Here is a 144,179-nt window from a genome sequence, read left to right on the forward strand (position 1 = left end):
GCCATACTTTTGGTAGTCAACAAAACAAATGCATACACATAGTTTTGTTCATTTGTTCCAAGAGGGTCTGTGAATAATGATAGATTTATAAAAGCTAATTACGGTTAACTCCCAAAACAACTGGTTGTGTGAGATAGTAACTGAAAAATCTATAAACATCTCATGTGTGAGTCTGACAATGTGAATACAAATTTAAATATAAATGAATACTTGGGTATTTTATTCAAACAGGTTTTAAAGCTGGTTTAATCTTTACAGCACCTCCCCTGACATGGACAGAATAATCACAATGCTGCCATGTGAGAAGTGCCCTAATGAAGGGTATTTGAACACTGATCACTGTAGATGTGTGCACCAATCTGGGGATCATGGGATTTTCTGTGCTATGTACACTGTGTTACCCTGGAATCCTCTCAGATCTGTACAAGATCAAAGAACTTTTCTGTTAGCTACTTTCAATTTAGGATTTGTGACCCCAGTGGTTTTATCAGCTTGATTGTTTCCTGTTTAAAAGAATTCATAAATGTGTAATATATAAATATAGAGCAACATATGGAGCAACGTATGTATAAATTGATTTTATTATTGTTGCCTGCTGCAGGATTCTCCCCTGTGCCCTCTGAAATATGATTGGCTCTGAGATTTCCCAGAGTGAGAACTCTGTACAGAAATTATTTATTTAGAAAAGTTGTAGTTACCTTCAGGTAATTGTGATTTTAAGTAGGTACCCTTTTGCAACATTCCTGTTCATCTGTCATGACAGGCACTCATGGCTACTATCCTAAGTGGTTTCACTGCAGTTTTCTTTGATTTTATTTCCTAATTTTTATTAAAATAATATTTTTCATTCATTTAGTTGGCTGCCCTATCTGGCACCTTTATCTTCAGCTGAGGAGATAGCTGGAATGTTTGACAGCCACGTGGATCCTGGGGAGGGGATGCCCCCTTGGGGAGCTCTGCATGCAGCCACGGCACTGCTGCCCTGGGGATAAATGAATAAATGAGTGCCAGCTCAGGGGAGCACCACTGATCCCTGTCAGAGGCTGATGTGGGTTGTCACAGGCACATTTAATAAAAATTCCTTTCCTTAGGATTTTTTCTCCTGAGAAGCTGAGAGGCCTCAGGGACAAAATGCAAACACTGATTATCTGCTGCTGTGGAATGCAACAGGTGCATCTGGGATTGGTCTCATGTGGTTGTTTCTAATTAATGGCCAATCACAGCCAGCTGGCTCAGACTCTCTGGTCAGTCACAAGATTTTATTGTCATTCCATTCCTTTCCTTTCCTTGCTAGCCTTCTGATGAAATCCTTTCTTCTATTCTTTTAGTAGAGTTTTAATATATAATTTTCTTTTAATTTAATATATATAATAAAATAATAAATCAGCCTTCTGAAACATGGAGTCAAGATTCTCATCTCTTCCCTTGTTGGGGTTGCCTGTAAAATTCAACATTTGGTTACCCTGAGTGAGGAACATTGCCACAGTGTATGAAAGGGGATCTCACATGACTCAACCTTCGCAAACATGGAAGTGCAAGGGTAGAAATTTCCTCAGTATTGTCTTTCAGTTTGTGACAAATATCTCACTGCCTCAGGCACTGGGTTCACAGATGATGTTGTGTCCTAACAATAGGTATAGTTTAAGCTTTGCAAAACAAGTACCAATGCTCTCTTAAAAAAATTTTGATTATCTAAATCACTGATTCTCCTCATACTCACTGCCCTTTTTTTTCCTTCTCTCTAGGCATACTTACAGCTCAATCCACAGTCTTGTTCACTCATTGTTCAGTTGTTGAAATGATTTTCCCTTCTCGTTCTTCAACTCATGACAGGCTCTCCTCTTATTCTCATGCTTTGGTTGGAACATACAAGTAGGATCCATAGCTCTGCTGCACAGACTGTGCCATAGTTAAAGGATATATTTTGGATTACAGGGTTTTCTTTATGCACAAGAAAATCTGACTTTTCATGGTTTTAAACTCCATTGAATGCTGAAGCAACTTTGATTATTCTAGAAATCTCTGACAGTAGTTTTGTTCCATGGTTTATGATTATCCCTTTTTTTTTCTCCTCTCTGTAATGTGGTCTGAATTAGCATGCTGGTTTGTGAAAACATTACTGGGTTTTATATTAACCAGATTTCACCTGTATGCTTCAGATAGATTTTACTTTTTAGAAATTTTGTACAACGTGCAATAATACAACCAGCCTAGGCAGCATGGAACAGAGATGAAAACATTTCACCTTCAGGGCAGGTGTAATTCCCTATCCCAGCTGTGAGCCCACCACCCTTGATGACATGCTACCAGTTTTTGCCACTCTAGCTGTTCCTGTCAATGGCTGGCAGGATCACTGAGGATCCAGAAGGACAGTGTGTTAATCCAGGGGACAAACCAAAGAGAGCAGAGCCTTCTGTGTCATGGAAATCCACCCTATGACTCAGTAGTGATGGACTGGACATGTTCTGTGATCTCTGCCTGGTAAGTGTTGGCTCAGCCTGGGTAAAGATCAGACATCCACACTTCAGCACAGCTTGGCATTTCTTCTTTCCTAGTGCTTTAAACTTATCCTTTAGTGAAATTAGCTAATCACTAATTACACTGATACACTAATACATTGTCTTTCCATTTATATCCTTCTCCACTCTCTCTGTGGAACAGTTTCACTGAGGCACAGTTCTAAATTCTTGCTGTGTTATCAGTCTACTGATTTTAAGAAGAGCTTTAGGAAATAAGATGTAATTTGCTCTTTTATGCACACAAAACCACTGTGCTATGAATATATATTGAGAACACTAAGAAGAAAATTTAGAATTTCAGTAATAATTATTCTAGTTGATTAATAGGATGCTTTCATACTGTAAAATCATTAGGATTTTTAAAACTATGTGGGGTTTTGCAGTGAATAAGAAGTCCAACTCTTCATGCAGAATGGGTGCAAGAGAAATTTATACTCAAAAATATACCATTGGAACTTGAAAAATATAATTATATTAGACAAATAAGAGAAACAAAGCCATACATAAGTCTTAGTATATCTCACCCTGAGACAGATGAAACACAAATTACATTTTCCAGGACCAAATAAAACCTCTAAGGAAGTATCTGGGCCAAATTTTAATGAAGACCAGCCAGAGATGCTAAATTTTAGTTATTGGTAACACAAGTAGTAGGAAATAAAAAAAAAGAAAAATTACTTAATTGTCAATGAAACAGGAAGAGCCTGGTTGTCCTTACTCTCCACTGTGCTTTTCCTGTTGAACTGGTAATTGGGTGTAAGTAAAATGGCAGTCCATAATAAGTGTAGTACAGACTGCAGCTATTATTCAGTTTACAGTGGAATTGCTGCAGTGCTTGTAGTCTGGTTCAGAGCTGTTCTGTCAGTATTGCTGTGATTGTTAACCCAGAGCTTCTTGGTGAAATGGCAGAGCACCAGCTCTGTGCTATTTTCTGGGTCCCCCATCATTGGGAGGAATGAATGAATGAATCTGATTCCATGTTCTTAGAGGGTTAATTTATTATTTTATGTTACTATATTATAGAAAAGAATGCTATACTAAAGAATAGACAAAGGATACAGACTGAAGGCTAAAAGATATTAATGAAAAACTCATTATTCTCTCCAGAGCCCTGACACAGCTGGCTGTGATTGGTCATTAAGTCAAAACAATTCACATGAAACCAATCAAACAATGACCAGTTGGTAAACAATGTCCAAACCACATTCCAAAGCAGCAAACACAGGAGAAGCAATCAGATAATTATTGTTTTCATTTTTCTCTGAGGCTTCTCAGCTTCCCAGGAGAAAATCCTGGCAAAGGGATTTTTCAGAAAATGTGACAGTGACACCAGCTCTGAGTTCCTTGCTGCACCACTCCTCAGCCAGCAGCTTGCTGACCAGCCCGCTCTGGCTAAGCCTTTGCACAAGTTTCCCAGCTGTAAGAACGGATGGAAGACAGGTCTAGGAATTATTGGTGTTCCCAGCTCGTGGGTAACATTGCAGCAGAGAGCATTTTCTGGGCTGGTAGGGGGAACACTACAGGGTGGTGTGGCAGGGGAGCTGCTCTGCAGCCTCTGCATCTGCACTGCAGTAGTTTACAACCCTTCTCCACAGCACAAAATCCAGGCACTGAACTGATCTGAAGTGTCTGTTCAGTCCTAATTATATGTTTTGCTTTTCTGTGCATGCTCCATTTTAGATAAGCCTGATTGTATGTAACACTTTAAGTAATTTCTAATTTTTTTCCCTTTCTTTTTAACAGAATTGGAGGCTGGGAGCACATTGCTGAGCAACCTCAGGTGGCTATTTTCATCTGTTCTGATAACAGTATTTATTCTGAGCAAAGATATTTGTTCTCTCCCTAGGAGATAGCTTTAATGTGCATTCATTCTGTGAGTTAGAGGAGCTTTCATGCTCCTAATTCCAATCTGTTTGATCTCCTACTTAAATTCTAAAATAAGTCTAGTAACTCATGCAGCTAGTATATGTTGGATAAGAATGTATTGATAGTTTGTTTCATTTCCTTTTGTAGAAAAGAAGTAAAGTAATAAAGACAACCTCAGGCCCCACTGAGCCTGTTATTTCTGTGAAATTTTGCAGGTGAAGGGGAGTCTGAAAACACATTAATTCAGCTAAAATGTGATTCAGCCTTATTTTAGTACTGCTCTTCTATCATTTACAAGCAGAAGAGACTTCTTGAGTCACTTTAGCCCTCATTTACCAAACATTTTGTATGTCAAGGAAAATAGTAAATCCTTTAAGACTCCAGCTACCAGAGAGAGTAAGCCCCTAATATGACCAAAGCACAAAAGGATTTATCATAAACTAAACTAAATTATCCAAACTCATCTCATCAGTAGATTTGAAGGAACTGGAGTTCAGCATCTTAGCAGATATGGGGGTCTCACTATTCGTGCTTTCCTACTGTGTATATAATAAACCCCAGCATCACCAGATAAATCAATCAGATCCAGTTATTAAAGACAAAGCCAGCAGGGAGGTGGGAGATGTGATGTGATGTTCAAACAGCCTTTCAGTGTGGCACCACAAGTGAAATCCATGTGTAGGAGCTCCCTGTCCTTGTGAAATGTGCAGAATTCCTGTGTGTGCAGGGCACTGGCAGGAGCTCAGGGATTCCAGGGCACAGGGGATGAGTGAGCTGTGCTGGCCTGTGATGGATGGCAGCTGAAACAGCTGCCACAATTCCTGACATAAAGCAGCAACTTGAGATTAGAAACCCAATCACACTGAAAATATTTAAAGCCACAAAGAAGAGAGAAATAAAACAGTGCTGGCTGTGGCCTGGCTGCTTCTTTCAGGTATCTGGAATGACTTGTCCAGTGGAGCTTAATGATAAAGTGCAGCTTAAAAAATGTGTTAAGGAACTGTAATAAACTTCCTCCAATTATCTCTGTAAGTATTTGAAACACAGACAATTCTAATCCTCCTCTGTAATTATGCTGCATGTTTCAAAAATCTGATCTCAGTAACACAATTAAACACAAATGAGACATAATTTATTTAATGGAGAGGTTGTGTGGACCTTCAGTTTTGTTAAGAGAGCTAAGTTACAAGTATAAAAAAAACCCTAATATGCAATTAATGCTGCCTTGATAGTAGTTACAAAGACAACTGAACCCTTTCAAGAGAGAATAATTTTATTTTGTTTTTCAAGCAATTACCCTAATGTAATTGCTGCTCATAATCTGGTCTGCTTGATGCAAGCTCAGAATTTCATAGAATGTTCAGTGTAATAGAGGAATATCACAGCTTTGCACTCTCTTTGCCTATACATTGGTGATGTTCTTACACTATTTCTCCATCAAACAATTTGTATTTGCCCTCCTGTGATACCAAATTCCTCATATTTATTCCCATCACATTTCATGAAATGAATGTGAATTATAACAGGGTTTTTTTCAGCTCTACACAGAATTCATGAATAACAAATTCCTAAAGAAGAGGAAGGAAAATAGATCCCTGTGAAGTTTAGTAATGATCTGTAATGGATCAAGGCAGAAATAGTGTTAAAGTTGGTGCAGCAAAGTACCCTTGAGAATTTCCTTCTCTTTCAGGGAGAGTGCAGTTGTCACTAAATGTAAACCTTATTAAATGCAGCTAGAGAGTGCTGTGCAGTGATGCAATAAACCCAGGGATGAACAAGTAATGTCTCACCACACCTCATGTTTTCTACCCAACTCTTCTTTAATGCCAGCTGTCAAAAGAGAACAGTGGTGATTATTATGGGATCACCTTGCTGATCTGCACAAGGCTGTACATGCATTGAAACTGATACATGCTGAAAAGGAGATAAATGCATATAAATTACTTGGGGAACTGGTAAAATTATAGTATTAGTTTAAAGAAATCTCAACCAAATTAATCCATGGATATAGATGCTTGTAAAAGAAGCATAAGTTTTATTAGTTACAAAAACTAGATACAGGGGGAACTGATGTGAAAGTAATAAAATGACATGTAATGAGAATAAGACAGGTATTACACACATGGATAGGCTAATGTTTTTTATTTTAATGTTTTAGTACTAATTTTAATGTTTTTAGCACTAATATTTATGGAATTCATAATCTTATGTCCTCATTTTTCTAATGCGTATTTTAAAAAATTGTAATATCTTTTGATTCCACTCAGTAAACCTTTATCAAAACTTTATTTTGGTGGTGTAACATGACTTTTTTGTGATCCAGTTCTGTCAAAAGCATTAAAACGAATGAATGTACCTATAGCTCCAGCATACATAATGTATAACATCTACTCCTAGAGCCATCTCTGTACCATGTTTTGAAATGGGATATGAAGGTTTGACACATGGCTTGAGCAATGATTCATTTTGGCACAACTCTTTTAAAGGGATTTTAAAATAATCTGCAAATCACCCTGAAGTAGAGCACCTAAGATGGGTTGTGTTTTCAAGGTGGATGTTGTGATGTGATAATTAATTCCCCCAGGCCAGCAGATGATGGAGCATACACATATCTACATTCACATATAAGTTTTCTAAAATATACATATATTTATGTGAACACAAAAGTGTGTGACTGAAAATCAGGTCTCAAAATTTTAAATTAGTCCTATGTGAACATCAAAGTATAACTCTAAACTGAGTGGATTTTATCTTAACAAGTTAGTGGCATGGACACAATCTGTTAAAAAAGGAGTCTGCAGCCATCATTTTGCTTTCAATCCTATACAGTGTGCTGTTTTTGTGAGATGCAAGGGTGTTATTTAATGGAAATGAGAGATATAATTTACTCATAATTATCACAAAAAAGGTTAATGCAGAATGTAGAAGTGACTTTATATGTTTTTCAAATTACAATAATAGACTCACCAAGGAAAAATTCTTTTATGAAACATTCCATTATTGCCTTTACAGACCCATAATTTGAGGATTACTGCTCAAAAACCCAGATGAAATGATTTTACAATCTTGAGGCCATTAAAGGTTTAAGGATTGTCTGGTTAGATTACAAAGAACTGAGATGTGAAAAATGTTGTGTGATTTATTATGCTATTTAAAATTGCACATTTCACTGCACATGTGACATCTGCAGAACAGATACCGCCTGTGCTGAGTGTGGGGCCTTCTCACCTACAGGTAAACTTTGTACCACTTATTATTTCTGCATCTCTAGCACAGTAGAAGCATTTATTATGACATCCATTTCTCTCATTCCAGGCACACCCAACATGATACTGCTGATCCTCAGGCCAATAATCCATTAGGCATTCATTAAGTGCCAAAGTGATAGGCAAATGCAAATTACAGTTATAATAATTCCAACAAAGGAGATGATAAGGAAAAGGTAAGGCACAGGTCTGTAGCTCAGCGAGGGTAAGGATCTCAACCAGCACTACTATAGCCACACTTTATATTGCTGAAATAAAAAGGCCTAAAGCACCGGTACTGGTTCTCAGGGGCAGTATGTGAGCATCTGCAAAAGGGAAAACAAGGAAAAGTTCAGCAAACACGCGAGGTACAGCTGGTTCACTGTCGCTGTTAGGGCAGCCTGGGCAGGGGTTCCTGTCCCCTTGCTCTGCTTTGCAATTCTCCTCATGAAGTTCCCAGTTAACTTCTGTCCTCTTGCTGCTTGTAAACACATTAAGCTTTGTCCATTTTCAGTGGGAGAGGATGGGTTTACGTGGTTCACAGCAATCCGAACTGGCTGCCTTGCTGTGGATACGTTACCTGTGCGATGACAGATGAGTTGTTTCACGCTCGGCAGGGCCTGGGAGGTTCGGGCCTGGGTCCCAGCGCTCGGTACGGCTGAAGGCGCTGAGAGCTCCAAGGGCAGCCGGGCTCCTGGGGAGCTTTTCTCCGTGCGCCCATCACCGATCACAGCCTTCACTCTCGGGAGCTGCAGCGGAGCCAGCCCAGCGTAGCTCCGGAGGAAACTGCCGGGAAAAGGCATCCGGGTGACCCGCAGGGCCGAGGCGGCTCCCGGCCGGGGGCTGGCGGCGGCACTGGGCGCGGCCTCCCGGCCTGGGCCCGGAGCCCCGCGCACCGGCCCGGCTCAGGGGCGGCCCCGCGGGGCGCAGCGCTGGGCCCGGCCCGCGGGCTACCGGCACCATGGCCGCGGGCGCAGGGGCGCGGCGGGAGCCGGGAGAGCCGAGCCTGACAGGAAGCGCGGCGGCCGGCGCTGCGCGGGCGGGCTCGGCCCTCGCCGTCCCTTCCGCCCGCGCCGCCCGGCCGCTGGCGGCGGCCCCTCAGGTGTGCGCGGAGGGAGCGGAGCGGGGCGGCGCTGCGCTCCCCTCGCTGTCTGGCCCGGCCGCCGCAGCCGCTCGCAGGCGGGCCCGTCACGTGGGGCAGCGGCGGCGGCGCTGCGGTCGGGTCTGTTCTGTGCCACCTGCCCCGGAGCGGCAGCGCGGGCCGGCCATGGGGCCGCGCCGGCCGCCCGCTCCGCTCCCGGCTCCCCGGCGGGCGGGGGCACCGCGGGCCGGCGGCGCCGCCGAGGACTCCTGCGGCTCGGCGTAGCGGCTCGGCGGGCGCGGAGCCGCCGCGGTTCCCCCCGCGCTGAAGGGCAGGCGACAGCGACCCGCCATGGAGAAGGCAGCGGCCGCGGAGCTCCGTCAGGGCGCGCTGGCGCCGCTCACTGCCATCTGCCTGGGTGAGTGCGGCCCGGCCGCTCCCTGGCGGCGGGGCACGTCCGGGCACCGGCTCTGGGGACCGCTGGGCCCCCTCCTCCCCTGCGGGAAGTGCCCGTGGGGCGCGGGATGGGACGAGGCTGCACCGCCCGAATGGTGCCGGCCGAGCCCCCTCCCGTCACCGCTTCCGAACGGGCCCCGGGCCGGCGCGGCCCCGCTCGCTCAGCGCCGCTCGGGCTGCCGTGCCCGGCCGTGTGGGGCCGCGCAGAGCGCTGCCGGATCCAGCGGAACCCATCGCCTTGCCCTTGGCTCTGGAAGCGCTGCCATAACCTCGTATAGCCCTGAATAAAAAAAAAAAAAAAAGTTTAGGAGGCATCAGCGGTTCTTCCGTGGACTGTGAGCTTGTGCGGAGTGCGGTGCGGGCTTGGCCAGGGACTGCCCGGCGCTTCTTTTGAGTGGCAGCAGGAAGAAACGTTTCCTCTCCCTCCGTGTCTCTGCCATATTCTGCTCTCTTCCCTCCCTTCTGCTTGAAGCCGTTGCTTTCCGCTCTGCTTCTCAGCAGGTGTTAATTTATGGCAACGTGATGAAGCGTATCGCTGCTTTCCAGTCTGTCAGCCCGTTCAGGCAGGGCATGGTTTTTGTTCGGCAGAAGCGTCGGCGCCTGGCTGTGACAAGAAGCAGCGAACGGCAGGCCCGGCGTGTTTAACAGGGACACGAGAAGTTAGGAGCTGCTAGAGCTGCCTTAACTCTGCCAGGGCATCCTGGTGGGGCAGCGCATCAGGAGCAGCTGAGCAGAGCTCTGCTGAGCCCTCCACACTCACTTGGTAAACTGGCACAGCTCCTTGATGCAGAATGCTTTAACTCACATCTCTGTGCTAATGAAGTGGATTAGAGTTAATTTTTAATAATCCCGAGTGACAGTTACTATTTGTTGTGCAAAGGATCAGAAAGGGATATCTTGTGGCCAGACTGCTTGTTCTGTAAACCAGACTGCTTGTTTGTGTAAAAGTGCTTTCTTAACATCAGCGCTTCCTTAAGCACTTCCTTAACATCAGCACTTACCTAGAAAAATGTAGGAAGTTGAAGTTTAAAGGTTGCTGTGGTTATTTCAAATGTATCTAGTTTAATTAACGTAAGTGCAATGTAAAAAGCTAGCTAAACTATAAAACACTTTGAACATCCAGGTCGCACAACTCTTCTTTTTTGCAGAGTCTTAACAGGATTTCAGAGATGTGCACAGCATGAGGATAATATCTACTGCACTTCTTATTTAAAGTTAGAGAAAGATACCTATTTTCCCTCTATCTCTGAATTTCTTACTGTTTTTTGGGGGATGTTTTGGATTTTAAAAAATTTTATTTAGGTTTTTTTTTTGTGGCCCAGTCAGACCTTTCTTAAGCCTGTTACTAGTTGACATAAATAGCATGGTTATTGTTAAAATGACTAATGAGATAATAAAAGGTTATGTAAACTCCAGAGCTGAAGTGAGAACACTTCTTGTGTTTAGGTGTGGGTGATGTCAGGCTGAAAGTTTAGTAGATTTCTGCTTTCTATGACTTCTAGAATTTCACTGTCTGGCTCTTCTTTTCAGCTGGAATGTTTTATTCCTATTCCTTGCACAACTGACAGTAGTGGAAGTTGAGAAACATGAGAGGTGGGAAGCTTGTAAGGTATTTTGCTTTAGTGAACCCATAAGAATTTAATGCTGCTACTTTAACTATTTTTATGTTTTACTTCCTGCTTGTCTGTCCTTTCCTTTCATCCTTGTTTTTGGTCCTTGCCATGCTTTCCTTGTTTTCCCACGGGCTGTGTGTGGGTGTTTGGTGTCTGTATCAATGCACTGACCATTGCTGTGTGACCTCATCTGTAAACTGCTGCTCCAAAGGCTGGAACTGGGTTTGTTTCAACTGCTCTTTTGTGAAGCCATTCTGTTTATCATTCTTGAGAAATTCTGGAGGACATAGAAAGTTACCAAATAAGAAGGAATCAGTGAAACTGAAGTCTCTCCTTCTGGCTGTAGGGAAAGCCTGGTAGCTGTCATTTGGTTTTGGAGGTGCCAAGATGTAAATTTCCCTTTTCATCTAAACAGCCACTTTCCAAGCTGAAAACCTCACCCTGAGAATTATTTAGCAATCCACATGAATGGCACAGTAACTTTCCTACATGGGGTTCAAGCCTACTGAACCACTTCAGGGATTTTTTTCTGGCTTTCCCATAACTGCTCAACAGTTGAAAAAAAAAAGGGCATCTAGGAAACTTTCTAATACTTGAGTGTCTCACCTGTTTTATTTTGACAAGAGACAAGAAAATCAGCAGGGAATGGCTGTTCTTTCTTACAGGCCTCTGCCAGTTTTGAGAGCTGGGTGCTGGTTTAACAGTGCTCCTGTGGTTTGATTTCATGGTCTTGAGTGAACAAAATGGGTATTGGAAACTGTAAACATTCAGTTGCTTGGGAAAATACCTGGTGTGAGACTTGGATTTTATTTTAAAGAGCTATTTTTGCTGACTTCTTGAAGAACTTGCAACTGCAGCCAATAAAAGTTTTTTTGCAGAGATAAAGGAGTATTTTTGGGTGTTCTCTTAGGTATCTGCCAGGTGTGGTGTGCAAGCTGCCTGTATTTACCACTGCATTTGTGGTAGTAAGCTGGGGCTCTCTGTTTAAAAGTCCTCTGTAATGCAGCTCTGAGTTGGCTGATTCTACTCTGTTATGCCCCTTGTCTTTATCCTACTTATTTCCATTTAAAGGGCAGAGGGGCCTCTTCTAAGCCGTGTGAGGAAACCTCTGCTTCAGAGCTTGTTTCTCTTATGGCTGTTGGGAGTGTTCAGGTGGGAAACATAAAGAAAGATTCCAGTGGCAGTACAGACCCAGACTCTTCCATACATTGTATCTTCAAACCCTCCTTTCAGTTGTGCTGATATTAGTTATGCAGAGTATATTCCTGTACTTTCTCTGGAGCAAAACCAAGTATTTGACTTCTCATGAATATAAATTTGTGACACAATCATGGATTAATTTCATCTCAGTCTTTAGGACTATATTACTATGGTTACAGAAGTAGTGGCACTTTAATGCTGGATGAGGAAATGTTGTGTTGCTGTTGCTGCTGTGATCCTGAGTTTGTCACAAACGGATGTGCTGTTGGCCAGAGTTAACAGGGCTGTTGTTTCCTGGTACAGGACAGGATTTTTGCTCCTAGGTACTCTTACTCACCTAACAGAGCAAACCAGCTCTGTGAAAGAGGAAATAATGACATGGCACACTGTTATTGTCATATAACAAATGTTACAGATGTTAGCTAATTATGTAATAAAACCAGTGCTGTTAAGGTCCTTTGAACATCATAATAATGCTTATTAACACAAGTCTGTGGCTCAGGTGTGTTTCTCCTCAAGCTGTAGCATTACATAGACTGCCATTCCTGGTTTTGTGTATTCCTAAAAGCTCAGTCCCAAGACTTAGAAGGAGGGGCAGGTCACTTGTCCCTGGGATAGAGCCCTGAAGTCTGTGATGAGTGGCCCCAGGAGCAGTCCTTCTCTCTGTTTTGTAGGGCCTGACCTCATCCTGAGCTCTGAGGTCCTCCCAAAAGGAGAAAATCCAAACTGGATAGCCAGATATGAACCATGGAGGGACAGCTGTAGGCACCTGGGCTGCTGCAGTGTGGTGGTGACTGAAAAATGTGACTGGGCCTGAACTGGGGAGCTGAGGGATTGTTTTTTATTTCTACCCCTTTAGTACTTCTTGTACCGGTTTAAGTTATAACAGAAGGTAGGGCAAGGGTCATTGTTTAGGGATGTGTTTGGACAGTTTGAAGACAATGGGGGCCCCCTCTGAGCCATAAATAGTGTTAATTGTCAGCTGCTTCCTAAATGACTGTTTAGAACAGGGATGGTTTCTCTTCCTCTCTTCTCCTATTGTTGGTGTTTAAATGATGTTTTTAACTAAATTCTTGCCAAGAGATTGCCTGTTAAAAGATTTAGGACTTAACATGTGCAAAATAAAGCCAAAGTGAGTTCTCAGGCTGGGATGTTGTAAATGAAGTTTTTGGTAACATTTTAAACCTTTCTAATTTTTTTAAGCATTTGTCATTTTACTAAAGGCTATTTTTGTAGATTACAGATTACTGCTGAAATGAGAGCGGTCAGTGGGACACGCTGTGTGGGGAAATTAAAAGGGAACTACATGTTAATGCTGACTTCTGGAGCAACAATGACACAGGACACATTTTCTTTGGCAATAACTACTCTTTCCAGATCACTTTAATGGTATACACTGTGAGAGGAGACTTGAGAAAGTGAAGAGTCTTTGGAACTTAATTTGCAAGTCAGATATGTATTGCAAGTACTGCCTCATCCTGTTTTGATTGTATTAGTGGACCTTGTTGAAAACTTCATTGCTTTTGCTTAGTCAAGGCAATCATGTTAGCTTGAGCAGCTGATTTTCAAGGTGACATTTACCTGGGGGGAGCAAACTTTGCTGTATTCAGAGAAGTATTTAAGGATAATAATGGCGTTTTAATGTGATTGTTCTTCTGTGTTCTGCAATTAAAATGAATCCTATGGGAGATAATTTAAAATAGATTGGCAGTTGTTTCTTTTGGTAGCTGTTTCAGAGATACTAAACTTCCACTGTGTATTGACTTGTTTTAGCTACAGTGAAGGATAACAGTTGATTACACGACTTGCCTGTGCAGATAAGCAAAGTTCTTCTTGGGAAACTGGAATGCATTTGTGCTAACACCCCAGGAATGGTTAACTATTGACTGCCACCCTGTGCTGCTAGAATTTGTCTGAACATTGTTTTTCTGTCTTTACACAGTGAATCTCTTCCTGACTGGGAAAATAGAAAGTGCTGTTACCTCATTAGGTAAGACATACTTTCCTTACCTCTATTTCCTGTTCATTTGAGCTGTTACTGTTTCTTCCTCATGCAGAGAGATGTTGAAAGAGTGACTTTTTAAATGACATTTGTTTGAGACAGACTAACGATGACATCTTCGGAAGTTTAGGACTTCAGGTCTTCCTGGGCTTTGTCCCGGTGTCAGCCAAAGTGAAGGATCTCTGTCCCGCTGTCCCCAAGGCTTGGGTGGCTGTCCCTGTGCCAGGGCTGTCGGTGGGGGGACAAGGCCAAGGTGCCATGCGGAGGCCACGCCACTGTTCTGGTCACTCTGTCCCTGTCCCTGTGCTCTGGTCACTCCTGTCCCTGTGCTCTGGTCACTCTGGCCCTGTCCCTGTGTTCTGGTCACTCCTGGCCCTGTCCCTGTGCTCTGGTCACTCTGTCCCTGTCCCTGTGTTCTGGTCACTCCTGTCCCTGTGCTCTGGTCACTCCTGTCCCTGTGTTCTGGTCACTCCTGGCCCTGTCCCTGTGTTCTGGCCACCCTGTCCCTGTCAGGCTCCAAGGGCTTTGGCCATCACCCTCTGTCACACGCTGCTGTCATTGGTGGTGCTGCTGTCATCGGTGGTGTCACTGTCACTGATTGTTCTCTCATCTGGTTGCTGTTAAATTGTGAATTGTTCCAGTAACAGTAAATTGTTATCTCAACCCCTAATCTGTGTTTCATCTCTCTCACCTGAGGGCTGGAGGACAGGAGTGGCTATGGGGTTTATCTTCCACTTGGGTTTAAACCACAACAGGATTATGGACTGCATCATTGTCAGTGATAGATAAAAATTGTAAGCTTGAGGCTGACGTTGTAGTGCTGGCTATGTTTAGAGGAAAACTGTGTCTGGGAAGTCTGCCTGGGAGCACCAAGTCAGGGAGAGTGGCTCATTCCTGAAGAAGCTAAAACAAGAATATTAAAAATGTCTCATGAATGTCAGTGTGGAAATTTAACCAGAATCACAGCACTTAGTGTAATTTCCTTCTCTCTAGCAGTGCTGTGACTTAGTGATATTATGGGAACATTGCAGTCAGGGTCTTCTCAGTGATAAAACCTTCTTGTGATTGTCAATCCACTGTCATATGTGTAGATGTACTTTATTCCCAGAGAGGCTGCAACTCATATTAAAACTGAAAATGGCAAATAAGGGAGATGGGAGGAAAGAATATTGGAGAACAGAAAAATAATTCTAGGACAGTAGATTGAATAATATTGGAGCTTGAGTGTTCAAGTCAAAATTGGGGGTTGAGAGAAGGTTTAAATCAGGAGAAGGTAGTAATTTTATGATTAGGTAACCTGCTTAAATTAAGCCTTAGAGGAAGTGTGGACAAGCCATGCAGGACATGTTGTTTGCAAGACAGTGTTTTCCATTCTTTCACTGGAAAAAGTACAGAGTGTCACTTATGTCCTGTATGTTCTGCCTGGATGGTTCTTTAGCTTTTGATGGAGTTTGGCATCTGTTTGGTGTATGATGCATGAGTTTACAGAATGTAAATTAAGTAATTACACAGTTACTTACTGTTGTTGCTTACTTGGACTGGTGACACTGCCCCAGCCTAAAATATGTAGAGCTTCTTCCAGTTGGCTCTGCTGCTTTTTAACACTTTCTTTTCACTAGAAATAGAGTTGTAACATCTGGCTTTTATTCCTCAAGTATGCTGCAAACCTCAGAGTACTGTAGCCTTCATGTTTTCATGTCTTCATACAGTTTTGAGTTAGTTTGTCTCCTAATGGTGTAACTGGAGCTTGGGATGAAAATGATCCACAAAGGTCATTGCAGGAGAGGGATGAAAATGATCATCAAAGGTCATTGCACCAGAGGGATCCATCCCTGTGCAGCTTCTCTGACCTGTGCTCACACCAAGCCAGGTGGGCCTGTTGATGGAGCAGTGTGAGCTCAGGGTTTGTCACATCTGTAGGTGGAACCCTTGGACTCTGCCTTCACTGGCTCTGATCAGGGACAGAAAAAGTCAGCTGGAGCCTGGGCAAAGCAAAGGGGAGCCTGAAATCTTCTTTTTCCACAGGCATAAGGGATCTGCATTAAACCACGTGTGCAAGCCCCCTTTGAGGGAGCATTGTGAGAACTTGGGGAGAGTTTCCTGCTGACACTGAGAGCTACTTGAGGAAATGTGTATTGCCAAGAATTTGGGTTTGAGAGGAGGTTCCTGTGGCAAGTGCAAAACATCCTTTATCCTGGAGCAGATGGTTGGGATGTGTTCCTTGTGACTGGTGCAGAAGAATGTGAAGCTGCAGGATTTATTTTTGTCTGGGATTGTCTGAAAATGTATTCCAGCACAGCATAGTACCCTCAGTTCTGTCCTTTGCTGAAGCTTAATGTATGTTTCATTACAGTTACTCTTGCAAAAATAAGAGTAATATTATTAATGTAAAGATTTTGGAAATGTCATTGTACGTATTTGTGGCATACTTAACTGGCAGAGGGAATCTACTGCTGTTTACAGTAGAAGAAATCCATTTGATTGTTACAGAAAGCCTCATTAAGATTTATGCCCTCATTAAGATTTATATCCTCTTGACAGAAACTCTCTGAACTCAAATCTCTTCTGGCATTTGTTTAAGTTTGGGGTTTTCTTTTTCTTTGCTTGTTTAGTTGTTGTTGTTGTTTAGGGTTTTTTTTAACTGTGGAAGATTTATTATTGTTAATTATTTCATAATTTATGTTTTTTTTAAAAACACCATCTCAGTAAAGTTTTTGGTGGGTTGGTTGGACAGTCCAGGAATTTGTATTTTTATGTTTCTTCAGTAAGCTAAATTTAAGCAGTGGGAAATTTAAGCAGTTTGGAGTTTTTAGTGAATTGGGATTTCACTTTTCTTCTAGGTTTGTGCAGAAAGGCTGTGGAAAGACACTGAATTGTTGAAAAAGTGTTATCACTATTCTTTTGTGTTGTAACTGATGATAAGGTCTACAGAATCCAGGACTGTGCCTTTCTATTTAGGAACTTCCCTTTCCTTTAGATGTTTTGGCAATTTGAGCAGGCCTTTGTTTGTTTTCCTGAAGGAATCACAGTGTCATGCTGAAGCCCTAAGTATTTATTAACACAGTACTTAGGCACGTGTGTGATTTTGCAGACTTCATGGCCAGGAGCTGAGGAGGGAATTGGGACCCTTTTATTAATTATGAAGCTCCAACAGTATAAATTCTGCCCTTGTGTGGTTTTACCGTTTTGTTGTTAGCACTGAAGGCTGTGTTTAGTAAAGGTATTTCTTTCAAAATTTAAGTGTGTGGAAAAAGAGCTGCTGAAAGCTGTGCTGGGATATTTCACCTTTTCTTCCTTGCAGCAGTCAGTGCACAAGGAGTGGAGGGGCAGGGGCTGCTTTAGGAGGAGATCAATTGATGCTTGCAAAGCCTGTAGTAATGAGCATTGGTGGGGAAAAAGACACCAAAAACAGGAGGCAATTACGTGAGGTTTGGGTAAACACTGCAGTGGTTTTGGGAGGGGTGTATGTGTGTGTCCCCAGTTTGCTCCAACAGGTTTAGGGGACCGTGGATGTGTTGTTAAAACAGCGTAATTAAGTTTTGGCAATACTGTCTTGGTGTCTTTTATAATGACCGTGTACCCCATAATCATCTGTGCCCAGAAATCCTTCCTGTATCTCGGAGGGTCCCTGGCCAGGAGCGGGCTGTGTGTGAGTAGTGTGTGTGTGTGTGTGGTGTGTGTGAGCTTCTGTGTCTTTGAGTGCTTTGTTGAGTTTGTGTGTCTGTGAGTGTGGTGTGTGCTAGTTTGTGTGTCTGTGAATGCTTGTGTGTGTCTGTGACTGTGCTGTGTGTGAGTTCGTGTGTTTTTGTGTGGTGTGTGTGTCTGTGAGTGTGGGTGTGTGTCTGTGTGTGGTGTGTGCTAGTTTGTGTGTGTCTGCATGTGTGTGTGTCCGTGAGTGGTTTGTGTGTCTTTGAGTGTGTTGTGTGCTAGTTTGTGTGTCTGTGAGTGGTGTGTATGATTTTGTGTGTCTGTGAGCGGTGTGTGTGTGTCTGTGTGTGGTGTGTGCCAGTTTGTGTGTCTGTGAATGGTGTGTGCGAGTTTGCTTTGGCGCATTGTTCAAGAGCTGCCCGAGCAGCCTCTCTGCCCCTCATGGTGGCGGGCTCGGAGATAAGGGAAGCTGCAGCGACGCCGTTTCTAGCCCCAAGCTCGGTGACTTCTGAGAGGCAGCAGCAGCCATCAGCCATTTCCAGCCCCGGTGTCTGTCGGTCTGTCCCCTCCCCGCAGTTTCGGGACCCCGGGAGGACAGGGCGCTGCCGCCCGTTCCAGCCGCTGCCGGCCGAGCATCCTGCCCGGCCGCCCTCTGACTGCCCCTGCCTCCAGCAGCACAGGTGCCCTCCGTGAGCTGGCAGCCCTGAACCCACAGAACTTCAGGCAGGGCTCCAGCCCACAGGAGATAAGCCCAGTGAGAGATAAGAGAACGGAGCGGGGCGGTGGAGAAACGACTGACACCATTTCCCGTTTGTCCTTTGACTGCATGCACACCTTGGGGGCTGTGCTTGGCAGTTTTTGTTTGGGGTCTCTTTTTGTTTTGGGGAGTCCACAGGGTTGAGCAGTTTTGTATTCAGTCGTTATTTGCTGTTGTTTCTTGTCGTCGTTGGATTAGGAACGGTGAGAAGCAACGGCATTGACTCTAAAACTCAGGAGGCGCGAAGTGAAACTTTAGTAGGAACTTCAGATATTTATAGGCAGGATTGTTCACCCAAAACCTGACTGGTTCTCAAACAACACCCCTCTCACAATTGGTTTAATTAGGAACAACACCTAGTTGTCCATAAACATCACATACAACATTCCACATGTTCACAAACACCAGGTGTACAGACTTGAGATAAGAATTATTTTAATTCTTTTCTTTGAGCTTCCCACAACTTCCCCAGGACGATGCCTGGGAAAGTTCTCTGTTTCTCTGTCTCTGACTAAACTGTCTCAGCCACAGTTTCTGACTGTTGCTATTCTGCTTTTTAGTAAAGGGCTGTTTTCTCACTTAATCTGCTTACATTCATTACTTATTTCGATCCCTGAGGGAGATAGCTAGACCCAGATGCTTCTCTTTTAAATTGTCTTAAGCCAAAACAGATATTAATTCAGATTTGTGGTCCATTCAAATCAGGACCCTTTGCAAGAGCTAAGCAATTGTCCTTTTGATTTTGAGTAGGACAAGTCTGAAAAGCTTGATATGTGTCAGAGGGGCTAAGGCCGTGGTAAAGTATTGGCAACAATAGCCATTGTCAGATGAGCTGCCAAAAATGGCATTTAGTGTTAGTGCAGCCCTTTCCTTGCTATGGCCTTAGATTTGCACAGCTACAGTTCTTCTGGTGAAAGGAAGAATCTGTTTCTTTTGTCACTTGTTTTTTTCTTGCCTCACTTTTCTATCAGATGTGCAGTGTTAGTAAGAAAAAGCATTTCTCACTGAAGACCTGAACTGTGATGTTACAGAAGATCCTCTACATAAGGAAATGATTACAAAGGAAAATATGTAGTGATATTACTTCAGAAAAGCTGGGATAGTAAAATAACTATTGCTCAGTCTTTGTAATTACTTCCTAAAACTGAGAAACAAGTATTTGGGAGAATAATAGCTCCCCTAACTACACTGATGGATGTGTGAATGGAAGTGCTCATGCAGAGCCATCAGCCTGTCAGTGGGACTTCCTCAGAATAGAAACTAAATCAGTTTTGTGTAATTTTAACTCTTTTTTTTTATTGCAAGTACTATGAATAAGGGATATTAATCCAGAACATAATATGGTACAAGGACAGCAGAAATATTTGCACAGGTGTCACTGGAAGCTTCTCGATAGTGCTGTCTGCTGTATTTGTTCTTTCACTTTCTGTTTCCTTCCCATTTTGAAGTGTTGTTAACCTGGCAGTCAGGAGATGCAGCCTTTGCAGCTCCTCTATGTGTTTGCTAGCTCCTGGTCCTCTGCTACTGTGATATGTTGATGCAGTAACAAGTATGTGGAGAAGCACAGTTATAGACCCAAAGAAACTGAGAACTGGAGTTGGAAAGTCCTGTGGATCTTAAATTTCTTTTATAATTCTGTAATTGCAACTGCATCTCAGTATTTGCCAGCAGCTGGCATGGAGCTGCTCTCGTTCTAGAAATGCGATAACAAAAATCTTGTTCTTGTTTTTGTAACTTCATTACTGCAAAATATTTGTTTGGAAATAGATGTTTTCATGTATTTATGTATTCTGTATGTTTTTTTGGCCTTTGAAACTAGTAGGAATTATATACTTGTATTTCAGTGCAATGCTCTACCTGGAGAGTAAAAATAATAGCATTTTTATGTTTTGCCTCAGGTAAGTTACTCACCTGGTGCTTTTTGTATTCCTGTGGCTCTCACTTCAGAAGTGCTTACTGTGAACAAACAGAGCAGTGCCAGCCTAGGTTCCTGAGGGGATGTGCTGCAGCCCTGCCACCTGACCTGACTGCAGCCAAGCAGCTGTGCTGGTATCCTTCCTCCATCCCTCCAGTGCAGCCAAATCTGATCCCAGCTGGGAATTGAAAGCGGTGTATTTGTGTGGCTGGATTTCAAGCCATACTGTAAATCTCTCATTTATAATGCAGTGTATTTGGATGTGGATGAGGTGACAATGTATAGGCAATCTTTTTTTTCCCTTTCTGTATTTTTCAGCTACAAGAATGTAAGCTTCTTTCAAAAATGAAATATTCAGCTGCAGTCCACAAGTCATGCTCTAGATAGTAATTTGTTTTAAAAATAGTTTAAATAATATTTTTGGAGAATGTTCAGAATAGCTATTGCATTGCAGAGAATTTTCCCTCTTGTAATCTGCTTGGAGTATGTTTTCTTATCAGAACAGCTTTTCAGCTTGTCCTCAGAACATTTAATTTTCATTTTTGAATTGCTTAATTACAAATTAAAAGTATTTGATAAAGCCTGCTGTTTTCCATAGGAAGAACTAAATGTGCTTTGAAAATGCTGAGCTTTATTTGGCCTTGTTTGCTCCTTTCCCTGTCTTGAATTTTTTCCCATCTATGTGGGTTCAGAAGGAATTTAGAGTACTTTAGTAATGTTCAGTGAAAACATTTAACATTGGACTGCAGTTTACTTTTTTGTGGGAGGTGTGGGGGTGTGGTGGGTGGTGATATTTTTTTAACCCTCACAAACTCTTCATGTGGTTAAGAGAATAAACAGCATGGCCAGGAACATGGCACAACAAAATGAGTTCCTAGTTACTTTACAGTTAATATGAATGTTCTTCACTTGCTGGGTGACCTGCTTAGGCTTTGGGAGGCTGGTCAGAAGGATTTCTGTATCACATCCTCTTGGCAATCCATGCAGTAATATTGATTGTAGCCTGTGGTAAATTCATACAGGATTATTGATTGGTCCTGCATTGAAATGCAGGTTATGCTTACCTACACTTGGTGTGGGTGTCTTAATTAAAAAACAGGGCAGGGAAGAGAGCAGTAAGGGGATAAAACTGTTCACTCTCATATGTCTGCAGTCTCCAGAAACTGATGAAAGCTCTTGAAGCTAATATGAATTGTTGATTAGTCAAAGCATTAATAATATTATTTTTCTCCCTTTATTATCAGCTGCTTGCAGTGGAGAGCTGGAACAGCACACAGAGAGACGGGGAGTCATCTACAGCCCTTCCTGGCCATCCAACTACCCTCCAGCCATAAACTGCAGCTGGTACATCCAAGGAGATCATGGAGACATGATAACAATTAGGTATGGCTGGATATTTGTGGAGGTAAAGCACTGCTTTGCTGAAACAAAACAAAATGGGAGTTTACCTGAGACACCAATGTGAGGCTGTGTTCAGAGGCACTGGCTGATCAAAGAGAGCTGAAATTGGTTACCCTGGAACATGGTTCCAGGTTGGGCACCTCTCTAATTAAAAATGCTTCACTGTGGTTTGTTTCTGTAGGCTGCTCCTGACATCTGTGATTACAGAAGTCACTTGTGGTCTTTTAATGTATTTATCTTCACAATGCCTGTGTGAGATTTCATATAGCCCTGACATTTGAGGGAGTGGGAAACAGCAATATATTTACTCACATTATATAGTCCCCCTTCCCTTCATTGCTTATAAATAGGAGTAGGTCAAGGCTATAAAACCTGCAACAGCTTCAGTGGACATGTAAAATTCTTAGAAAAAAATAGCATTTTCACCAATGTCTTGAAATGGTGCTATGCTTAATAGACAGTTGAAGATAATTATTGCTTATTGTTACTTGTTTACCAAAAGATACATGCTTTTCTGCTTAATATTTATTTCCAACAAATCAAATAACAGTTAGCATTTGTGGTACAATTTCAGCTCAATTCTAGAAAAATGCTCATCAATAAAGACTAAAATGTACTGCAAATGGTTTGTGAAGAATCTTTAGGGTATAATATGAGCATACTGTGAATGTGCCTAATTTCTCTGGGCTAGTGGTGGGGTCCTTCATGAGCCAAGAATTTCTTACTTAAAAAATAAAACCTAGGAAAAGTTTTTTGGGTGGGTTTAGCACTGTTAAACATCTGACACCATCTGCTCATTCTTTGCTCAGCTGCTTAAAAGGGTTGCAAAACCTCTTCAAGTGCAGATGCTCAGAAATTGAAAACAAATCTGCCACAAATGGAAAATAGGAAGGCTCCAGCATCCGTGGTTCAAAATAGGAACTACTCACCAAAAGTCATGTAGTAAATACCTGCCAGCATTTGAAATTTATAAATAGAAACATACTTTTAAACCCCATTACACTACATTGGATGTGGGGAATTTGTTTCAAAGCAGAAATTGTTGGAAGTTGAGAAAGCAGGCAAATGAGAGACAGGACTTGACTCTGGAGAATAACGCTGCAGTTTAGGCTGTGAAAATGTCCCAGAGTCCAGTTAGAATTAGAACTCTCTTCTGCAAGTGTGAGTGTAACAGGCTGGAGAAACAACAAATGAGGTGTGGCAGCTGGTAATAATGTGTGTACAATTCAGATGTGTGCACAGCAATATGAATGGCAAGATTTCTGAATGGGTTTGTTTCCTCTCACTGAGTGCACAGCCATACCTGCTCTCCTCTGCACATGCAAACAATAGAAACAACGTGTTTGCATCCCAGGGACTGGTGATGTTGTGTTTGGGACTATAAATGCGCTTGGAATGACTCACTGCAGGTATGAAATGCAGAATGTTACAGCATCTGAGGATTCCTTGACAAGGCTGTTGCCCTTGCAATGGCAGGGATGTTAAAGGAGCTGACTTGCCTAGGCTGGGAGGTTTCAAATGCAAACATGTTTCTGCTTTCCAGTTGGGTATGCTTCTTATTCTAACAATGTGTTGGTAAGGGCATAAGAGTAGCTTTTTACATTTTCCTAGGAAAATCAAACACAGTTGTTGTGCTAACATCTGCATTTTGAAAGGTTTCAGAAAAGCCCATCTCCTTTGTGTTGTGTTACTCAGTATGCACTTCCTTTGATCTTGAATTCTCGTTGACAGCAAGACAGCAGTGTTATGTAAGGGAAATATAAAATGAGATACAGCAGGAGTCTTTAAGGGATAAAATTGCAATTGGAAGTATTTTTTTTTCTAAACTGTTTGCACTTGGTGGTTATTTTTTATAAACCTATTTTTCAGCAGCTTTCAGTAGAACAGTGACCAGATCTACATGTGTGTGTAAGATGCTGACTTCTGTGGCCATCTCCTTTAGAAGCTATGTCTTAATGTCTGTCTTTCATGTGTTTTCTTCATATCCTCACATTTCCATGCCTATTGTTTTGCTTTATAGTTTAATTTTTATAAATCCTTGAGGGAGCTCTCCCATGAACGGGAAGTTTATGTTCCTTAGGCTTATACCACTCTGTATGTATATTCAATACTTTCTTTCAGGTTTGTGTGTCTGATGGAATGGTTCTATTGTGACTGTGAACAAGCTGTAGCCACTCTTTTCCAGGACTATGTTTTATCTCTTTAAATTCAGCTGATCAGTTGCTAATTATTGTTTTGGAAACTATTTGATTTTCCCAGCCATTTTCTCTATTTTTGTCCTTCTTTTCACAGAGGATTATATAAAACCATGTCAGATCATATAAACACATCATATGCAGTAACTGCCTCTGTACCATCATTTACAGGCTTTATAGGTTTATGTTTCCTCACAGCTATGAAAAAAATTGTTTAGCAGTTGCTGTTACTTGATGGTTGTAATTAACCCTGGTGTGGGTGGAGTATAAATTTATTATTTTATTACTGGAATTTAGGGGACTGCAAGTAAAATGTTCTCCATGTTCAGAATTCAAGATAAGAGTATTGAAAAGCAATCTCCTTAGTGAGCCACTCAAGCTGTCTCTTATTAATTGAGGTGAGGGGATCACCTTCATTGGCTTTCAGTTCAGTGGCTTTGAAAAAAAGCAATTGTCAGATACCATTTGAGTTTCAATTTCTGCATAAAATTGAGGCCTGCTCATGTATTCTTGCTGGTGTGTAATTGTGTGAAGAGTTAAAGGGACTGCTTCACAATCTGTTTACCAAATTCATAGTGTTTCAGAACTTGACATTAATTGGAGAAAACCTCACAATAGCCATTTAGTTGAAGAAATAGCCCCTGCTAGGCAGTGTCTTGTCTAAGGTTACGCAGTTAGCTGCTGCCTGGGAGCTGGGAGTGGGATGGAGCTCTCCTGACTTCAGGTCCTTGTGCTTCAGTGGTTAAGCAGGAGTTTTTAATGAGCCAATTAAGTCATCAGTTGTTCACAGTCTACACTGTCTGTGAGAAGTTGGCAAATAGAAATAACTTTTTTTTGCTTAATTGGTTGAACGGTTTTATTTTGGGACTGTGCTTTACTGACCTATCCATAATATTTATTCTCCAATTTTAAAATTAGTTGAGAGGGACAAATTGGACATTTACTTTTTTTATTTATTTACTAATTGCTTTCATTCAGATTTTGCATCCCATGTTTGTCCTTTCCCAGTTACTAAGAAAGCTTTCTTTTTCTTTAATCTGTAGTCCCTCGTGCCTAAATTACTGAAAGGGTTGTGGAGAATTCCCTACATTATTTATAGAAGTACTTTTTTTTTCCCTAGCTGCTACTGTTCCTTTCAGTGCAGATGGCAAAAAACTAAGCTCTGCTAAGCATTAGTTTTGCAGGAAGCACATTCTTCTCATATGTATATAGATTATTAATGTGTGTTTATGGTAGTCTGGTTTAATGGAGTATTTTCCAGCAATGTAAAAATAGATAATAGGAAGATACCATGGTAGGCTGTTACTTCATGTGAGTACATAGGCAAAAACTGGTATGTATGAGTAATACAGTAATTTCCTGTAAACTTCTGGAGGTCTGTTTACTGTTGGTACTTCTATTTCAGTGTCATTTCACTGGAAAAATAATCAGATGAGTTTACTAATTTCTGCAGAATTCAGTAAAAACAACACTTAGTGCTGCATTTCTCAGTTCACACTGGGTTGTTCTGATCCTCAGATTCTGAATACTTTCAGTGTTTCATTGGCTGTTGTTGTACTTCTCTATAAAAATGTGGAAGAGACATTCCAAGAGCAAGACAATAACATCTTTCAGGAGTGTCACAGACATCTTTTCATTAAAAATCCTTTCTTAGGTCTTTTCCTCCTGAGAAGCTGAGAGGCCTCAGGAACAAAATGCAAACAATGGTTATCTGCTGCTGTGGAATGCAACAGGTGCATCTGGGATTGGTCTCAGGTGGTTGTTTCTAATTAATGGCCAATCACAGTCAGCTGGCTCGGACAGAGAGTCTGAGGCAGCTGCCTTTGTTGTCATTCTTTCCTTTCTATTCTTAGCCAGCCTTCTGAGGAGAACTTTTCCTTCTATTCTTTTAGTGTAGTTTTAATCTAATATATATATCTTAGAATAATATATCAAGCCTTCTGAACATGGAGTCAACATTCTCATCTCTTCCCTCACCTGAAAAGCCCTGTTTTCACCTGAACACCATCACACAGGAGAAACAAAACCTGCAAATTTTGATCCAATAATTTTGATCTTGTACACCAGTCTCCTGCTATATTCCTGTATTGTTTTGGAGATCCACAGGTAGCAGTGAGAGCAGCCTAAGGCCAGGCCATTTTAAAGGATGTTCTGTAATGGGTGTTGCATTTTGTTTACATTCTAGCTCTGGTGCTGGAAATACCAGTGTTTTACTGCTTTTCCTCTCCCTGCCCTGTGAACTAGGGCTGTGTGCTCTGCTTGTGGGGAGGAAAAAAAGCCTTGAGGAAAGGCAGGTTCTGTTCCCTTTATCACCAGGTGCCAAGGGTGCATTTATCACCAGGCAGGGGAGCTTTGCTCTGTTAGAGAAGCCCTGGGGTGGAGGGGGTGTCTGGAGCAGGGGTTGCAGGGGGTAAGGCTGGAATGGAGTTTATTTAACGCCCTGTGCCCTGCAGTTTGCATGGTAGGATCACCCCTGGGTCCCTGTTCCACTCCTGCAGAACTGTCAGAGGGCTTTGCTGGGGAGGATTAGGGACTGAGCAGAACTGTCTTTGCTTTTCCTCTCAAATCCTGTCCAAAGTGTTTAAAAATACTGTGGCACTGGCTGGTGCTGCACGAGATACGGATGATGTTACACACGAGCACTTTCTGTTTCAGTATGGCTCCCGCTCCTTCTTTCATTCACAAAAAATGTAGATTTTTGATACAAAAGGTCTGGGACTTCCCTCAAGATCAGTTCCTACAGGCTTGAGTACTTTTCCAAAGACTGTACAGTGGCTGTGTAGTCCTACAAGCAGTACAAGCACAAGTCTTTGTCCTGTATTTCCAATGTATACCAATACCCATTCAATCCTTTTGATAGAAAAATTTGCATTCCAGTTTGACAAAGCTCAGCTGAGTAAATAAATGTTTTGTGGGTAGCAGGATTAAGTTATTCTTCAGAGGATATAACAGAGCAGCTCTAGATCTAATTAGAGATGATGAAAGAAGTAAAGCAATAGAGGCTGAGTGTAGTATTCAGGAGTCTTGGCTAAAATAAATCATTAATGTCAGAGTAGAATGGCAGAAACCTCTGACACAAAACCTTGTCACAAATACATTATGAAGTGAAGCCAGATTTTATATACTTACAAGTGCAAACATATGTATTCAAATTGTTTTCATATTTCTTTAGAAGATAGTGTTTTTGTTGTGGTGAGAGCTTGTTCAAGTATATAATGCTTTTGTCTTGTAAAATCACCATCAATGTAAATGAGGAAAATTATGCTTCTAGTAGGGGTATAACTTAAAAGGGTGCTGAAATAGTGACAATGCCTTAATCAAAGGAAAGTTTGTTGAAAATACATCTGTTGATTAGTTTGCATAAGGGAGAACGTAATTGCTTTGACTTTGCTTTGTCTCTTAGCAGAAGAGACTCTCTAACTGCTTTGGTATCTATTACACATAAAACTTCACATTAGAACTAGAACATACACAGAGAAATTGTGTTTGAAACTTCTGGGCACTTGGGATTAAGATGTTTGTTTTTGTAGCAGCGTTTGTTCTTGTGAATATTCTGTATTTCCCTTTTTGAATAGCAAGGCATTTTCTCCAGTAGCTTGTGTATCTCTGAGAGGCATGGTGTTCTTGGAGAATCTTTAAACACAGTGGTTCCTTGCAAGTCTGTTCTGCCTCATCACCCTTGTACTCTGTGGCTGAAGTTTGGATTTGTCAGTGAAGAAATGTGGGATTCTGCTCTGAATCTGAGATCCACAAGTGATGCTCAGGAAAATCAATTATCCTCTGTATGCCTGGGCTTCTGCATTGGAAGCTGGAACTAAAGGTTGCTCCTTTTCCACTACCAAAAAAAGCTGTTTATTAGCAGTGTACATTACTAGACTTCTAAGGTGCAAGTAAAAGGTATTAATTGTACACAAATGCAGCCTCTTGAGAGTATTGCTGTCACCTGCAAAGGAGTTTGTAAACAAGGTATGTGCATGTGGCTGACTTTTCTACACTATTCCTTGGTATGAATCTTGAAAGTGTTAAATATTTTTCTTTTTCTCCTAGAAAGAAATGCTTTTTAAAGTAAGTTATAGACAGCTTATTGTGTAGGCACATTCTCCCCTTGGGTTGTGCAGTCTGTGTTTTGTAACCATGCTGTGGCTGAATTATTTACTTGATAGACAAAAGTAGCTCTTTTCAGCAGAGTGAGGAGAATGAGTGGCTGTGGGACCCAGTGGGAGTGCTGGGAGCTGGGTAAGATAGGAGAACAATTTGTTGGCATCTCTAAGGGTCATTATGGTACATCTAAAATAACTACAAAAGTAAAGCACCAAAAGATGTAGTAAATGAACTTGTTTGTAACATACAAAAATAAAAATTTTTAGTAATTCCCCCCCCCTTCCCCATTTTTCAATTTCCATTTCTTGATTTTGTGACTGTTCCCTTTTCTTAAGAACGTCTGTTGTTGGCATATGGGTATTTCTAACACTTAGTCAAAAAGTTTTCATTTAAAAATTCCTATGAACAATCCTCTAAGGAGATGATAGAACCCCTACATGATGTGTGGTGCCAAAATGAGTCACAGAGAGCAAAACTGCTGTGGTAGCTCAGTAATGCTGGCTCACATCTCACATAACAAACAAACTTTGTGTGAGTACCTATAGCTTCCCTGATGCTTTGGGTAATTCCTTTTCATGGTGCAGTGGCTGTTCACTTCTTGGTCATTAAAAACATTTTATGCAGAGCACCTGTAACAGAAATGCTCTGGTTTATCTTTGAATGGCTGAGTACTTAAATCTTTTTATTTTGGCTGCACAGTCATCTAAAACTTCCTTGCAAAATATGCTGGTTTCAGAAGCTTGATGGGATTGCTTATAGCAAAGAATTAAGTGCTGTGGGAATATTTCCTCACAGCTGGGAAGACACACAGAGGTTGGTGGGAGAAAGAAGAGGAAGGACATTTCTGGGTGGAATGTCCTTGCACATATGTTGTTTGTCATCTCTTAATTTCCATTTTAACTTATCTTCTCGTGCTCTTGCTGATAACATTTTTTTTTTGAGAGTTATTAAGCCAATGTATTTGGCAGGACCTAGAGGTGTGGGTAGGCTGTCTCCTGCCTAAATGAATTAGCTAGTTTACATAGTTGCTGTTCTTTCCCTTTCAGCTTCAAAGGTCAAGATCAGGCAGGCATTGACAGCCTGTTGTAAATACACATTGATATCAGAAAATTCTTTCCATTATCTTTTTCAAAGAATTTGTCTTTGATTTTGTGAGAAATCATTTAGGGAAAGAGTTCTGTATTTTGCAACACCTTTTCTGCCTTTCTGAAAATTCTGTCTAGATATTTGCATGGAATATGCACAACTTCTAGCAAGTTAATTTGGTGTAGCTGAGTTACATAAAAAAGGACCAAAATTCATTTCTAAGTGTTCTGAACAGTGTGCCCTTTCCTAATGAGTATGCTTTTCTGTGCAGTCTGCAATCTGCTATTGTCAGTGCAGATTGCTGCATACAAATGCAATCTGTTTCATCAGACAACAAATACCACATCTGGTTCCTGAGCCACAGGTAAGGGGTTATTATCCAGTTGTGTTCAGTGTTCTGCAAACAGACAGGGCTCCTCTTTGCACCAGATCAGCTGCTATTGAATAATCACTTGGCTTGTGTCAGCAGAAGGGTTAGAAATTTGACTGTGTTCTAGTCTTGTTTGCTCTGCACTGCACTCCCAGAAAGAGAATATTTTAATCTTTGAATTAAAACATAATGGTGTTAGATTTTAGGTTCCATTTCCACCCCTGTTCTCTTCTTGGTCTCTCCTTGCCCATCCCTGGCTCACAGAGTGGATTTGTCTCTCATACTTAGCCCTTTAGTGTCCTTTGTATTGCTTCCTATTGTTCTTTTTCCAAGACAGTGGTGAACCCTGTCATCCCTAGTTTCATAACTTGTACAGTTGGAAATAACTGCTGAAATTAATCTATTTTCTGTATAATTTATTCTGGAATTTTGCTTTTCCTCATATCTGTATTTTAGGAAGCAGTTTTGTTTAAGGACTGACTAAAAGAGGACTCATTCTTTCAGCTTTTGGAGCTACTTTGGTGTGATGTTTATGCTTATGAGAGGGGTGCTCTTCCAAATTAGGGGATGTGCTTTGTTTCTGTATACTCAGGGTGGTATATAGAATGTATTTCATTATCTTTGAATTGTTACCTTTATGTCAGCACTGCTTGATGCAGAAAGTCGGCCCAATATTGGAGTCTCTTTCTCTGTTAGCCTTTGCTCCCGATACATGTCCTCTTTGTAACTTGTGCTTTCTTTTGTTCTGAACAGCTTCAAGAACTTTGATTTGGAAGACTCTCAGAAGTGTGCAGTAGACTGGTTGATGATTGGCCCATCTTCCAAGAGGGAGGAGTACAAAGTGTGTGGATCTTCCATACCTCCATCTTTCATCTCTGCAAGGGACCATGTGTGGATATTTTTTCACTCAGATGCATCAAGCTCAGGACAGGCTCAGGGATTTCGCCTTTCTTATATTAGAGGTAAAATCTTGTGTGTGTGTTGGCTTCACTTCATACTCTCTGTGGCAAAACTTGCAAGACAGGAGCACTTTTTTTTGACAAGCATCTTGGGCCGTTGATGACTGTAAGGTATTGGTGGGGTAACACTGATATTATTTACATGTGGCTTTTTAACTGTGTTGCTGAAGTGCACTGGCCTGACTAATTAGCTTGTGACATGCATGGTATAGATGTTAAAAAGTGATATCAGATCGTTCCAAAAGTTTTGATAGTGGGTTTTTTTTTTGATACTGATTTTTTTTTCTTTCACAGGAAAGATAGGTCAGGCTGCGTGCCAGTCAGATGAATTCCACTGTGCAAATGGGAAGTGTATTCCCAGTACCTGGAAGTGTAATTCCATGGATGAGTGTGGTGATAACTCAGATGAGAAGAATTGCACTGTCCCCCCAACAGACCCTCCATCCAGCATCTGCCCCTCAGGAATGTTCCAGTGCAGCACAGGGCACTCCACCAAATGCTTGCCAAATGAGCTGAGGTGTAATTCAGTTAAAGACTGTGGGGATGGTTCTGATGAAGATAATTGTCCTGATCTTTCCTGTGGCAAAAGGCTGGGGAATTTTTATGGATCTTTTGCTTCCCCAGACTTGTTCCGCGCAGACCACAGCAGGTCAGACCTTCGCTGCACGTGGTACGTGGACACGCAGGACAACCGGCACGTGCTGCTGCAGCTCGACCTGCAGCTGGGCTACAATGACTATGTGAAGGTGTATGATGGCATTGGAGAGAGAGGTGATAAATTAATGCAGACATTCTCACACCACAACAACAGGCACTCTGTGAGTGTGGAGTCATCCAAGGGCCAGCTCACTGTCTCATACCATGCCCGCTCCAAGAGCACTGGCCATGGATTCAATGCAACGTATCAGGTGAAAGGGTACTGCCTGCCTTGGGAGCACCCTTGTGGAAGTGATGAGGAGTGTTTCACAGATAAGCAGCATTGTGATGGCTGGTGGCATTGTCCCAACGGCAAGGATGAGGAGAACTGTCCTGCTTGCCAGAAGAATGAATACCCATGTGAAGGAAACAGTGGGCTTTGCTACTCAATACTTGACCGCTGTAATAACCAGAAGAACTGTCCAGATGGCTCAGATGAAAAAAACTGCTTTACTTGCCAGCCAGGAAATTTCCACTGTGGGACAAATCTGTGCATCTTTGAGACCTGGCGCTGTGATGGGCAAGAGGACTGCCAGGATGGAAGTGATGAGCGTAACTGCCTGGTGATCGTCCCCAGGAAGGTCATCACAGCTGCCCTCATTGGCAGCCTCGTGTGTGGCTTGCTGCTAGTCATAGCACTGGGTTGTGCATTTAAATTATATTCTCTGAGGACCAGGGAGTACAGGTAATTGTTTTGCTTTGTTGATGTTTTTATAGCTGTGGTGGTTTTTTCTGTTTTGTTAAAAGGAAAAGAGAGGCAATTCTTAACCAGAGAATTCGCAAAATGCTATGAAATCAAATCCAAGGACCTGATGACAGCTAAATAGTTTTCACTGCATTAGACTCAGAGAAGATTTCTGGGAGTAGTGAGTGGAAATAGCAGCTCTTCTGTGGTCTGTGAGAAGTACATGGTTATTGTGCAGTATGGCAGAACCTGTTTGTGACCTCATCTGCCTTTTCCTTCTCATCCCCTTGCAACAAACCCTGTGCCCCTGCCAAAAACTGAATGCTGAACTGTTACAGTGAAGTCTTCACTGAATCTGAACAGCCATTCATCCCTCCCCAAATACTCCAGGTCTCAGTTCTGCTTAAAGCAATGTCCTGCTGTGGTGGGGCCTATTCTCAGTGGGAGTTGTCCATGGTATAAGCTGTGCCCCTTTCCCCTGGTTCTGTGTGCCTCATTCTGGGTGTAGTGTGTGTGTTTCTTTGCCTGGGAGAAGTGGGTTCTGCCTTGTAGGATTCATAAGGAACTTTCTGGTTCCCATCTCCTCACCTGCACCAGCCCTGTGCTGTGCTGCTGTCACTGTGTTTTGAACAGTGTGCTTTACATTCTCTCCTGATCAAATCTGCATGATTAAGGACCTGCAAAAGAGCTGCTGTGCTAAGGTGGGAACTTCAGTGCCTCTGTTGTGGCAGGACTGGCAAACCTCTCTGCACTGCAAGCTGCCCTGTTGTGTGATTGTTTCCAGTTCTTTATGTTTTTTCCAAAATAACCTTTGGGCCCTAGCTGAACAAGTTACTGCTGTTACTGGCACAATTACTGGCCACTTGAAAAAATTTCAGTTGTCACAGTGTCCAACCTGAGACTGCACAAGAGAGTTTGCTGGTTTGATTAATTCATGTTTATACCCTGTAATCTTCATCCTTTTGTTTATTTTTGCATCCTGATAAGATTTTCATGTGGTTTTACTCCTAGCATGAGCCCTTTGGCAGTGCTCTTATATAGTAGATATTTTTGCCCCTGACAAAGGAGAGGAGTGATGAGGACGACTCCATCTTATCAGAAGGCTAATTAATTACTTTATTATACTACATTATTCTATATTATATTACATTACATCTAAACTGAACCTGCCAAGCACCCGTGACTGTCAGCTGACAGGCCCAACACACACACCTGGATCCAATTGGTCAGTGAATCAAAGCACTCACACCAGAAACCAATTATCAATTCCCTTCAGGTAAACAATCTTCCACAATGCACTCCACTTGTGAACAACACAGAAGCAGTAAATGAGATAAGAATTGTTTTTTCTTTCTCTGAGGTTCAAAGAATGTGAAACCCAGAAATATTCTTGGGAAGAATTGTTTCTTGCTTTTCTCTGTGAAGAGAAAGGTGGCAACACTTTTATACATTAGTGTGAGGGAGGCAGGACAAGCTGTTACTGTGTTCCGTGTTTTCTGTGTGGTTCTGTTGTGTTCCATGTTTTCTGTGTGGTTCTGTTGTGTTCCATGTTTTCTGTGTGTTCTGTTGTGTTCCATGTTTTCTGTGTGTTGTGTTCCATGCTTTCTGTGTGTTCTGCTGTGTTCCATGCTTTCTGTGTGTTCTGTTGTGTTCCATGTTTTTTGTGTGGTTCTGTTGTGTTCCATGTTTTCTGTGTGGTTCTGTTGTGTTCCATGTTTTCTGTGTGTTCTGTTGTGTTCCATGCTTTCTGTGTGTTCTGTTGTGTTCCATGTTTTCTGTGTGTTCTGTTCTGTTCCATGCTTTCTGTGTGTTCTGTTCCATGTTTTCTGTGTTCTGTTGTGTTCCACGTTTTCTGTGTGTTCTGTTGTGTTCCATGCTTTCTGTGTGTTCTGTTCCACGTTTTCTGTGTGTTCTGTTGTGTTCCATGCTTTCTGTGTGTTGTGTTCCATGCTTTCTGTGTGTTCTGTTGTGTTCCATGCTTTCTGTGTGTTCTGTTCCATGCTTTCTGTGTGTTCTGTTCTGTTCCATGCTTTCTGTGTGTTCTGTTCCATGTTTTCTGTGTGTTCTGTTGTGTTCCATGCTTTCTGTGTGTTCTGTTGTGTTCCATGCTTTCTGTGTGTTGTGTTCCAGAGCCTTTGAGACTCAGATGACACGGCTGGAGGCGGAGTTTGTGCGGAGGGAAGCTCCACCTTCCTACGGCCAGCTGATTGCACAAGGACTCATCCCCCCCGTGGAAGACTTCCCTGTCTACAATGCATCACAAGTATGCAGACAATTTATATTTCAGCAGCCAAACTGCTAAAATTAGATACAATCAATCTGGAACTGTATTTCAGTGGCTAATTATATGGAAGTAATATAAAAATGTAATAAATATAAATAAAAAAAGTAAATATAAAATGTAAATATAAAAAGTAAATATAAAAATGTGTATGTGTTACACAGAGCTGAAGAGCCACAGATCTTGCTGTGGGTAGTTTTGAACACATTTTTATATATTTTTAATATATATTTTGAACATATTTTGAATGTATTTGTTGGGAAGCAGCAGTGAGAATCACTTTTGCTGTACATCAAGGTAGAATGGAGACAGATAGAAAGGTCACAAAGTGGATAGAAGAAAAAGGCTTTTGAAGGTGATACTGTAAATACACCTGAAATGATAAGAAAATAAAGTCTCTATTAGCAGGATTTTTGGAAAATTGTTTATTTTCCAAAATGATTGGTTTTCATTTATAGGTAAATTATACTGGCAGGCCACTAAGTCATTCTGAAAACTCCTTTATGGTTCAGAAGTACCCATCTGAGATACAGTTCCTAATGTGATAAAACACTTGTAGTTTGTTACTCCAGTGGGAAATTAACTTCCTGAACAGACAAGCGTAGCTGAAACTCATAAAGGAAACACTGTAAAGAACAGAATTTGTGGCTGCCCTTCCCTGGCAGTGTTCAAGGCAGGGTTGGATGGGGCAACCTGGTCTAGTGGGAGATGTTCACATCAGGAAATTTGGAATTAGATGATCTTTAAGGTCCCTTGCAAGCTAAACCATTCTGTGAATCTGTGAGACTTCTGGTACAGACAGAGCTGTCTTTGGTCTTAGAATGAAGGGAACCCCTGATGCAGGGAATGGCTGGCATCTGACTCCATTGATTGAGAAAGCTGAACTTTATTAATAACTTATAACTAATAAATTATTAGTTATTATATTAAATAATAACTGCTTTATTAAACTATATTATATTCCATTAATACTATATTATATTAAAGAGATACTATACTACAAAGAATACTAAAGAAAAACCTGTGACTGTCTCAAGACAGCCAGAACACAGCTTTGAGTGATTGGTTATGGTTAATTAATATAAACAACCATCCCCAGAATCCAATTACCAATTCCCTTCAGGTAAACAATCTTCCTAACACATTCCACATGTGCAAAAACAACAGGAGCAGCAAGTAGGGATAAGAATTGTTTTCTCTTCTTCTGTCTGAGTTTCTCCAGGAAAAAACCTGGGAGAGAGAATGATCTCTCTCTGTTGAGCGAATGTGAATGCTGCATTTGGTGTTCTCCAATAGTTTGTTAGATAATACACATTTAAGAAGCAAGCACAGGGATGGAGTCTGAGTATTGTGGCAAAGTGGAGGTATTCATGGGGAGAGGAGGGTGTAGCAGTCTGTGCAGTGTGTGCAATGCTGGTCTCTCCTGTGCGTTGCAGGCCTCCGTGCTGCAGAACATCCGCACGGCCATGCGCAGGCAGATGCGGCGCCACTCCTCACGGCGCAGCTCGTCCCGCCGGCGCCTGGGCCGCCTCTGGAGCAGGCTCTTCCACAGGCCCCGGGTGAGAGGACAGATCCCCCTGCTGACACCTGCCCGCACCTCGCAGACCACCCTGGGGGATGGCATCATCAGCAGTGCTGCTGGGACTGCTCGGAGCCCTCCCCCTTCCCCAGCAGCACCCGGCTCCGACGCCAATGGCCAGGCCAGGGCCCCACAAGAAGCTGGATGTAGCAGCCTGCAGCCAGAGACTGAAATCACAGAGCCATCGCCTTCCAGCACCTTCCAGCCAAATACTTGCACAGCAGCACACGCAGAGCCTGAGGCTGGACACACCAATAAATCTTTAAGTGCTGACTCTGACCGAGAGCTTAAGCAGTGCAGTAAAGCAGATACAGGAAAGCCTTTCAGAGATCCTTTATCTGAAAGCGTTACAGAAACGATCCATGGAGGGTCAGTATCCAGGAGGACTGTCCCAGAGGACAGTAGTTTAAGTGGAAGTCATCCACTGAGTGAAGATCCATGTAGATTACCCTTAAAAAAGTGGGAGTCTGGTTATCCAGACAGCCCTATGAATGTTCATATCCAAGTGAATGGACAAAACCAATGTTGCCCTAACTCATACCAGGAGGAGCCTTTGGGTGTTCATGCAGCTTGTTGCCATTCTGTGGAAGTGCCAATGTTACAGTCATCTACTTCCCTCTCTGAAAACAATACCAGTGATGATGAATCTTTACTTGTTTGCTAATAAAAATTTTTGTTTTGTCCATGTACATTTTGTAGCTTCATTGTTTTTGTGGCAGTGCACTTCGATGGTAGGTGTATGTCTGTGCTCCCAACTTGCTCACTAAAAATGAGTGTGCTTTAATGCCACAGAGAGTGCAGTCAGGGCTAAATGGGACATGTTTATGTCACTGTTGCTATTCCTGAAACTGCAGTGGGGCACAAGTAGGCCAGTGTGTGATGTTATGGGCTGGGAGAACAGCAATGTGTCACTGCAGTTTGGAGGCGTCTCCATCCTCTGGTATTTCTTTTGTACTTTTGCTCACTCTGCATTCAGTCTTTCTTTGCCTTTCAGTGGTCTTACTGAACTAGAGAACTCTGCTGGAACCTGGGGCAGACACCAGTCATTGTTACTCTGAGTACTAAGCTACAAATAACATTGTCTTTTTAGGCATAATAATTTAATTAAAATTTAAATCATTTTAATTAAAATGCTTAGGAGGAATTAAAATCCCTTTCTCTCTTATGGAAACTGCTCACTTCTTTTGCTCCCTTCAGGAATGTTTTGATGGCCATATGAACCTTAAAGCATCCACTAAATCCAAATTTTCTGTGTGGAATACCCAGAATGAAACCAGGTGTCTTAGCTACTAAAGCTTTGTAAGCAGAGTTCAGTATAAGTGGAGTGCATTGAACCTTAGTTGCAGCAATATTTCTTTCTGGCATTGTCATGTGTTGCCTTTTCTTCATGCTGATGTTGGGAGTGTTGCAGAATTGTTTCCTCCTTTACCCTTGGTCCTCTCCTCCCTTGTGTTTTTCTGAGTAAGCTGGTACCACTTTGAGAGTGCCTGAAGGACCCTGAGGCTTTGCAGCTCCTTGGGGCTGCACTGAGAAGTGCTGAGCCCTTGGTCAGGATCCGACTTCTGGTTTATTTTGAAATAAAATCTCTCTCATAAATTTACTTGTAAATCTGCTACCTAAGTGCAGATGTATAAGCCAGTGGTTTTATTTATCTTTCATTTTTAGAGAATGTTATTTTGCTTTTTTTATTTTTGTTTTTTTTTTTTCTTTGAAGAACTGAAATACATCAGTGCCATTTTTAAAGCTGACACTTTGTAGATTGTACACACTTAAATGTAAATGGGTGCCTTTTTGGTTTTTAGAGTTTAATTAAAAGTAAACAATTTGTTTACCTGTAAGAATTGCTTAATGAGGAGTCCCTGTAGAATGCTACAACTCTGCTGGGTGATGGCTTGGTCCTGTTGTGGTGGCCAGACTGTCCCTGCTCTGACAAGAGCTCTTCAATTCCCCCCTGACACAGTGACACACAAAAATGCTTTTTAAAGGAGGTCACCAGGAGGTTGATGCTGCTGCTCTGTAAACATCTGAGTGCTCCAAAACCTGTTTGTTGTTGTGGGAATTCAGGTTGTGCAGAGTTATTAACTGAACCTGTGAAATTTGGCATCTGTGGGCCTGAGTTGTGCTGCTCACAGGACTTTCCTGGCTGTAGAGGCAAACAGACTTCTGCAGTGAACAGTTTACATCAAGGTGTCACAGATTTTTTTCCTTTAAATGGGCTATATTTTGCCCTGGATCTTTCACTAGGACTTTCTTTGGGGGAGTGCCTTGAAAAACACAAGGAATAGGACTTTTCCTACTAAAATGTAATACAGAAGAATTAAGTAGAAGTGATTTTTTTTCCTCTTCTATTGCAAGTTGGTTTCATACTGTGCATTCCAGAGTTAGAAGATTCAAATTCTTGAGGGCATTAATCCCAGGAAGGGCTTGTGGCAAAATGCATAACAAGAGTTGTAGTTGCATTAAATAAATACTCTCAGTATTTTTTCCAGGTTCTTCTGTGATCAGAACTCATTTCATGAAAGAAAATGTACTTTTGAAAGAGATCTTGCTTTCCTAGCATTTGTAAGCATTTTGGGTACATTCCACTTTTTCAAGGCCATGTACTGTAGTCATTGCACTGCCAGAGTATTGTTTCCATCAAAGGCTAGTGTCTTTATTTTTTTTTTTTTTTTTGTCTGGAGGTAATTTTAAAGTTTTAGTGTCTTTATTTGTTTGTGTCTTGTTAGCTTATTTAGTGTCTTTATTTTTTTTTTTTTGTCTAGAGGTAATTTTAAATCCATAGTTTTGTATGTCTAAGGTAGTTCAGTACAGCTAGGAGAAAGAGTAAAGATTTATTTTGTGTAGATATGAAGGACCTTAGAAATACATGTATATTTATTTCTGTTACAGAAAAATATTTCTATAATAAAAGAATGCTGATCATGCCATGCCTCAAGCCATCACCATCATAAGGCTCATAAAACTGAAATATGTACTTCAGAGTACTGCTGTATTTTGGGAGCAACCCTGAACATCTAAGATGTGTAACTTCAGATTATTTCTTAGGTGTATCATACATATTTTGTGTATTGATTCATTTGGTAACTCAGTGAAAATTTTACTGAGAAGGTTTTACTTTCAGAAACTTGAAAAAATCCAGGTTAATGAAAATTTGATGTTGAACCATACAGAAGTATCCACAGCCCTCATTACTGGACTGTATACAGCTTTGCATCAATGAGAAATACAAGCCTGGTGCTCTTTGTAAGCACTGACTGCTGCAGGGCAGGTTTCTCTCCTAGCTCATACCTTGGAAGGGAAGAGCCACAAATTCAGTATTAATTTCACAGAAGAAATCTCTCTGTTTGCACTGTGAGCACAAAGAGGTGCAGTGCCCTGGAATGTCAATACCTGTGTAAATCACAAAGTCTGCCTTAGTGTGTGTGTGCCCTTCTGCCATCTCCTGCAAGTGTTAAACAGGGAATCTACCATCCTTGAAGGCACCTCAGTTCTGGCTCATATAAACTGCCTTCCTGTATTCAGAACTTCCTAAAATTAGAAAAAAAAAGTGGAAATACAACACTTTAAAGACTTTACAACCTTAAGTTAATCGGCTAGTAAACTTTTCAAATTTTTTGTTACTTTAACAATGTTTATCTGCATTCTTTAAGGATTTTTGTAGACAGGATACAAAGTGTTTAAGCTGTTTGGTTGATTTTGGTTTTTTAAGATACAAAATTCCCCTGTCCAAGCAAGCCAAACAAAAAAAACCCAACAACCCTTCTAAAAAACCCCTTTCCAAAAAACCCCTCTGAATAGAGAAGAATAGCTACTGGTTTAAAAAGAATGCAAGCTCATAGGCAGCATAAAGGGGAAAAGTGATTCTCTTAATATTTCCTTCATTGCTGTTAAAGCAGGGAATATTTCTGTTAGAAATTCTGGTACCTTCCTGCTTGTCTATTACTCTGCAACATCCCTTAAACATACTTGTTCTCTATTTCTTGTTCTCTGCTTTTTGGCTTTTTTGTTTGTTTTTAATTTGTGTTGTATGTATTGATTTATTTACAACATTTTATCATAGTGTGTGTGCAGGCAAATGATTCAGGTATGGCATCATGTTTGTCAGTGTCTGCTGCTGCTTCCTGGACTACTGAGCAAGATACTGAGCCAGAAAGATGCTGGGCATCATTGTGCTTTGCCTTGCTTTGGATCTCTTAATTTTTAATAAAATTTGACATGCCCAGAGCCTGTGGGTTCCTGACTGTCACTCTTAACACCTAAGCTTGAGGATTCTTAAATTCTATTCCCATGGTCTTAGTTTGACTCAGACTCTTATGTGTCAACCCATGACTCCATGTGTGGACATGAATTTGGTGGGGGAGGGTGTATTTTGGTTTGGTTTTGTACCTTGTTTTTTTTTTATCATCTGCTTTTTCTGGTAGCTGAAGCTGGTCAAAGGGAGGTATTTTAAATAATACATGTGAAATCTTGGTTCTAGGAAATCCACTGTGGTATACAGCTGCCTTTGATGTGTATGTATGCATATATCCCAACAAAAAAAAAAACAAACAAAAAAAAAAAAAGCAGCCCTGAAGTGTATGACTGTTAGGGTGGTTAAAGAAATAACTTCTGAAGTACAGCCTCTCCCCTTTCTGAGGCCAATGCTTGTTTTGCTGGCTCATATCTTTGAGCCACTGCTGGTTCTGTCCTGCTCTTTTTTCAGGAGAAGGTGAAGGCTGAGTTATTTTGTGTTGACTGTGTTCCAGACTTGGAAATCTGTATCTGTAATGAAGAGAATTGGACAGACTTCATGATGATCCCAGATTTATGAAGGATGGAAGAACCCAGCTTGTTGCAGAGGGATCTAGCCTAGCAGAAAGGCTTGACTTTGCTGTGCTTTGGTTTTGTTTTGCCATGAAATGCTCTTTCAGCTACAGGAGCAGAAGCATTAATGTTTCAAACCGTACCATCATACCCTGATGTGAGGCTGAAATGAGAAAAACCCAGGAGATGAAAATAGAGTTGTAAATGATACCTGAGTGTTTTGACAGTCTGTGCAGTACAATAGATATGTCTTACAACAAACCAAGGGGCACACTTGAGAAGCCTGAAGGGAATTGGGTACTTTGAAGACCTTTTTCTGAGAGGAAAAACTGCTTTTGCTTATTTAAGATTTTTGGACTTGGCTGGAAGTTGAGATTTAATCTCCCAGGTAAGTGCCAGGATTTAAAATCTGGTACAAATAGCTGCTATCTGAACCTGAGCCTTGCAGACAGCACACCTGGTATCCTGTCATTTGTCAGTCTGTCACCCTAGCAAACAGCTCAGTGAATTGTTCTTCCCTCTTCAGAATCTGCCTCTTTAATCCCTGCTGGCTGCAGGGATTAAATGGTTACCAAGGCTGAGGTGAGTGGTGGAGGTTTTCATTTTATTCTCTTTCATTCTATGTGTTCCCTGCTTTATGATGCCCTCTGGATCTCCCTCCCTTCTATACCTGAGTCTTACTGTAAGACTTTAAGACAAATTTGGTTTTGGCCTCTCAGCATCTTGTTACTCACTTTCTAATCTTTCTTGCATTTTCCTTTTCCATTTTCCAAGTGCAGAAGTTTCTCATTGAAGACAGAGTGCTGGTGAGAGGTGTCAAGGACCAAGGACAGGGGGTTTAAAAACCAGTTTGGTTTGCCTGTACTCACAGTTAGGGGTGGACACAGGACACAACTCTCTAAAGCTTTAGGAAGAGACAAATTCTAAGCAAAGTTTACCCTACGTTTTTCTTTCAATATCTCTCATAGAACTCCTCAGCAGGTGAATAACTGTGAGCAATTTCAGATTTGGTTCTTGGTACAAAGGGGCTGGAAACCAAATGTTTTTTCTCAAGTAAGTGAAACATGAGAAATCCCTTGACAAAGGCCTTTGAATATGAAGTGTGGGACACCATGTCTGTTGAGGACTAGTTGGTTGTTCATGAGCTGTCTTTCCTTTGAAGGTGAGTTATTTTGTCTAACTCAGTTCTCAGCATATTTCTCTCACAGCAGTAGCTTGTTTGGAGCTGGGCTGTGGCTGTGGCTCTGTCCTGAGCTCCCCAGCCCACCCCAGGCAAAGGTGGCCTCCCCTGGTGCTACCAGCCCCTGTCCTGAGGCTGGCAGCTGCACCAGAGGTTGTTCATATGTTGTGTTTCCTTTGAAGGTGAATTATTTTGTCTAACTCAGCTCTCAGCACATTTCTCTCACAGCATTAGCCTTTTTGGAGCTGGGCTGTGGCCATGGCTCTGTCCTGGGCCCTCAGCCCACCCCAGGCAAAGACGGCCGCCTCTGGGGCCTGAGGCTGGCAGCTGCACCAGGCCTTGTGCTTTCACAGTGATGGAGGGTGGCAAAGGAAATCTGCTCTTGTGGTGTTACATTTTAGTTAAATAGTTTGCTCTGTCTCACCCCTCGAAAATGTAGGGTTTATTCCAGGCCTATGATTCTCCCATGAAGCCTCATGGATCTGTAATCCCATTGGCCCAAGGCTTATCCTGCGCCCATTTTTAATCTCCCTGGTAAACTGTGAGGAGAGACCACAGATCCTCTCTTGGCCCTTTTGTCCCCAGGCTCTCCCTCTCTCCCCTTCCCTCCCCTTCCCCCCTTCTCCCTCAGGAACCCTGCTGCTCCCGGGGTGGGACCCCAGTAAACCCTCAGCTGATGAGCCCCCTGAGCAGCCATGTGGAGTCTCCTCTCCTTGCCTGCTGCTACCAGTGAACACACAGCCCCCTAGAAACCCCTCAATCCAACTGCAACCTGCTCTGCATGGTTTTGGATGCATCTTTTGGAAAGGTGCTTCCACGTCAAATGTATTATTAAATACACAGGGACTCCTGTGTCCTTAGGCTGGAGGAAGGCTCTGGACTGAATCAGAACTCTGAACCCAATCCCCACATAGGCCTGTTCCTTCAGAGCTGGGTTCCATGTCCCTTATGGGTCCCTCCCAACTCAGAATATTCTGTGATTCTGTGAGTCTCATCCCTTGATCCTTCTGAGATCAAACTCTTCTGGTTTATGTTCTAGTGTGAATGGAAGACAATAAATTTCCTTTATCAAGTTTTTGAAAACTCTTGAGGGTGGCCAAGCCAGCAGAAGCTCTGCCTCATTCTCCTTGTGCTTCTCAACAATGCCTACCCAGCTCCTGAAATTTTATCTTCTCCTCTTCTGTCTTGCAAAGCATGTAGCACAGTGATGATGTATCTGTTGCCACTGTTTTCAGTACTGTGATAAATCAGGTAAGAATAATCCAATCCATTTTTACTGACTTTGCCTTAGGCTCACTTACAGGTGATACTCCACAGAGTATTTTCTGCATTACAGCCCCTAGTATTTTATGCTATATAAATATATAGGCTTACATAGTATTGCATTGCTATTCAAGCTTTGTTTTAACTCCTTTCTGTTGGAAGCAGCTTGCCTTTCTGTATCAAGTATCACAGTTCTCTCAACATGCTGGTAGTGTCAGCTGCTTCAAGGCTTTTTGTTCAGTGGGCTTTAAAATTATGTCTCCTTTGGGGCTAATTGCTTTGTCTTTAGGAAAAATCTCTCAATATGGATTGAGTGTGCTGCTAAATTTCATTTAGCATATGAATTTAAATTTCTAATTCTCTACATTGATTTCTGTGGTTAGAAATTCTGCACATTAGGCACTAACCTTTGCAAAGGCTTTAATGTATGTGATGCTGGGAGCAGAGATGAAGCTGTTCCTAAAAATGAAACACTGTGGAACACTTTTTGGGGATTGGCATGTAATTCAAAGATGAAGTCTAGTAAATCAGCCTGCTCTAAATTAAGCCTTCTGATTTAAGGCCAAATGTTGTTACTTTTAAAGCATGTCAATATAACCAGGGAAAACTTGAGCCAAACTCAATTAACAATTATGAGGAAATTTGTTCTTTAATTTTGCTTTTGATTTCCTTATATAACAGCCAAGAAAAGCCTTGGTAGCTGTTGCAGCATTACTACTATTACTATTATTAATATTTTCTCATTACCATACAGACTTGTCTCAAGAGCTGCAAAATTTCCTTGCTGGCTGATTTACATGCCTTAATTGTTTAAACAAACAAAAATAAACCCATGCCAAAACTTAGCAGTTCTGTAAGCAATCAGTATTTCTGATGCTGTAATACATTTCATTTTCCCACTAGCTAGTAAAGGTATTGAAAGGATTAATCTGTTGGAAATTATACCTCAGAAAGTGGATTTTGAGCTATGGAAAAGGAGAATTAATCATGAGAGCCTCTGATATTAGTTAAAGGTTCAGGAGCTGCTTAGCCACAGGGAGGTCTGCTCTGAACTTTTCTTTTAAAAGCAAGCTGAATATTTATGATTTCCATTAACTAACTATATATTCAGGCTATTATTTAAAATGTGGAATCTTTTTTTACATGTGTGGATATATACACACAAACCACACCTTTTTTCTAGCTAAATATGTATTTTAATCGTACAGTTAACAGCTTCATACAAAGAGAAGAATGTAAGCTGTGTTTCTTTTTAGTGTCTACCATCTGAAAGATGGAGATGAATAGAATTTTAATATATAGATATAGATATTATTATTATTTTATTACAAAAGTATTTCTGAATAATTAACTAAGATAATGAATCCATAATTTTTGTGCCAGGGCCATGGAAAGATACTTTTAAAATTACATTCAGATGGCTGTTACCAAGGCTACTGAATGTGATAGGTTTTGTTTTCAAATACTGTGAAAGAACAGTAGCTCAGTGCTGTTCTCACATTTTGCATTTTTAGAAGATTCCCTGGTGTGAAAGTGGCCATACTGCTACAGTAACAAATCTCCATATATTTATTAAGTGCATGATTTTTTTTCCCCCTAGTGTATGGCACAAATAAAATATGCAAAACACTTTCTGAGGAGCATCTGATGTGTGAGTGATACTTGGCTGAGCCCAGCTGGAGAGGAGAATTGGTCTCTGGAGCAGTGTGACAGCACCTGACACCTGTCAAGAGACAGGAGCAGCATCAGGGTCCTCTCCTGTGCGTCCCTTGAGCTCCATGCTGAGCCTGCTGCAAACTTTGCACATCTCCATCCTCCCCAGCTGGCTCCTGGAGCAGGCTGAGCTCCCTGCAGGAGCCCTGCCCCATCAGGGATGCAGGAACCCCCTCCACCTCCACATCAGGGCTTCAAAACTGAGACACTTGGGATTTACATCACTGCAAAGCTGAGATACTTGGGATTTACATCACTGCAAAATTGAGATACTTGGGATTTACATCACTGCAAAGCTGAGATACTTGGGATTTACATCACTGCAAAATTGAGATACTTGGGATTTACATCACTGCAAAACGGAGATACTTGAGATTTAGATCTCTTCAAAACTGAGACACCTGAGATTTAGATCTCTGCAAAACTGACACTTGAGATTTACATCACTGCCAAATGGAGATATTTGAGATTTAGATCACTGCAAAGCTGAGACACTTGGGATTTAGATCACGGCAAAACTGAGAATCTTGAGGTTTAGATCACTGGAAAACTGACATACTTGAGATTTCGATCTTTACAAAAAGGAGATACCTGAGATTTAGATCACTACAAAGCTGAGCTACCTGAGGTTTAGATCACTGCAAAGCTGAGATACCTGAGAGCTAGATCACTACAAAGCTGAGCTACTTGAGATTTAGATCTCTACAAAACTGAGATACTTGGGATTTAGATCTCTACAAAAAGGAGATATCTGAGATTTAGATCACTGCAAAACTGACATACTTGAGATTTACATCACTGCAAAGCTGAGACACTTGAGATTTAGATCACCACAAAGCTGAGCTACTTGAGATTTAGACCTCTACAAAACTGAGATACTTGGGATTTAGATCACTGTAAAGCTGAGCTACCTGAGATTTAGATCACTACTCTGTACCTTTTTCCTGTGTCCCAGAATGATGCTGGAGGGTGCAGGGGTTGTTGGTGCTGTGGTTTTTACTCTGCAGTGTGTGCTCAGTGCAGCCCTGGCTGTGCAGAGCTGGGCTGGGTGTGCCGCTCCAGGCGTGTGGAGGGCTGATCCTTTGGGTTGTACCTTCCTGGGCACTCCCCCCACCCAGGGACAGCAACAGGTCTCCTTGTGCTCTCTTGATTTCTGTACTTTGATTTTGTGTTGGGAGCTGCCCTAGTTTTGAAATGCCTAAATTTGTGTGTCTCTGGTGGACCCTCATGGTGACTAAAATCAGTATTCCAGGGCTGTGTCTGTGCTGCTTTCCCCTGCTGAGCAAGAACGCTGCCAGAAAAAAAACCCAACCAGCTCCTTATTTTACATTTTATTTCTTTTCTTTTTTTTTTCTTTTTTTTTTTTAATTTTTTTTCATAGGGAATAACTAAAAGCTACAGAGGCCATAAAGGATGTAGCTCATTTTATGGGCTTCACTATTGGTGCTCTAAAACAATTTTTTTTTTCCAGAAAAACTTTTTTTTTCAAAAATCAGCATGTAAACAAGAAGCCACTTCAGCCTCAAAGGCCACGCTGGTGCGATTTCCTCACTGCTGTGTCGCTCACCAGCCTCCAGGAGTGGGAGGAGGAGGAGTGGGAGTGCTCTTCCTCTGCACTTCCACACTGAGGGTACACCACAAAACACAGCTTCTGCCCCCAGCACGTCAGGGACTCTGCAGGGAGCAAATCACCAGCGTTAGTGGGGTTAATGGGGGCTTCCAAACAAAAATGGGGTGTTGGAGCAATGCCCTGTGGGCAGGAGCTGCACAGCCCTCCAGCCCTTCTCCCTCCAGCTCAGTCTGCAGAGTGCTCCTGAAGCAGGGCAACTGAAGGTGGGACACCTCTAGGGACAGCTTTAGGGACAACCCTTCCCCAGCCCCTCAAGAGCTGCCAGTGCTGCCCATGGCAGCCTGATGGAGTGGGATGGGGATGGGATGGCAGCCAGCCCTCCTGGCCCTGTGTCAGCCCAGCTGCAGTGACCACTTGTTGCGGTGTGTTTTAAACTTTCAGGTCCCTTCCCCAGGTGTACCAATACCCTCTTCCCCTCCCCCCCCTTGTCCCTTGCTGAGTGAGTCCTGTCAATCAGGCTTAACATTCCAACAAGGCGTCGTGTGGTTGGTCAAGTTCAAAGGATGCCCCTCAGGCCCAGAGGTCATTGGCCTGTCTAGCTGTCATTCTCCCCTGAGACCCTGCCCCTCCCACCTGGTTGGTGGCTCACCTGTCCCCTCCCCCTGCCCCAGGAGCTTAAAAGGTGAATCAGGCCATGCGGCCAGCATTCTGTTGGAGCTCTTCCCAAGATTCAGACCTCTGTAACCATGGAATAAACCTCTGGATATTAAACCCTCCAGCAGAATCCTCTCCTTTTTCTCTTCACCATCGCCTGAAGCTTTCCTCCTGAGATAAATGGAGTCCCTAACAAGCCTGGACTTGTTTAGTGCCCAGCTGCAACCACCAGCAAGCTAAAGGTGTCTCTGGGGTGATACACCACAGCTGCCGCCTTTGGCTCAGCAGTGAGGGTCAGACTGGCCCAGGCACAATCTAACTGGTAATATTGGGATTCATATTCCAATAACCACTGGCCAGAGGGAGCTGCTGGCAGTGCAGCCAAGTGCAGCTGACAGAAACCCTCCAGAAGGCTGCAGTGTGCTTGTTTGAGAGTCCTCACCTTGGCACAAAGTGATCAAAAACCAAGCACAACCAAAGAATAGAAAACTATTTGCAGTTTCAATTTATATGAGGGGTAATGTAAGTCTTTGTAAGAAACATTTGAGTATGAGATAACTCATCATGTCACCAGGGCTTGGTGCACAGGGGGAGGAGGCAGGGCAAAACAAACTCTCCAGTCCCTTGGTGACTGTCCATTCAGTCTCTGTGTGTATAAAATGACACCCTGTGTATTTGCTGGGGCAGGCTGCTCTGAGCAAGACAAGTGCATGGTTACAGAGGCATGAGAGGAGGCAAATGTACCCAGGAGTGTGCAAAATAGCTGCCCAAAGCAAAGCAGTGCCTGGCCAGCCTGTGGCCAGGGGCTGCCGTGGCCAGGCTTCTGAGGCAGCTCCCTGCCTGGTTTGGCGCCAGCAGGGAGGGCAGGGAGGCACACAGTGCTGCCTTACCTATTAGCCTATTTACACACTTTGGTTTATTTCTCCAGTAGACTCCCAGGAAGAACACTGGCACTCCAGTTAGAATGATAATGAGTCCAATCCCACAGACAATGGGCTCGGAGTAGAGGCTGAAGACCAGCAGGAATGCCCAGAAGGCCAGGTAAGTGATGGGGATGAGGAGGTTCACCTGCCAGGAGAGAGCAGAGCAGCACTGTGCAGAGCAGCAGCAGGGGCTGGGTGGCTCTGGGGGCTGCAGGCAGAGCAGGCTCCAGCCCCCCAGGCTGTGCCCCCATCCCTCCACCACTGTTCCCCTCTCTGCCCAGCTCACAAGAGATGTGCCTGTGTACCCTTCTGTTACACTAATGGCACTCTGGGACATGGTCTGGGAGGTGTTCCCACCCCACCCCACCCCTTGCAACCAAGAGATTGAGCTCTAACAGTGTCACCTTGATAGGTCTGAAGATTTTGGGTTTCCTCCAGCGTAGAACAATCAGGCCAATAATTGTCACTCCATAGCAGAGGTAGTTAATGAAGGACACGTAGTTGATCAGTGTGTAGGTGTCTCCAACAAGCATGATGATGAGTGTGGCCAAACACTGCAACAAGAGGAGCACAGCCTTCTTCAGCCATTACTAGAGCAAGTAGCTTAAGAACAACAAAACCAAGCAAAAATCCCATTAAAGCATTGAAAAATCCCTTTGTTTGTGGCCCCTGCTGGGCATGTACTGCTTTCTGGGGCTCTGTTCCTTATCCCAGAGCTGGGGCTAAATGGGTATTTGGGGCATGCTGAAGCCAGAGATTTAAAAATACCCTGTGCTGGCACAGGTGTCTCTGCTGCCCATGTCTGGAAAGGCTGGCAAAGCTCCCACTCCACCTTTTTCTGTGAAGTGTTTTAAGAGCTGTTGAACCTTGCAGTGAGGACTCCAGGTGAAAAGGGTTTTGTAGACTTTACATGCTGTGTTTCAGGCACTGTGTTGTTGCAGGTGCTGTGTATTTTATAAAGAATTAGAGGTTTGCCCTTGCTCCTGCTGGCTCATGTCACAGCTAATCAGCATCATGAATCTTATGAGCATTACTACTGTTTGGAAACTGGCAGATGGATGGTGGACATTTCCACGCTTTTGCTTGCTTTTTTGAACTCTATGTCTGCCTAATGCTGATAGGGAATTGATTTCCACCTTTTTTGCTTTTATATTCTCTCTACATTCTGTACACATACATTGTAGTGCTGTAGCCTATTCTAGTAGTCCTAGCTAGCTTTTTACCTACGCTATTAGACAGAAAGATGAAATAAATTCCCCTGTGGGTCCAAGCTGGGGGTCCATGTTTAGATTTTCCGGGAAGCCAAGGCTTAAACCAGCTCTCCAAGACACATTTTCATTAACAAAGTTTAGTTCCTGCCTAATTGAATGGGGGAGATTGAAAGGGTTGAACTGAGGGGGAATCACCTCATCATTTATGCCTCTAATTGGGGTTTCTTGTCAGTTATGCCAATTTGCTGAACATATAGAAATTGTATGCACTTTGTTACGTGTGCATCTTTGTTGCTTTCCACCAAGTTATGCACCTAAGGATTCTTACAAAGGTAACTCCTCTTTAGCACCTGTGCCTAGCTTGTGATTTTAGGACCAGCAAAAAGGCATCAATACTGCAAAGCCAGGAGAGCTGAGCTGGGGGCCAGGGCACTGCTCCTTGAGCCCCCCACCCACTCTGGTACCCCAGGGGCTGAGCACTCACCTGCATAAAATACCAGCCCAGTGAACACTGGGGCCCAGAGCCTGAGGGAAACTAAATATCCAAATCCCTCCCGAGAGTGCTCAAGGTCTGGTTTGTATTGATCCAGGCTCCCTTTTTGCTTCTGTCCCTTTTTTCTTAATTAGCTGTTTCGATAGTACGCTCCTCCCAGGAGGGAACGTTTCTGCACCTCCAGCAAAGGAATTAAGCACCACCATAACCAAACACCCTCTTGGTCCCTCTGCTCCCCTTTTCAATGCCTTGCAGGCTGGGGGATTTAAACACCTTGAACTCTCTAAGCACAAAATGCATTTAAAATTGGGCACCATCACATACCACTGCCATATAACACAGTCTGTGCTGTCCCCTGCAGTGTGCACAGTGTCACACAACTCCCTGCTGCCGCTGAGGGCTTTGCAGGGATGGCACTGGGAGTGGCACAATGCCACTGGTGTGTCAGATCCACTCACAGGGTGGTGCCAGCCCCTGTGGCTGAAGAGGGGCTGTGGGGGCATAGAATGCAACAAAATAAAGTGCAGAAGGCAATCTCACCCCTGAGGAGCTGCAGTTGTACTAATTACCAAAGCTTAGGAACAGCACTGTCCTTAACAGGGCACAGCTGTGTCCAATAAGGATGAGGGCTATAAAAGAGTGGGTTTGGTTGAAAAGAGAGCTGGAGTTTGTTGGTTGTGCTGTGAGGAGCTGTCCATGAGAAATCACAGAGAAGGTATGGGAGCTTTGCAATAAGAAGATAACAAGGGAGTGCTGCCCTCCAGCTGGCCTGGCCACAGCCCCCTGGCTGGCAGCCACTCCCCACCTTCCTGCAAAACAACTGCCGCCCAAATTTTACATTTAGCTTGGCCCCTTGATTTTTGGCAGTAAAATAGGAAATCAGTAAACATAAAGGTCTCAGTGGTAGTGTTAAGATAGCCATTCTTGATGTACAAACTGCTTTCCATGCAGAGAGCTAGGTGTGATTCCTTGGAAGAGACAAGGAACCTGATGTATTAATTAGGTTTGCCTGAAGTGTGGCCCAGTTTGCTGCTGTAGATGCCTACACTATACTTATTAGTATCTTTCTATTTGTTGAGAAATAAATATTTCCTAGCAGCATTTGGTGTGCACTGAGCTGCATTAAAACACCTTCAAATGATGAATTAATGTGCCATGCTGGTTCTGTGATTGGCACTGTGATTCAAAGGGGGTGGCATGGCATGGATCAGCTAGGTCAACAGGCAGCCTGCTCTTTTTGGGGCTGTTCCACAGAGAAACAGCCTCTGACACTCAGCTGTTGTTTCAGTAGATGTATTTTTAAGAACAAAGGAGTGCTACCCCTGTAGAACAGAGGATCCCATCCTATGATGGCTGCCCAGGGCAGTTTACCCCAAACTGTTTGTGATGGGGCACTAAGCCCCAGGAATGCCATAAAACCTCAACAAAATCCAGATTTTGTTATAAAAGCAGAATGAGCTGTTATGGTGGGAAAAAAAGCTTATTTGGTGAAACTTTGTATGGGTGTATTGAGCCACAATTGCTGCTAGAGCCAGGAGACATGTAAACATGCATCTTTTTAGTGCATCTGGGGTCAGACCCTTGTGGTTTTGATATCAGTGGCAAATCTGCAGTTGGCAGCCATTGAGCAGCCAAGATTTCAAGCAAATGCCCCTTGGGGATTCCTTTACTTAGGCCCTGTGGCCATGGACAGCAGCGGCACAAATCACTTTCCTCTTTGCCGTCTTCTATGCCACTGTAAAACCCTTCACAAATTCCAGTTGCACTATCAGTAAAAGCATACAAAGCTCTTTGTTTCAAATAATAACTTCCCTAAGTCATTAGTATTGTGGGAATTTCTGCTGTCTAAAAAGTGATGGGAGCCTTTTTCCCATGGAGCAGACCAGGAGCTGGACCCCCAGCACTCCCAACAGCTGGCACATTGGGGTCTGGCCTTTGCAGGTGACCTCTTGTCTGCCTGGTGTGCCATTCAGCAGATTCCCTACTGGAATTGTTGCCCCTAATTAATTTCTTGGCTGTGGAAAGAAATACCTGTGGCCCTCAGAGAACTGCCTGGCTACTCCTCACAAAGTGTCTTGGTTGTTGAAAGTAATTTTAACTTTGTCCTTTCCCTGGGACCCCCCTATCTCTGGCTTTGGAGACAGGGCCTAAAGCAGCCTTGCTGGAGTGGGGTTAGGACTATGGAGGTTTCCAAATTCTGGTGGGAAGCAGGAAAATTGTCTTTTCTTAGATGAAGTATCTCTGTTTCAAAAGCCAGTCCGTCTCTTGCTGCAGGACAAGAGTTAATGAGCTTACACTGCAACTCAGGTTATGAGGGAAACCCTTCAGGTGCCAAGGGGACTGGAAGAAGGAGGAGGAGGAATTATTTCTGAGGCTGAAGGCTGCTTGGTTGGAGCTGCTCAGCTGGCACCTAGCAGCTGCTATTCAGGGTGACCCACTGCTCCTCTCCTGGGGTAAAACCAGCTCTCAAGGGGTTTTCCAGCTCACCTCTCAGTGGTTATAAAAGCAGGTGATGGAGCAGGGATAGGAACTTACACAGATGAGGAGGGCAGGGATGGGTGTGCAGTTCTTGACATGGATCATGGCCAGCAAACTTGGCAAGTGGCCCTCCCGAGCACCAGAGAAACACAGCCTGGAAATAAGAAGGGGAATGATGAATCCACTGGGTGTGCAACAGCCTCTCCAGTCCCTACTCATATAAAACCTCTTATCTCAACCACCTGCTTTGGTTTTCTCATGGAAAGGAGCTGTGGCTGCAGCTGCAGAGACAGCTGGAGACTGGGGAAAGATGTTTAAACTGAGCCCTGCAGTGTACAAGGCCTTTAACAGCTAATGTCACCTGGGAACACCTCAGACCTGCTCTGAGATGCCAAAATACCTCCAAGGACCATCTGCTGGCCAGCATTGTCTCTTTACCCAGTGAGGGGTGATGGCTCTGAAGGTTGTGTGGGTATTTACAGTGCCAAAAGGGGTTTGGATAAGGTTTAACGTGCCTTAGCTTTTCACTTTTAAGTGTACAGCCTGTTATATATGCACTCCAATTTGTTGCATTTCATCACACCCATGAAAAGGTTGGGATAAATAATTTTCCCAAGGTACTTCAGCTGTTTCCTCAAAAAACATTGTAACTTCTAAATTAAATTAAGACAGGTCAGTTATTATAAACAGACTTTATTGATTGCAATCTGACAGACTTTACAGATTCTGGCCCAGCTATCAGCACTATGCATGCAAAGCATCTTGCTTGAAAGGTGATTTTCCAGCATTAAAATGCCTGTAGCTGAGTGCAGCACCAGGCCCCAAAACTCCTCCTTGAGCAAAGCACAGTTTAGCTGTGAGCTACTGGAACTTTATTGACATAAAATTACTTTGGTTCCATGCTAAAGCTGTGTTTGGCTCTTACTGTGAATTATTCCACATCTGCAAACACTTTCAATAACTCATGAGGATTAATTTGCAGGAAATTTCATGATTCAATATTACATTTGCTGATTTGAAACAGAATAATTCATAACTGATTGTATCCAACACACCCAACAACAAATTCATGCTCTACAACATCCAAAATGTCTAGCTAGCATTTCTCTAGCAAATGCAATTAAAACAGCCCCTCCCCAAATTAGATAACGTTCATAAAATTGTACTCCATCTAACCTTGATGAGGTAAAAAGGTATCCATTTATTCCTCCAAATGTAGATAGGGCCACTGAGACTGGCATAACCCAGGAAAAATAGCCCAGTAACTTTTCACCAAATGTCTAAAGCAACAGAAGGCAGAGAAACTGAAACACACTGCAAAGCACAGCACTGAAATCAAAGTGTGGTGGTACATGCAGGGAATGGTTTTACTTACTACAGCCACAGCGTTGGAGGACAAGAGCTCGTGGGGAGACATGGCAGTGAAATATGCAATGTTGGTGAACGTGTACACAAATGTCACCAATGGGATGGATATGAATATGGCACGAGGCAGGTTCCTGATAAGAAAATTGGGAGGGTAGATAAGAGATTACAACCATGCACAGTGAGATCATGACAGTGGGGTGGGGCCTGGGTGAGTTCCCTGGCTGTGTCTGTGAGGGAAGGCTGAAATGAAATGCTGTGTCTGCAGGGAGCTCCAGGGGACAGATACCACGAGCTGCCTTGGGGCTCTCTTGACTGGGATTGGGACAGACTGAAAAATGAAACATCCACTTCCCAAAGGCCCTGGGGACACGCACTGTGGTGCAATAAAATATGTTGTTTTGCTTCACCTTCACCTGCTCTGAAAAGGAAGGGGTTCCTGTTGTTCAGCTGCTGCCCTGGCCCATTGTGTACCCTAAATCTGGTCTGGTTATACAACTCACAGTAGTACAGATGTACTTGATCTCCAACCCAGAGACCTTCCTAGAGGTGCACACCTGAGCTGTTCTATATCTAACAGAATGTGTTTTTCTCGCTGTGTCAGATTTGACAATAAAGATTTTAGAAAGCATGTTTAACCTTGTTAATTTGAATGGATTTAGTAAAAGTAGGAAGTGGGTTTGGTTATCCAATTTTTTAATACTTTAATTTCTCCACTAATTTTACAATAATAATTTGAAAAAAGGCCATTTGCTCCATTCTCTCTTTATTTCTCAGCTAAGGCCATATTTACCTTATTTAAGTAATAACTTTTTTATTGTTCAGCTTTGAAATCGTGGTGGTCCAATAAAATATTATTGTTTAATAAGGAAACACATTACCACACTTTATTTCTGCCAAATCCCTGGACACTTTGCCACTCACTGGTGTGCACAGATGCTCATAAGGCTGTAGCTTTAATTCCTTCCCATCCAAGCTGTAATAGCTTCCATTTCTTGCTGTTTAATTGCTGTGTGCACTGGATGCCCAGGAGTAACTAATGCTCCAAGAGCTGCTCTTGACATTTGCCATCCCACTTTATTAACTCAGAAATGTTGAAACATTTGAGCTTTGCTGAACTAAAATTCCCTTTCCCTCCAGCCTTCTCAGGCTGCTTGTGATGAATCCTTTCCAACCCTTCCCATAGCCAGGATCAGCAGTGACCCAAGGTAAGCTGCCTTGGCAGTGTGTGCCACTTTTACTGCACAAATCATCTTCTCTTTCAGGTATCTGTGGGAGAGCTTTGGGTGAAAAAGCAAAGTAACTTCCAAATAATTAAACTATTTTATGACAAAGAAGATTCTTCCTGTAGATATTTTTGTGGCAGCTCATCCATGATTAATTTTCTGCTCTGGAATTGAATAGTGACATAAAGATCCTGCCTTGTCTGTGGGCTGCTTTGATTCAGTTCATATCGAATTTCAGTGTTTCTGTAACTTGCCTGCTATCTGTTCTGAACAAAACTCTGTCTCCTTTGGAAAGACCAGTCCCACAGCCATGGAATGACATTGCAGCCCCTCGTGAAATGAGAAATGCTCCCAGAGGGCTCCAGTGTCTCAGCACTGCAGGGAGGGCACCATGAGGGGGGTACTTGCCTGCGGGGATCCACCAGCTCCTCTGTTACATAGTTCAAGAAGTTCCAGCCACTGAATGCAAAGGACCCTTGGAGGAAAGCTAAAGCTAAATGCCCCACAGATGGAGTCATCCAAAATCTGAATGCATTGCTTGGTGTCAGCTCTTTGTAGTTTCCTGCATAGAGAGTGCAAGGCAGATGTTAGGCCATGCCTACCTGCCTCACAGACTTTAAATATGTAAGATTTTGCTTTTTATTCTTTATTAGAACTGAGCCTTCACGCTGTTCATGGCACCATGGGCTGACAGAGCAGTTGCAGTGCTTCCTGCAGGACAGCTCCTGCTCTCCTGACACCCTTCCCCACATCTGTGCCACAGCAACTCATGGGAGCCTGCACTGGCTGAGGGTGGATCCTGGGCAGTGCAAATTCCTGCCTGCCCTTAATGACATTCTCTTTTACAAGAGTTTGGTGTTGTTTAGGAGATATCCTTTAAAATAAAATACCTATGGGCCCGAAAGATTTGTCAAGACTGTAGGACAAGCACCACTGAGAAAACAAGTTTTCTGTTCTCTGTAAATGTCACATTTCTTCATCCTTTATATGACCCATGATAAAAATATTATAGGTCTTTTGTACTTTTGGCTTTCCAATAACTGGTGAATCAGTGAAACATTTTTCACCTTAGTTTAATCTTATAAGTGACATTTTGTAGGAAATTGGACTAGTGCCTGAAATGAAGCAGATATCATCCTGCCCTAGGCAAAGCATTGCACATTCATTTGACATCCAGAACACTTCAAATTAAGGAATGCACAACAGATTAAAAATGTTAAGTAACTATTCCAAAACATTGTGAGCTGCTGTCCTTTATTCTATCAAATCCTACAAGGTGGGCTGGAAAGAGACTTTTTTAAGAGGATACAGCTGATTTCTCCCTTGTGTCATTCTTTCCCCAGCTGTGTCAGTGTGCAATCCCACAGCTTGGCAAAACCCAGCACACCTTCAGGCCAGTTTGTAAGGAGGAAACATTGCAGAAAGTGGGAAAAATCAGGTCTATCAACAGTACTATAGCAATAGTGTCTCACAGAGTACCTTTAAAGATCTGGATGAAGCCCACAACAATGATGAGAGTCAGGGCTAAGAGTTTTCCTGCTGTGAAGATATCCTGGATGCGCGTTGCCCATCGCACACTGGAGCTGTTCACCCATGTCAGCAGCACTGCAGAGCAAAAGGCTGAGTTCAGTGGAATGAAATTCTGTTTATTTGAGAATATACAGTCAAAATAGTGAAAAACACACACATTCTATTGAAACAGGCTGACCCCTGCAGCAGGGAGAAATGATGAGGAGGACTCCATCTTATCAGAAGGCTAATTAATTACTTTATTATACTATATTATTCTATATTATATTACATCTAAACTGAATGTGCCAAGCACTCAACTGCTCAGAGTCTCATGACTGGCCCCTGATAGTCCCACACACACACACACACCTGGCCCTGACTGACCAAGGAAACAAAACACCATCACTGTGGGTAAACAATCTCCATATTGCATTCTACTTTGGCACAGCACAGGCACAGCAAAGGATAAGAATTGTTTTTCCTTTCTCTGAGGTTCAGAGAATGTGAATCCCAGCAATATTCTTGGGAAGAATTGTGCCTTGCTTTTCTCTGTGAAGAGAAATGTGGTGACAGTGTTCCTGCAGGGAGCTCTAGCATGGCCAGGAATGAGGATGAGGAGGAGCATCCCAGGCAGCCATCAGCCCCTGGGTGCTGCCACAGGGGCTCTCCCCAGCTCAATAACTGTGCCTGAGCAGTGCCCAGTGTGTTTGGGTTTTGAGTTGTTAGAATGGCTCTTGAGGTGTTAAAAGTCTTTTTTTCTTAGCCCTGTGCTCAAAGAAGTTGGGATTTTTTGGGTTTGGTTTTTAAGGTTGTTAATTTTTTTTATCTAATACATTCGGTTTTGGATTTGTGCAGGTTTGTTTAGCAGGTTGGGTTGAGGCACACTGACCACCCTTGGGGCAGTGTTATCTTTTATACTAAAAAATACGTGTACTTTATTTACAATAATTTTTAATACTTATTACTTATGTTAGATAGTTTGTCTTTATTTTAAACTAATTTAGAAGTGTCACTATCATAGCACAAGATAGAGAACAAGAAGAAGAAGAAGACAGGACATGCTTAGATTGTTCTATTTTACTTCTTGAACCCCCATTCTAAAAAGTTTAAAGTTCTACTTTTTCACTTTGTGATAAATTCACTATCATTTTATTCAAACTTTTGTGGCTTGTAACAAAGTTGGTCATTGTTTCTATGGGCTAAAATCAAAGGCACAGGTGGTTTTGACTCCATGCCAAGGTCTCTGAGCCCCCTGCCAGGGTCTTGAGTCCTCCAGGGCAGCCAGAGGAATGTCCTGGGTTCTGACAAGTGTGAAGGATCATTGCCTCCTCTCAGGAGCAGTGAAAATCTCCAGTCCTGCAGCTCAGCTTTGCTCCTGCCAGCCCCAGCAGTGGCTGATGCAGAGCTGGCTGCACTCTGCCTTTGCACACTCATGTGAGTGTGAGAGAAGGCAGGAAGGGCTCACAGGGTGGTGGTGACCTGTCCCAGGTGCCCATGGGATGGTTCTGCAGCTGTGCCCCATCCCACATGCTCACCTGCCACCACTTTCCCTGGACCCACAGGGGTCTGGGTGCCTTTGTGCCTCCCTCCAGAACAGAACATCCCACACCAGCCACCATAGTGCCTCTCCTGGGAGCCTCCCCACTGGCCTTTGGAGCTGGGGCCCTGACCCCAGCCTGGCTGGAGTGCCCCTTGTAAAACCAGGGCAAGATTTGTGTGTGTGCAAAAAGCAAATACTTACACAGACACACCATGGAGAGGATCCTGGAGGCATTATAGGGGGGAATGCAGTTGGGGAAGACAGGCTGCAGGACATAGTTGGAGAAGGTCAGTGCAATGACAGCCAGACTGGTTGGGTACATGATAAGCACTGCACTCCACAGCAGCAGAAACCTGCAGAGACAAGGAAAAGCACAAGAGAGCTGGTGCTGTGCTGGAGGAGGTGACACACAGCCAGCTGGGCAGCTCCACCCTGTCACACACACCAGTGGGACCCTCCTCAGCCCTTCTCCCGTGTGCTCAGCACAACCTGCATTTTAAATCAAACACTGTAAAGCAAACATGGCTTAGGAATGTGTGGAACAGTGAGGATTATGGCCAGCAGGCATGTTTGGGTTTAACTCTGTGTCTAGAAAGGAGCTCTGCTGCTCCTGGGCTCACATGTCACCACAGCAGACAGCAGTCCCTACACTGAAGGCACCTCTGAAGGGTTTTGGCTGCAGCCAAAGGCAGCAGCTGCACTTTTGGGACTGCTACCAGCTCCCTGCTGGTCACTGGGGGGTTTCTTGTCACTGCTGGTGCTGGCTCTGTGACCTAGGCCAGTGCTGCAGTTTTTATGATGGATCACACAGCTGGGCTGCCTGCCTGCTTCCAGCTGTGGCTTCAGGTGATTGCACCCAACAAAGTATTGTGCAAATAAAAAGTGTGAGATGTTTTGGTTTTTCATTCTGTGCAAAGGAAAAAAAAATAGTTAAAAAGGCAGCAGTAGATCAGGTTAATCTTTAAAAATATTTGAAGTATAATTATTTCTATTGTGAGAAGTAATCATTGCAAGAAAGTGCAGTTTTCCTTGCCATGTATACACACACATAGTCATTCATTCACATAAATGCACAAATATAATGTGCAGGGATACATGACATAAATGAGGATTTGAGATAATATTTCCAAATATGACAGTATAATTTGTATATTACATGGGCTGCTCTTTAGGGGCTGCACCCACCCAGTGTGCTCCCTGCTCCCAGCCCTGAAATCTGCTGAAGGAGCCACTCTGTGTCACCAGCCTGGAGGCAGTGCTGCTTCTGGCTGCTCCTCAGCTGAGCTGCAAAACGTCTCAGCCCCATCCTTCACTTTGCCTTCTTGTTCCTGAGAAGGATGGGGTAATTAATTAGCTACATAGATAATTTGCTAAACCAGACCAATGTCAGAGCTGGGTACCTTCCCAGCTGCCACTGTAGTTTTTTACAATAAACTGAGCAGTTTTTTCTTTCACTTTATTTTGTTGTGTGAATCCCTTTTTGGGTTTTTTCCCCCCCTCCATTTCTAATGTTTTTCCTTGTGGTTCAGAGCAGTTTTCTCCAGTGATTGCTTTGTGCTATTTGGTGTTGTTGATGATGCACCCAGCTTGGGACAGCTCTGCAGATCCTGCTTGCTGAGTTAACTCAGTTGGTCCACACTGAAGAATAAACAGGACCTAAAGACTACCATAACAATTTGCTGAATATAATTTGGATACTGATGGTGCTGCCTGAGCTGTTTTGTGTGGCTCTTGACTGGCAGGGCCTTTGCAGAGGCTGCCAGTTTTTCCCTGCCATGTTTTTCTTCAAATTTTACACAAACTTTTAGCCTACATATGTAGGCTGAGAATTGTGTAAAACATTCAGTGGGGAGAATGACTCTGAAAAAACTGTTTCAGGCAAAATTTGCCCTGGTTTCTATGCTGTAATATGGAGTGTAGGGTAGCAGGTATTGGGTAGAACTTGGTTTAATGGGAATGGATTAATGACAATCATGGAACTGAAATGCAGGATTGATAACAGAAATTAAAGAAAATGCATAATTTTAGCAGAGGGGGGACAAAGTTGCACTGTCAAATGTGAAGCTCAAAAGAGGGATGGCACCAAAACAAGAAGGAAACTTACCTAAGGTGTAGGCCCACTTTAATGGTGTTTCTACATGTAAGTCTTAATCAAAACCTATTTCTGAGAAAAAGCTCTCCTTGCTGGTCACTGAGATCACATTTCCATCCCTAAACAAGCAGCTGTGGGGGCCAGGGGGCAAGGCTGGCATGTGCCATGTGCTCACAGTGCCAGCACCTGCCAGGGCTGGGGGATGAGGAGCTGGGGCCCAGCTGGTGGGAATGGCTGCTCCTGGGGAAAATGGCTCATGGGAGATGATGTGGGAGAGGACACAGCATGGCACACCTGGAATCACTTTGTTCTTCATCTGGAAAGTGGCAGAATTATTGCCCTGAGTGTTGAGCTACAGAGCTGGAGATGGAACTCAACCCTACAGCCTTTCACAGTTACTCAGTAGCTCAGATCACAAAAATAAGAGAAGTCAAATCTTCTCTTGTTGCTGACTGAGAAGTGATCAGATCTTTATAACAGGTTTGAGACAGCTGAATGTAAAGAAAAAAGAAGATCTAACTGTTTGGTTGGTTTTGGTTGTTTGTTTGGGTTTTATTTTTCTGAACACTGGAGTTTGCATGAGAAATCTGAGCTCCTGCACGTGCTGCTGGTGAAGAAGCTGGTGAAATATCCTCTCTGCCTGTATTCCAGCTGCTGGCTGGATGGGCTCTGCTGTGTTTGGTTGTTGAGCCTCATCCAAAGTTCCCTGAAGTCCCACAGTCCATCAGTGTGTACATGAATGAGATCCTGTCTACTCAGAGCCCTCCCTCTGTCCTAGGAACAGCCTGGGGTGACTGTGCCACCTGCTACCCCTGGCAGGTGTGGCATTCATGTGGAGTGCCACCCATCCCTGGACCAAAACTGAATTTTTTTGCAGATACCTCTGCATACTAACTCCCTCACTTGTGGAAAGAAATAAACAACATGGTTTCACCTGGGTCCTGAGTAGTCTAGTGGACTTGGTGAAACTGGTTCTCAAATATCTGTTTGGGATATGCCTGTACTCCCTCAAGGATCTCAGATATGTTATGGATTCAAAGCAGCCTGTGAAAATTAAAATTCCAGTGTACCCTACTTGTGCATTGGCAAAAGAAAACAGTTTGAAACAGGCGCTGTAGTACAGCTCAGGAAAAACTGGACTGGTTTAAGCTGGAGCCAGTTTGAATACAATTAATGCCATCCTACATTGCTGGATGCCTTACTGCCTTTGGAAAATTCAAAATTTTGCAATAACGAAAAAGAAACATGGAAGTATATTTGAAGCATGTTACACTTGCAGTTTGGAGTGACACTTATGAAAGCTCTGGCTGCCAACTCTGCACTGATTTTGGTGAGGAGGTATGTCCAGAGAGCAGGCTCTGCTGTGGGAGCTGCAGCATTACTGCTGAGCATTCAGAAGGAGTGGTATTGATCAGAAACTCACTGCAGGGTTTGTTCTTCTGCAAGAATACCTATTAAGGCCTTTATTTATCATTTGGGGCAATGTTCTTTTGACTCAAACAGACTTGCAGGCCCACATCATGCAAGGAAAGCTGTGCTCGGAGGGCTCCTGCAGCACAGGCTGTGGCCATTCCCTGCAGTTTGTGTTCACACACAAATGCTATTTAAAACCACAATGATTCTTAAATAGAGAGGAAAGCAGGAGTTTTTCTCTGGCACCAGACCAGAGCCTGGTAATACTGGAAAACTTCCTCACCTGTTCCTTCTCCCTTGGGCAGAGGAGTGGGCAGTGTTTCTGCTCAGGGCTGTCCCCAGACAAGGTTTGCTATCACCACCACTTTTCAGCAGTGTTTCATGCTGTCCCTGAGCTATCCAAGGCTGCTGCTCTGCAGCCACAGCTCCTGCCAGCTCAGGAGATGGCCCTGTCCTGCCTCTGTTACTGCATTCAGCTCCTTATATCACAGCAATGTGATTTTTTCAATAAACAGTTGTGCATCCAGCTATCAGTAGTGCCAGACACAGAAGCTGGGGCATGGTGTACTCCAGTGGCTGCCACAATTAAATAGTATTTCTTTGTGCCTTGTATCTGTGCAGGAAAACCTGCATAAATATATAAAAAATAATAAATGGGAGGATTTGGGGAGACAGGGACAAGACAACAGAAGTGGAGTTGTTGTGGTCTGGGTGGGTACAGCTGTGCTCTTACAACAAACACCTTTTTTATAAATAAATATAAATAATAAACCAAAACATCCAGCTGGTCACTGGGACAGCCAGATGCACAGGAAAGGCAGGTGCACTAAAGCTTTGTGCGCTGAGTTTGATGTGCTCAGCTGTGGAAGGATTAAATCAAAGAGAGCAGCAGTGGTTTTTGTGCCAGGGAGGCACAGGGCAGCTCCTTGAAGCTCAGCCTGCCTGTGCCCTGCCAGGGCTGGATGGGCACTCCCAGGTGGGGAGCTGGGGATGCTGGAGCTCCCAGAGCTGCAGCCTTTAGGTGGTGGCTCAGCAAAGGGCAACAAGGCACAGTCCCAGCTTGGCTTTCCTGGGAAATATGACCCAAATCTCCCTTTTTACACCAAAACCTCTTGCCTAGTGCAACCCTTTGTCACAACAGTGGGACTATTTCTTTTCTTGAGAGAGAGCTAACATCTCTACACAGGCAGGATGGGAGCACTGCTTCCCTTCAGGTGACAGGTTGTGCTTTTTTGATATTGCCTGTGCATTACAAGCCTGGACACCAAGTAAGTGCTGCCCAAGCAGAATCTCCTGCTTTGGCAGGTGAGGCTGTCCCTAGGTTCATGCTGGGCAGTGATCAGTCGGCTGCTGTGTGGTTTGTTACAGCAGCTGCACAGCTTGGTGGTTGCAAGGACTAGGCAAGTTCTTGAGTGTGGCAGAGGGGAGCTGAGGAACAATTTAAATTAATTTTAATTAAATTTAGTTTTAGTTGTACTCGATTTCTAAATAGTTTCATTTTCTTTCCTAGAAAGCAGAATTCCTTTGGTTTTGTGGATGTCTCATCTTGCTGGCTTCCTTCACAGTGATGTTCCAGGGGTGGGAGTTTTGGGGTTCTGTGCTCTCAGTTGCCCTGTCCCTGCTTGCAGACCCTGCTCCTGTCAGCAGGCACTGGGGAAGCAGAGCTCTGCTGTGCTCCTGCCTCATGAGAGAACACACCTGAGTGAAGCTCAGATCTGCTTAGCCAAGGCTGTTGTTGCCTCCATGTTTTTTGTGATGTCAGTGTAATTTTCTGTGCAAAGCAGGACAGCAGTCAGAGGAGAGATCCCATCAAGTAAAGACAGACTTCATGAACCAGCAGAAGGCAATGGCAAGCATCAGAAATGCCCCTGTGAGCAGGCAGGTCTGCAGTGCTGGCTGTGCCTGTGTGGCACTGAGCTGAGGCAGAAATGAGAGGACAGCCTTTGGGACAGGGTGACAGACTGCCTGTGTTGTGCCTGTTCTGATCTGTCCTTGTTCAGCAGCCAGCTCAACTGTTAAAAGCTCACTTTCCATCTCACATGAGAAGGAATACTCTGGTTTGGTGGGGGTTTTCCTTACTCTTGCTCTAGTTTTCTGTACTGGTGCTTACTTTTCTTAACTAAACCACCGGTATTTGGTCTGGCCTCTCTACTCACAATGACGGAGCTGCTCAGAACATTCTGGTGCTTCTCTAGTAGTCTGTGAGTACAGGCTGACAGCTTAATTAATTGTGTTGAATCCATCAAAAAGTGTACACTCTAAAAAAGATAACCTCCTCTCACTTGTCCCTTCCTCGCATCAGTACTATTTTCAAAGAGAAATCCTTCCCTGAGTTAGCATTCCCCCCTCTCTGTATTTACTTGGTGATTCTGAACAGCAAGTCAAGCAGCTTTGCTTTATTTGTGGTGAGCAGCTCCAGCCTGGCCTGGGATGGGTAACACAGAAACATCACTCAGACACAGCATCACCTCCTCTGTCATGGACTTGGAGGGAAGTGAAAGGATCTGTCACCTTCCCTTGGAAACAGCACTGGGAGCTCTGTGTGAGGACAATTTGGTATTTCTAACACAGAACAGAAAGGTTGACTTTGCTGAAGCATTTTTATTAACAAATGTAGTCTCTTCCAAATTTCCCACACCAAACACACAACATAAATGTGCTTTCAAATCAGTTTATAGAGAGAGGGTACTTACCCAGCCAACCCACCAAAAATCTCAGTGACATAGGAGTAGTCCCCTCCTGACTTGGGGATGGTGACCCCCAGCTCAGCGTAGCACAGCGAGCCCAGGGCAGCCACGCCGCCCCCCAGCACCCAGATGATGAGAGCCAGTCCCACCGAGCCTGCGTGCTCCAGAACTCCTTTGGGGGAAATAAAGATCCCAGAGCCTATGATGTTACCTGCAAAGGACAACACGGCAGCAGTCAGGGAAAAGAAAGTAAATAGTTGGCTTTTATTTGTTCAAAAGAAGGGAAACAAGCCCAGAGCCCCCACCCAAACAAAAAGCACAGCCTTGCCACCCCTGTGCTCCCGTTTCAGATTTTGTACGACTGCACTGTTTCTGATTATGCCCTGGCAGAAGTGCTGCCATTTATCAGCAACCAAAGATGCTAAATGTGTGCTCAGCTCTGCTGCTGAGGATCCGTGAGTTTTCTGGTACCAACTTCCTCAGCCTGCGTAACTCTCACCTGCCATGCCCAAGTGTATTACTGCAAGGAGTTAGAAGTGACTTTGTAATGAAGACTTTTCATCCACTCCTAAGAGGAATTTGAACAAGTTAAGGCCAATTTCCAGGGAGTTTGGGAGGTCAAAAAAGAAGAGTGTAGCATTGTCTATAACGATGGGCCCAAAAGGTGTGCTTCCCACCAAGGATGGATTTAAGATTGTGCTTGAAAAAGCAGTCTCAAAGTCTGAAATATTAAAAATCCATAAGCATTTTGTACTTGCAACACCTGTGCTGCTCAGTGATCAGCCATAAAAATGTAAAGTTTTAATGTGGCATGGCTAAAATATTGGACAGCATGAGACAATTGAGATGATGTGAGTTCAGGCAGTGCTGGGTATAGAAAAGGAGTGCTGGAAACCACCAGGTGCTCTTTTTCCATGTGGGGTCAATGTGTGTTACATTGTGGGTGAGCAGCTGGCTCAGGGTGGGGCACAGAGGGTGACAGTGGCTGGGGTGACAGTGTGGCAGTGCCTGGGGTGACAGAGGGTGACAGTGGCAGGGTGATGCCAGGCTGGGGCCTGTCCCCAGTGGGGCTCTGCAGGGCTCCACCCTCAGCCCTGAGCCCAACACCTTCACTCATGGTCTGGAGCCAGGACCCAAAGGAGCCCTCAGGGATTTGCTGATGGCCCTGAATGAGGAGGAGCTGTTGGCTCCTTGGAGGGCAGAGAGCCCTGCAGAGCCCCAGGCCATGGCAGAGAAAGACAACCCCAGCCACTGTCACTCTGGGCACTGAGAACTGCAGAGCAGCTGCAGGAAGGGCCTTGTGGCTCCTGGCCAGTGGCCACTGGAGCTGAGCCAGCAGTGCCCTGGGGACAGCAGGGACATCCCTGTCCTGGGGATCAGCCCCAGCACTGCCAGGCCTGCGGGATTGTTCTGCTCTGCTCTGGGCTGGGGCAGCCTCACCTTCAGTGCACCCGAGCATGAGGAAGACAGGAAAGCATTGGAGAGTGCCCAAAGGAGGCCACGAGGGCAGGGAAGGGTCTGCAGGGGAAGCCCTCAGTGAGTCTTTGGTGCTGCTGTGTGCCACAGTGTAACAGTTGTACTCCTGCATATGGAGAAAGACCTTAAGTGATAAAAACCCTTTAAAGATTATCTTCTTCTTGCCAGCATACATACCTGTGTACCTGCATTTTCCACAGATCAACGTGCCCGAGGACACTGCACAGCTAGGAGGAGCTGGTGGTGTTCTGGGGAGCATGCTGAAGTTCAGACAGAGTGTTTTTTACCAAGATACACCTGTAGGTTTCCATTGCCTCTTTGGGATGGAATCATATTCCTTTCTGGTCACTCCAGTACTGAGCAAATGCCCAAAGGCAGAACAATCCCTAAGTAGGTCCACTGGCTCCTTTCCTATCATCTCCTCCTACCCTTGTTCAGTTTAGCTCAGGTTTACTGCTGTTTTGGCAGCAAAGAGCAGATGCACATGCTCACCCTTCAGCAGGCTCTCAGTTTCCACCCCTGTCCCCTGGGTCACCTTTCCATGTTGTCCATACATGAGGAAAGGATGCAATCCAAACACAGCCTGGCATCCCTCAGACTGGTAATGGACAAGAAATCCAAGGTTCCAGGGGGTCTGCATGGTGCTGGCAGGGTGTGCCCTTTGTGCTGGCCAGGGGCTGTGCCCATTCAGCTATGGGGGATGGACAGAGCTGCAGGGGCCTGGCAAGGGTGGGGAATGCAGAGACAAACATCAGCAGCACCAGGGGAAGCAGTGGGATCTGGCCATGCTGTGAGACACCCAGGGGAGAGAGCTGGCTCCTGGTGAACTGCAGAGGGAAGGTGGTGGCAGTGATGTGGCACAGTGCAGGCTTGTGGGGATACCAGTTGTTGGTTTCTCTGGGTCTGGATTGAAGGCACTTGAGGTAGTTCATGTTCACACTCAGGTGTTCATTATTTCTTATCAGTAAAACAGCCTCACTGCTGTGAGTTCTGCAGCTTTTCATTAGAATGCACAAAATGGCCAATAATCTCTTGTTCCAAGGTCTTTTAAGACCAAACTATCCAATTAAGACCTGACACCTGGATTATTTTCCCTTTTAACCCAATAACTGATCCCAAAGAGCCCCCAATGGGCACTTTTCTGCCCAATACAAAATGCCACCCAAACCCATGGAGAAGAAAGAAGAAGCATGAAGAAGAAACCCAGGATGACACCCTGTGCCCTCCATCTTGCTGCCATCCACAACATGCTAAAAATCCCAAACCCTAAATTTCTCACCAAGTGATACATCTACACTGCTCTCTATAATTTATTTCACACTTTTGTGGGTTCCAGTCTATCTTGAAGTCTGGGAAACTTTCTCCATGAGTGAGGGTCAAAGTCAGTGCTGCCCTGGGGGTCAGGGCACCCCAGAGCAGACACAGAAATATTCCATGTGTGCCCTGGGTTTGCACAGAGGCTAAATAAACCTGATGTGGGTTTTGAATGCTTGCACTCAGCATTGTCAGAGCTCTCTGTGTTTCATCTCTCTGTGTTTCTCTGCTCATCCCTGGCAACCTGGGTGGTGGGCACTGAAGGGCACTGGCACTGGGGCTCTTCCCCAAATCCAAATGGCTACAGGGAGGAGTTGTCTGTGGCCTCCTGTTATGGTAAGACTTCCAAAGCAGTACTCCTCATCTGCAACTCTGTCTGAGCTGGAAACAGCCAGAACTTTCTTTGTTTAAGGAGAATATATTCTGGGTGCAACTATCCACAGGAGCAGGACAAGGACCAGACAGATTTCTGCATAGTTCTTTCATACAAGCATTCTACTAATTTTTTTGTAGAAGATTAAATAGTGATCTAATTTTGTAGAAATTAAATAGTGAATCATATTTTAATAAATGCAATATCCTTCATGAATGAATAAAGAATAAGGCAAAATTCCTTCCAAAGTCCTTATGGATTTCATCTTACTTTGCACTCACAACATGTGCAAAAGCCATATCAGTAGGAGTGGAAGTGCTACACCCCTTCTGATAACAAAATGTTCTTACGAAAATCTGCCATGGATGTGGTGAATGTGCCCAAAAAGTACCTTCACTTCACTTGGTGTAGGACATGTTTAAAATAGGTGGAGATACTTAAATGCTCCAGAAATGAAGATGTCTGTGAATGAAACTGCCTGATGAGAAGCAGTTTTCAGGTGGTCTTGGTCAGCAGGATCTGGAGGGAATTTGGTAAGCAGCTTTAGGGGTGAGAAAATGCAGCATGCAGTCTTTCCCATACATAGCATTGTATTTTGTCATCTCTTGTTTCTTGGTGTTTGTTGCCTTTTTTCCTCCTTTTCACAATAATATGGAATCGTTGGTATAAAAATACCATGACAACCTCGGCTTTTGTTTAAAAATTATGTTACCAACAATTATGAGTCAGAAGGCAAGCAAAATATCCTGCAATATATATATATCACTTCTGAGATCTTATCCAGTGTCATGATTATTTTTCTGGGGGAGGACAATGTTGAGAGCAGTTTCCACATCCTAGAAAAATAGGAAATGGGGGAAGGGAATACAAAAGCAAAAAAAAAGGAAAAATATCTGTGTCTCTTTATCTCTCCAGTCAAGTAACACATCCAGCAGTGCTGGTAGTAAAATTGGTAGAATGTTTGCATGGAAGAACCATCCAGAAGGCTGTCTGCTCCTGCAGATAGTTGCACCCAGAAGGTATTCTCCTTAAAGAAAGAAAGTTCTGGCTGTTTCCAGCTCGGACAGTCCCAGATGAGGAGCCCAGCCTGTTCTCTGTGAGCTGCATGCTCAGCCCAAGAGGCCAAATTTGTGAATCCTGGGCCAGGTGAATGAACCCAAACCAGCTGTTACAACGTGGGTGTGAAGTGGGTCCAGCCTCTCCCTTCAGCCCTGCTCCATCTCTGCCTCGTGGAAGTGGGTCCCAAACCTGGCTTTCTATGAAGAGAATGCCAACCCCCCATCCTTTCAAATCTCCAGTTGTTTATCTGATTGTGTTTAGGATCTTTTGTGACCTGGCCCTGGAATGGGTTTCCAGTCCAGTCACACACATGCAGTGTGTGGTTTGGCTCTGAGGTCAGCACTTCATGTGGAGCTAAACCATTTGGGAGCTGTGGTAATGATGTGACAATTAGGACATTTGGCTTATTGAAAAATCCAGTGTTTTCATTTTGCCTTTGGCTTTTGAACTATGAGAGTGCCTTTGGGGTCAGATGTGGGGTTTTGATGTCTTTTAATATAACTATGAGAACTGAAACTCATTTCTTAAACAAAAGCTGAATTCTCACCAAAACACTTCAAGAACTGCACTTTGAAGGAAAACAGTATCCCTGTGCTTGTGAGAAAATAAAGGGACTTGGTAATACTTGGCATATTCACTTAGTATGCAAAATCCTTAGGGCATCTTTCATTTATCTGCAGCACACAATACACACAGACTATAAAACCAGTGGATCTTGCAGCTTGTTGAAAGCATCCCTCAGTTCTGTAAAAATTGATTTATTATATTTAGAGACCATATTTGGTCTTTCTTGGATAAAACCAAGCAATTTCCTGTATAGCTAGCAAAAAAAAAAATATCATTCATGCCTTTTTATTGCATGCACATTTCTTTAAAGATCTCTTGTACATCTGAAATTCTGGATGGATCAGTAATTATCATTCCATTCCACTTTTTTCCTTGCAAGCCTTCTGATGAAATCCTTTCTTCTATTCTTTTAGTATAGTTTGAATATAATATATATACCATAAAATAATAAACCAGCCTCCTGAAACATGGAGTCAGATCCTCGTCTCTTCCCTCATCCTGGAACCCCTGTGAACACCACCACAAACCTGATTTCAGGTTCAGCTCTCTCTTGATAGATTGGTGTACTGTATCCTCAACAGGCAGTTTTCACTGAGAATAGAATAATAATCAAAAAGTTCTCCCATCCTCTCCGGACTCCCACATCCAGGTGGACATTGCCCAGCCAACAGGATGACAGTCTGTGTCACTGCTTAAAAAAGTTCTCTTATCAACAAATGCTGAAGCTTTGCATCCTGCCTAGGAATTATAAATAAATATATCTTTTTTCAGTAGAAAATATTGTAAAGAATTGAGAATCCTGTTTGGCAACAGCAACAAAGGAGCTTAATCAAAAGGAATTGTGCTTTGCAAACTGTTTCAATCCAAATTAAACATGAGGTGGATTATGTCAATAATGTAACTCATCATGGATATTTATTTATGTATCTATTTAGCAGAAATCTGCTAAATGAAGCAGCTTCTGGTGCAGCTAATTACCAGTTAATTGGCTCCCAGGAGTTAAGCACTCCCAGCTGAGGATGTCAGTGCCCAGTTTTGACTGCCACTGCCCCTTTGTGAACTCAGGGCATGCCACAGATACAAAGCCAGTCAAGAAATAAAATGCCCAGCTCATAATTTTGGTGCAAACTGGAAATGCTGTGGCAGCACAGACAGTCCCAATGGCTCTGTTTATTCCCAGAAAATGAACTTGCTGCTCTCTGCCCTGGCTGAGCTGGAGCCCTGCCTCAGCCACGTGCCAGGAGGGGAGGCTGCCATGCAGCACACAAGTGCACATCCAGTGCAAGGATTGAAGTGTCCCCTCCTCCCCCTCTGAGATACACAGACTAAATGAAATTCTGCATCAAGACAACAAATAAAATTGCTAGGCTGTAGGGACTCAATGGAATTAAAACCATCAAACACTTCAAGTGCATTTTCTTAACCTCTAGTCAAACATGAATTTAGGCTATGTGGCAGTTAAGATATTTGATGCAATTTCCTGGAGTTTTTTTGCTTTTTAAATAGCATTCAGAAAACTCTTAGTGAAAAACAGATAAAGAATAAAAGCCTGGAATTAAAATAATAGCCATTTAATTTCATATGCAAGTAAAAAAATGCAACTTCTCTATCAGTGGAAAATGAATTATGGCTGCTTTGCTAATGTGCTTGCAAAGAAAAACCCTCAAAAAGGGCTGTAAAAATAGCAGTGATAATTTAATGTTTACAGGGATTAGTATTTAACAAAATTAAACTTAAAACCTGACTTCAAATATTTATGTTAAAATTCCTAGCAAGCCAGAACATGACCAGCCATTACAAACTGCTGTTCCAGCATTCCAACAGGATTTTACTGTGTTAAGAATTTATAATCTGATTATAGTACACACAACTTTAAAGATTTAAAAAATCAGGCTGCTTCAAATACTGACAGGAGAGTTTTCCTTAACTTCTGTTAGATGTATAAAGATCATTTACCTTCTGAGCACCAATATGCAGGTGTAGTCCATGAGGGCTTGAACAACCAAAACTTTCTAACAATGAAGGTGTGGATAGAACAGAAAACTGAGTTAAGGAAAGAAGATATTTCAGGCATAGCTTCACTAATGATACCTGATGCAGCCTTATTGTTCCAGTGATTAGGGTTAGATTTTGCAATTGCATGAGGTACTGTGGAGAGCTGAAAATAATTTAAATTTCTATATATTAAAAATCAATACCTGCTCAGCAAGGTACAGCTGTGCCCTGCCCAGCTGCACAAAGGACAGGAAGAAGCAGACTTGCCCATGTGGTGGGAAATGGGCTGGAAATATATGTTATCTGGAGAACCTGTGGCAAGGATGGAATATGATCCTTATCCTGAATTTTAGTGAATGTTACTGTGGGTGCCAGATTTTTGGATTGCAGTTCTCCCTAGTAATCATCCAGTCTGCAGGATGATGACATGTATCCTTCCCCAGAGAGAGAGCAACCTCTGCCTTCTCATCTGTTATTGTAAGAAAATATAAGAGTTATTAAACTGCAAATACCACTGATAAACAGAACTAGCAAGTGTATGCACCTTGTGAATGGCAGCTGCATTGTTGTGATTTTGGGACTGTGTTAGGCAGTTGTGCTGCAATTAGTTGAAAAAATCACAATCTAGAGAAGAGCAATCAAGGTAAATTTTAGCTAACCTCCGTCTTCACAGGACCTTTAATATATCTGGGGCCATTTGAATAGTTCTTTAAAAGCAGTAAGCCACACATTTGGTTCTGGCTTAAGGTATATAAACTGCTGAATGATGATGGTTTGTTTGGATTCCCTTTCCACTGGCAGTGGAAGGCAGCCTTACAGGAATGCAGCACTCTAATCCTGCAAGATGCATTATGGCACTGCAGTGCTTTGCCCTTCAGCTGGAGCCTGCTGCTTGCCACAGGAGACTGACCATGCTCAGGCCATCAGTAATCCAACCTCTGCCCAACTACCCAGCAGCTTAAACCCACAAAAATCTGCTGGTTTAAAATTTTTACCTTTTTGTAAAATTAGTGATAATTTGTCAATTACTGTTCTTCAACAGGAACAGGTTAACCAAGAGAAACTTAATCAGGAAAGCTTTTAAGCCTCTATTTTGGTAACATGGTATTCACAAAATATAACAGCTTTGAAAGGAGATTCCTTTGGCATGTGTTGAGTATTTGTAGGAAGGGCACGTAAGGACCCTACTGAAGGAGATACAATGTGGGGATATTCTCATTATAGTACTTGAGTCAAATGCAAATGTTCCAATAACCAAAACCAGCCCTGGAACCTCTGATCCAGTCCTCTGCCTGGCAAGCATCATGCTCTCCTGAGTATGTATGTGGGTATACACTAGGTTTGATAGGAGAATTTACAAATCCTTTTGTCCTTTGGTCCAAAATTGCAGGACCTACAACTGAGAGGGAAACCTGGTTGTCCCTATCAGTCAGTGCCAGTGCTGCCCTGCTGGAGAGCAAACATCCAGCACAGATCTGCACCAAGGCAGATAAATGGCCAGAGGTGCTGGGGATCAGACCTCAGGAGCATGGGAAATAATAAAGATGACAGATGTCTGCTAGTACATGGTTTTATTCAGTTTTATTTGATTAACACTGTTACAGTGTGTTTATTTCAAAGAAGAAGTTAAAGCCTCTATGATAGGATTTTGTTGGTGCTCTAAACTGAAACTCCTTTTATTCTGCTAATCCTTTCACAGGCTGCAGGCTCTGTCTCCTCTTTTCAGGCACACAGTCCACTGCTTTATTTCCTGCTCCTCTGTTCTGACTCTTGTACTTGGTCTGACTTCTCTACTTCCTTAACTTCTGACTTGCTCTCCTCTTCTCTTGCCAGCGTTGGGGTATGTGGGCTGCATTTCATTACCATGAAGAGGAAACCTCAGCCTCCCTTGCCCTTCTCTGTGGCTGCAATGATAAGGCAGAAACATCAGGAAAAGCCTTCTCCTGGGGACTGGGAGACTTTTTCAGTGGGATATTCTCACTGGGAGCTCCCACACCCTGCTGCACTGGGCAGCCTGTGCAGCACTACAGCTGTGCCAGGAGGGGATCACAACCTGCTGCTATTGCTGAACTCCATATTGCACTTTCCTCTTTTGCCTTTTTCCTTGGCATCAGGGGCCTTGAGCAGGGTTTGTGGCAGGGCAGTGCTGCCAGGTAAGCATGAGGGAAGCCCACAGACAGCTGCAGAGCAGTAATTCTTGGTGCTCCCATTGCATCCCCACTGGGAGTGGCACCTGGGTCTATGGGGAACAGAGGCTCAAACTTCCCCCCTGTCTGTGGGACATAAAGGAGCTCTGTGACCCTCCAAGCAAAGGAGAGAGGCTTCAACCCTCCTGCTGATTTCCAAAGAGAAACTGAGTGCCAAGCCTACCTTGGTGTTGTGAGAGGGGTGTGGAGGATCCCTGTGACCATGCCTGGATTGCCCTGGTAAGAAGCTGCAGCTCTGCCCACTCACTGCTCTGCAAACACTGCAGCTTTATGTGGCTTTGGCCCTTGGTATCTGTCCAACATCTGCTTTCTGTGCTCTCTGCATCTCAATATCCTGACTGGCAATTTTACCTGCAAAGGGCAGAAATGTGTTGTTAAATCCCCTGGTGTAGAAATGGGAGTGGGTAAAGCTCTGCCCTGCAAGCATGCTGGAGGACATGGGGGTCTTCTCTAGGACACTGTGTGACTGATAAATTCTGATTTTAATGAAAGCACCTGACAGTGGAGATTGGTCCTTCTGTGGTGGCTTAGGGGGCAGATGCCAGCCCATTCAGCTGATTTAATGTCTGTCCCTCAGCTGAGAAATCCCACAAGTGACAGCTGCATTTCTCACAGGGCTCTCTATACCTGCAATGGTTTTTGGTATTTACCAAGAAGAAAAGCAGTTCCAAAATGCTGCTCTAAAGCTCACCAACTCAGATGTGAAAACATCCAAAGGGTTCAGCTGTGCTGGGTAGTGCTGAGGCTCAGACAGGACAATGTGACAGCCACAGCTCTTCAGCAGGCCACTCTTCAGCCCTGCTCATGCCAATGGTAAAGAACCCTGCACCATTTTTGAAGCACAATTTGTTTTATGGGAAATGCTGGATTTTTCCCCTTTTTTCTCCCCCTAACTCTATTCTTTTTGCTCACTGACTGATCACAGTGAACAGATTATTCAGTCTGGAAACTTCAATAGGAGCTGCTGCCCAGTGGGAAAGCCTCTTGCTGTCCATTCCTGAAAGCTGTCAGTCATCATGGATGTGCCATTGGCCAAATCAGAAAGATTAAATAAAGCATCAGGATGCAATTTGGAGAGTTACACAGCACACAGAAGGATTTTTTGTCAGACAGGTGTAGGCTCTAGAGGAAGAAACCAGCCTGGAAGTTGGCACATCTCCCTGACCCCCTCATTGCTCCACACTCCCTGCTTACCTCTGCAGCTTTCTGCTGTGAAAAATGTTCCTCTTTGCAAATTAAAAACTTTGTTTGCACACACTGGTGTCCTTGCAACCCTCAGCTATGGCTGCCAGACACCCACGTATGCCCTGCACCAGCCAGGGGACACTGTGGGGATTTATGGGGCAGCATGACAGGAATGAGCAGGTCTGGAGAAAAAACACAGCTTGAACTTGATGGCTCAACTGCAAATAAAGCAAAACCTAATTCCCACTCTTCCCCCTGATTTTCTCTCAAATTACTGGCTTTTATGCCTTCTGCTGTGACCCCACAAAGATGAGCTCTGCAGAAGTGTCCTCAGGCTCAGGCTAGTTGGTGGATTTTTGACTGTGCTTACACAGCTTCTGCAAACTTGGGATCCATCAAGAGCATCTCTAAACCAGGCATCACTTCATCCTTGATTTCTGAAAGGGTATAATGGGAACTTCAGGATGCTAAACTTTTAAGGTAAAGCTTATTCTTCAATATTACCCTGAATATTAAAAGGCTAAAATGTTCAAAGTGCCTTCCTGAATTGCAATTCCTGGCAATACATATTTAAAACAAAGCTATGTGAAAATGGCAGTAACAAATCATCCAAATACATTAACTGCTGTGTTATAGCTCATGTTATTGAGAAGAAAGATTGATTTAGAGTCTCCTGTAAGATCTACTGCATTGCCTAGCATTTTACACAACCTTTTTTTGGATGCAGATGTAAACAAGACATGAATTTAGCAAAGCTTGGGGTTGTTGCAGGTTTCACACCTCCTTAAAAGAAAATCGTTCAATCTCCTGAGTTTACATTCTTCTGGCTGTAAATCTGTGTTAGTTTTACCTCCTAACACAGTAATGTCAGCATTCACATCTCTAAGTGGCTTTATCTCTGTTTTATCAAGGAATACAAAGATAGGCTATGGTCAATGAACTGAGGTGGAATTTAAAAGCAATAAAATTTAAAAAAAGGCATTTATGCTTCCTGGGGTTTGCACAGCTATTGCACAATGATACCTGACTTAAAGCTTGCACTTAACTCAAAATGCACTTTGGTAAACAGCTCAACCTGAGTTTAAATGAGATTTACAAACACTTACCAGCTCAGTGTACACTTTGACAGACACCACTTATGATGATGTGTTGCTGTCCTCATGTATTTAGAACCAGTTCTGACTTGTATCTTGACTTTATTTTTAAATATATAATTTATTTTAAAGAACATGTTTAGTCAATTTTACTGCAGAGAACTAGAAACTCCAGGATTTCCAAAGAAATGGCAGCTTTTCTTGCAGTTCTTAAATATCTTTGATCTGGGAATTCAAGGACCTGTTGTAATATGATCAGGAGTTAGCAAAATTGCTATATAATATTGTTATCCATGTATGAATCTTGTATTTGCAGATATCACAAGTATCTTTTGAAATTAGGTATCTTCAGAATGATGAGACTTCATGTTGCTCACTGATGTCTTTATGTAACAGGTTTATCTAAGCAGTTGACCAGCTGTATAAAAAATTCATCAAAAGAATGTCACTCCTGTCCCCTGAACAGAAAAACTTGTTCATAGAATAGTTTGAGTACACAGAAACATGGAATTAAATTAGCTAATCCTGCAAAACAGATGTTCACACAGACTTGAACATCCCTGTATCACAGTGTATGGGACCCTGCTTATAATCCACATTTTCTGTTCTAGCTTTGTAAGAGTTGGAGATCTGTCTTGTTTTCTGCTTTCCTGGTTTCCTAAAGTATCAGACTTATGGTTGAAGCATGTTCTTTATAAATGTCACTTTACAGAAGTTTCTCCTTGGTTTTTGGTTTTTCAGTTCTAGTCCTTCTGAGCAGCTCAGCCAAGAGTTCCTCAGACTCTTTCAGAGGGCCTCAAAGGAAACAAAGGCATTTCAATAGATGGAATATTCACAGACTTTTTCAGGGGGGTTCTGTGAGAGGGTGGCTAAAAGTGAATTTGCTCCTGTTTCCCTTTGTGTGCCCCTTTCCCTGTCTGAAATAGAGAATGATCCCCCCCTGCTGCAAAGGCAGCCAGGATGCTGCTCCTGTCCCTGGCTGTGCTTGCTCAGTGACAAGAGTGCTCACTTTTGGATTTGGGGTAAATTGAGGGAATGGGACTGACCCCTGTAATTCAATAAATGAGAACAGATTACACTTGGTGGCTTTGCTGTCTGCTGTGCCAGCTGAACACTGCAAGGCTCATTCCCTGACTGCCAGCCTTGCTCAGGTGTGGGGCAATCAAGGATTAATGAGTTTGCATCTAGCTGCTTTCATTTCATTTAAAGCCTATGAGGCAATGAAGTCCTCCACTCCCGATGCCTTCAGCAGGATCTGAGGGACTTGGGACCAGTTAAGAAAAGGGTCTTTAATTTTCTGTCAGCAGCACAAGCATGTGAAGGAGAGCTGTTCCTTCTGTATGCACTTGTAATATGTACAGGATTGGCACCTTTTGTAAAGTCTGCTTAAATCTTGCTGTGTTGCTAGGGAACTGGCCCTGTCCACAACCAAAAAACATGGAGACATTGTGTCCTACTGGTTTCTGGCAGAGTTTACCATAAGAAATGGCTTAATTGCAACAAGATCTGCTAACAGTAGTACAAAAAATGTGATTTGTCAGCTTTTTTTGTCAGCTTTTTTAAAATTACAAATATTTTAATTCTGTCACACACATGGAAATCCCTTTCAAGCTAAAAGCTAGGCATGTGAGGACAGCACCAGAATCAAACACTTCTTTCCTTTATTCTTTAAAATACTGATTCAGCTATTTTTAAATTTACTTGAGTCAAAGTACAGTGTTTGCAAGCTTAACAAGCTTGGATACTCTCTGCTCTTTTGTACTAACTAAGGCTATTACTATTTTCAAGACTCTTATAAAAAGAATTCATTGTGTATGTTTCCAAAATATATGGTTTTTCAAGTTTTCAGACTGCATTTAAAAGTATCAGAAAAAAGAAACCTGTATTTATGGAGAGCTAGAATGACATTTCTGATACAGTTTCGTAACCCTTTCAGGACATCAGAACTGTCTGAGTTGATTTAAATTAGTGATAAAACAAGGCTTGGAACCCCAGATACCAAAGAATAAGTCTGCTATCAAAACAGGACAAAATTTGGGCAGAGAAAAAAATAAGCCATGGGGAAATCAAAATGAAATATAGTCTGAGGTGACCTCCCTTAAAACAAACAAGTAAATCCTGTCCTATTAAGCTCTCAGGAGAGCTGCTAAAGAATTTTGAAATAATCCAGACAAGGAACTCAACCCCACATTTTCATTCTTGTCAGTCCTTTTCTTGCAACTCCCTAAGAAAAAATGATCCCTTGTGTGTTTTGTCCAAAAGGATGAATTTTTATTGTATAAAAGCACACACTTTAAAGCTGTAAGTCCTCATTCCTTGGCAGTCATTAATTTCAGGTTTATGGAGAAACACAAACTGATCCTTTCCAAGGCATGGGTGGGCAGGGAGGCAAGAAACTCTTGTGGATTCATCAGCCTTCTACATGGGACCAGGGGAATCTCACAGCACAATACCATTACAAACCTGGAATATCTGGCACCTGTTAATAGCTTTTCCTGCTCCTCTCAGGATAGTTACACAATTTAACAGCAAAAAGATGGAAGACACTGAAGAACTGGGAGACCAGCCAAGCAAGGATGTTTTTTCTTGTCACAGCTGTAGCTTATAATGTCATACATGTGTACACAAGTGCAATGGCCTTTCACAAAACTCCTTGTGTTACAGAGAAGGTGTTTCAATATTCAGACCTCAGCTTTTGTCTTCCACTGTCTGGATGTATCTCTGTAAGAGAACAACTTTTTACACTGAGTGCTCCTCCCTGGATTTTCTAACCCAGAGTTAATATGCAATAATTAACACGTCTGTGTGTTGATCAGTCCTACATGTGAATTAGAACATGGTCATCCTTGGATTTTTTAACCCAGAGTTAATGTACAATAATTAACATGCCTGTGTGTTGATCAGTCTTACATGTGAATTAATAATTTTGTGATGGGCAGCCTTGTGACTTTCATTGCCACAGATCACATTAATATTGTGGATTTTGGCTCTCTGACCCAGTGTAGTCAACAGAGTGAGATTCTTCCTTAAATTGTTTTCTCCTGGATGTAAATAAGGCCCTTATGTTGTTCAAACATCATTTTTTTGTGGTATACTATTTTAAGATGTTTGGCCTGATCTAGATTAAGCAGCTTCATATAACTGATGAAAGAGCTATTGTTTTTCACAGCAGAAAAACTGCCACTCATCCAGATCACTGACCTATTTCTTGGAGTTAGAGGTAACCTTTCTGAAGTTCTACTGCTTTTAAATGGGATGTTTCATACTATTGATATTTTGGTCCCACATGTGAAGTGTGATTATGCCATTATTTAAGGATCAGATAAAAAAGAATTCAACTTGATTCTCAGATGCCAAAAGATTTTAGTTTTCTGTAAGTTTTGCAATTATTCTAAAGAAAGTGTTCAATGAATCAGAGGAATTCAGCTCCAGGGGTTATTCCACTACTCCATAATACAGAAACTCCTCAGGCTTAAGCATCACCAGTATAGCCCTCACCACTTTCCTTGCTCTGGGATCCAGTGGAATTTGTCTCTATTGCCTGAAAGAGATGATGAACCATGTGTAAAAGGAAGAATTTAAACAGCTCACCCCAACACTGCACTGGTTTGTGCATTACCCTGCAATCTGAACACCAGCACCTGCAAGCTCCTGAAGATGGGAACAGTCTGTAGACAATCACTCTTCAAATCTTGCTTTTCACTCCTGACTTGCAAGGCCAGTGCCAGAAGAAAACATTAGGAGAATAAACTAATACTGCATAAAGAGATTTTGTGCAGGCTGACATTAATAAATGTATTTACCACTGCACATACCTTTTCTCTGCAGGACAACAGGGCTTGCATATTCTCTATGCTCTCTCACTATACAGAGAGGGCTGCAAGCATTTTAAAAGGAATTAGGGTGTTGAGATGCTCAGTCAATGTTGGATTGCTGGCTCCCTGCTCCTTGCCATGGAACATCTGCTAAAAAACTCTTTGGGAGTGTTCTGGGTTTTTAAGGACCAGCAGAATAACACAACACTGTTAGGATATTTTATATTTGGGGCACTTCAGTACTGACAAATGCCTTCTCATTTTATCATGCTGCAATCAAGATGACAAAAAAGTGTGGCAGCTAGTAGAAACTCCCCCCACAGCACAACAAAAAACAGGGTCTCAAAAGGAAAAGTTTGGCACATGAAAAGCTGCAAACAAAAAAAAAGCTAAACCTCCACCAAACCATTTCTGCTTGTTGTGAGCCTGCCAAAGCAGAGCAGACTTTCTCAACAGAAAAGGCCACATTATGCTAGAAGGAAATGAGCTGCAAGGCACAGGAAAAGGGAACACGAGTGGAGATTTATGGCAGTGCTGAAAGCAGGCACTGTACTGCCAGATCAGGAGTGAGACACTTACCAAGGATGCTACCTTTGTTAGTTCATCTGTCAAGGAAGGAGTTGCTGTTGTATCTGAACTCCTGGCACTCACTGCAGAGCTCATTGCTTCAGCCTTGTGATCAGAGTCACTCTGTCTCAGTCAGAATTTTCTACTTTTTTAGAAGGTAAGAAGGTAAAAACCCCCAAAAAGTAGCAAAACTCACCCAAACTAAATTCATTCAAACCAAAACCATCAGTCAATGAATTCTTGATGCTAATGACTTGGAAACAGAATTGTGTGGCAATCATTCAGCCACAAATTCAAATACAAATTCAGCTTTTTTTTTTCTCTCTTCATATTGTACATGTGGGACTTCACATGCTGAAGTCTCCTTGATATAGACTGCAGCAGAAAGGCATATCTGTGGACAAATAAAACCCTTTTCTTTCTCCAAAAATATTCAGTAAAGAAAATAATGAAGTTAAGCCATTTAGGGCTCTTTCCTCCCTTCCCCCAGCAATTTCTAATTACAGCTCCTTTTTAGACTTCCTCTGTAAGTCAGTTTAGTCTCAGAGGTAAGCTGCTAGCCCAGAGAAACTGCAAAATCTCCCTGAATTTTTACCAACCTTAATTTGAACTTTGCCATGGTTTTTACTTTCAAGTGAAACTGCAGCTTGTTTTCAGCTCCCTAAATTCAAGTGAAAGGCTACTCTAAACAATTCTGATGGAGAACTGTATGTTGGAACAGTCTTGAAGAACATGGGAATATGTAAAATATCATGCCATAAATGCAACTTTCATTTTGGATGGCCATCTGCTGCACCAAGGGAAATGTTGGTTGGATGTTAGAAAAAGGTTGGATGTTAGAAAAAGTTTTTACAGAATGAATGATAAAGTTCTGGAATGGCTGCCCAGGGAGGTGGTGGAGTCACCATCCCTGGGTGTGTTTAACAAAGCCTGGATGTGGCACTGGGTGCCAGGGTTGAGGTGTTGGGGCTGGGTTGGACTCTTGATCTTGAAGGTCTCTTCCAACCTGGTCATTCTGTGACTCTGTGATCTCCAGCTTTCTTTTTTTCCAACTGCAGGATCCAACCTTTCTCAGCAGTATGAACCTTTTTTCCTGTTGGGTACCATACCAAATTATGGACACCTATCAGCTTAAATGTACATATGGAATGTGGACATGTAGTTTTCAGTAGTTTTGAATTTGAGCCTAAGCCTCTGGGCTGTATGGAAAAAAATCATTCACAAGTCCCTCAAAAGTGTCTTTGTGGTTTCTCACTAGTAAGGAATCTGTGCCATTTATCTCAAACAAAGATTGACTGCTGACTTTACTAAACCATAATTTGCATTTATGAGAGGACAAGACACTGAATTACAGTCCAGAGCTCAATCCTGAACCATTGCCCTGAAAAAAACCCCCAGTTGCGCATTTGTAAATACTTTGTGTGTTCCATCAGTAAGTGCCATGTGGAACTAAATGCTCAACATATTAGTTAGCAAAGTGTGTAACAGATAAGGAAGGCTGACTCCTTTCTAAAGTGTTTAGAAACAAATTTTTTTTTTTTTGAGAGAAAGGAGCACTGAAGTGTAATCTGTATTACTCTCACAAGTCACCAAACAAAAGTGTGTCCTGAAACTTCAGTTAGCTATAAAAGTGAAATGCTCTCACACGGATCCAGAGAGTGAGAAAATTCTTGCTGCAACAACACTGTTTTCTGTGACTCCAGACAGGATCAGAGAAATCAGGAAAAACCATCCAGTAATGTGGGTGGTGGTTCTCTGCTGTTTTTTTTTTCATACATCTTTCTTTCTGCTGCAGTTCTGTAACTTGGGTACTGCTCCAGTGAAGTCCATTGGGTCTGACCAGTAATGATCTGCTAATGATTTGAAATGTTACTTGATTAACAGATGGATCTGATTCAGTGACCAAGCCCAGTCCACTTGAGCAATGGTGGCACATGAAACGTGACCAGAGAGGATACAGCAAGCACTGTGCATTAACACCTATCCATTTCCACTTGAAAAAGAGGAATATGAAGGCAATTCCCAGTTCCACGTGTTCTCTCTCCCCAGTGTTAAGCTAGCAGCTTGCTGAATCCTGTTTCTGCCAACAAAGACTATCTGTGGGGTTTTAAGAGATGTCAGAATGGAAGTGGCACACAGTAAGGAGACAGCTAATTGACACACAGGAAGGCTGGCAAATGGCTTTTTGTTACTGACAAGGAGGAAAATCACATTGGGGTGCAGCCCTGGGAAGTGATATTTATGCAAATAAAAACTTCTGTGTACATGCATATGCAATTATTTGCACATAAGACAGGCAGCTATAATTACAATTATAATTATAATTACAGCCAAGGCAACTGAGTTGTTCTGAAGGATTACCATGGTGTGGGCAGTAAATTGCACTACAGGCCAGGACAACTCTGCCTAAGGATGGATCTCTGATGGAAGGAGGTTTCTGAGCTTGTGGGGCATTCTGCTGAGACCATCCAGGTCATGGGCTCAGCTAGGATGGAAGCAAAGCCTGTGCTGTCATCTGGGCAACTGGACAGATAAATGCCAGAAAGTTACCTTCAGAACTAGCAAAAATTGAACATATTGCTCACTGAACACAGTTTTGTTGCTATCACTGGACCTGAACCAGTTCATAAGGGATCTCACATCAAATTCATGTGTGAGCAGAGTAAGTACCACAAGCATTTTTTAAGCAATGCCAAGTCAGCTGATGCAGATAACTTGCCTGCCTGTGCTCAGCAAAATAAGATGTATTTAGTTTTAGCTGAAATATTTCATTGTACTTGAATTTGTAAGGCTTCTAGTCAGTCTCATATAACCTGATATTAAATCATTCATGAGTATACAACAGGTTTCATCATAATGCTAGTATGACCCTATGGCTACTTTCATGCAGTTTTACAACCACATAAATAAAGCTTTTAAGAGATGTTTAACTGTTTGTTTTATATAATGTTACTTGACCTCTTTTAAACAGTTAAACAACCCTTTTTACATGTTATAGATACAATTTGTGTATACAGTTAAATATACATTTCTAATATATGAATGGTGAATTTTGTTTTTCAGACCCAAAGAACCAGGCTGCTTTAAGACATTAATCAGCCTGCACTTTCTAGTTCTTGTAACTTTCTAAAGAAAATGGAATGTGGTAGAAATTACATCAAGTCATGGAACTTTTTACTTAGTTTTTTATCTGCACAGGCAAGACTCCAAGGGAGGCACTGTATAGCTAAGATGCCTGTGCTCAAAGAAAATACACATAAAAAATCTTAATTACATATACAGTCCTATGAAAGCATGTGCATGAAATAACTGTTCAGTTAAATACAGCATTGATTTCTGTGTCTGCCAAATAAATCTAGTGTGGATTTCAAACAATGATATACTATCTCTATGTTATTATCTAGGACATAATAACACATGTATGTCACTACTTTTTAAGCTGTATCCCTTCATTTAAGTACTGCCAAGCTTGATTTGCAGTGCATGTGACTGCATTAGATTATTTGTTTTCACTGTACATAACCATGTTTGACACAGAGCAGTTTGGGTGTTTCTACAGCCTGTCTCAGGCACTTTCCAAAAGTGCTCTTTCTGTGACAGAGATGAATTGCCAGAAAGATTTGTTACTACTACTAAACACTGTTCAGTTTTACAGTCATTGACTACCAGTCTCTATTTGGAGTTAAAGGGTTTTGTATTTAGTACCTTTATTTACATCAGGATATTCAGAAGAGCTGGCTTCCTCAGTGTGAAATGAACTTTGGAAATAGCCTTCTTCTCTAATCAGGCTTGTTTGTAAACAAGTTAAAAAATGTAAATGAAGTAATGAGAGACAGATGTATGTTGAGCAAAAGTTAGGCTGCTGAGAGAGATCAGGAGACTGTTCTATGGGGTGGATATAGGAAGGATGTAGTCCTAATTTGATGTAGTTTATTATGGGGGTTTTTCCCTGCATAGTTTTTTTGTTAGATGAACTGGTATTTCTTATGGCAAAACCTTTCAAAGCTCTATAAAAGGCGGATAAAAATTTGAAAGCGTAAGTTTTGTGAGTGCATTAAGACAGCATAGCGATTTATTGTGCTGATAAATACCTCGGTTGTGAAAGTAGTAAGAAATTGCCCTACAATTCAAAACATGTCAAGAAGATTGAAAAGTAAGATCTGTTTTCCAGGGAATTAGCACAGGGCATGGGAGCTTCAGCTGGCAGGATCCAGGCTGTCCGTGCCCTCCCTGCTCCCTGAAGCAGACTGTGCCCTGTACCCCAGGGCAGGCTGAGCCCCCTGAGCTCAACAGCCATGGATGTTTAACCTGAGGTACCCACAGAGGCTGCCTTGATTCTCTTGGCTGCAACTCTGATGGAATACTGCTGACAGACTGCAAATTCTACAGACTGCATCCTGCCATTATTGGAATACTCTCAAATACAGTGTAATAGTGACAAAGGTGCTCCCACCCCCAAACCTGCTCCTCACTCCATGTCATTGCCTGCTGAGTGCTCCCCAGCACTGTCTGATTTCCCAGCTCTGCAACTCATACAATACCTTGTTTCAAACAAGCAGAATTAGTGTAGAGAAGGCAACCACAAACTTATTAATCATGTATTTATAAACTCATATTTACAGCATTTTTCAAATACTCCCTCATGTTTCCTCTTCCTAATTACTAGAAGATTATAATTCTCTATATCCATCCTGCAGCTGATTAGAATTGTAGAACAGTCAGCTAAACCAGAACATTTGGTGTAATGCTGGCAGACCACAGCATCAAATTTCTATTTGATAATATTAAAATATGCTCATACATTTTCTGTACCTGCCAGAACATTTAAAGAAAAATAAGAAAGCATAATGCTTATGTCCATACAGAGCAAGAAGAGGTTTTTTCACAAGTGATTTTTGGTTTTCTTGGTGTTCTCAGTAGGACTTTGCTGTGGGATGCATCAGAATCTGATGTCTAAACCCTTGAAATGGGTTTCCCTCCTCCACCCAAAACCAGGAAATCCAATATGATGGCTGACATAAAAGTCCTGGTCTGTCCTTTGGTCTGTTCCACAGGCTCTGACACACTGACTGCATCTGTTCTTTCCATGCTACTCAATCACTTGGAAATAAATCTTCCCCCTATGTTAAATTCTATCAAACAGAAAATTTGTGAGTTACCTGGTTGCCGAATATCAACTTGGGTCAACTAGTTTATTTTTTTTATAAAGAAGTCTTAAATAAGATTTCATTTAGTTAACTCCAGTAATGGCTTGCAAGCCTATCTGATGTAATTTAGTGTCCTCTGATTTGAGGCTGTCATGTTTTATGCAGTGACACCTACAAAGCCGGACTATTCCTACTAGATACCACTTTGTTACAGAAGTCTTTGATAAGTGATGTAACTTCATGCATCTGCACACAAACAAATCAAACTAAAAAATAGGATCCTATGGTTGTGTTTCAAATGTCTTCTATGAAAATATGGGGAAATTGGCAGAAGAATTTTCAGGCTTTATGTGGCAAAGCAGATAACCTTCTCTAACACTTAGACCATTTGAGAGTACTACAGTTTGTCAAAAATGTCAGTGCATTTCCTTGCTCAAATGTCCCTGATTAGATGAGAAGCTGTTTCACAAGGTTTATTTTGGACAAGCATGACATATATGAATTCTGCTTGCAGGATATTGCAAATAAGGTTGATGAAAGGTTGACTGGGAGAGAAGGGTAGCAGTCTCAAGGTACCATTCTGTCATACCTAATAAATGACAGAGATGCCATAAATCTTCCCTAGGGCCAATAGCAACTCAGGGAATACCTAACCCTGGAAGTGCCTTACCTACAGCAAAGTGCAGCACTCAAAACTTGACTCTAACACAAGGTCATCTGAGCTCCACTGAGATCCAGAACTGAGATTTTCCCCTTAAATATGCTGAGGGATTCAAAATAAACGTATCTTTGGATATGTAGAACACATCTCCCCAAAAACTGCAGATACGGATTTCAGTGTTTCACTATGGGAATGGACTGAAATATTTTCCTTTCATATAACAGCCTTGCTCACAATGATCCTGTTCAATGACACTGAATTTTGTTTGTTTTTGTTTTTTTTCTTTTTGTTTTTTTTTTTTTGGTTTTTTTTTGCAAGACCATATCCACCTATATTGGACATAGAGGCAAACATGACTAAGACCATAAAATTGCAGTAGGGCACTGTGATTACTATCAGTTTAGTCCTCTGCCTCAAGCTTGGTGACATCAATCACAGAGACACATGGGGGTGTCCAGGCAGTTCTGCCTCTGAGCCGAGCACTCCCATGGATGTGGCAGGTCCCGCTGTGCCCGCTGTTCCCTCCCTGTGCTGCCGCGCACCTCGACACAGCTGTCACTGCCAGCCTTGTCCCCGGGTCCTGGTGACAGAACGGTCTTCCTGCGGGGTTTGGAGGCTGACTGTATTAGTACAGGCTGCTTTTATTGATCTGGTCGAATCTTCCTTGCCCTCACATCCCCAGCAGTGATGGAGCACACGGAGGGAGAGAGCTGCCCAAATTTCCCAGTTTTGATCTGTTACGGGAGCAGCAGCTCAGCCCCGCTGCTGACCGCGGTGCCAGCGACGGCTGCTGGGGACAGCACCTCTGCTAGCCACGGCTGCTCCTGGGGGACAGCACCGCTGGCTGCTGCGGGACAGCACCGCTGTGCCAGCCACGGCTGCTGGGGTCCGGGACAGCAGCGCTGCCAGCTGGCGCTGCCGCCACCGCCGCTCCGGGACAGCCCGGCGCTGCCTTCCGAGAGCCCGCGCTGCCACCTGCACTTTGCAGAGCCCCGATCTCAGATAATCAACCTGGCTCAGCCTGATAAGCGAGCGCCGCAGAAGCCTCAGCAGCTCACCAGGCATCAGGAAAGACTTGAGGTCACCTCAATTTGGCGCTCGCTGAATGGCTGGGCAGAGGGGGTTCACCGCGGCTGGCCCCTCACACGGACCGTGTGTTACAGCCCCTCGCCGCCCATCCCGCCGCGGGCCGAGCCGCACGGAGCAGCGGCGCGCTGTCCCTGGCCGGTGCCGCACACCTGCCCGCGGAGCCGCGCATCGCCTATCCCCGCGCCGGCCGGTGCCGAGCCCCGCCGCAGCGGCAGCACAGCCCAGTGTCAGGGCTGTCAGCGGTGCCCTTACCGATGATGATGGCACAGGCGCTCACCAGCCCGATCTCCTTCTTCAGCGCCACCCGCTCGGGGCCGCCGGGCAAGCGCTGCTCCCCGCCGGCCATCGCTGCCCGCGCTGCTCTGCCCCGCGGCCCCGCGCGCATGCGCCGCCCCGCGGGCCGGAGCCGGGGGGGCCGCGCCGGACGGGGCCGGACGGGCCGCGGGACCCCTGAGGGCAGCGGTGCCTGAGGGCTGCGGTCACTCGGAGCGGGCCGCCCTCCGCACCTGCCAGCGCGTCCCCGAGAGGTGCGGGGACAGCAGAGCCAGCGCTGTGCGGCGAGGGCTCAACGCCGAGCGCTGCGCTCGGACATTCGGCGTGTCGGGCAGCGGGTTCTGCCCGGCGCCACGAGCCAGCCTGGCGCCGTGCCCGGGCCCCCTGGCAGAGCCGCCCCGAGCGGGCTGCAGGGCCACCGCCTCCTCTTGGGCTCTGTTAGTTGAGGTGGTGCGATAACGTACAGAATAAACGTTTTATTGCTTGTCATCGGTACTGCCGGAGTTAAAACCAAGACGGCAATGCCGGAGATTGGCTGGTTTCCATACTTTTTAACTTAAGTTTCTCCGCTCTTTCTTCCCACCTTGTTTGACACTTCTGAAGGGCTCTCGCACCGGCTCTTTCGCACCCGCGGGGCTGAGCGGCTGCCGGGGCTCTGTCCGGAGCTCTGTCTCTCACAGCCCTGCGGGGCTGAGGGGCTGCCATGGTTCCCTCCCGTGTCCTGCACATCCCCGCGGGGCTGCCATGGCTCCCTCCCGTGTCCCGCACAGCCCTCCAGGGGCTGAGGGGATGCCATGGTTCCCTCCCGAGTCCCGCACATCCCCGCGGGGCTGCCATGGCTCCCTCCCGTGTCCCCCACAGCCCCGAGGGGCTGCCATGGCTCTCTCCCGTGTCCCGCACATCCCCGCGGGGCTGCCATGGCTCCCTCCCGTGTCCCGCACACCCCCGAGGGGCTGCCATGGCTCCCTCCCGTGTCCCCCACATCCCTGCGGGGCTGAAGGACTGCCATGGCTCTCTCTCCCGTGTCCCCCACAGCCCTCCAGGGGCTGAGGGGATGCCATGGTTCCCTCCCGAGTCCCGCACATCCCCGCGGGGCTGCCATGGCTCTCTCCCGTGTCCCCCACAGCCCCGCGGGGCTCGCCGGGCCGGCGGCGGCTGCTGACAGCTATAGCTGGGGGTATCTGCCGGGGAACATAAGGAAAGAAATGTTTTCTTTCCTCACACAGGGGATGGAGCTTAAAAGTTAGGATCTGCGTTCGGCAAATCTTTGCTCTGTGAACAAACTGCCTTCACAAGAATATCAGTGAATGAAGTCTGCTCTCATGTGATATCAAAAAGTTGAATCGTAGCTTGGGAACCTGGGCTCTTTCCTCGAGTTGTAACAGCCAAGAGTTTATTGATGGGAATGCCCAGATCGTTACTTGTTTCTAAGATGATACCTTGTTTACAAGATGTTTATAAGATGAAGATACCTTCCTGAGGCCATTTCTGTGTTCAGAGGAGACCCCCGTGTAGGTGACCTATTCTGAAAGTGCACAGGTTAGAAACATTTCCTAAGAAGATTTTGTGGTAACTGACAACGTTCACCAGTGGGACAAACAACCAGTGCAAACTGGCGAGATTGTGGCAGGGTGGGACAGGCAATGTCTGGTTTTTCACCCCAGTGAAGGAAGTTGGGAGGTTTCTGTGGTGACACCAATCTGATTTTCTTTGTCTTCACAATGAAAACTATGACAACTGGTAAGCCTTTGAGAAAATCCGTGGATTATTCTTAGAAAGCTTATAATTGTAAGTGATTTTACTTTATACTGCTGCTTTATTCTGCTCCTTTTATAGAAAAGCTTACTGATTTTCAGAGGCTGAGGCTTGTTTCCTAAGTTGATCTACTGCTGTTTCTGAATGAACTGCCTCACTAACCACTTCTAAAATGTCCTTTTATTGAATGACTATGTGATTTTTATAAAAAAAGTTTACAAGAAGAGTTACTTTCTGGACTATATAAACAGTACTACTGTTCTTCTTTTAAAGACTACAAAATATATATATACAAAGACTGGAAACAAAGTTTCAGGTATTCAAAAGTAATCTGATGTATTGGGTGTTTCTTCTAGCTGCCCTAATTGATTGATTCATAGCCTTGTTTCTTAGTAACTCATGTATATTCTAGTAGGTACTGCTGAAAGGTGCTAGGCATTTTTAGACAAAATAATGTATTTTGGGAAAGTTTTCTATGATAATCTATTTCTTTTGTAAAAGCTAAAAAAAATTAGTTTGAACATCATTTAAAAAAGTACAAAAGTCAAGAAATATGTGAATGAATGGTGTTTCTAACTCTACTGAGTTTCAAGAACCTAATGAAATTTAGGCTTAATTAACCTTTACAAAAACCCCACACAATCTGTTAAATGAATGACACTTGAGAAGGATAACACTGCACTTGTTTCCTTTGGCTGTGGTAAAAGTGTTGGTTTGCTCCGAAGTTTGTGTGACAGAAATCCCAGTCAGCCCTCTTCTACTGATTAGTGAGCAACAGAGCCTGCTGGCCATGGGATGATGGAAATGAATGCTAGAATTCATTTAACTCTAATAATCTTCAAATCAACTGATCAGTAGCTGCAGGATTTTTTTAAAAAATATTCTGGCCAATTTATAGGGCTTTCCCAGGGAAAATGCTAAATATTTTTGTGCCTGTGTGTACTCTTCCTTGCTGATAGGTAATATTTTGTTTTGTAATTGTTCTTCCTTACTGAAAGTCAAGAGAAACAACTAAGTGACTATACCGATTTAACAGGTAATAAGAAGGAAAAACCTAACGGAAATGTACCAGAAATCTCTCCTTAGGAGAGGCAGTCAACAAACCATTAAAGCTGTGAAAAGCAGAGGAACCTTAAAGCATCTTGTCCTGGTATCCAGTTTCACCTCGGGTGCCTTTTGAACAAGGCTAAAAGAGCTGGCACTGGAGACCCATGGGGTGAAATCTCAGCTTCATCCCAGTGAAACCTCTTGCAGCAAAAACATTAATGAGCTGCACATCTCAGTGTGGCAGAGAATGGCAGGATATTGTCTATTACACCTTACAGTTTCAGCACCAATCCTGGTTTGTTTGATCCCCGAGGGCAGCATTGTGCCCCTATCTTTGTGTGGGGCTGCTCCCAGGAGGATTAGGCAGCCTTTGTGGCTGGGCAGGGTGTGCTTCCAGGGGCTTCTGACACAGCAGACCCAACTCTCAGCTGCCTGCTCAAGCAGGGACCTTAAAAATGTCAATTTGAGGGGACTTTGCTCTGGGACTTTGTATATATTTCATAGTCTATAAAAGGAGAACAGTAGTACTGTTTATATAGTCCAAAAAGTAACTCTTGTAAACTTTCTCATAAAAATCACATAGCCATCCAACAAAAGGACATTTTAGAAGTGGTTAGTGAGGCAGTTCATTCAGAAACAGAGCAGTAGGAAACAAGCCTCAGCCTCTGAAAATCAGTAAGGCTTTCTATAAAAGCACCAATATAAGGTATAGACTTACCTTTTTCTCAAGAAGCTTAGCATTAATTTCATGGCTGCTTCTTTGTGACATCTCTGCCAGAACATTCTTCCTCATGCAGTAGAACCCTGTGGGCAGTGTAGCCTGGTTGCTTGGTGGGCACGTGGGGTTCTGGGTGCAGCTGTGGGGTGATGAAGGAGGATGGAGGCTGTGCAGCAGCAGCACAGTCCCTTCCTGCCACGTGAGACTGACTTCATCTATGGATTAACGGGGTGCAGCCAAGAAATCTGTGCTAGTCACTTAATTTAGGATTGTAGTCCTGAACCACTGTAGAGAACTTAATTTTTCTCATTTGTCCCGGGACAAATTCTTTCCCTAAATCCATATAAAGAACACTGATTTACTGATTCTTTCCCCAGGGTGTGCATAATAATTTACTTTCCTTTTCAGAGTTTTAAGTGTTTTACTACTGGTGAAGGATTAAGCAGGTGGCTGTTTACGACACAAGTTTTCAGTGTGCCCACATCCATAGCAGAACACTGGAGTGTAGAATAGCAGTGAGCCAGAGACCTGTTGGAAAAGACAGCAGTGACAAAGGTTGCCCACATTAACTGCCAAAAAACGCTCTTTCTTTATTTTCTTCCTGTTTTTTTTTCAGGCTGAGTGCCTGCCTGCTACACTGTGGTTTTTGCACGAGGGTGAAGAGAGGACTTTTCTCAGTTCGTGGTGGTGTTGGCTTATTTAGGTTGTGTATTTTGTCCTATTGTTAATATAGTTTCAAAATGAGCAAGTCAGAGGGCATGTAGGTTCTAATTAGTAGTTATCTGAGGCAACTCTTGGAGCAGAAAACTCATTTAAATTGTTTTGGATTTGAACATACTGTATCTACTTGAGTGACAAAACATTAGAAAGCAAAAAAGCCAAAGTTCTTTGTGGGAAGGCAATTGCTGCATAGCAACTGCATAGAGAGGATGCAGTGAAGCTTGCATGTATTCTCCTTTGTTGCTATTTTTGGCCTTATTTTCTTCATGTTCTGAAATGTACAGAAATTCTTGAAGTTGTTGGAATGAGTTATTTCATTCATTGCTACTTATGCTCTAAAAAAAAAGAGAAGCAAATATTAGCAATTTGAGTTTTGTATTTTGGAAAGAAAAAAGGAAATTTAATATGCTATTTGTGAAGAGATGCTGTGACTGAGTTTTCAAATGAATGCGATCTTTGATATGTGGAAAGGAAGCAAGCTTAAAGAAATATAAAGATTCTCCTCGATAGCAGATATTTTCCCCAGTCTCACTCAATTTTTCTATTTAGCTACACAATTTTCTGTTTTCCTAAAATATAACCAACCTTACAGAACCAAAACTTAAAAGAGTTATTAAAACATAATTCAACTTTGAACTTAATGGGCTCCATGAACAGCAGCTGGGAAACAGTTACTTGGAAGAATAACCTGTTTGTTGTATATTGTTAAATAAACAGTGGGCTGGCTGGCTTAGCAAAAGGAAATTTGGAGACTAATGGGATTGTAAAGCGTTTCTTAATTGTTAATAAACTTGTGAATGAGGTTTTCCATGTTGTGTCTGTGGAAGGCTCATACAGAATGTGGGAGACTGATCTTAGCTGTGCTCTGGATGTGCCCTGCACAAGTGCATGTTAGAGGGGTTAGTTAGGATGTGCCACCCCTGCAGCTGATTTGGGCCTTTGGGCTCCCACTGCGATGGGATTGCTCTTTCTCTGTGTTTCGTCACACTTCTGTAGCAGGACAGAAACTTGTGGAGAATTAGGATTAAACAAGAACACAAACAGGAGAAGGCCACCCATTATTGGAAAGCGACATCAGTGAGAGGGACTCATAGGAAGCCTTTCCACTTTAATGGGATGAGTCCCGACAGGTTACTCTAAATCAAGCCCAGCTGCAGGTGCATCAGTTACTTGTTGAAAGCATCCTACTCTCCATCACCTTTCCTTATTGTGTTCAGTCTCTAAGATGAAGGTGGAAAACAGAAACCTTTGTATTCCTGGTACTGTTTTCTATTGTACATCTGTTTCAGAAAGCTGTAGAAGAAGAAGGCCCATGAGTATGTGATTACTGTGTGACTCCCCAGTACCCCCACAAGAAAATGAGGGATGTATGTTTGAAAAGGAAAACCAGAATCTTTAACTCAGGAAAGTAGGAAAATGTCCAGAGTAGCTTTTATGGTGGGTAGCTACTCTTCTCTGTACTCAGGGCAGCAGGAGAGAGGTTCCCTCAGCTGTGGATCTGTTCTGGCACTATGTTAGAGGCTCATGGAATCACAGGCTGTGCTGAGCTGGAAGGGACTCCAAAGGATCCCTGAAGTCCAACTCCTGGCCTTGCACAGAACACCTCCAAGAATCCCACCCTGTGCCTGAGAGCAATGTCCAAATGCTGGGACTCCAGCAGGTAATGGTGTACACCTTCTGAATTCTGCTGTGTGCTGCATTTGTTGGGCATTGGGAAGAGGCACAGGTAGGGCTGACTGTTTGCACTGACACGCAATGGTTCCATGGCCCTCTGCAGGATCTGGGAACTTTAATTCTGCAATTTGGGAATCTCAGGGCATTCTATAACCAGTGTCGTTGTGCTTTGTTCTCCCCTAACAGGAATGTTGGTCTTATACACAGCAGGGGCTTGCCTGGTGTTGATAACTCCATAGCTTCTATAAAGGACAGTATTTTGACAGTGTATAGAAAATTCAGGGCCAGCTGCATCACATCCTTTGAACAGCACACTTTTATCTGTAGATTCTGGTGACTGGAGTGTTTGCTGTCTTTTAGGCAGATAATTCATCAGGTATGAACTGCTAGATACTTAGATACCATTAGATACATAGATATCTGTGCAAAAATCTATTTCTAAATTTCCATCTACATGAAATGGGTCATTTAATGTTCAAATTCTATCATTCTATCCTCCCTTCAAAGACATTTCATGACAACTCATAAGTAGATGAGTGTAAGTAAATTATGTGTAGAGTTATTTGTGGGTTGGTGATGAATGAGGCTTCTGGAGGCAGAGTTATTGAAAGAACCTAGATTGAATTAAGCATTGCCTCATTTGGTGTGTTATGAGAGTATCTTGAAATGCAGGGTGAAAGGGAATGAAAGGATGATCAGTTTCAGAATAAGCACTTGTTTTATGCATCTTTTAAAGCTCTCTGACAACACTGTAGTATTTCAACATTTCACCGCTATAAAAAGCAAAAAGATTGTCTCAAATCACTAATCTAAATTATGCCTGTTGACTCAGGCATTTAGCTTGAGGTTCACTGGAACTTTTCATATCTTTTACAGAAGGAAGAGAATCATCAGGTCATTTTCCTCTTCATTGCTGCCTTCCCTGTCCTTCCTATTCTGCATATGTGTGCTAGATCCTTTCTTTCTTCTTGCCCCACTTTTTCAGCTAAACATCAGCATCCTAACTTTACACCATTTCACCAGCCAGCTGAGATTGTCCTGAATTTTATCCCTCACTTCTGCATTTGGTGAACCCATGAATTTTTAGTCTCTGTTTTGTCACTCAAAGTGAATTATATTGGTCCATGGATAGATCCCAGGAGAATCACTCAGAAATTTCTTTCTGGCTTGCCAGTATATTTTGAATAATTACATCAAGAGGGGCAGGGTTTTTATTATTATTTTTTAAAAACTAGTTACACAGGTAACATCACAATTAAAACTTGGCTCTAATTTTATATATTCTAGCTTATGAACATAACACATTTGGCAGAGTTAAAAGCTCTAGTTTAAAGGAAGCTAGTCCATCTCTGCCACTTCCTGTTTATCTGCTGAACGAAGTTCCCCATCAGACACCTAAACCACGACTCACATAACGCCCTCTCTGCAAACTCTTGTCACAGAAGTGCACTAGATGGCACTCTGGATCTGTGTTTTACACTAAGTGTGATCTCAATTGCCTCCTCTGATGATTCTTGGAAGTACTTAGTTTTGAAGTTTGGCATCTAAGTTTAAGATTAAAATTACTGTAGCAGTAAAAGGCTTGTGTAAGTGGGTTTGGGTTCATGCTGTCTTTTACTTCTCCCCCCTCCCCCCCAGTAATCCTTCAGCATCTATTTCTAAAGCACAATTTTATGTATGCCACTGAGGGGGTAATCCAGCCCTGTGAGGGCAGCTGGGACATGTTCCAGTGTTAGTTGTGCACTTGTTTGATGATGAAGAAGCAAAATAGGAGGAGCAGAATGGGGATCATCCTGCCACGTGTTCTCCCAGTCTGAGTATGGCTCAGATATAATTTGAATGAAGGCATGAAGGTTGATGAGACCAGCCATTATTACCATGATCCATAGGTATCTATCTATCTATCTATCTAGATATATATATTTAGGTATTACCAGGATCCACAGAAAAGGTATAGTCTGTGCTTAAGACTTTATGTAACATTAGTTTTGCTAATGGCATTAGCTCTGGAATTGTTTCTGTTGTATCTAAGTTGCCTGAAGCCATACCTACTGCTTCATTTCCAGCCTCATGTGAGCACAGCTTGGATCTATTGACTCTGCTCATGCTGGGTGCTCTGTGGCTCCTACAATGGTTTGGGAAGTGGAGTGTGGATTCTGCTTTCTGTGGGGCCCAAGGCTTGGCCCTGTGGCTGTGCTGTGGGCCTGTGATCAATGTGCTGGGGCAGGGCAGCTTTCTGCATGCAGGGGGCAACTCAGCTGCCAGAGGAAATCTCCAGACTGCTGCTTCAGTGATTTACCACTGAGACATGATGGGGTACACTGCTGTCTCCTGCCTTTTTGAATATTGTCTCCTGATAGTTGATTTTGTTAAGGTAAAGCCAGTGGTGCTTAACTTACCCTGTCTTGGCTTTGCCTTCAAAGGGCACTGCTTAGGATGCCAAGTTAACTTCATTCATCTAGGATTTTAGAGCTCCCTCTCAACTCTTCCTGACCTGTGAACACTCCTGAGTCTTCCAGGACAAAATAAAACAAGTTAGCTGAGCCACCTGACAGTGGTTTGAATGAACTTGTTTGATTTTGCCCTAGAACTGACTAGAAGTGCTTACACAGCCAGTTACTGGAACTCAGCTGTAAGATGTTAACAGAGAAACAGAAAGGAACAGCTTTTTAAAAGGCCTGTGAACTGTGTGCCCTGGGTGAGAGGCTTTGTATTAGCCTGTTCATTTCCCTGGGAGAGATAAAGTGTGCTTCTATGGCCTGTTCCACCTGAGGAGTTCAATAAAAAGCTGTCATGTCTCATCTGTACCTTTCCTGCCAAGGTGTGCCCCTTACCTGTGCAGCACAGATGACATTCCTGTACCCAAGGTGTGCAGTGGTGCCACACAAAGTGCTTTACAGGGCTGCCTGTGTGGAGGCTCCATTGCAGAGCCTTGTTTTGCTGTGTACTTCAGAGAATGGGGAAGGCAGTTTGGCACTCTAGGTTTTCTGAAATACAGAAATGAATTTTTTTCCCACTTCTGTTAATAAGCTGGTGCATCCATTGGATCATGGAATAGTAAGGAAATTATAACACTTTTTGTCTGTACAACATTATAATTTTTGAGAAGAATAACAAAGTTAGAATATGTATCATGCTCTTCACTTAATGTGATTATTGGTGAATATGTGCGCAGAGAACCACAAATAAATTAGATTCCCCTGTTGTCCAAGAGCAAATCCATCTGCAAGAGGAAGAGTTGTCTTACAGACAGAAATCTATATTTGGTTTAAGTGATGTAAGAAAGGCTCCAAAAAGTGCTTTTTCCTAAAATACTTCATCATTATATCTGCTTATCATCACCTGTCTTGAACACCTGAGAACTGTGTGTGGTGTGGACTGTGGGTAGCTCGCCTTGAGGCTCATTAAAAGGAAGGCCAAACTGGTGCAACATATGGAGGGGAAAGCAAGGGGCAGAATCCCTGACCTTTCATGGCCCGAGGGCTCCGGGAGCCGATGCCGCCCGCCCGAGGATCCCCCCCGGTGCTGCAGCCCTGGCCCGGAGTGAGGAGCGAGCTGTGGAACCCCCGCTCCTGCTGCTGCTGCGGTGAGAGCAGCCCGGGGCTCTCTGCCGCCATCTGGCACCGCTCCTGCATCCCGGAGGACGGGCTGCCCATTCCAGAGATCGGAGACGGCAGATAACACACTTCAAACAGAAAAAAAAAAAAAAAAAAAAAAAAAAAAAAAAAAAAAGGACAAAAATTTTCTCTGCTCCCCCATCCCTTCCCAGCAGCACCTATCCTATGCTTTTTAAAGTAACCTTGGCTTTTTCTAAACTTTTCTCTACTTTTTCTTTCTCTTTGCTTCCCTTACTGTTAAATAAAAATATATTAATTTTTTGGCATCAACATTTAATCTCCTTTGGTTTTAGTCTAGTTTATGGGAATATTTGGAACCTTCAAAGTTCTTTCTGGTTTCTACATAGAGACTTAGCTTTCTTTGTTCCTCTGGGTTTAAATCACATCATAACAAGTGCATTGTACTTAGAGTTCACACATGTCCCCTCCAGTACTTACTTATTAAATGAGTTCACAGAAACTACACTGTAAAACTGCTGGAATAATTTTTATGAAATAATTTTCTCTGGTGAAGAGGGAAAACAGAGCTGCAAGGAAGTTAAAACCTGGGCTTGGCTTCCCCACTAATGACAAAGGCAGGCCCCAGAATTTGCTGAGACAGAGATGACAGGCTCTCGCAAGTACATTGGGTCATCCACCTACCCCTCCTTTCTGCTTGCTGCAGGGTACAGGTGCACTCAGACAAAAAGGACTGGGGCTGCTTTTGAGCTTTTTTGTTGCTTTTTTTCTCTAACACAGAAAGCAGAGCAGGAGTGAGATGTAGATAATATGATACACCTGTTCAAGTGCATTAGCCCAGCACCACCAGACCTTTTTTCCCTCTCAGTGCTTGAAGAATATGGACTGCAGGAGTGCTGCAGCATTGCTGGTTTTCTGCCAGTTCTAGGGGGCATTTTTAAATGTCAGCCCTGAGTGTGAGTGCTTCCCAGTAGGAACAATTTGTGTTTAAGGAAAAGCTGCATGGGAGCAGGGATGCTGTGTGTAGGTAAGATTGTCTGTGAGCCCATTCACTCACATCTGCTATGTGCACCAGCCCTCAAAACAGTGAATGACCCTCAGATATTGGTGCAAAATGTGATCTAGGTTCTTACCTCTCTGGACTTGGTTGCTTGCCTCTAAACCAGATGTTTCCTTCCTGTTGCAATTTGCCTGGAGGGTTGTATATATTACATTATCCTTTGGTATTACCAGTGGTGGACCTTTTCAAGAGGAGGCACAGGATGCCTTTTCTTTGTGTTAGGCTTTGACAGCATCATTGCAGGGGAAGGGGATTTGCTGTGGAGTGCATCATCACAAACATTTTGAATGATAACATCAGATTTTTCTCCTTCTTACCCTTTTCCTTTGGAAGAGGTTAGGCTCTTTGGCCTGATGAAATTCAGGAGGTGGGTGGGTGCAATGAGATTTTTTGGCTGCACTTCTCTGTAGAGTTACTGAGAGTGGAGAGGGCCCTCAGTCCAAATAGGGAGCAGCCTGAACAAATGCAAGTAGAATCAGAAGATTCTCCAAGGCAGGACATTTATTCTTTCTGGAGCAACGCGCCCATAGAGAATTAGATTATGCTGGAAGCAGCTGGGCTATTCTCTGTGTGTGTGTGCATTTGGCTAGTGATCCTTCATGTGATCACATCAGTCTCATGGAAATATGCAGTTTTGGTTGGGTGTTGGTATTCACATGGAGTTGGTATAAAAGAGTAAGGAAGGGGAGTTTGTAAACTATGAAATGTTCTGTCCCTAACAGAAAGGAGGGCCAGAATCTGGAGATCTTCCTTTACTGGTAATTTCACTGATCTGTCAAAGATTTCTGCTTTTTCACTGTAATTTCAGTGGCTTCTTTTTCCCTTTCTTCAGTATTCTGCCTTTAGTATTCCTTTCTTGATACCCTGCATATGTGCTTACATGCCTCCTGACCATCTTTCATACTCCTTTCAAAAAGGAAGATGTGGACAGACAGGCATACACGTAGCATGACTGCAAATTCTCATTTCTTGGGAAATCTTGCTCAAAAGTATTCAAGAGCAGCTAGTCCTAAAGTACTGAGGTGCAGGAATCTGGCACCACATGATGCATAATGTTGGAAATATTGATAATTTAGACCTTGTATTACCTGCAGAACCTAGGACAACAGACTGTTCAGCAAGTGCTGTTAATGAAATGTGCCTAAGTGCTTTGTTGAACTGGAACCATGGTCCATACTGTGGCACATGGAACCTTTTCAGCTGGAAGGTCTCAAATTGTTGAGTCAAGTCCCATAGTGTTTTAGGAATAGCTCAGGAAGCTGCTGACAACTCAGACAAAATGGAGTTTTTCTACCTGGGCTGTTGGCCATTCAAACTGAGCTCACACCAGATCTTTGGGGTTTTGGGAAAACCAATGACAAGTCAAAGAATCTTGTTTAAATTTGTTGTAGCTGTATGCTGCACTTGCTTCTGAGGCTTGATCTATTCCTTTAATTCACCAACAACATCTCCTTCTTTCCACAGACAATTCCTAAGATGACCTCTTGAAGGAAAGGGAGCAAGCACAATTTTCTGCTGTGCTGGTGATTCTCAGTGGAGCAATCACAGGTGTGTGGAGAAGGCCAGAGCCAAGATGAACACCTGCATGCTTCACCTCCTTCTCTTTGGTTACCCTGCATGTGGTGCAGGATTGCAGGCTGCTCAGCTCCTTAAATCTAAGAGGCATAGTTTGACACTTTGCAAGGTCTAAGAACCAACATGCATCTGGGTGTTCTTTCTAGGTGTTCTTTCTGCTATCTGGTGTTATGTGCTACCAATACTTAACAACATCTAAAGGTTCTGCTAGTTTCCACTCACACTATTTTCTGTCTTCATATACAAATCTCCTGTCTGTTCCTCCCAATATACCCACCATGCCTTATGTGCATTTTATCTTACATGGGCAAAGTATAAGTGGAGCTGGCTTGTAGTTTTGTTTGACTAGAGGCTTCCTGTAAATGGCAACCAGAGGGCCTAGCCCACCCCTGTGGCACAAGCTTTTAAAGTCCCATTATTGCTCTGAATCACACCTTCATCTCCACACCCTGAGTCATATATTAAAATAAAACTGTGGGAAATAATAAAACCCAGTTGTATGAATGCATTTTTTATTATAAGAGTTCTTCTTTTTTTTTATTACTGCTTTGAGGCTAACTCATCATCTTTTGTTATGTTCATTACAAAAGGGTTTGCTCTAGTCCCTATTAACTCGAAGGGAAGGGAACAGAGTGCACAGACAGAACAGTTCCTTGCTGGCATCCATTCCCTTGTCCTCAGTATTCCTCAGTCTTTACCACAGCTGCTCTACAGGAGCCTTCTGGGGCAGGCTGGGTCACAGGGAGGATTGACAAGGCAAGTTTGCAGAAGACAACTCAGAAGAGGGGGGCAAATCAAGTTCTTTAAGTCCCATATCTAGCTTCTGGCCTGTTTTTCCAGGTACACCTCATACAGGTCCTTTTTCAAGCAAATAAACAATTTTCAGCTTTGCCCCAGCAAAGTGAGAAGTTTTACTCAGTCACAAAGAGGTGGAAGATGAGATTGGAGGCGGGGGGAAGAAAAAGAAAGTAAAAGACAGAAGACTTACTTATATTTACTAATTAGAAAAGTGGGTTGTTTCCATTTAAAAAGGAATATTCTACAAGAACATGTTTTTGTTAAGTATTAGGTCTCTGTAGATTGGGGAAATAGATGGCGCTCTTTTCTTTCTTGGGCTTTCTAAATTAAAGTATTTGTATCTTGACTGAAGCTTGAGAAATTCCTGTTCATCTTCAATTTCAGATCATACTTGTTGATCACACCAGTACCAGCACTCCTTGCTCAAAATACAGCACATAATCTGTGCTATTTTCTCTCACCCTAGGATGGAGCTGAATGTACAGAAACTGAGTCCTGACCCAATACTCCACTGGAGCCTGGTATTGTACCAAGAGAATTCCTTTGTGCACCTCTGACTACAGTTTCCAGCTTCCCCCCCTGCTTCTTCTCTCTTCTCTTCTCTTCTCTTCTCTTCTCTTCTCTTCTCTTCTCTTCTCTTCTCTTCTCTTCTCTTCTCTTCTCTTCTCTTCTCTTCTCTTCTCTTCTCTTCTCTTCTCTTCTCTTCTCTTCTCCTTCCTTCCTTCCTTCCTTCCTTCCTTCCTCTTTCCCTTCCCTTCCTTCCTTCTCCTTCCTCCTTCCTCCTTCCTTCCTTCCTTCCTTCCTCCTTCTTCCTTCCTCCTTCCTCCTTCCTTCCCTCCTTCTTCCTTTTCTCTTCTCTTCTCTTCGTCTGATATTCAAGATCTGCCTCTGTTGCAGGACTTTCTGCCATTCCTGTCACACATTTATCAGGTCATCTTAATTTCTTTTGGTTTTTCAAAGAACAGGTGCTTCAGAGACTGCAGCCTGAAGCTCTGGTGCAGCAGGTGGGTCAGGAGGTTCCTATTTGCTCTATGGGGAGAGGATGCTAAAATCTTCATTACAGATTTGCTGTAGTTTTTTTCTTGAATTTTCTCATAGAGCCACTACTCAAAAAGGTATTTTTATGATGTAGGCTTCTGTTACTTTAAAATTCTGCTGCCACCAAACTTTCCATTCATAGAACACCCACCAGTTCTCTGGTGGTGGAGGAGGACTTCCCAGTAGATTTTTTATATACCTACTTCTGTCTGTTTCTGAACATGGATTAAATGATGCTCCATCATCAGAAATACATTAAATGTACCCTGAGAGACCATCCACAAATCATTTAAATAGCATTCTTCTGTTTTACTGAATGTCTTTTTAGACATATATTATTCTCTGCTTAATAAACCATGCAGGATCTTAAACTATGGCAGGTCTACTTGATCTCCAATTATTGCATGTATTTTAAAATTATTTTACCCATAGACTCATTAAATCATGAGGTATTTTCTGCTTCACAGCTAAGAAATAAATAAAATAAATAAAAGTTCCTGTCAGGTAATTAAAAAACCCAACAGACCAAGGAACTGGCTCTTGAAAGACACATTAGATCAGCAGGATACCCCCATGTGGAGCAAATTCCTGGAAACTGAGAGTCATCTGAAAATAATGTAAGTCTCTGGACATGGTTGTGAAATCCCTGCAGGTATTTTATTCCCTGTTTCTCAGTAACTCAGGTGACTTTTCTATGGCTCATGTCTGGAGATCTCCCATGGAAAAAAGCTAATGATGGAAATAGAGCTGAGGGAAACATGTTACAAAGACTTCATACAAACTCCTAATCCATGAAATCAAGCATATTCTAAGGAGGATATTGAATAATGGATTTGCTGGCTGTACAAACATAAGGCTTGTTACAGGCCCCTTTCACTTACTGGCCTTCTGAAACTCTTCACCCAAATTCCAATGCCCACCTCTTTTGGTACTGAGTTATTGTAGGATATATCATGGAACTGAAATACTGGCTGCTTCATTCTTTCTGTTTCCGTGGCTGGTCAGAGCTCCTGCCTTCCTGAAAAAAAAGTGAATTAAGGGAAGTAAATGATAGCTTTGAATCTGGGTGGGAAGATGTTCATGGTCCTTTTCTTTGTGTGAGTAATTGGGCTGGTCCTGGGCACTCAGTATCTAACATTTTGCATAAGTGAATGGGTGAATGACTTATATCCGTGACAATGGGGCCTGTGGGAAGATGGAATAACTGGGAAATTCAGTTCTTATAAATCTATAAAAATAGCTAAGAGGTGTAATGTACTGTAATACTGCCACATTAACACACACCAGGCTGTCTTTTTATTGTTTTGATATGCAGCAACAGCTTTATAGCTGTTGCAAAAGGTGTTATAAAGCTTTGTTTCAACATGGAGGATATTCCAAATCCAAATTTTGTTTCATTTTTATGTGGTTTCAGAAAACTAATATTAACTAGAATACATTTGCATTTACCCTGCTTGTCACAATTACAAGGCAGGTGCAGAAATAATGAAAGTTAGTTTCATTTAATAGCAAAGATTCAGCAATGTTTGTGCTATCCAGCTGACTATTTTTTCCCTTTTAAATGAATTGAGAACCAGAGCTTGTGATGCACAGTCACTGTCCTCAATTGCCTGGTCTTTCTTTGCCTCTCTTTCCCCAAGTGTCAGGAGGATATCTCAGGAGAGCCTGGTGTGTAGGGCAACTCACACTGAGTCAAACATGCAGAGTGTCAGGGCCCAAACAGATGGAAGCAAGGTAGCCAAAAGTGTGTTGTAAAGTGGCAAACACCAGTGCTGTTTTATTCCTGAGACATTTGATGGTCAGGTGCAGCTATGCTCACTCTCCCCATTTAGTTCACCCTTCTTCCCCTGCAGACGAGCTCTGGATTGCTCCCGACACCCCCAGGCTGTTCTCCCTCCTCCTCCATCCCTTTCAGTGGAAAAGGCTCTCTTCTTGTCTTTGTGATTTACATTCATTATTCTCTTCATAATTTCCATCCTCTTTCTGACAGGAGGAGGTGATGAACCCCAGACGTGACAAACACCAGATAAATCAGGTTGCCTGTGAAGAGATACACAGTGTTTCCCCTCCTGAAGTCCACAGTGGGACAATTGTCAGGGTCTTTCTTTTATTACTCCACTATCCTGTTGCAGAGCAGCCAGCATTTTTTGCAACAGGTCCCAGGGGAGAGGTAGCACAGAACACAGTAGAGAAGCTCTGTGGTGTGATAGATTTTTATTTGGACCTGGTGCTCATCTGCATGATGCCTGGACTAGGGGGAAAAGCAGTCCTAAAAGGAGGCCAAGAGCAGAACAGTTTCCACCCTAATAATGACTTATTTTACTGTTCATTCTCTGAAAAGTGAAACAGCTTGTGGTGCTAAACTTCCATCACTGTGTTCCCCTGAGAAAACACCCTGACCTCTCCTCCTGTGGGATTTTTTTTTGGTGGCTGTGCTGTGTTCATAGTTATGAATTTCTGTCCTGTGACCCAGGAAGCCTGACTAGAGCAGTGTCCACTGCCTACCTGGAAGTTTTGGTGCTTTTTTGCTATCTACATGTGAAGTTGCTTGCCTTAGGCTGACTTTTTGCCTATCTCCATGCTAACACCTGTCTGCCATTCTCACCATATCACAGGTGACACCAGCTAAAGGGCTGGGACTTCAATCCTTCCCTGAATTTTCAGTTTCTTGTTTCATATCCACAAAGAGGAGATTTGGTTTATTTTAGTCTGTACAACAAGGTACTGGTCATGTTCTTTCTGAAGCTGTCAAGGGAGGACAGCTAGAACAAATGTTTGCACTTGGAATTATTACTGTGCATTCTGGAAATCCCATATACATATCATTCCTTAGTGGTTTAGGCCTGTGTCTGTCCAGCTGATTCTGGCTAATCCTGTCCTGGGGCTCAGACCTGCAAAGCAGTGAACAGTCAGGTTATTGTGGAGAACTTGACCTCACAGAGGTTAAGAAAATAAAGGTTTCAGCAGAGAGTTGACCTAATATTATGCATGTATTTCCTGTCTTTATGTACTCTGTTTGCTGTCAAATGTACTTCAGGTGTTTAAAATAATAGTAAGTTTATTTTTCAGGTAAGAAATGCCTTCTGAAAGTAAAATTTTCTTGTGGCTGGAGTTGTATAAGAACTAAGTAAATTCAAAGGAAATCATGCTTAGAGTTTTAGTTCCAAAGATGACAAACATTTATATGCATTTAGTCTGTGCTTCACATGGTTAGAGAAATAGAGCTGAGGATGTTTGGATCTACATTTGGTTGTTAAAGGGAATTGTTTTAATGGTAGCAATGTAGTCCAGAAATTTTACCCAATTTTTGTTTATTCTCTTTCTAGTCAGGGGAAATCTCAGGTCTCTCTCAGCATTAAAATGGGGATCATATGTCATTATTTTTTGTGTAAAATTTGATATCCATGTCAAGGTGATTCTAGAAAGATTGCTAAAAATGAGCAAACCACCTTGGAAAGGATGGCCTGCAGGTGGTGCAGGCTGCTAGGATGTCCATAATGGATATTTTGTGCAACTCTTCTGTAGAGCTTGTTACAATAGAAATATCAAAATACTTCTGAGATTAACTAAGAAAACAATGTAATCTCATATATTTTAACTGACTCTGCTTTATGTTGGGACAGTGTATATATTGCTGATAATTTTTCTTTTACATTATACCAACAGACAGTAACTCTAGCTGAAAAGTATCATCACAACAGTATTGATGAGGAGAAGGATGAGTGCTGAACACAAATTTTAAGTGGTGAGTGTTAGAAATTAGTCCTAAATCTTTTACAGCGTAGATAGTCCTAGTTAATATCCACATTTCAATTTTAGTGGTCATAACAATTAGATCACCCTGATTATCCTGTGTGATAGTGCACAAATAAGCATATTTAGCCAGAACTCTGGAACTGTTATGACAGAAACCATAAGAGATGGGTGAATTTAAGTCTCCATGCTGGGTTCTGCTCCTCACTATGTCTCTCTGCATCTCTTCTTGTGCTGCTAAGGGAAGAGCTGGCCTATTCCTCTCTTCTGGCAAGAGAGACATTGCCCACATTCTTTTCCCTCTACTCAGAAGTGAGCTGGGGTCAGTACTTTGCTATGTGAGACAGCTTGCATTCTTTTCCTGCACTCTTCCATGGTTGTCTTTCAAACAAACAAAAAACCCAACCAACCTGAAACAAAAACCCAACCCTTCCCCCTGCAAAACCCCACATTTGCCTAAAGCAGGCCCATTTCTGGTTTTGTGGTGTGTGAAACAGTGATTTCACTGTTGATAAGGCAGCTGAATAAAGTCTACCGGCTTTCCATTAGGGTAATACAGTATTTATTTATTCATGGTAATGCTAAGTTGTAGTGGGATTTCATCTGCTTTTGCACCACTCTTTACCAGAGTCAGCCTTTCTCCTGTGTTTTCCATGGTGAGGGGATAATAGGAGGAAAGCATATTTGAGGTTGGTATTTTCTATATTTTTTTTTCGTCAAACATTGTTTTTACTCTGATTCCCATACAGGAGCCCAAGTTGTCAGAAAATCTGTTTTACTTAATGGCAGATACAGATAAATCTTGCTTATAAGAGAGCCATTTTAACTTCCTTAGTACTAGCTCTATTGCAGGATTTGCAGAGGAGAATATAGACCTCTAGTGCCTTAATTTTTCAAAGTTCTAATGTTAGAAGATTTGCAAAAGTTCTCATCACAGCTTGCTTGGATTCACTTTCACTTTTGGGATTCCTCAGTTATTGTGGATCACTAAATGAAGGGGCTTGGGTTTGTTCTTTCCTTGTCAGCAGCACCTCTGAGGGAAAGTTCAGCACTTAAAAATACTAGAAGTAATTCCAAGGAAGAATTGAAAGATGAATGTAAACATGAATGTGAATAATTTTGAAGCATAACACCCCTGATGTGATTTCTGATCTGAAACTGTTTTGAGACCAATGAATGCCACTGAAGGACCTGATTGGGTAAATTGAGAGTAATGCCATGAGATGCTGGCAAACCAGGTGTTAAACTCAACAAGATATGTTTGGAGGATTGGGGCCCCAAATGTGATTCTCTGGTTTCAGCTTGAGCTCTGGGTGAGTAGGTGTATGCTGTATGACAGCAAGGTTGCTGTAGTAATTATTCATTAGCTTTAAATAACAGGGTAATTATGAAGTTAAAATTCATATACCCCAACACACCCATTTTTCCTAGCCTTTCAATTTCTGCAGAATGCCTACAGCCGTCTCCTTTGTGTTGTAAAACAGGGCACTAGCCCTAGCTGTGCATGGTTGTTTCTTTGATTTTTGCATGCTCCTTGCAACAAGAATGTTAACTGGGGTGAAAAGGTAACATGAATCAGGGAGGCCAGCAGCAGAAGAAAATAAAGACTCATTTTCTCCTATGCCTCCAAGGATAAAGAAGATCACTCTGGCACTCATAAACACATGTATACTCCACACAGGATGGGTTTCTCTGTGAAATTCTCAAATTATCTGGTTTTCTTTAAATTTCTGTTCACTTCTAGGGCAAAAAACAACCAGCAGAGCAGAGTTGAAGAGGACAAGTGGCAATATTTTGGAATGACAAGATCCATTCTGGTATTCTATATGGTAGATATTTAACCATCAGCTGCTTTTGGGTGACAAGGCATGACCAGTGAACAGATGAACAGATAGAGTTGGAATGCTTCTTAATAAAAGTTCAGATCCAGGAGCTGCTTTATCTCACGTAGATTGAACCTAATTCAGTGTTTCAGAATCTGGGAATGAAGTCTGCAAAAATGGTTCTGTCTTTATATGTGTAACTGAGGACCATTGCCTGTGATACGCTGTGAGTGGTTCTGCATGGCAGCTCTGATTTACTCACTTAGTAAATTTACTCACTCAGTAAATCAGGGCTGCTGCAGGATGTGGGGCAGGGTGCCTGGCCTGTGATGTGATGTGTAACCTGTAACTATGATCTAAGGCAGCCCCTCCTACAGTGCCTGTGCTGGAAACCCCAAACCTGCCCTGCACATCGGGGTCCTCACCCAGTGAAAGGGCTGGCTGGCTCAGCAAGGGCAGGGTGCTCAGCAGGGCTCTCCTGTCACTGTCACTGCTGGTTTTCACTGAAGTCACTCAGTTTGCTGTTCTTGACAATTTAATGCTGCAACCACAGGCTAAGGGTTCATTCTCTGTTTCTTGTGCATCATATTGTGACTGTCCAGTGGAATGTAATGGCACTTGTGCCTGTAAAGGATTTCTGGCTCAGGCCCTCACACAGACTGGGGTACAAGTGACATGTCTCACATTGCAGATGAATTTTCAGCGCACTGAATTGATGGGATAGAAGGAATCAGCAACAGTATCAGATTTGTTTGGTTTCAGATGTGTCTTCTTCAATGTCCAACCTGGTAAGTCTGCTCTGGGATCTGACAATGAGCTTTTTCAATGAGATCAACCAGATGGTTCTGAGTTTGTAATCCCAGATATATCTTAAATGTGAAACTAAATGTAATGCCTAGTGATCTTGCAATTTTTTCCTTGCCACCTGTAAATATTTGCAACTTGGTATCAGTAAAGTGCTATATAAATTCTAAGTGAGTCGTCTGATGAGTTAGGCAAGAACTTATGAAAGAACTTATGACCTTGTGTGGAAATTGCATGTAACATTTTTCTGTTCTAGTGGAGAGGATGTGAGCAAAGATGGGATTCTAAAAAGACCTGTGTGGGCCATGGTGTGTTCTGAACACAGAGCTGAAATAGTTCTAGTCTGGTGCATTTTCTAAGGTGAAACAGTGACAAGAGTGCAGAGTTGGACAGACTTGTGATAAGGGAAGAAATAAATTGAAACTTGAACTTTCTAAAGAAAACTATGTTTCTATGCTGGGAAGTATGGAGAGCAAATCTGTGAGACTAAGTATTTGAAAACAAAGTAGTTATATTAGTTAGCTAGTTCTTGGAATTAAGGAGGCTTTTCAGCAGTGAGTGCTTTGTTGCTGCAGTGTCTGGGTGCCATAACCCTGCACTAGGGCTTGTGTCATTTATTTAGAGGTATCCTATTAAGTTGCAAAATCTAGTTTTAAGAAAAGCTGAAAAGAAGGAAGCTGTTGGATATCTTAATGGGCAACAAATGATTTTCATGTTAAAAAAACTCCAAACCAAATCTACTTCTGCTCATTCAACTCCAGCAAAAAGCCTTTTTGCATTGTCACTGAATTTAAAAAATAACAGTAAGAGTCTAGGCCTGTAAAGAACAGGATGGCTCCTATCCAAGCATCCTGGTCAGGACAATTCTTTTTTGAAATCCTGAGTATTTTATTAGTGGAGCTTTAACTGTGCCTGCTTCTGTTGATCCTCTTGCATTTGTCCTCAAAGCAGGACTGTTATTTTAAACACTTTGGTGGCTTGGAAAAAAACTCTTGTTAGGTTTTCAGTGACTGTGTCTCTCTATCCACCTGCTCCACTGTGCCCCCCAGCAGCAATGAGACACTCTTGGCCATGCAGTGTGGATGCTACAGGGGTATCTGAGACCGCATTGAACTAAGGTTAGTGGAGCTGTAAGAAATACGCTAAATAAACAATGTTTTACACAATAGGAAAGTGGAAACTGGTACAGAAGCAATTGGTAACAGATGATCTGTGGTTGCAAAATGCTAAGAGTTAAAATAGAAGGTGGTTGTTGTGGTTTAACCCCAGCCAGGAACCAAGGCCCATGCAGCCACTCACTCACTCACCAGTGGGATCTGAGGGAGGATTGGAGCAGTAGGAGCTGCAAAACTTGTGGGTTGAGGTAAAAGCAGTTTAATAGGGAAAGCAAAAACTGCACACAAAAGCAAAGCAAAACAAGGAATTAATTGACAGATTCCCATGGGAAGCAGGTGTTCAGCCATCTCCAGGTGAGTAGGGCCACATCCTGCATAACAGTGACTTGGGAAGACAAACTCCTTTGACACTGTTGAGTCAGGGACAGAATGAATGACTCCAGTCATCAGAAGGTGAAATAGAATTCCTTTATTAGGAAAAAGTCTGACTTTTATAGTCTGACTCACTAAGCTGACCCCTGATTGGTCTCAAAGTGAAAACCTCTCACACCATTGGTGACCTATGAACAGCACACTCTGGAGAACCATATCTATAAACAATGGTCACAGAAAGAGAGATAATAATTGTTTGAATTCTTTCCTCTAAGTTTCCCACAGCTTCTACACAGCTTCCCAGGATCTTCCTGGGAGAACCATGTCTCTCTTCAGAGGATATGTAATTACTACACTGCATCACTCCAGACATCCCCCTTTCCTCCTTTTACCCCCACTTCATACACTGGGCATGATGTCAGATGGTCTGGAGTATCCCTTTGGTCAGTTTGGGTCATCTGTCCCAGCTGTGTCTCCTCCTGTGAACCTGCAATGTTCTTCCCAGTGTGGCAGTACAGAAATCAGAAATGGCCTTGGCTCTGTGCAAGCCCTGCCCAGCAATAACAAAAATGTCTCTCTGTTGTCAACACTGTGTTCACCACACACCTGAAACACAGCCCCATACCATTGTGGAGAAAATTAACCCACCCCAGCCCAAAGCAGCACACAGATCAAAACCTCCTCGATGTTTTCTTGCACAATATTCTAAGTTGCACACATATGATTAAATAAATATATACCTTCCTCTCTTATGTGCATTCCTTGGGCCTCACACTGTATTGTTTCATAAAGAGAAGCTGTAAATGCCTATTGCAGTGAGCCTTTGGTTATTTTTATTTCATAACACAATCTTGTTTTTGTTTTTGTTTGTTTGTTTTCATTTGAAAGCATCTGAGAGCCAAGCAGGTGTTTATAGGAAGCATATGTGCCTGTATTGCTGGATTACTTAGCCAGTGATCCTGATCCTATCACACATTTTGCACCCTAGCATCACAGGGACATCAAATCAACTCCAGAGTCACATAAATATTTCAAGCACACATTTTGAGTCCTAAAGACTGAGGCCTTTATATTTGCAAAGTAAATCTTGAAAATTTGAATGCCTGGTTTTGGATGATCATGCCCATGATGGACAATCAGGAGCTCAATCTTCTTCACAGAACAATTGGTGCTTAGTAGCTCTGACAGTTTAGATATCTTGGGCAGGATACCATGAATTATTAACACTTCTGTGGGTCTTAGCCTCACCCTGATGAAATTTACTCAGGATTCTTACAGAAACTTTTCTCTTTGCCTTTCAGTGCTCTGTGCTAACCACAGAGTCATTCTCCTCCTGTTGCTCCAATTAAATGATTGACACGCCAGTCCATTGCTTCAGAGGTTAATGGCTACCTGGAAAGTAATAAAGCAGGCCCTTGTGGCAAAACAGAAGCTTATCACACAATTTCCTTTCTGATCCTCTGAGTTTTGACACTGAAAAGAAAAAGAAACATTGGTCAGTGAAACTAGGATTTTTCAAATGGAATTAATTCAATTTTTGGCCTTCTTTTTCCTTGTCTCTCCATTAAAAACACCAAACTAAACCAAACCAAAAACCAGTGCATGGAAGTTTTAATTATTTTGTAGATTGAAGTGAATAAAAATTGGATTATAGACTCTGAGAAGCTGAGGATTGTAAAAACAGAATTCTCATAAAACGAGTGTCTGCTTATTAAATAGGATTAGCTCTGTCATGCAAGTGTTCAGGGATAGCAAGCACAAGCAGCAAACAAGCAATTTTCTGACCTTTGTGGTATGGTTTCCTATCCTACCCCTTATGGTGTCCTGTACCATCACAACACTACAATTTCAGTTCAAAACTCTACACTGAAAAAAATAAATACACCCCCCCAACCCCTCCCCAGTGATGTAAAGACTCGGTAAAATTGCAAAATATATTTTAAACAGGAAACGTTGCTGGTAGAGTAAAAGAAAGAGGAAGGGTTTATTGCTAAATTAGGAAGTAGAAGTTCATCTGAGAGAGGTTTTCCTCAGGAAAAGCTTGGTAGATGTGAGGCAAGGTGATCTGCTACTGCAATAGAGCAGCTCTGCTCTGTACCTCGTGTACCTGGAACCCAAACAACAGCAGCAAAGAGTGAAGTCCTATGTGATGGTCTGTGTGAGGGTTCTGTAGCTGCAAGGAATTTTCTATTAGTGACCCCTCCTTGGTGCAGTACTTTGCCACCTGGTTTTTTGTGCATTAGTTTACCTGCTCATTCCAGAATGCATGCTAAGGTTTTTCTGTTGGTGATTCCAGCTATTCAGTTTAATTAATTACAGTTTGCTCCTAAGCCACATGAAATACCCAGTCTTCAACTCAAAAAAAAAAAAAAAAAAAATTAGGAAAAAAGAAAAAATCCAAACACCCATACTCTTCTGGGTTACATGAACAAGATGCAGGAGTTCAGATACCAAACATGGTCATGTCATTGTGGAAAAGGAGCCTCAGGAATTGTTTAATTCCTCTTTCTACTCAGAGGGATGCAACAAAACACAAGGTCAATGGTCACATATTATAACAACAGATGTTTCAACCAGATATGAGAATTTTTTATTCACTAGGGTGGTGGTCCAGCACTAGAACAGGCTACCCAAAGAGCTGGCAGTCCCTGCTCTTGGGCTGTTCGAAGCTGAGCCTTGAGCAGCCTGCTGTAGCTAGATTTGTGCTGAGCAAGGGTGCTGGACCAGGGGCCTCCAAAAGTCCCTTCCAGCCTCAGCTGTTCTGTGATCTGTGTCCCATTCTGTGTATCTTAGTGCCAGAAATTACTCATGATAGACCAGATTTTTAAATGCTGTGACACAAAAATAATAAGTGTTTTTCAACTCATCAGAATAGGTAATTTTTCTATTAAAAAAAGGCAAATTCAGCAGACCCACTTTTAAATAAACTTCAGACTGTGTTATGTATTTTGGTAATTTTAAGCATAATTATTTGTCCTGTCTATTGTCATTTCCTTGATCTTGTCCTTTTATGGGTGGTTCCAATCAGATTTATAATTTTCTGTCCTGCTTTCCTTCATGTAGAATGGACAGTAGTGTTAAACTGCATGTAAATGCTGTCAGCCTCAGATGTTTGGCCAGTGAGAATTATGTAGGATATGGAACCGTGAAAATTGAATTTTCTTTGGAAGTTAGTAATAGTTTTGTCCCCATTTCCCAAATTATGTATGATATTCTTAATGAAAATCAATGACATTTTGAATTACATTGATGAAACTAAGAATCCAGAATAGTTGGTTCTTGTAGATGAAATCTCTTCCTTGATGACCTTCAAATAATTGCTGTAATTATTAAGTTTGCTGATATTTTTCAAATAATAGATTTGAGGGATATTTAACAAGATTCACTAGTTGAAAAAAGCACTTTTTTCTACCTTATGGTTTAAATAACTATAAGCTAAGAAAAAAAAGACAAAAAATCTTCTATTTTGCAGATGTTACATCTCTTGTAATGTGAAACGTTATTCTTATGCTTTAGGAAGTGTTTATCTTTAGTCTAAGCAATTATCTGATTGGCACCTTCTTTCTTTTTCATCTCCCACTATTTTTTCTCTTGTCCGAATTCTTCAGTTTCTCTTTTTCTTTCCTGAGAATTGAATAATTATTAAAAGAAAAAAATCTAATTAAAATACAGTTAGTTAAATATGTATGTTTGAACAAATGTTTCTAATGGAAAGCACTACTTGTGATGGCTGCTGTTATTATGTGTACTTTGAAATTTTTCTAGATTTGGAAAATGCATCTTGTGTGGACAGACAAAAACCTCTTTCTCTTCCAGAGGTAATTTCTATCCTTACAGTGCTTGATTCAACATGCTTATACTATGTATGAGATTAAAACCCAGGGAATGGAGAAGCATATATAGAGCCTGAAGAAAATAGTCAGTTATTAAAACAATTTAGCTCGTCATTAAATCTCAAATTTTGGAATATAAATAGGCTGCTCTTCCCTTTGCCTCATCTGTCATTTTACTACAGCAGAAAATCTGGTGCTGGACAGAAGAGGAAAGGTGGCTTAGCAGTTAAAATAGAACTTGAAGTCAGGATCTTGTTTTTTGTTCTGACTCCACCAATGACAAACTGATCATCCTGTGCAACTTACCAAACCTCTGAGTCCCACCTACCACTCTGTAAATGTCATATAACTCCGCAGGATGCTGTGAGGTTTAATTAGAATTAATTTTAGTCTTTCAAGTACCTTGTGTTTCTCAGATGAAACGTGCTATTCAAGTGTGAGGGATAATTATTATGTTGCGTCTGTGTTTTTCTGATACATTATTACTATTTTATTAATCATGTTTTGGAAAAAGAACCCCAAAACCACCGTACTCACTGCTTTTCAGTTTGGTTTGTATGGTATAAAGTTAGTCCCTATGAGCACAGTAAATAATGAAACTAATTTTGGCATTGAGATGTGAGGTTGTTTTATTTGAGAATTTTAACGACTATTAGCAGATTGTCACAAAATGTCTGGCTGGATACTTTGAGCACTTTAAATCATTCACTTAGGCGTAGGATGGTCACATTGCCCCTAAATGTGGCGAGTTAGCCCAGCAATTGCAGGCTGGAGAGCCTCAGCTGAGAGCTGCCTTGCAGCTGGTCAGGCTTGAGCCAGCCTTGTGGAGCAATCGTTCAGAAAATTGTCCTGGCAATCCGTGCCTGGTGCCACCTTAACCTCTGCCAGTCCTGTGGGGAGCTCAGCACACCTTATGCAACAGGCCACTCCTCTTTCTCTTCTTATTTTCCTCAGCTGTAGCACTGAAGAGCAGGGAAAGCTGAGATGCCAGAGGGTGACAGAAGGCAGGTGGAATCTCGCTGTCTTGGTGGATATGAGATAACTGTGTTGTTTCCAGGTGGAATCATGGCTACCTCAGAAATAAAAATACTGACTGAAGCAGCAGCTCCACATCCCAAGGACATAATAATTCAGAAAGTGTTGAGTTATTAACTGTTCTTTAACATGGATTTGAGCATGTGATTGGGCTTTTCTTGTAGCTGAGAGTTCAGGAGCCTGAAGTAGAAAGGCAGTATTAGCAAATAAGGTCAGATCATTTGGGGATAATGAACTTCTTTCAATAAGGTTATTGTTTTATCAGCAGGTCACATTCTTTTTGTCCTCACTTGCCATGTACTATAAAGTATGACTTTAACACACAGGACTTCTGTTAATTGCAATTAGATAAATGTGTCAGGAGAGACAGTCCTTGCCCATAGACACACTCACTGGAAAACCGCTTGAGCTGCTTTGGTGCCATCCTATTCCAAAATAGGTTAGAGCAAAATATCAAAAGGAAATGAATAGGTTTATGCTATTCTTACACTTTCTGAATCCAGCAGGCAGATGCATACCACAATACTGCCTAAGCAAAATGCAGACCTAGCTCATCCACTGAGACTGAATTTTTTATTCTGCTTTAACAAAGTCACTATGAAGCAAAGCCCTTCAGAGTGGCAGTCTTACTGGAGTCATTGTCTCCACTGTCCTGGGTATAGAGTAGCATTTGATAATCCTGACAGATGCAGAGACAAATGCAAGCTCTGTCAACTTTATGCAAGAGTTCTTTGCCAGCATAAACCAGATAGTAACTTCAAGATTCTAAATTTACAGAAAATGTATATCTTAAATGCTAATCCAGCCCTGATTAAGGTACACTCACATGGGAACTCCAGGCTGACAGCTAAAAGCCACATCTAGCTGGCTTTTCTTTTGCAAGTAGGCATGTTGAGTTTAGTTTATCTGGCAACTTGTGTAGATGTAGGATAGATGCTAAATGAAAACATATGCATATGCATTTTGTAGGGCTTGTTAGATGAAAAATGTCATTTGCCATACTTTGCTATTATCAGGAGTGTTGTGGAACTGGAACATTCTCAGAGCAGGGATTAGGCACAGGCACATTTGATGACTCCAGCATTTCCTTGTTTCTCCCCTCCTGTGTGTGCCTGCCTGTGATGCCCACATTAACTCATGGGATGTGAGACCTGAAGTCATGTAATAAACCAAGTGCTGGTTGTGCTCTGGTGCCTGATGATAGCTGGGTCTGATGGGTCTGGCATCACCCTGGGCACTCAGCAGTTTGCTGTCTGCACATCTCTGCTGCCCTTTGAGGAATAACTGGTCATGGACATGAACCTTAACAAAGAGATTACCAGCTCTGTGAAGACACTGACAGACTGAAAGGGTACTCTGTGTTTCCAAATATTTATTATTTAAAGTCATTTACTGGGAGCTATATAAAATGGAAGGGTCAGAGTAAGACATGGTGCCCTGTTGGCTTTGCCTTTTAGATTTTAGGAGATCAAAAAGAGAAAAGGAGGAATCTGTCATATTGCAGGTAATTAAGGATTCATCAGGAAATAAGGAACACTTGGTCCTTCTCATAGCTTTGAGGACAAAAGGTGAAGGGTAGCTGGTATAATATCTTCCATATGTGGCATGCTAATTGGAAGAATAGAAATGAGGCATTTGGAAAGCTGAATCTAAGCTCTTATAAATGGAAATTGCTTTTGCTTAATGAGTTTGCTGGTAGGCTCAGGGCTTTACACTTGGAAAATAAGAAAATATTTTTTATTATATGTTTGTAAATTAGTGTTAGCCTACTTGTTGAGTTAATCCTAAGGATTTAATAACTCATAAGTGAAAAATTGTGTTTTTTCTTTCCCTGTAAGTACTTGAAATATAATGATGATTCCCAAGCATTGCAGTATCTTCTTACCCCTGCCTTAGTCTCGGCTTTGGGTATTTTAGTTTAAGTCTTTCAAGAGTTTTGAAAACATCACATTAGGAATGGCATAGAGGAATAGCTTGTTTCTCAGACCTCAGGAAAGTGTGAGGCTTATTCAGTTTAGGCATAGTTTTGTCTTTGAGGACAAAAGGGCATCACCACTGCTTTGTTTTGATAGACACCCCCTGGCCCAGAAAAAATAGATCCCTGTCCAGGTGAGCAGAGGCAGTGGAAATACCTTCTGGGTAGTTATGTCCTGCCAATATAAAAGTTGTTCTGGGAGGAAAGTCAGGAATTGCACATGGTTCCCACTAGATGGCAATTAAACCCCACTGATAAAACTGCCAAAGCTTTCCAGCCTGCTCCAGAGTGCTGAAAGCTGGGCTTCAGAGCGAGGTTTGGGATATCTGTGTTTTCCTTGGACTGGAGCATGCAATAATTTCCATATGGCAAAGGAAACACTTAAGGCTGAGCAGCGTTTTGGAGTGCACGTTTGGAGCCATCCATGTTTGTGTTTAGCAAAGGGTGTATTTGGTTTCTGTGCTGTCCAACTCCCACCTCCTTGGGGGGTACAGCAGGGGAGTAGCAGCAAGCAGGAGAGCTGGAAATTGGCTGCCAGCAACCAGAGGAGCCCTAATTAGGCAGGCAAGCAGAGCCTGATCCAAAGCCTGCTGAAGTTAATGGCAGTATCTTGGGTTAGTGCATTTTTTCCTATTTCCAGGTAAACCACCCAAATGAGTGTCTCCTCTTAGCAGTCTGCTTTATACACATTACATCATCTACTGCAATTGTTGGTGTACTAGGAATAAATGCATGTCTGTACTGTTTGTAATGAAGATACAGCATTCATGTGCTCTGTATGAGTAACTTACAGGAATACTTGTGAGGTAATTGAATTGTTTTTCTATTTTTTTGTAATTAGAATTTGCAACAATATAACTTTCTCTTTAACAGCCGTGCTGGACAGTATAATTTCTTTTGATTGAAGGACAGGGAGACCTTTTATCCTGACTATTGTCTCAATATATTTCAGCTAAAGTTCTAATTAAATGTAGAATATCAAAAGTTGTGCTGCCCTAACATGTACCCAGGGACCTTAATAACAGCTGGTTCTGGGCTTCTAAAATGTCATAGTTAGCAAAATTCAGGCAAAAGCTACCATAGTCTTGCTTCTCTGTTTAAAGTTTCGCTAGTACTGGCAATACTCATCTTAGAGATAACTAATATAAAATACTGGAAATTACTCTGTGCTCTATAATCAGGAAAAAAAATCCCTGTAGATTCAGTGGGAATAGTGCCTGGGTAAACCCACAGGTATTGTGTGCATTGTGAGATTGCGTGCAAGGAAAGATCATCCCTATAAACTAACTTTATGGCCTATTTTAAAAAAAATCTAAATAAAGATTAATGGAAACAGTTTCTCTGATTACACCACTGCTTTATGCTTATTTGAGCAATTTTAAATAGATAAGAAAATATGAGTTTCAATCTGTGCCTGGTGCCCCAGAGTAATTGAAACTCCCCTTTGTTGCAGAAGTGCTGGCTACAACCACTGTAAAACTGCAAAATGTCTGCCAGTTATTCTTGCAGAATTCTGGCTCTCTCTGTCAAAGTTTTTTCACCTCATTCACACAATTTTATTTTAAATTTTATGTTTATTTTAAAAGAGATACCTAATCTTTTCATTACAGAAGCACAGCGTATGAAAAAAAGGAAAGAGAGCAGCGTCAGGTTTTCACATTGGTCAGTCACAGCTGGATTCAGGTAGCTTTGTGCTAGGTTTTATACAGAATTGATTTGTGATTGCAAAAGGACACTAGTTTCCTAAGAGCTGACAATGACTGCTACACATCACACACAAAGGTTTTCATGTTTTTTAGTCTCATTGAGTTGATGTTGCACCCCTGAAAGGCTCAGGTTTCTTCTACAAAGCTGCTGCACTGCAGCTCTGAGGAAGTAAAGAAGTTCCCTGTTGGCATGGGTGGGTGATGAAGCTGTCTTTGACCTTAAAGACAGATGAGTTTGTGTGTCCCCATCTCCTCTCAGCCAACTCTAGATACTCTTCAGGTGGACAGTTTCTTATTCTAGGCTTGGACTCCCTCCTTCTCCTTCCAGTTCCTCCATTGAAATTGAAAATTCAAAATTGCTCCTTGAAATCCAGCCTTGCCATCTTTTCAGCATAGTGGGCAGAAGGGAGGAATTGATCAGTTTGCAGAGGATCATGGCCAGATCCATTTGGAAGGGAAATGCAGGGTTTGGTGCTCAGTGAGATGGGAGAAGCTGCTCATTGGTGTTCTTTGTCCGGAGGGTAGATCAGGCAGAGTGTGGTTCCCAGGCAGGGGTGGCTCAATGCCCTGTGTGCAGCAGCCCAGGGCTGTGCAGTGCTCCCAAGGCTGCACAGGCTGGTTTGGGCATGGAAAACAGTGTAAAAACCTTCAGGAAGCATGCAGGGCACTGAATCTTCAGCTGGGGATATGTAGGCAAGTAGTTCACTCGGCCTATATAAGGCAGGAGCTGTGGATTCATTGTTTAAACAACCTTCCCCAGGATAGTTGCTTTCTTTCTAAAGATGCAACTCTTTCAAAAATTAGGTAGAAACAATACAGTTTTAAAAGTGATATTAGCCCCTTTTGTATATAATAATCCAGCAGTTTAATGAGGAAGCCAATATTCAGAGGCTCCTCAGGTAGGAGAGTCTTCAGCCACCTTCTTTCTCCTGGGAGAGCTGTGTTGATGCCTCTAAGGAATACAAGTTAGTCTGGGAGAGTGAGTGCAAGGAAGGGAATGAATCTGTCAGGTAGTGACTGAATAATTCACCAGAAGTCAGGGTTTCACCCCAGTTCAAAACAGTTCCCAGGTGAGCTCTTTGGCCACCTGGCTAGGGAGGTGGGCTCCTAATGGCTTCTTCTTCTTTTCTGGTCCAGTGAATTCTGAATTCCCTCTTGCACATGAACACTTGATCAGAGGATGCTCTCTGGCTGCCTTTTGAAAGAATGGCATCTTCTGATTGCTGTCATGCATGAGAACATCTGCCAGATCAAGAGACTTTGATGGGCAGGCAGGGAATTCTTGCATCCTGATTGATGTTAGCAGCTGTGTACATACTGAGCAGAACTCAAGGAAGCAGACAATATTGTAAAAATTAAGGGTTCCTCTGGAATTAGAGCATATGACACAATTACAGAATATGCTGAGTTGTAAGAGGCCTACAAGGACCATCAAGTCCAGTTCCTGCCCTGCAGGGCACCATCCCCATGAGTCCAACAGGTGCCCAAGAGTATTGTCTAAATGCTCCTTGAGCTCTGCCAGGCTTGGTGCTGTGACCACTGACCTGGAGCCTGTTCCAGAGCCCAACCACCCCCTGGGGGAAGAATGTTGATCTAATATCCAACTTAACACTCCCCTGACTCAGCTTCATGCTCTTCCCTTGGTCCTGTCTCTGGTCACCAGAGAGGAGAGATCAGTGTCTGCACCTCCTCTTCCCCCCATGAGCAAGTTGAGGTTACAATGAGGTGTCCCCTCAGTCTCCTCCTCTCCAGGCTGAGCACACCAAGTGCTCTCAGCCACTCCTCATAAGGCTTCCCCTCGAGGCCCTTCTCCATCTTCTGATGCTCTCTAACAGTGTGATCTTTTTTTTATATTGCAGTGGCCAAAACTACACACAGTGTTCAAGGTGAGGCTGCCCAAGCCTCATGCAAGTTAATCCTTAGATCCCTGCATATCTTTGGAAACTAGAGCGTCTTATTTGGAATGCTTGTATCTACTGCTTTAATTTGCTTCTGATCCTTTAGAATATACACAGGTCACAAAATAACCTTATATTTAGTTATTGCAAAGCCTTGAGTGACAGGTTCTTGGTAGAGTTGCACCATGACAAAAAGGATGTATGAAAAAATGCATGATGGGATGACAGTATGGTCCCTGAACACTGACTGTCAGAAACTGAGAGAAGCATGTGTTCAAGCATATTAACATTGTTTCACTGGTGCTTAAGGATAAATTTTGTAGGACTTCTTGTAGTGTCTGAACTAATTTGAGCCTGTCCAGGACTGAAATATGCAGCATAAGTTAGTGCAAGACTTCTTTGCCCTGAATGAGGTGCTATGACAGATCCTACAAATAAAACATGGAAGCTTTCATTTTGTTGGCAAAGGAAAACATGAGCAGAGCAAAGGCCTTAGAGAATAGTGTGATAACCATTGGAGGATCCCTGGTCAGAGGGGGCTGATGTGCTGATTCATGCTCCGACACTCGGAACGATCGTGCTCCTTGTTGGGAATCACTTCATTGTATCAGAAGAACTGAGGTGGGAAAAGGCTAGGAATTCATTCTGGCTCTTCATTAGACTTCATGTCTCCTGGCTGTATTCTGCATTTCAGTATCTTCCTGCTGCCAGAGAAGATTTGAAAGAACCATGTGGCAATGCTCCCTGCCAGCAGAGAGCAGATACCAGATTGCCTGTGGGCCTCTAGCCCATCTCCTCACAACCACAGGTGACCTTCAGCTTCCCTTTTTCAGTAATTCCAGGCAAGTTAATGGTTGCTACTGGAGGTTATTGAAAAGGTGGAGAGAAGCCCAGAGAATGGAAGGAATAAATTCCCAGTAAATAATGGAAGAGAGTTCCATGTACTGGGTTTCAGTACAAGCACCTCAGCAGAGCTGGTACTTGTTTGCTGTCTTTTCCCTTGTCTGTGAAATAAAGCTAGAAGTTTTGCCCCTGCTTTGAGGATGAAAATTTGTGGATGAAAAGCTAAGCAAATCCACATTTGTGGATGAAAAGCTAGGAAGTCCTATAAATTGCTGTTCGTACTGTGGGACCATCTCACTTCAGATATAAACTCTGAAAATACATCCAAAAAAATCTTCACTGTTTAGGTGAATTCATTTCAGATGCAGTGAAATTATAACAATATTATAGTGCTGCAGTGTTTCAGTTTCTCCATCATTGGATGAAGAGAGGACTTAATTTTGAAAATTGCCAGAGGTTGCCAGACAGCAGAAACAAATGAAAACATTATTACAAATAATGGAGGTAACATTATTAAAAGTAATGGGCAATATGATTGTAAAAGTAGTACTTATGTATTTATCCTGAGCTGTGTTGCTTTTTTGCTGGGGGATGGTAAGGGAAGGTGAAATGGTTCAGCAGCCAGTTTGAAAGGTGTTTTTCTGAGAGTTTTGTCTGATAGTGGAAACAAAGGCCATGTTTTACACCAATATGTGAGAGGATGAGTTCCAAGCTGATTTTCCCAATTGCTGTGTTCCAGCAGCAGTTTCAGTGGCTATCTGCTGTGGTTCTGCTAGGAAAGGCTTCCAACTGTTCAATTTTTGTATATAGCATGAAGATATGTTTTAGTAAGTACATCTTCTGTATATTATCCTCAATGATATGCATTGCTTGTGCTTGACAGTCAGTTGTTAGCTCTTGTTGCTGACATGGGTTATCCCATTTGAGATGTTTGGGTTCTTTCATGGTATAGTTTGTTAGCTTTGAAGTCTTTTATTCTCAAGTTACCTTAAGGAAAGCCTTAAGGCAGCAAGTAAATACATCCCACATTATATGAATTCTGTGATGTATGCTCCAAATCCTCATTGGGAGTATGTCAGGAAGAAAGAGATCAGCTGTGGGTGTTTGTATATTAGCATTCAAACACAGAAACTAGTGTCTCCTTCCTGTCAATTTTTTGTCTTGCAGTTACAAGTTTTCTGCTTGGTATCCTCGAGCAGATAAGGGGCTAACTATGGCAAAGAAAGCAGGTAAGTATGACAAAGGGAGCAGGTAAGTATGACAAAGAGAGCAGTTCTTTCTCAGCAGCTCGTGTCACATCACTCCTGTGACTGCCAAGGAGGTTCCTCTGAGGGCTCTTTATCTTCCTCTGTCCATGATGATTTCCAACAGGGCATGGAGCTATTGAAGTTCCAGTTGAGGGCCAGTGTGAGACAAAGATCCTTTGAGAACCACACTACTGAACCACACACCCTGTTGATCTCAATCTGTACTGCTGGTTTTCCTTTGATGCAGCGAAAAGAATCCACGCTAACTCAGTATGACTTGTCTTCAACTAAGTTTCCTAGGGCAGCTGCAAGTGAGTATTACTTTTTGGCATTCTTCACCTTCAACTTGAAAAGTGTGTCTCAGTGTTTATGTTTTTTCTTTGTTTTTATTTTTAAGCTTTTAATTCTTGTCTAGATTGAAAGGTGATAATAACTAAGTGTCATTAAGGCAATTTCCACAGTTTTAAACAGTCATTTTCCTTTCATGGCAAAACTCTGGAAGTGCAGTTTAACAATAGAGGGAAGACACACATTAAAAATTCAGCAGTTTAATATAGCTGCAATAAATAAATTAAAGCAGACATACCTCTGAATTTCTTGTGCAAACATTGTGTGACAGAGTTGGGTACAGTACATGTGTCTGTATACTTGTCTATGCAGATACCTTTATGGTACCTGTCCCTGCAGGTAATCTTATCCAAACGTGGTATTTGCATATGCCAATTTGTTCTTTGCATTCTTCACTGTCTGGGAGATTTGTACATTATGCTCTTATTTTTGATGTTTTCATTGGAGATTGTAGAAGAGTAAAAGGTAAAGAATTGCTCCAGGGATTAATATTCAGAAAATTCATTATGATAGAGACAAAACTTGAATTTCTGTGATGTGTTAACAGAAAAGAAAATCTCAGCAGAGAAATCCTGGAGTGAAGAAGTACGTGTATTCAGGAGGATAATGCTGGTGTGTTGTGGAAGACACACATGTAGCCAGCTGGAGAATGAAGCTGCAGCAGTGCCAGCAGTGTGAGGACAGGGGACAGATCCCAGCTAGCTGAGCTGTGCTGCTCCAACACGTTCAGCATGTCTGTACTTCCTGCAGTAACACAGCACTTGCCTTTTTGCTGGCTTCCTTCTCAGCTGGTACAGCACCCTCCAGGCCAGTCCCTGCCAGAGGCACAGCCAGCCTGAGCAGGGCTGGAGCTGCACAAAGGGTCACTGAGAGGGCTCTGATCCTGCACAGCAAACAACAGCAGCTGTTCTGTTGCAGGAGATGACCCAAATCTGTTTCATGACTTCTGTGCTCATGAGGTTTACCTGCCTTGGTGATAAAATCCCAAAAGGGAGGATGACAAAAATCTGATGACTAGTGCTTTCAGAGGTGATGTGTAGGTCTGCTGGTATAGCACATGTATTGATTATGCCAGCATGAAGACTTATTTCAGTGGGACCTGCAATGGTTAATGTCACCTTTTGGCAGTGGTGTGATTTTAAATCCCACACAAGGTCCATTTAGAGAGTTTCAGTGAGGCTTTAGCAGTGTGTGAGATGTGCCAAGAGTTTTTGTGCTGGAGGAGTTCGGGTTGACAGGATCAGCCCTAACACGTTAAGTGCTGTTTATGGCATTATTATTGCTTTGTGAATTCATTTCCCATAGAGACAGACTGGAGATGAAATGTTCAGATTCAAACTTCCTCTCTGCTCTGGGGTGTCAGCTCCATGGCTTAGATTTGCGCCCATGTCCCTCTAGTTGTTAACAGCAATAGTCAGTATTGTGATTATAGACTATAAACTCTATGAGGAATGCAAACAATTTTCATGAAAAGGCTGGGAAGATAGTATTTTCAAGACTAAAAGGAACATAATCACCCTTCCTAGGTAAGATATGTTATTTACACTATGGGGATTCATGTCAGTACATTTTAAGTAAGTTGCTTGGCTGAACTTGTTATCTAGCTGCCAAGAACGGAAGTGAGAGAGAAGAGCCAGATAGAATTATTGGACTCTGCGCTCCAAACTTACATCATGTAAACATTTATAACATGACTTTTATTTTCAGCATTGACCATTCTGGTGGGGGTCTCTTTGTTGCTTTGTTGCTGGCAGACTGCTTTTGAAGGCACCTTTTGGCTTATTTGTGATGATGCAGCTAGCCAACAGAGCTGGACCTACATGGCATTTGCAAGATGTGCAATGAAAACTTCTAGTCCTCCTTTTCTCTCTCCACATTCCCAGGCACAGGCAGCTGCTTGGGTTTAAGCACTTCCTTATGCCCCTGCTGTTAATGCTCCCTTCCAGTGATCAATGATCCCACCCTGCTTTCTCAGCATATTGTGGTGAAATCAATAATCATGCATGAGAGAGCAAGAAAGAGGTTGACATTTCCATTTCTCTTGTTCTCACGGTTACCAAAAAAAAAATTAAATTGGAATATGTTGTTTTCCTTTGAAGAATAGAAACAGATAACAGTTTGCAGTATACCTGGCAAGATGTACCTTGGCACAGGAAACAATCTTCTATTGCAGTCCAGCCTTCCTGCTGGTATCAATAGTGCTTTTCTTTTTCATACTATCAAGTTATGTCGTTCCCAAATCACTACAGTTCATGTTAAGAATGAAATGCATAACTCAACAAGTTACCTGTTTCTTTGAGATAACTCTTGTCTGTAAAACAACACAGAGCAAAACAGTGGGGAAGAGGAGAATAATTCAGGACTTTTCCTTCATGCAGATTTCAGATTTCTGATGATGCTACAAGTATCTGACCCAGTGCAATTATGTGGGTAAACTCCATAAGTTGTTCTTAGCATTTTATTGCAGTTCATCAGTTTGTACTATTTAGGCTGTAACCACAGCTCAGTTTATACAGGAGTTTTGTTTGTTGTTGTTGTTTTCTGAGCCCCTTAGTGCTCCTCACTGACCCTTTTATGAGCTATAACTTTTGCTCACACTCCATAAGTCAGGGAGTCTTTAGCAAAAGAGCCTATCAAGAAAAAAAATCTGGGATGCCTTCCAGGGAAACGTATGTATAATAGAGAATTCTGGCAGTTTTTCATCTGGCGCTAATTTATTACTTCAAGCTGGCTTGCTCTTTAGACTATAATAAACATTATTTTACATCTAACAAATCACTTTTAATATCCCTGACCTTGACAATGGGTATCTAGCATGGGTTTGAAAGAAAAAATTGTAGCTAGAAAAGCAGTGTGTCACAAACTGATGTAATCATGGTTCTTTGTTAAGTTTCAGAGTTTCTGGTGAAATGAAATATATATGGAAGAATAGGTTGTTTTAATAGAAACATCTACTATCTCCAGCCATGCCACATATGCTAAGTTTTGGAGAGTAGAGTCTTTATGTTTAGTCTAAAAAAATCTGAATTATGTAGTCATGGAAGGAAACACTGAATTCAGTGAAGTAAAGGCAGCATTTTGCTGAAGTCAGGAGGCTGCTGTTTGTGTACCCTTAGGAATTCACAGAAATGCTGTACCAACACACTCAAATGTGTTTAGATGGAAGTTGCATTCATTCATAAGTTTCTTAATATCTCAAAGCTTAAAGTATTGCTCTTACTATTTTTAAAAATCACATGTGAACTCCCAAAAGAGAAAGGTGTCAAAAGGTTCTTCTCTGTGTCACTGGGACCTGCCCTCCTTCTCTTTTAAGACAAGTGGGAGCTAGGGAATTGCTTCTCAGGTCCCTGGATAGGAGAAATAATGAGAAATTGAAATATATCTTGGTTAAAGAGCAGGGAAAGACTGCTTGCTTCATGATCCCAGCCACAGTTTGATTTGTCAACTCTTTCTTCTTTCTTAGCAGCAAGTGTACCCTGAATTCCTCAGATGTATTGGAACATGATACTGGTCATCAGGCAAAGGTTTTTCATCTTTTTCCAGTTTACATCATCTTCCTTTTATAGTTCTAGACCAATTAGGGTAACACAGGTAGATGTTTTGCATAATTCAGAAGCATTTGCTGCACATGTATAGACACACACACAGAGTCAGACACAAAGTGTGTCAGTTTACGTTGCTGTTGGGATTGTCTTAATCACTTAATTGATAAAATAAAGCTGTAAGCCCTAGCTTATTATGACCATTCAAGATGTAAAGAAATTACTTCTTATTTGTGTAATACTATTAGTAAACCTGCTCCCAGAAATGCTAACCCACTGTTTTTCTTAATAGCCTGCAACTGGCTTCAAGGCTCACTGAAATTAACTTTATTAGTTCTACTCATGTTGTTATTATGCAGACACCTGTTCAATGATAGCTCTTGTGCTTTTGTCTTTCACACCCTTTTTACTCTCCTTTTCTTTCTTTCTTCCCTTCTTCAGCCTAAAAGGTGAAACTTGGCTGTGCAAACTTTTCATTTCAAAAGTAAGGATTGCTGGTTGTCTTTCTGTCCTGCACTGCTAATATTTTTCTAGGGCATGGAGATGGACAGTGGTTCCCAAAATAAGTGGTAAATGTTTAAAGACAGAAGAGCAGGGAGCCCTTTTTGTGATGTTAATGTGTCAGTGATTAGATTAGTTTGGTGTTGCTTCTTCTTAGCATTTCCTTCCACCAAGCTAAATGTGTGCATGTGGATTTCAAATATCTCTGCAAAGATGTTTTTGATTCAAAACCTGAATGGCATAAATTGTTCTTCCCTTATTATTCTAGAGGTTAAATAGAGCTTTCTAGTGTAAATTTAAGGTTTTCTGGATATGCTATTATGAGATTTTTAAGACCAGAAAAAATAAATTGTGACATTTGCTAAAACCTTTCCAGCTATTAATTGTTTTCTGCTTAACCTGTGTAACAGAGGGAAACTAGCTGGCTTTTTCAAACTCTTATCATAGGGGCCCAAATTCAGCAGCTCTGAGGTCAGGATGTGTGCAACAAAGAATTTAAAGAGCAATTTATTATGATTTTTTAAAGGGGATGTTGGATAAATCCTGTCTATCTTATTCAAGCACACACCCCTCTGAAGGCAGAAGATTGACCGTATGAGCAGAAAATGATTGAATGTATACAAAATGTCATGTAAAGTTACAATGCTAAATAGAGGAATTAGAATAACTCCAAACTATGCAGACCTCCAGACGTTTTGGGCAGCCCAAGTCTAGTCATTGCAGCAAAGAAATTAGCTTTCATCTCAGCTGTTGAGCTGAAGTTAGTCAAATGCTTGTAGTATGTGAATGCACTGAGAAAAAAAAAACACAACAGCTTTTTAAAGAAACAGTTTAGCTAAAAATGGGCCAGATGTTCAGACTAAAATACCAGTTACCCAATTTTCTTGTGAAAAGTTAATCTTCTCTTACATTTAAACCATGCTGTGTTATGTGAGGTTACACTGGAGTAAAACATGAAGGAGTGGAGAATGCCATATTGTCAGCAATACAATGGAATAGCTTATATTTGAATGGAGAAACACATCTTCAGATTTGTGCCAGGAAGATTTGCACATTTTATGTTTCATTGGGAAAGTCAAGCAGATTTCACAAGCTGTGCTATTGAAGAACAAATTAACGCTGGCTGGGGCCTGTGCCATAATATTATTCCTCAAAGTACAGCTTATGTATTAATTAACATTTGCAAGGCACTTTGAGGTGCTGGATGAAAGGCACACAGAGTACAAAGTTGTTGCTATGATTAATTAGTTATCACACTGGACATGTGAAGGGCTACGTTCAAGTGTTGCAAACTATTATTTATTAATTGTTGCTTTTGCCACTGGCCATCTTTGTTCTGTCCTTTCAGAGCTGCCCTTATTATGCACATTCTTTGGGCTGGGAGGAATGCTCTGACCTGCATGGCAAAGGCCAAGGCTTTCATCAAGCAATACCTGCAGGAAAGCAGTATCCTCTAGTTACGTGCTAAGATATCCAACCTTGATGTAAAGACTTTAATACCACATCCCTAATGACTTGGTTAATCACTGAGCACTATTAAAAATGCATGGCATGGCTTTTGCCTGTCTAAAACATATGCTGTCTTAGCATCCTGTTATTTGTCTGTAGTGCTTACTGTAATATCCACTGCAAATACAGGAACCAAATTTTCCAATTTTTCAAGTGGATGCAACTGGTCATCAAGAGCATAATAATCTACTTTGTGCATAGAGATTGGATGTCATTGTTACCAGGGTGCATCTTCAATAAAATACAGCCCATTCCTCTGTCCTTTGATTTCCACACCAGAAAACACCTCAGTAACTCAGTTCAGCAAGTTTCCTCAGTTTTTCAGGAAACTAGATTAGGGAAAGAAAAGCCCAGTCCATGGTCCCACTAGGCTGATGCATTTTACATTTATGTAAAGAAGTTTGGGAGAAACCAAATCCAGACTGTGGTTGGTGGTTTCAGGACTATGAAGCAAGTACTGCTTCTCGTTTTATCCAGAGCTGTTGGAAGCTGAGAGTGGGCCTTTGCTTCTCTTTCTCTCTATTTCTACACTTTGAATAATGAGAGTAGAAAACCTGTATGCTCTGAGATCATTACTACATGGGGGAAAAAGCAAAGGAAAGACAAGGACTTTCTTGTTTTTATTTCTCCTCCTTTTGGACAGAGAGTTCTATAAATTGTCCCAAAGGAGCTCCAGAGCCTGCAGGTCACCCCATTCCACTCCTGCCTGCATTAGAGAACATTTTCTAGTAGTGAGCTGCAAAGTTTGCTTGATACTTTTCCAAGCAGGAATTTTTGTGGACCTGAAAATTCCTTACAGTTGCCAATTTTAATGAGAGGGAAGAAGTTAGGAAGTGAAGGAAGAAGGAAGGAAGGGAAGGGAAGGGAAGGGAAGGGAAGGAAGGGAAGGAAGGAAGGGAAGGGAAGGGAAGGGAAGGGAAGGAGGGAAGGGAAGGGAAGGGAAGGGAAGGGAAGGGAAGGGAAGGGAAGGGAAGGGAAGGAAGGGAAGGGAAGAGAAGAGAGGGAGAAGGAAGGAAGAGAAGAGAAGAGAAGAGAAGAGAAGAGAAGAGAAGAGAAGAGAAGAGACAAAGCAATGGTAAAAGATTAAACAATGGTATAACTCATTAATTGCAATTGATGAATTTGATCATGCCTACGAACACCTTTAATTCCTTAAAAGTTGTTACACAGACAGATGGAAAAGCTCAACCTGTGGAAATGGAGAAAATTCTTGGATTGCCTCACCCTTGCATATATCTTCAAAAGCTATTTCTAATCTTGCACAGGCTGTTAATGTGGAGATAGTAGCAGTTATGAAACCTGGGCTGGATTCCAGATATGTGGTATCCAAGTGTAGAATGAAAAGGAAATCAATAGTCACTCTTCAAGGAAAGCTATGCCAGAATTGTCCTGTATGGTCTGTATTAATCAAAGCCATAACAGCTTTTTTTCATTAGTGGAGCATTAACAAGTAAACAACACTCCTGTTTTGTTATTTAGTTACACTAACCTTTTTCAACAGCTAGACCTAGTGATAAGTTTGGATTTTCTCTGTTTATAGAAAATTGGTACATCAGCAGATTGAGTACAACTCAATATTTATGGAGTGCTGGCTTTATGGAAATGGAGGAAACTGTTATTACTAGAAGAGTTCATTAAAATGTAAACAAGAGTGAAGAGACAGCAATGACAATAATTATTTATATATTTATGTGGGGGTTTTTTTTGCTATTGTCTGATTATGCTACAATGTCATGGCTATGACATGAAAGTGGGAGTTGTTCTGGGCAGTTTTCTCCTGACTGCCTGAAAGGAGGTGAAGCCAGCAGAGTGTAACACCTCTGATTCACTGGTACATCAGTGTACAGATGTGCTTCAGCAGGACTTGTCTTCTGATTATGATGTGCCTCTGTATTAAATAATTATATTATTGTGGTATTTATTGTGGTATTTTAAAGAAGTTATTGCAATGGAGAGCCTGAAGAATATGTTTTGTAAATGACTGGGTGAGTTCCTATCAAGTTGAGCACTTTAAAGTTACTTTGATTTAATTGACTAATAGCTGATGTTTTCTGAATACCAAGTAGATATGTATATTTTAACTGTTAAACAAGCCTAAAAATACATTTATTAGAAGATTACAAACTACTTGGCCCATTGCAGTAAAAAAAAAAAAAAGGAACAAAACTTGTTTTACAATTTGTCATCTGGGGAAGGGGGAGAGAACTTACTCATAAGTAAATAGTGAGCCACACATATTTTACCTATTATTTTTAGTGTTGCTTGTCTTTGTGAGGAAGGATTTGAATGAGCAAAAGATGACAGAACAGCATGGATAAGACAGACAAGGAAAATAAAACTATTAAACTATTAGCATAAAGGGGCAGTGTGGAAGTGACATGACAAGGACTGGGAAAGGTGTGCAACTAATTAACTTTAAAGTTTTTGTGTTTTTAAACGAAACTGAGGCATGAAATGAGATGTCTGTCACTGTGTATGAGAAATATTTGTAGGATATCTCAATACTGCATTCTTCCAAGTAAGACAAATGCAGAAGTTTCAGCTTTCTCTGTGTTAAAGAACAGCTCCTTCCTGCTCCTCTAGGAATTCCAATTAGCCTGTGGTCCTTTCCTTCTGTGGCAGGCTTGTCTTGGTGCAAGTGGGCTTTTATCCTGACCTGCAGAATGATTCCTGTGACAGGGAGCTCTTGCCTCAGGATTCTAGACCTTTCACTGGGTTTCTTTGTATACAGCTTTCAAGGTGTTTATGGAGGAAAAGTACCATGCAAGTGCAAAAGATTTAAAATTAAGATTGTGTTAGTGTGTGGTGATTGTGCATAATGCTGTGTACCACAGGAATCCCTCTTTGCAGCGACTCATCCATCTATCCATCTATCTATCTATCTATCTATCTATCTATCTATCTATCTATCTATCTATCTATCTATCTATCTATCTATCTAATCTCCCCACCTACCTACCTACCTACCTACAGGTTAATGATGCAATTCATGAGCAAAACTGTGGAGATATCGTAGGATTGCATAGGCAATCCTATTAACATGCATAATTAACTTAATTTTATTTTAATTTAAATTTTAGGAGTCATAATGACTTTTGGCTCATTTAAGCTATCCAGAAAACCCAACACAAAGGTCATGTTTCCTAAGTGGTCACCATGAAAGGAACATGAACATAGGGTACTGCAAAGGGCTCATAGCAATCCTCAGCTGTGTGCTTGTTGCTGATCACACCAACAATGTGCTGTTAAACCACCCTGGGACATGTTTCAAGAGAGGACATTGAAACATATGAAGGATAAATAACTAGAAAAATATCCATTTTCTGCTGGTGGTATAAAAGAATCAAGCAATTATTTAAAGCAATAGGTATTATAGTCTATATTTGCCATATTCAAAAATAGAGCTAGTTTTAAATTGCACACAGAAGCTTCACAGTATTAAACATATAAAGATCACACTCTTACACAGCTGGCCTCTTAGGCTGCTCATGTGCATAAGGCTGAGTGGGGCTTGGTCCTCAGCACGTTCATCTGTCCCTTTGTTGAAATGTTCTTGATTGTTAGATAGAGAACCTTACTTTGACACTGAGAGTCATGACTGGCTCAACAGAGTTTGGATACATTTCAGATAAACTAGTGTATAAAAAAACTTAGTCAACAGAACATCTGTAAGTCAGTGTAGCTCAAGACTGAACTGTGTTTAGAAATATTGATGGTGTCTTAGCCACATTAGAAACTGAAAAATGTAAAGAAGATCCTAAAGTTAACAACTGAAGTATTTTCTGAGTGATATCTCACTGCAAAGTCTCTGAATGGTTTTACTATTACAGTTTCTTAGACTGACATGAATGACTGAAATCATGATTGCATCTGCCCATTGAGTTTGGTTTTATTTTGTAAGAGAAATTGAGGGAATAATTGAGCAGTGCTGAAAAACCTGATTAACCTAAAGGCATGCTCACAGCTTGAACAGTCCTTGTGCTGATATCTCCGGATCTGGTGAGGGATCAAAGCAAACCCTGGTAACCCCAGCACATTCAGAGGGAAATGAGGGAGGGACAAGAGAATGTTGCCAAAAGAGAAAATCTGAATTATGGCAATTCTGAGTCTTAAATGTAGGTGGAAGATGGTAGATAAGAAGCAGGTGTGGTAGAAATCAAGTGAATCCTCCTACTCCCATAACAGAGTGGAGGAAATCACATATCATGGACTCTGTGTGCCTGTGGTCCCAGAAAGAAGAGGGTGGGGTTAGCTTTTCCTCTTTTTATCTAATTTTTCCTTTTTTCAGCTTTCTTGCCTTTGATTTTGGCTGCTCTTTGCTGATAACCAAATTCTCCAGGAACTTCTAGTATCTCACAGATGAAAGACCACTGTTTCTGTTCTTGTCTCTTTTTTGGATCTGCACAATAAATCAATTTTTGGTTTCTTCACCAAGTGAGACAATAAAAATTATAATGATGGTAAAAATAACAAAAAATCCTGGAAATTATTAAATTACAGTTTTTCTTCACCAACATGAATTGCTGCCATTTGTCAGGTGATATTCTCATTTTGTTCCAAACACTTCAAACCATTTTTCTGTAAGTATTTTTTATCCAGTGACCCCGTAGTTAAGTAAGTTGCTCTGGATTACAGAAGTTTCTTTCCCATTCTGCCTAATGGGAAACAGCATCTTTTAAGAGAGCATGCAGCTGCCTCACTGGGATGGAGTCTAGGCTCCTTTGATTGTCCTCAGTCTGTCCTTTTGTTGCTCTGTCACTTTGCAGAAATTCTGAAATGCCTATTATTCAGCAACATCAACATCCATCTTGTCAGCAAGCAGGTAATGGAGTAATTTTCTCCTTACTCCCTCATCTTTCACGCATGCTGAATGAATGTATTTCTTACAGAGTGAAACAGCTCCATGTGAGAGGCTGCTGCATCCCTCCCTCCCTGCTGGTACACCCCCGAACGCTCCAGGGCAAGGCACTTCCAGAAATGTTGGTTCAGATATCATCAGCCAGAAAAGGCAGCAGATCCCACACAACCAGGGTGAGCATGCTGACAGCCAAATTTTTGGTGATAGGGGGTTGACACTACCACTTCCTCAGGCAGTTTTGTGAATCTGCTCCCCTGTGCCCCTGGTAATTCTCTCCAGATGAAACCAGCTGACCACTGAACAGTTTCGGGATGACTAAAGCTGCATTTCTCAGTCACCCTCCTCCCCTCTGCTGCTGAGCCTGCTCTTGGTGCATCTTGTTTCTCTATCATGTCTCTCCATTCTTTCTTCCTCCTCTGCATATTCCCTTTCCCTGGCTACATTCTTCCCCATTGATGTGCTCTTTTGAGTTGCCTTACACCCCTTCTTTCCAATGTGACTCCACTCTTTTCTTTGAAGTTCCCACTTCCACGTCCCAAGTCAGTGAGACACACAGCTCTTTGTGGTTGTGTCATTATACCCGAGAGCTCACCAAATGAATGACTTTAGTGATAGGAAACATGCTCTGTAGGCCACTCGGTTAAATTCAGCTGGGAAAAGCATTTTCCTGTCAAGACTGACTGTTCTGCATTTAGCTTCCTTCATGTCTGCCTGCCTCTGTGATGGTAGTGTAGTAATTGTGCACTCAGTGGCACTTTAGGGTTCTACCTAGACATGGAATCTGTGGGGAGGACACAGCTTGACATACAATCCTTCCCTTGTCTTCTCCAGAGTGGTTCTTGGGGAGTGCAGTCACACAATTTCAGTGTACTAGTAAGAACAAGGCAAAGGTACCACAGGGTTATCCTATTAAACTCTAAATGTTCAGATTGCCCAGACCTATCTCTGCTTCAGGTGTTTTACAGTATTGTCTGAAATCAGGCTGTCTCAAGCTGCTTCAAGGGAAATTTAGGTTGGATATTGGGAAAAAGTTTTTCACAGAGCAAGAAGAGCCATTATCTTGCTATAGATGTATAAATTATAGTGATACCCTCCCACCCACAGCATTTATTGAGGATGGTAAAGGTGAGCAAGCAGAGCTCAAGTCTGCTAGACTTTCTCTATTAATTTCATTAATTATCTCCTGCAGGCTGAGATTATTTTTCTTTTGTATTTGAACAGAACAAGAACTATAGGATATATATGATAATATGTGCTATAAGAATGAATGAATCAAATTTAAAATTTATTTCACTTTGCTTTCTAGGTACCCTAACCACCAGTCTATTTAAAATGAGATTACCAAGCTTGAGGTGAGAATTTTACCAAATAATACAGACTTCCTTTATTCCCTTGGTGTTAAGTGTCCAGAGCTTCTCAGCCTTACATATTTGAAAGTTTTAGTTTAACTGGCCAGTGGAATACAATTTGATTTAATAAGTTTTACACAGCCTCAACTCTATATGGCATTTGTCTTAAAACAAATGTAATTTCTCTTTGAAAATTTGTCTTAAATTTTTTTTAAAACAAATTCATAAATGAGCACCATTTCTATGGGGAGCACCTGGGATACACTTTTTTCTGGCAAAGTATGCCTGTCCACTTTTCACATACCTCACGTATAAACTGTAGATTTGCCTTAAATGGGTTTTAAAAAGGATAGATTTTTAAATGCAAGAACAAAACTCTCAGAAGGAACTTTAGACTTCATTTGGTATTTCCCTTATTTGTTGCACAACTAAAATAATGACATGAAATTATTTAGCAGCCTGTGATTACTGCAAACAATGGAAGGAGATTGTTTATCTGCTTTTTTCCACAATGAAATGTGAATTCTATGCAGCTGACTACTCTGATGTCAATAGCCATGAAACCACTTCTCCCTTACTTTATTCAAGGAAAATTTTTCTGCTTAAAATTTCAGCTTTTCCCCCCCAGTTTAGAAGTAATATATATATATATATGTTTGATGCATTTATAGCCAGTTAACAGTTTTTAATTCAACAGGAACAAAACCAACAGAAGTAATTTGCATGATAGTTCGTGATTGCAGCTGTGTGTGAAGATTCTGTCTCATCTTTCCTCATCTCCCTCCTCCCTGTGCCCTGTCTCTGTCAAAGGCCAGAAGCAGATGCTGGGGGAGGAGAGAAATGCAGACAAGCACAGGTGCTACCCCACAGGTCCCCTCCTGCCTCCACGGTTTGCTGTTTCCACCATTCTCCCCTTTGGGACCTCCCCTGCAGAATTAATGCTCTATCCTTCTCCTCCCATGAATTATCTTCTATAACTGGACAATTTTAGTGACCCCAAATGAGTCAATTGTAATTTTATGAGCTTGATCTGGTTAGCACTGATGAGTTTATTCCTGGGGTGTTTCTGGTATCCTGGTATGATCTGATGACCATTAGGAGGAGCTTTTGTTGCTTGGACTTCATTCTTGACTTGCCAGGCATGGTAGAGACACAAGTCCTAGCTAAATTATCTGAATGCTCATGTCTCTTTTGTTTTAAGTATTTAGCTAATATTCAAATCTACTACTGAAAAGAATTAAAAATGCACCAATTCCCTGTCATCAAATGAAGATAAATGCATTTGCTTGTCATAAGGCAAAAAAAACTTCAAGCAGGGTATTACTGTAAGCTGGTGCTGGTAGCAGACCACATGAGAGACTTCTTCCTCTATAATTCTGATCTCTTTCTCTATGTTAGTTCCACTTATCAGTGAAAGAGAATGGAGGGAGTTTCAATTTCAGTAGTGCACCACAGGCCTTGCAGCAGTGACCAGCATGTGGGAGCTGCACCAGGGTGAGCGGAGCTCCTTGTAAGAGTCTCCTTGTCACACTCAGCCTTGCAGCTCCTGCTCTGAGTGTCAGTGCACACAGGTCTGAGGCACACCTGAGGCCCAGGATCTGCTCAGAGATCTGAAACTCCCAGATACCATCTCCAGTTCACCGCAATGGAATTTGCAAGGCAAGGAGCAAAGGGTGGCTCAGTCTCATCTTGCACTGAGGATGTGCTGCCAAGGGAGGAATGAATGGAGGACAAGCCTTGCTCTTTCAGCCAAGTGATTGTGTCCTGGCTAACTGCATTTAATCAAAGTTCAGCATTGCTCAAAGTGGAAAAAGCCCCTTTGTGCCAGGAAGATGGTATCATATCTCCTGGTACATATCTAATCCTACTGCTAGGTCCCTTGGTTTTTGTTTCAAATTGCTAATGAAATCAAAGCATGTGCTGGGCCTAGCCAGGGAGTGGCTTATTTTGTGTAGCTGAAGAACAATCACAAGACAATTTTCTAAAAACAATAGGAGATGAAAGAGGAAGTTTAAACCACTTGCCAGTTGAGAAAACACAATTGTGCTGATTCACATTTCTACAGAATGATAGGGGTGTTTTTTCCCCAGTTGTTCTCAGATTGCCAAGATTGTATTAATATGAGAGTGCAATAGGACACTCCCAGATGTAAGCCCAGTAATAAAACACAAATTCTCTAACTATAATTATCTCTTCAAATTTCATCTTAGGTTTCAGTTTTTAGCTTCCCTTCCTGCCATTATACAAATACTCTGGTGTTATTCAATGATGCTCGGGCAGAAATACCACATTTACTGGCACACCACAACTTCTGAAGGGATATATCAACAATAGTGTAGATACTATTCATAGTTCAGAAACTCACCCTGTGCAGGATGTGACTGTTCTCCTGAAATCACCTGTTAGCTAGGTAAATTGAAAACTGCAGCTGTGAACAGAGAGGGGGATGTTCTGGCATTTGTAAGTTAGCTCTTGAGTCCTTTGTAAAAGCAACTGCTGGCCAACCCTTGCCCTTTTAACCTAAGGAGATATGTCACAAAAAGAGAGTTCAAGATGTAATAAAATAGTACTTTCTGTATGAGATATACCCTCCATTAAAGAGGAACTTCAGGCATTTTTCCCATCCAATTTCATAATACTGAATAAAAGGGAAAAAGATTTCAAATACATGACTTATATAAAGTAATGGAGATGGTGTATAAGCTTTTAAGAATTATCAATTGACTGCTTAGATTTCAATGTGTTTGGAAGGAAAAGCAGTCACCTACATTGTGCTTTACCTTTGTTGAAACAAAAATGAAGCTCCTGTTCACTCTACAGGGCACAACTATTTATTTTGATTGAAGCACTTGCTCAGCTTCTGGCATTACTGGTGCAATACTGAGAAAAAATAAGGAACAAAATGCAGAGTGTGTCCTGTTTGCCAGAAATGGCCAGGATGACTGCAGTTCTGAGGAAGCATTACTTCAGCAATGCTGATTATCTGCATGCAGGACCAAGTACCTCTTGGATATCCTCTTGGTAAGTGAGGGAGTCTCTTTATGTTCAGACACTCTCTTGTTTTGTACAGACACTTATCACTGTCATATTTTCTGAAATATTCTCTTTTTCTCTCCTGGGGAAGTTGAGAAATCTCAAAGAAAAAAGAAAACAATATTATCCCATTTGCTTCTCCTGTGTTTTGCTGCTTTGGAATGTGTTTGGAGATTGTTTATCCAACAGGTCATTGTTTGATTGGTTTCATGTGAATGGTTTTAACTTAATGACCAATCACAGTCAGGCTGTATCAGGACTGGAAGGAGTCATGAGATTCATTATCTTGTTAAGCCTTCTGTAAGTATCTTCTCTATTCTTTAGTATAGTATTCTATAATATGATATGTTATGATATGATATGATGCCTTCTAAGAACATGGAGTCAGACTCATCTTTCCTCCCCACAACAGGGGACCCTGAAAATACCACAGACACTCTCTTGTTTTGTACAGACACCCTCTTGGTCAGCTTCCATGTCTTGCACATTCATTTCACTCCCTTCCCTAGGTTACAGAACATAAACTGAGAATAATGGCTGTTACTTTGTCCAGGTCTGAGTCTCTTGATACCATAGTGTAGTTTATTGAGTCACTGGACAGTTCTTTGACTTTTCAACAACCATTTTGGGTGTAAGAATGGGCACAAACCTTAATCCTGTCCCTAAATGAGTCCTCCGTGGCTGTTATGTGTCACCCTGTTTTTTTAAGTTTTTCAAAGCCTTCTGATGTTGACATTCTTGTAACGAACTTTCTCACACACTTTATGTAAATAACTCATTGCTTTGCATTCTTTCATGGAAGAAGAGAAATTTGATGGAGTGTTGCTTTGTCCAGTGTCACTGGAGAGGTGGCACTGTCACCCTCCAATCCACTGTCACTTTTAAAAATCTATAAATGTTAAAGTCAAAATAAAACTTCCCTCTTTTTTGCCCTAGAAAATCCAGTGTCCACATCTTCCTGTTTCATGTCCTGGAGAGACATTTCTGTGCTTTCCCAGTGGGACAGGTGCATTTGGCTCTCTCAGAACCTGGGAATGTGGGAAGCAGGGTGACAGAACACACTGCAGTGTGCAGGACAGCGCTGAGGGAATCTGCTCCCACTCCAAAATCCAGAAAGAACAGGTTCACGTCCCAACAGGCCCAATGTGCAAAGCTTCCAAGTGATTGCTGCCTGTCATTCATATTCTAACTTTGGCTTGGTGCTTCCTTATTTTTCACTGGACTTTCAGGACTGCTTTCACACACAGATCATGGCAATACTCATTTGTAAAAAACCTCAGCTCTCAGACTTCTCATTCCTTACTGGGAATTCAAGCTCTTGAAACAGATAATTTGGGGGGGTGTGTTCTGATTTTATTCAAATTATCAATAAAATTATTTTATTCTGATTTTATTGGATTTGATACTGCTATGGTAAGTACCTGATCACAGATACACACAGAGCTGGCTGCAGGGGTGCTGGTCCTGTGTAAACACTGAGTGAGCTCAGTTACTCTAGTTCTTTTGCTTAAATAGGATGAACTCCCTAAAAACTTGCAAACCTCTCTGTTGCTGAGTTGGAGCCTCATGATTAATTGACTTTATGATTAATTGACTTTAAACATTTAAATTGTAAAAGCTTATACACCAACTCATTTACTTTATATAAGTCATGTATTTGAAATCTTTTTCCCTCTTATTCAGTATTATGAAATTGGATGGGAAAAATGTCTGAAGTTCTGTGTTCTGATTTTACTCAAATTAACAAGAAAATTAGAAAAAAAAATCTCAAGTCTTTGTTCATCTCTTCTGAAAAAATCAGGTTTTATAGCTTACCACTCCACTATTTCTATAGCTGTGAGGTTTTGCATGGCCTTATGATGTGTGCTTGACTTGCACTTCATTGCATGTGCTAGCAATCTGCATGGATGCTGATTAAAAGAAATACAAACTGTGATCTATCAATTTAGGTCTTTGTTTGCATGTGTGTATATGCCTCTAATTTTTTTTTAAAGGATAGATGTTAATTATTTTTAATTGGTTAAAAATTAAAATCTTTTCACATGAAAATCAGGCTTTAAAAATATGAACTTTCTAATTTCTTATTGTTTTCTTTTCCTGTTATATTGTGAGTGCAGAGATGTGGAAGCAAAAGGGAGTAGGAGAGCTCAAAAATTAAGCAAGAAAATTCAATAATAACAGAATGATTAAATGAATTTAAATTGCAAATAATTTTATTGTAACTTTATGTAAAATATTCTATTTAAATTTTAAATTAAAATAGTAATTTCTTGACACTTTTGAACAATTAATAATGTGCATATAGTATGTAAAATTATTATTTTAAAATAGCACTATTTTGACACTTATTTGAATTGTATCACTGAACATCAAAACATCTCAGAAATTAATGAAAATCTACAGAGACTGGAAGATGGGACTGAAATAGTCCTTTCTAAGCCATTGTGTTGGTTTCCATGGGGACTAGCAACAAAAATACTGGCAGTGAACCTACTGGGGAGTTTATGGCAAACATATTTTTAAAAGTTTTTAAAAAATTTATTTTAGTGTAATTTCAAAAGCCAAGCATTAAAATACACATTTCATGAGTGCACAAATAAAAGAAACAATTTGCATTTATTTTAAGCTGCCTAAAAAGAGTTTAACAGTCACTGCAGGAAATTGAGAGTTTGTAAAGCTGTTACTTTTTTGTAGGCATTTGGAGGTAAACATGAATCAGATTATACAGCACAGAATGAAAGTCTTCAGTAACTTGCAATATTTCATTCAGAAAAGATTTTTTTTTTGTTCATATGAATAGGAATTACAGAAAATCTGCAAGATGTGTAATATTATAACCCTGCAATATTATACAAGCTTGTATATTATTATACCAAATACTCAGAATAAGAGAGCAGTTGTATTGTTAGTTACTACTGTTCACTCAGCACACACTCTTTGTGTTTAAATTTTTGTACAAAGCTTGCGTTTGAAACACTATTTGTGTTTAAAACTTTGTACAATATTGTGGCATAAACAAGGCCAAATTTAAGATACAGCTTTAGCAAAATGAAGATTTGGGAATATTTCATTTTTCCAAGCCTTCTGTAGAATTTGGAGGATCCAGCATATCTTCTGGCAACTCAGATTCATGCTGATATAGAAATGATGTCATTGGCTGGAGTCCTCAGAGAGGTTCAGTGCTCCAAACTCTACTCCTGAGATTCCTTTACAGATCCCAGCTGTGCAGAGAGCTGGGAAAACACTCCAGCACAACTTGAGCCCTTTTTCTGCCTGGAAATCCATATCTCTTTGGGAAGATACATCCGTGTCACAGACATTAATCAAGATTTTAAATGCAAAATGGTATTTGCAGGACCCCTTGAATGTTCCCAGTGTCACATCCCAAACACAGAGATACAGTGTTTTTCTGTATCTCTGTGCTTCATCATGGGGCAATCTTCTTTCTTTCTTGGCTGAATTCCTCCCAAATGAACAGAGCTGTCACTGGCCTCACTGTCCCTTCTACTCCAGGGTTTATCCAAGCTAACAATCCTGTACAATTTGAGTTGAAAGTTGGGGAATTCTTGTCCGTCACTTGGTCTCTGGCCACAGACAAACTTCATCTATACCCCAGGAGTGAAAATCAACAGTTATTGATGTTTTCAGGAGTCAGAAAATTCTGCACCTTCTCCTGGGTAAAATGGCTGTTCTGTAGGTGCTGCTGTGCTATTTCAAAGAGAGTTTTTTATAATATCATCAAACTCTAATATTGGCCAACTAGCCCTAATCCAGCTGCTAATTTATGTGGTATTAGGGTAGAATGTTTTATGAGGGTCTTTCAGTAAAGTATTCTGAAAAAATATGCTGAAACGTATAATTAATAAAATTTTACGGTTTTGTGTATTGTGGGCTTAGTGTAGAATAAGCTTTTTTTTCCCTTTATATATATTTTTTTTTAACTAAATAGAAAGACATAATTTTGCCAGTGAAATTCTTCAGGCAGATGCCCTGGTTTAAAATGGGATTTTAAATTGCCGTTATTAAAACTGCTTGCATACATTTTGACTCTTATGAAGGTCACCCAAACAGACAGGTCTGTAGAGCAGGGCAATGCAGGCATTGTCCATGGCACCACCCATCCTATTTGTACCTCACCCACCTGGGAAAGGCTCTCAGTGAGGGACCCACAAACGTTGAAACCTCAGAGTAATGGAGTTTATTCAAACTGGCCCCAAAATTTGCAGCTGAGTAGGAGTTTTGTGAGAGAGATGCTCAGGAGGCTCCGACTCAGCAACAGAGAAGTTTACAATTTTTTAGGGAGTTCATCCTATTTAAGCAATAGAACTAGAGTAACTAAGCTCACTCAGGGTTTACACAGGACCAGCACCCTTGCAGCCAGCTCTGTGTGTATCTGTGATCAGGCACTTATCACAGCAGTATCAAATCCAAACCTTTTGATTTTGGATAACAGGATTGTTTTTCTTACCCAGCTAGTGAGATACAGTAGAGAATAACCTCTCCTATTATGGCAGAGATTCCCATGCTGCTCTAAAACTCCTTGACAAAATTGATTCTAAAATCCTCCAGCCCCCCAGCTGGAGTGTCTGGGCTGGAAGGCAGCTCCAGCAGGAACAGCAAACCTCCTCCAGGAGGTGATTCCAAATTCCAGGAGGTTGGATTGCCCATGGATATGTCTCTCTCTCATCACTATTTTTGTAAAAGTCTCCCTTTTAGAATTACTCTATTTGTAGTAAAAGCAGAGATGGACCAGTTGAGCAGTCTGGGCTTTAATCATAATGGTTTTCTTTTTGGACAAATCAGTTGCCATGTGTGCATTTCATGTCACTTTTTAGGTTTTCTGCCTTGTTTTCTTATTTATGAGTAGTGCATGATGATCTCAGAAGGGTAGCGTTCAAAGTGTGAAGAAATTTCAGGTTTTTGGATGAAAGATCCTATATAATCATAAAGAATTGTATTTAGTAGTTAAAGTCTACAGTTAGGCAGGAAAAGCTTTATTTGAAGTTTTGTTTGTGCAGTTTCATATAGTCACTGTAAGCCCTACTTTTAAAGGGAGCTTCTTTGTCATTGATTTTATCTGAATTTGATCAAATCCCAAGTGGTGAGCAGGCTTTCATTCTTTTCCTAGTTGTATCTTAGCTTTCCAAACTTTGGTAATCTGAAAACTGAAGATGCAGTTCTCTAATAAAAGGACTTTGAGTTCCCGTGTGGTCTGGAGACTGTGCAATATTTCAGCCTATTTGCAAGACACTTAGAAAAATATCCAAAACTTCAGTAAAATTTCTTTTTATGATCTGCTCTCTGTCTTCACCTCAGCCTTATTTCTCAAATTCTCAGCTCATGCAGGAATTCCTGCTGTCCTTGGTTCCCTCTGTTGGCATTGGCCAAATTTCTATTCACAGCAATGGTCCTGCTGGCAGCAGGGCTGAGGGACAGTGTCAAAGGCAAAGAGAGCTCTGGTTTGCAATGACATTTTTATGGACTGTGGCGCTTTATGACAGTAAGTCACATTGCTTGGGCTCTCCAGATGTGTGCAGATGTGTGTTGTGCATTCTTGCATGTATTTAATGGCATTTTGACTGGGTTGCAGTAAGTTTGGCAGTGAGGTTGTTATCATTGCTCCTTAGGTGATGTGCTGCTTCTCTCAGCAAACCCCAGAACTTCAGGGAGCAAGATTTCCCTTGACTGAGGTTTTAGGACTAGGGAAAAAAGAACAACAGTGCTGAGAAATGCCTGAGTACTGGTTTAGATCAGTGCAATGTACTTTAATTTTCTGGTCTAATCCAGGAGAGGGAGCTAACTTTCTAGCCATCAAATCTGGCACACTGTGCTGGAGCAGCTTTTTTCACAGCTGATATCCCATGTCTAAATGATTATTCACATATGCTGTCCCTGAAGGAGAGTCATCTTGGGAGTGCAAAACCACCCTCTCAAAACATTGGTTAGCCCTGTTCAGTGCAGTAAATATAATTGCATGACATATTCTTGACAGGGGAGTATTTATTGTTAATGTATTTTACTATAATTTAAACACTGTTGCACATTGTTTGCTCTCTTCGCCCACTCTTCTGCCTTTCCCCTATTAAGGAATATTAAGAGGATCCCATTTCAGTTTCTCCACTGCAGCAAATGTGTCTCTGTGGGAAAGCCTTGGTACCCTCCTGGGCCAGCAGTACCTGCTGAGGCAGCAATCCCATGGCTTTCTCTCTCTTCTCTTTCTCCCTCATTGCTCCTTTTCCTTCCCCTGTTTCCTCTCTCTCTCACACAAGCTGTAATTGTCAAACAGACAGCTTTGAAACTCCACCATTCCTTCAATAGAAACATTCAGACACTAGCAAGAAAATGGAAAGAAAACCAAAACACTGGGGTGGTTTGTTTTTGGTGTGTGTCTGGATTACTTGATGAGTTTTATAACTTTGGGATTTTGGGTGCTTAAGGCTGGAGAAAAGTGGAACTGAGAAGAGTAGCCCTGAAATTCTTCTCTCTGCACAGAAGGCATAAACCACTGAGTGCACAGCAGATGGAATCATTTGTCTGTGTTAGTTATTTTAATACAAAGGAACATGGAGAATTTAATATGGAAAAAATATCAATTTACCACATATTTTAATTGACCAGGACATGACAGTTCCAAGGAAAGGGAAAGAACTTTTCAAGCCTTTGAACATTTTTCATGTTTGTTTCACAATAGGCTGATGTTAGTAAACAAGTAAAACCAAAGACCATAAATTCTCCATGTTATCTAGCAACAAATTTTGATCCAATTAATGAGGAATAAATAAACACTTCAGTAAGTAGGTAAAAGTAAGCAAGTTTCTCAACTGGGGACTTGAATATAGCAGTGTGGTAGTATATTGGCACAGATGTGTGCATAAATTACATTATTTATGTAAACTTGAGCTATCTATGATGAGAAAATAAAAAGAGCCATCAGTGCTGTCCACATCTTGAAGTGATCCAACTTGTGACAGTAGTCAGTTTGGAAACACATCCCAAGTCACTGGAAAATACTCAGTAATGCTGTAATAGTCCTCTTGAAAAGTGTGGCCATGAAGATTGGCCCTTTAAAACCTAGTGGATGCAATTGCAGCAGTTTATTGAGCTAAGTAGATCACTTTTTCTATTATCTATGAAGCTTGAGCATTTTTTGGAATTATTTATTTGGAATTAATGAATAAGGTGTGCAAGTGTGTTTCAACCTTGAGAACTATCTGCTGTGGTTATTACTTTAGAATTCACTGTTCACACTCTGTAATTAGCTAAATAACTCGTGTGGGTTTGTTTAGCTGCAGTTGGATGTCTCCCATATTTATGGTTTTCAAGAAAGCTGGACACATAATGAGGTGAATTTTGTCTGAGTGATCATGCAAATTTCAGAGTACCACATATTTAAATTAGAAGAGCAGAGTAAAGAAACCAGACTCTCTTGCTTGCTGCTGTGACTTTTGGTGTCCAGCTGAAGACAGGGGATGTTTGCTGGTGTACCTTTGTGGTACAAACCAGAACAATTCCTCCTCCAGTTAGAATGTCAGGATTTGCAAACATTTTATCGCTTACATCTGTTTTGTGAGGCCAACGTTATTACTCAGTTAATTGTCACGTTATGTTGGAGTTTGTGATGGACATCCTTTGCTGTGGAGCCTTTTCTCCAAGTGATAAATAGCAAAATTTTGAGTAACTGAACTGTTTCTCATTGGAGCATAGCTCTCAGAACTGCAGAATTTTGGGAATGCACAACCACCAGTGCCATTGCTGTCCCAGTGACTGCTCTGAGTGAGGCAGCAAAGCCTGGCCCAGCTTTGAGTGTCACTGCCTCATATTCTGCCCACTACAGCTCAGCTCTGAGGCTGATGGATATTGAAAATGGATATTGAAAATGGATATTGAAAACTGAGATTTTCTCCACTACTCACAGTCACATAACTGGCCCTTTAAATTAGGCAAGAGGATTCCAGACACCAGTTATGGCAAAAATGCACAATGTTCATCTCCATTATCTCTGTTATTTAAGGCTTTCAGAAAACCACTAACCTTCACTCCTACACTCAAACAAGCACACACTAGCACACAGAGTT

The 144,179-nt window shown here is 42.1% G+C and overlaps 2 protein-coding genes and 2 long non-coding RNA genes across 5 annotated transcripts; 2 read left to right on the forward strand and 2 right to left on the reverse strand.

Moving 5' to 3' along the window:
* Positions 1-7,307: 7,307 nt before the first annotated feature.
* LOC135452673 (uncharacterized) lies at positions 7,308-8,780 on the reverse strand. The gene is made up of 2 exons (XR_010441670.1): positions 8,211-8,780; positions 7,308-7,956 (listed from the first exon to the last, which is right to left on the reverse strand). It is a non-coding gene; the product is annotated as an uncharacterized LOC135452673 (long non-coding RNA).
* A 69-nt stretch (positions 8,781-8,849) lies between these two features.
* LRP3 (LDL receptor related protein 3) lies at positions 8,850-36,344 on the forward strand. Its single transcript, XM_064723008.1, has 7 exons — positions 8,850-9,129; positions 13,923-13,970; positions 21,547-21,685; positions 30,209-30,417; positions 30,709-31,795; positions 33,926-34,058; positions 35,513-36,344. Exons 1-7 carry the CDS (start codon positions 9,063-9,065, stop codon positions 36,317-36,319), a joined length of 2,490 nt encoding a protein of 829 aa, XP_064579078.1. The 5' UTR covers positions 8,850-9,062; the 3' UTR covers positions 36,320-36,344.
* Positions 36,345-45,930: 9,586 nt separating this feature from the next.
* On the reverse strand, positions 45,931-86,701 carry SLC7A10 (solute carrier family 7 member 10). Of its 2 annotated transcripts, XM_064723232.1 has the most exons (11): positions 86,580-86,701; positions 63,785-63,989; positions 57,788-57,939; positions 56,014-56,139; positions 54,943-55,096; positions 53,319-53,442; positions 53,120-53,223; positions 52,001-52,097; positions 48,166-48,315; positions 47,729-47,906; positions 45,931-46,288 (listed from the first exon to the last, which is right to left on the reverse strand). In XM_064723232.1, exons 1-11 carry the CDS (start codon positions 86,671-86,673, stop codon positions 46,137-46,139), a joined length of 1,536 nt encoding a protein of 511 aa, XP_064579302.1. In that variant the 5' UTR covers positions 86,674-86,701; the 3' UTR covers positions 45,931-46,136. The 2 variants fall into 2 exon arrangements, with proteins under 2 accessions (XP_064579302.1, XP_064579303.1); XM_064723233.1 differs by lacking the exons at positions 53,120-53,223; positions 53,319-53,442.
* Positions 86,702-100,481: 13,780 nt separating this feature from the next.
* On the forward strand, positions 100,482-106,187 carry LOC135452994 (uncharacterized). The gene is made up of 3 exons (XR_010441746.1): positions 100,482-100,526; positions 104,227-104,305; positions 106,058-106,187. It is a non-coding gene; the product is annotated as an uncharacterized LOC135452994 (long non-coding RNA).
* Positions 106,188-144,179: the final 37,992 nt, after the last annotated feature.

Source organism: Zonotrichia leucophrys, chromosome 11 (genome assembly GCF_028769735.1).
Source record: "Zonotrichia leucophrys gambelii isolate GWCS_2022_RI chromosome 11, RI_Zleu_2.0, whole genome shotgun sequence".
Classification (NCBI taxonomy): domain Eukaryota; kingdom Metazoa; phylum Chordata; class Aves; order Passeriformes; family Passerellidae; genus Zonotrichia; species Zonotrichia leucophrys.

What these genes read in the sequence shown, in the direction of transcription:
- LRP3 (XM_064723008.1), top strand. Translation starts at nt 9,063, where the DNA reads ATGGAGAAGGCAGCGGCCGCGGAGCTCCGTCAGGGCGCGCTGGCGCCG. An exon ending in GCTCACTGCCATCTGCCTGG is followed by an intron (nt 9,130 to 13,922) that starts GTGAGTGCGGCC and finishes GTCTTTACACAG; the next exon opens with TGAATCTCTTCCTGACTGGG. An exon ending in CTGTCTACAATGCATCACAA is followed by an intron (nt 34,059 to 35,512) that starts GTATGCAGACAA and finishes TGTGCGTTGCAG; the next exon opens with GCCTCCGTGCTGCAGAACAT.
- SLC7A10 (XM_064723232.1), bottom strand. Translation starts at nt 86,673, where the DNA reads ATGGCCGGCGGGGAGCAGCGCTTGCCCGGCGGCCCCGAGCGGGTGGCG. An exon ending in GAGCTGGTGGATCCCCGCAG is followed by an intron (nt 53,443 to 54,942) that starts GCAAGTACCCCC and finishes TTTTCTTATCAG; the next exon opens with GAACCTGCCTCGTGCCATAT. An exon ending in GTGTGTAAATAGGCTAATAG is followed by an intron (nt 46,289 to 47,728) that starts GTAAGGCAGCAC and finishes TGCTCCCTGCAG; the next exon opens with AGTCCCTGACGTGCTGGGGG.